The sequence below is a fragment of the Sardina pilchardus genome, chromosome 3, assembly GCF_963854185.1.
Source record: "Sardina pilchardus chromosome 3, fSarPil1.1, whole genome shotgun sequence".
Taxonomy (NCBI): Eukaryota; Metazoa; Chordata; class Actinopteri; order Clupeiformes; family Clupeidae; genus Sardina; species Sardina pilchardus.
This window is the reverse complement of record NC_084996.1, coordinates 40,031,130-40,140,758: the sequence shown is the minus strand read 5'-3', so window position 1 is coordinate 40,140,758 and position 109,629 is coordinate 40,031,130. Positions and strand designations below refer to the sequence as shown.

Genomic DNA, 109,629 nt, shown 5'->3' with positions numbered 1-109,629 from the left:
TGGATAAAGTTAAGTTCGTCATGCACACCTCTGGATGGGTTATAAAAGCTGACTCTGCTGATATCATCAATAATAAAATCAGGATTAAGATCAGATCAAACAGCTCTGTGTCTACCGTAACATATCCAAAAATAGCCTTTGTCTTTTAAGTGTCGGGAGGAGCACATCTGTCTACTGTGGAGCATAACCTAGAATTGTTTTTTAGACTATGCCTACTTAGCCTATTATGGGAAGACAATAACGTGAGTGAGGCTAATTTGTCATGTTATGTTGTTTAGTAGTTGTATTGGAAATCATGGCCTTATTGTAGTAGTTGTTAATTTATGTCAACATCGTTTGAATTGTAGCAATGTGGCTATAATCGCGATTAGCATAATTTTGGTTTAGCCCTTATCATTTTTTGCATTTAGATTACCAACCAACTATATCATCTTTTTTATTGGCCTACTATGTTTGGATTAGATGTAGCTGGCAGTGCAGCAACCTGCCTTGACAAAAAAAAAAAACTTGTAGGAGTGTATATGGGACTTGCATAAAGAATAGCTAGTATAGAATATAGAACACAATAAAGCAATGTTGAGAAGAGCTAATAAGAGGAGCTGGTTGGACATTAGCTTATATAAAAAATAGTATTCCCATCATTTGTTTGTACTTGGCAGTAATTGTTTTGTCTATATTATTAGTGGTGTGCCAATATTTCACTGAAACCTTAGAATGTGTAGGCATGGGGCCATGGGCTAATAGGCTATGTAGGCCTAAACAGCAAGTTTAGGGGGATTTTGCAATTTGCAAAAATCATTTTGGACAAAACAAAAAAAGGTTGCACTGGGTGTTCTTTCAAGATTTCAGTGCCCAAACATTACTACAATGGCTTTTTTTCGGCATACACTGCATGCTCAAGGTGCAGTAGTTTGCCAAGATGATGATGGTACAGCAACTTTGACTCAGAGTAAAGGTACTGAACATCATGACCCCCCTACATTCACCATAGTGACCATATATAGGCCTTCCTCCAAGATGCTCGATACCCATAATGCACCACCCCACGGCCACCGGCGCCACACTGCGCACCTAAGCGCACCTACACCCCCCACCCCCGCTCCGAGGCTCTCTCTTTTTTGACCACATGTGTGTTTGCATCCCTGTGTACCCTTGGGAGGGGGTCAGTTGTCATGTGACCTAGTTTCATTAACATACATCAAAGCGTTCCCAAGATATGAGCTCACTTACTGTTTGGCAACTTTGCCCCATTGGATTTGCCTTTATTACTGCAATGTTATGACAAAATGAGTCATAACTTCTGATCACAATGAAACGGTCATAAATGGACTCAGCATCCTCAATAGCCCCTAAAATGACACCAAGATTGTGAAAATGTGATCATTATTAGTAGATGTATGTGTGCAGTCAGTATTCTGGCCAAGGTGAGAAAGCGCCCCCCAGAGAAGGGGCAAACGAGGTCAGAAAATTTGCACCCCGTCATTTTTCAACAGTAGGACCCCAAATAAAGCAAATAAAACGAAAAAATCAATTTTAGCAAAACAATCCTACGGAATTACAATTCGTACCCCACTAGGGTTATTGGGGTATTGGACTATGATAGTCGCTGGGTAATTTTCTTAGCCTTGTTTTAAAGACACCAAGCGAGAGTGTTAGATTGTTAATCTTAAATGTGTAGGCTACTTTATGCGGATGTAGGCCTATGATTGTTGCTTCTGACTGTAGGGTAATTAAATATAAGGTAGCCCAAACACATCATAGACTAAACATCATGTAGCCTAACTATTATGCCGAAAATAAGGCATAGCTGGCATCGATCCGGTACGCGGTTCCATGCCGCATCTATACAGGACTGGGCCAGCACTGTTCCAGTTCCAGTTCAGAGCCGTGCAACGGAGCCTGACCACTTCGTGGCCGATGTGCGTTTGGACGCTGGGCCGTGTCCGTGAGATGGATCCGGGGCGGATCGCATGATAGGTGTGGGCCAGGTCCACGCCAGAGTGGTTTTGCTATCTGGGGGGTCTTGAAAATGATAATAATAATACTATTATATACATACATACATATATATATATATATATATATATATATATATATGAATATATTATTCAATGATAACAGTAATTTTGTTAAATACGGTTATTATGATGCTGTTTAATTAATTATAAATGGTGCACTGTAATCGTTGATACTTATAAGCTTTCTCCGCAGAGCAAGAGGCTAGCCCACTGATCTGTAATCGGTCTGCAGCAGGAGTGGGTCCCATCCTCAGCCCACCCCCCCTGGAAAAATGAGGAAGGAGTGTTTGTAGTCTCACCCCCTCAACAAAGATATAGGAATTCCCATCATTTTTGCATCATTGAAAGCAGGTAATGAGGGACTGAAGCACGACCATTCAAAAAACATGACTGGGTTTCTAACAATACAAAGCTTAATACAAATGGGTGAAGTGTAACTGTAATAAGTTACACGTTCCATTTTATACACTTAGAGTAACTTTAATGAAAGTTATGACCACCAAAATGCTTGCATACACTACAATCATCTTGAAGCAACACAATTAACACTTGTCCATGTTAACATTATTAACCAGAATCTCCCTTGTAAAATCATTTCACCAGACGGTGACATCCTTTATTGAGGCTTTTAAAAAAGTTATTTGTACAAAACATTTACCATAGTATATGTATATAAACACAGGCTAATTTAACGAATAGGTTGATGGACAATGCTGCTAGTGGGTTTTGTTGTCTTTTTCACTGGATCTTTTTCAAAGCAGTTCCACATTCGGACCGTTTCATCGGCAGCCACACTTGCAACTGTGGAGCCATCGGGACTGAGGGCCATGTTCAAAACTCTGCCTTCATGGCCTAAAAGAGTCAAATAAATCAATTAACATTTAAAATGAGTCACACATGCACGCACGCACTCAAACACCTTTGTTGTAATAAATGTAACTTCACTAGCTATCCTACCTTCAAGCTCTGCCACTTTGGTAAGAGAGGGATACTTCCATATACTGATGTTTTCATGAGCAAAGCCATGCGAAGACACCAGCTCCTTGTAGTTTGGTACAAACAGCAATGATGATATCTACATGTAAAAAGTGGGAAGTCAATTAAAAGGCATATCTGGAAACTGAAAAGAAAAAAGCTACAGGAAAGGGCTGTCACTATATTAAAAAATCAATTGCTAGAGAAAGTGCTGGATCAACTAAGGTAAAAACAAGTCTTTATGTTATTACTTGTTATCCATTTTATTCCTTCAGTCATTTTTAAAAGATTTTTTTTTGCTGGATGATGGCTGGAATTTTAGCACATTGTAATCTTTAGCAAACTGAGTGTTTCGTCTTTACTTCACTTAGTGATATTTACCAAATTACAATCTCCAAGAAATGTTAAAGGAATATTTTGGTATTTTACACTTTAAAGGAGAATTCCGGTGTGAAATTGACCTTAACTGTACCGAAACATGTTGCGAAGTACTTACATGTGTTGAAGAGGCGCCTTCGCTCACCCCCTAGGATTCCAAACTCCGCCGTTTTCAGCCGAGCTTGCAGTGGGTTTGAATCTATTACATTGGGCATCACGTACCCTATGCAGCTAAATCGCTATTTCTAAACCATTAAAACGGTTCCAAGTAACTCCACACTGTATTTGAAGACGGTCTGACGGTCCTGACATTTAAAATGAGATACTGAGAACTTTGGAAATGCACAGGAAGTTTATTAAAAAAGACTGTTTACAAGCAGTACCTTCATAGAATCTCTCTGCTGGGCGCCATCTTGTAATCAAGTCGTGATAAGCAGACTGATGAGCACAAACGAACACGAAGGACAGGGGTGCATATTGCAAAAGTAATTCCATAGGAAATATATAGTTATACTGTCTACATGAGCATGATGAATAACAAAGCTCAAAATGTTTGCAATATGTCCCCCTGTCTTTCCTGTTCGTTTGTGCTCATCAGTCGACTTATCGCGAGAGATTCTATGAAGGTACTGCTTGAATAAACAGTATTTTTTAATAAACTTCCTGTGCACTTCCAAAGTTCTAAGTATCTCGTTTTAAATGTCAGGACCCTCAGAAGTCTACCAATACAGTGTGGAGTTACTTGGAACTGTTTTAATGGTTTAAAAATAGCGATTTAGCTGCATAGGGTACGTGATGCCCAATCTAATAGATTCAAGCCTACTGCAAGCTCGGTTGAAAACGGCGGAGTTTGGATTCCTAGGGGGTGAGCGAAGGTGCCTCTTCAACACATGTAAGTACTTCGCAACATGTTTCGGTACAGTTAAGGTCAATTTCACACCGGAATTCTCCTACACTTTAAGTCCGTTTTCTGTATTGCCTAGCATGAAAACGAGTGTTTGACACCGAAATCTCGACGATTGAGCCCGTTTTGGCAGATTTAGAATGGAGCTCTGTATGGCTTTACATTGCTCGCTTTGTGCATGGTCTATTCTGTCCTTAAAACACCCCTAAACCTTCGTTTTTAAAAGTGTGCAGCTCACCGAGTGGTTACTGGTCTTCAACGATCTTCTATAGCAAGTTTAGTAGCGAAATACAGCTTCTGTCATCTGTTATCAGGGATTTTCGAAATCCCGGAAGTACTTTTTCAATCATGTGTGCCTAATATAACACAACAGAATTTGAATTTGAGTATAAAAGGCTATGGCACAAATGACTACCTTACTCTTGCTGGACAGAGCTCACTGACTTCCACTGAGCGCATCTCTTGCGCTCCCTCTCTGTCTGTGCTTGTTTTTTTTTTTTTTTTTTACATATTTTTGAATAACTAATGGCACTGAAAGTAAACAATGCAATCAACCTTATACCCAATCATTATTTAAATATCAATCCAAAGTACCAGCCCATCTTATCATAGGTCATCAAAAGATTTAACTATTCCCAGTTGTGTCTGATATAGCCCTAAACAGCAATAGGCCTACTGAAAGAAAAAAATATATGTTTTTCGCTTATATTTGTGCACAAATAAGTAAGGGATAACGGCCGACGAGGTGACCGGTTCGATGGAAATAATGGCTAGGTGGAGGTCTAGAAGCACGGAGACGGAGTTGCCTCCGCCTAGCCATTATTTCCATCGAACCGGTCGACCTCGAAGGCCGTTATCCCGCTTATCTCCCGTTTGTATTCATCACCTGTATATTTATTCCACCGTTGCCACTTGTGTGGTGTTAATTTCCTATTACAACGTAAACATTTACATCGCTAAAACTGTCTTGATTGTGGAACTACTTTCCGCCACATATCAACTTTCTACTTGCAGGACAAACTGCCGTTACTAGTTCTAAATGGATGGTTGCTAAGGCCAAAGGCCAGTCGTTAGTTCTAAATGGCTGGTTGCTATGGCCAAAAGCCAGTCGTTAGTTCTATCTCTCCCGGGCATAGCGGGCATATCCCAGGATTCTGATGAACGTTAACTTTGAAAGATCGCTAATTTATAACCTACAGGCCATCCAACTAGCTACAATCCACCTCCGTAATATGATACAATGTTACTATGTTCTGAACGTTTATATTTCCGCTTGGATGCAACGTGACAGTTCATTAAAAGTTCGCAACGAGTTTGGCGAATTAATATTAAAGTCTGATACGGGCAACACATTGGAACTACTTCAAAGGTAGCAGGTTATACGAAGTTAATGGCCACCCCATCAGCCAATCAGAGAAGAGAATTCCATTGTTGAGGGAGATAACAAAAAACAAACGTCCCCCCTTTCTATTGCGAAGAGTTAGTCAGGGGGCCAAAACTGATATTAAAACTTTGTCGGACACTTTTTGGTACAAGCATACAACCTATCCAGTATTGATATTTAACCCCTCAACATGAGTTCTAGACAGGTTGTCAGCTTAGAAAATGTTATTTTGTCCATTTTAACACTATATTCTTAAAAATGGAAAAAGCGGATTTTCCCCCCAAAGTGCTTCCTTTTTCTTCCATGTTACCTACTGTAATCTTGGGCAAATGTGCAATATAATCCAACTTGTGTGCAAGCATGATCATTAAAAAATAATGATCAATAAATACCACAAGAGTATCACACCACAAGGGCCACTGTTGTGTCAGGGGGCCAATTCTGAAAAGGGCTTCCGTTAAGACTTTTGCAGACATGTTTTGGTTCAAGCTGTCAGTGTCACCCTACTTTTTTTTTGTTAGAAGACACAAATAGGTAAGATATCAGGGTGGTTGTGAAGATGAAGTTAAAAGCTTGTAGGGAGAGACATGCAATGCTGCACAAGTTATAATATTTAAATGTTACAATGAAAATGTAGAATTGTAGATGGTGGTGTATAGTGCTATTTAACTTAAACCAGGTTGTGACACAAATTATATTTAATGGACATATTACTATAGTTATTCATTCAATCCAAACATAACTGCTCTCACTTCTTTAGGGTTAGGGGATAGTAACTAGTTAGCAATAACAACTTTGTTATAGTCGTATGGCAAAGGTATGTTTTTCCCCTGTAAAACCCGGGAAGTTAGCTGAACTTAAATTATTTGAGTACTGTAAAGCCTGGGAAGCTACTGTAACTTATCTGAAATTATTTGAGTAAACCGGATGCCTTGACATTTGAGTTTGGCAACTCATTTAATTTGAGTGTAAATAAGTCATTCAACTGGAGTTATTAGTATATTGTACAGTATGTATTGCATTTTGTGTTGGGATAACTTAAAGGAGTCAAGTAAACTACACTAATTTTATTCACCTAATAACAACTTGAGTGAATTATCATGACAAGTAAGAATTATGTAGGCCTACACACGAAAAAATGCAATGTACTCAATGTGTGAGCTATCATTTTCTATGGATTATGGGTAAATGCTTCTTTGATTTTCTAATAAGTATTTGTTCTCTTAGCTGTTAATTGTGGCTTCTTACTGTTTACCAGGTGATGGGCAAAAATATTGTGTTGATGATTTTCAGAATATGGTCAGATATACCATTAAGGAGAAGCCCATTCTCAAAATATAAAGAACATTATGAAGTGCACTTTTACTTGGCCTAATGCAAAGTTGATTGCGTTTCCCAATTTGACTTTGACCTATAGTCACTTGAAAGTGTCACAAAGTTGAGTATCCCAATGGTGTGATTGAGCCTCCTATTGTCTGTCTGTATTGGCTCTTGGGGAGATACAGACACATTATGCATGTTTACATTGAGTAACTATATTACCCCTCTTATGGGCAGGATATGAGCTTCAGGAGTAAAGATTTCAGGATTTTTTTATAGGTTTAAATTTCTATTAAATGAATAGGATTACTGCAGAATGAGGGTAATTGTGAAACATAATATTTATCACCATGGCAGTACTGGCCATCATGATATACTGTATCTTCAGATTATCATTACGTCTGTCAGAAGCATTACACATGATCTAAGATTTTAAAATCAGCCCACAGGCCAAGTCTGTTGTGGATAGTCATCTGCTTGATGGTGTGTGGTGTCAATGTAAATAACACAATAACATAACAGCTATAGTATAGCCGTAAATATAGTTTAACTATTGCATTTAAGATTCAATTTCAGTCAAGATTAATATGTGATAATGTGTTAAGAATACTATGGACGGTGACATTCTGGGAAATGTAATGTGTGGTCAGCCATTTCTTATTGTGAATATACTTCTTGCCATGATTACTTAATTGAAATGAGTGGCATATACAGTCATGGCTGAAAGTGTTGGCACCCCATGCAATGAGTGTATCATGAATAAATAAATGTTCTTCCTTAAAAGACTGGGGTCATAAGTATTGGCACCCCTATGTTAACCCTATGTTCCCAGGCAGGCAGGCAGATTTTTATTTGTAAAGGCCACTTATTTCATGGATCCAGGATACTATGCATCCTGATAAAGTTCCATTGGTCTTTAGAACTAAAATTGCCCCACATCATCACACACCCTTCGCCATACCTAGAGATTGGCATGGTGTTTTGTTCAGTTTTGTTCAGTTAGCCTACAGTATTAGCCTGTTTGATGCTCATTGAGCTCAATGCAAATCAAACCAGCTAATAGGCCAACTGAACAAAACACCATGCCAATCTCTAGTTATGGTGAAGGGTGTGTGATGATGTGGGGCTATTTTAGTTCCAAAGGTCAAGGGAACTTTATCAGGATGCATAGTATCCTGGATCCATGAAATAAGTGGCCTTTAAAAATTTGCCTGCCCCTATGTTAACCCTTTGTGTTAAATTCCCATAGGGTTACATAGGGGTGCCAATACATTTATTTGTTTATGATACATTATTCATTCACATAGAAAGTTGGTGTCCTTAAAGGTTGGACATTTTCTACTTTTATTACTTAAGACATTAATATCAATTTCCAAAAGATGATTTTATATTCCTCTTTTTAGTCAACTTTAACATGGGTGCCAACACTTTCAGCCATGACTGTATTTTACTCAAGAAATTAGGTGAATAAAATGAGTATACAGTAGTTTACTTGACTCCTTAAAGTTATCCCAACACAAACTACACACACAGAAATAACTGAGCTGAATGACTTATTTACACTTAAGTTAACTTATTTCATGGATCCAGGATACTATGCATCCTGATAAAGTTCCATTGGTCTTTAGAACTAAAATTGCCCCACATCATCACACACCCTTCACCATACCTAGAGATTGGCATGGTGTTTTGTTCAGTTTTGTTCAGTTAGCCTATTAGCCTGTTTGATGCTCATTGAGCTCAATGCAAATCAAACCAGCTAATAGGCCAACTGAACAAAACACCATGCCAATCTCTAGTTATGGTGAAGGGTGTGTGATGATGTGGGGCTATTTTAGTTCCAAAGGTCAAGGGAACTTTATCAGGATGCATAGTATCCTGGATCCATGAAATAAGTGGCCTTTAAAAATTTGCCTGCCCCTATGTTAACCCTTTGTGTTAAATTCCCATAGGGTTACATAGGGGTGCCAATACATTTATTTGTTTATGATACATTATTCATTCACATAGAAAGTTGGTGTCCTTAAAGGTTGGACATTTTCTACTTTTATTACTTAAGACATTAATATCAATTTCCAAAAGATGATTTTATATTCCTCTTTTTAGTCAACTTTAACATGGGTGCCAACACTTTCAGACATGACTGTATTTTACTCAAGAAATTAGGTGAATAAAATGAGTATACAGTAGTTTACTTGACTCCTTAAAGTTATCCCAACACAAACTACACACATAGAAATAACTGAGCTGAATGACTTATTTACACTTAAGTTAACTTCCCGGGTTTTACAGTGCAGCCAAGCAGTGGTGCTCAGGTAGGCAGCCAACAGAAGGTACCCAGGGACCATGTCCATGTGCTCAGTCTGAGTCCTGGTCAGGGACATCGACACTGCCTGGTACTGCACTGACTTCCACTTTCCTCACATCCTCATATCGTCAGCTCCAAGCACCTGACCTGTTCTCACCAAGCTCCAAGCACCTGACCTCTGTGGTTAAAAGCTGGGGGGAAAGCATGCCATCCTTCATGTCCCTTCTTCGGTTGGCTGCCTATAGCCGAGCACCACTGCTTGGATGGGGAAAAATACCTTTGCCATACGACTATTACAAAGTTATTACTACTAACTAGTTACTAACCTCTAATCGTAAAGAACTGAGAGAGCAGTTATGTTTGGGTAGAATTGATAAATATAGTGATATGTCCATTAAACATAATTGTCACAACCTGGTACATTAATGAAGTCAAATAGCACCATAGACCACCATCTACAGTTCTACATTTTCGCCATAACATTAAAGTATTACAACATGTGCAGCAGTGCACTGTCTCTCCCTACAAGCTTTAAACTTGGCTTGACTCATTCCCATAGATAGGGGTACTGATTGATAGAGGTTTTGGAATGCTATGTTATGTTTCCAATCTGATATTCACTTTGAAAACTGGTTCTCTTTAGGCGGAGATTGTTTTTTTCATGTTCTAGGTCTGTTGTCTCTTATACTGTACAATAAATGTTAATTCTGACACTTCAGCAGACATCCCACGAGTGTTAGCTTTCATTCCATACCATTTTTATCTATATGGTCCTTGTGGTTGTGGAGATATTCAACATTTATCGTTGGCATGTCATGTTGAGCAGGAAACCAAAAAATTGGCCTGAAATTGCTTGCACAAGTCAAAAAAAAAAAAAAATTGCTTGACAACCACCATAATATCTTACCTATGGGTGTCTTCTAACTAAAAAAATAGGTTGACCGCTTGTACCAAAACATGTCCGCAAAAGTCTTAACGGAAGCCCTTTTCAGAATTGGCCCCCTGACTAAGTGAAAAAACGTAGGTTCTTATGTTATTTGTTCTGTCGACTATCGAAATGTCCCCGGTTTGCTTCCCAGAAATCTGGTCACCTTACTATTGCGTGCAGAGTAGTTTGAAAGACACTGGTTCATCCCACCCACAGGCTTCAGCTCTGTGAATGGTCCGACTCCAGACTTCTGAACCAAAGGAGATAAATTGACTTTTTGACAACACAAAATTATCTTTCATACACTATATCTACAATTAGGTGAAAAGTAAAGGGCTAGTTCTGATTATAAATGGTAGATATATTTTATCTTTGCCATGTAGCATAGTCACACAATAAGACTTTTTGTAGAGCAACAAGTTTTTTAGAGCATCAAGTTAGCAGACAGCACGAAACATTGTTTTTTCAAAAGGTCTAATACATTTCTGTTGGATTTTAGTGGTTTTCTGTACGTCATTCTTTTACAACAAAAAGAAATGGTGTACCCAGTTAATCATCCTCCCACAAGAGACAATCTGCCCAGGAAGGCCATATCACTTCATGAATGACATGGGGTGCCAGGGTCACGATGTGACAAACGCAAAATGACAAGGTGTTAAAGAGAAACTATGCAGGATTAGCGATTTCATCTCCGGTTTCGGTTTCGTTTTCACTCGTTTTATGCTTGCATATTTCTTTGCAGAGCTTCCCCGACAGCTTTAGCGTGTATATTTATACATATATAGGCTATATAGAAATACTATATATAAATTGCAAGCGTGCTTCTTCTTGTTCCTTACGTGTCTCAGCCTTCCAGATGTAAACAAAGTGAACTGAACAAAGTGCAAGGTTGCAATAGCGGATAGGGACACTGGGGGCGGGAGGAAATGACTGTTTTCAATAAAACTGTCAGTCACAAGCAAAACGATTTCTAAGCGATTTTATGACTATGGAAAAGTTGCATAGGGTCTCTAAGTAAACTACAGTATTTAGGAGGCCTACTGGTTTTGTGGTTAAAACGGCAAACTAGTAGGCTAGTCTGCATGGTGAACTTCAGGCACAGCAGGCTAGCATACATATGGCAGAAATTAGGCAAAAATTCAGTATCAGATAATCTGATCATCGGAAAAACTTGACAAGGCGAACGCGATGCTGAGCCAAACATATGGCAGAAATTAGGCAAAAATTCAGTATCAGATAATCTGATCATCGGAAAAACTTGACAAGGCGAACGCGATGCTGACGTGAGGGGGGAAAAAAGCCTTCATATGTGTTTTAACCCATTTAAGCCGGGACAGCATTGGCGCATTTCTACCATTAAGGCCGGCAGCGCTGTTGCGTCGTTCTGCCATTGAAGCCGGGAAAGCGTATGTCAATTTTCGCATTTAAGGGTTTTTTTGCATCAGTTATCGGCCTCTGGGACAATGAAATGCATCTGAATAGACACGAGGGAGTGTCGTCTTGTTCCTCGTGACATCGTTTTGAAATTTCTTCGAACAACCGTGGAGGACTTTATTAGCGAAGAGATATCGGAAGGTATGATTGAGGAGTTTCTCGGATTCGTTCATTATTGACTTTGGTGCGCTCCCTCCCTCATGTTGCCTGCCTTTGACATAGGCCTGGTAGGTTACAAAACTGATACCCTACTGATTCTGTCTAATTGATGGATTTAACCCCGATTCGGATTAGGCTACACCTGTTTTTAAAAGGCGGAACATCACCGCAAAACGTGTGCTGTATCATGTAGCACTCTGTCTTTATGTGCACGTTCTATAATTAATGTAGTACTCACCAAAATCATAGAAATCAACATTGCAAAACACATATCCTAGACATATTTTCTTTGGCTTGTTAGTTTTTCGAACATTTATTTTATCTAATGACGAACACATAATGAAAACACATCATGAGACTATGCGCGATTATTTACCTCTAGCCAAAAACCTTTTAGACTCATTTAGTCACTCAATTAGACCTACAGTACATATCACCACTGTAATGCCATTTAAGACAAGTGCAATAGTTTCAGGGCCTGAATTTCATTTTTCACAACGGGGGGAATTCCACCCCTCAGTGACTCCAATGGGGGGGATTTATACAGTTTGGGGGGAGAATTATACAGTTAGCGGGGAACGCTACTTGTAGGCTTAAACCAGTGGCGGCTGGTGGTTTTAGAATTAACTGAGGAAGGTGTGCGCGCAGGGGGTGGTCTTTCAGAAAGGGAAGTTGTTAAACCCACATTATGGTTATGGATATGATTTAATGCCAAAGTAAGTCAACTGGAATTAATAAATAAAATTATTTGTACCCCAGCTTGTTAGTATACTTTTAGTATCCTGTGCTGTGTTATACCCCTCTACTGCAAGACATCATGCATGCACTGAAAATGTGCTAGGACTTTTATTTTGATATGGGTCCTGGAGTTTGAGTAGAAAGTTTTTAGCCATTTGTTAGCAGCTGGGTAGAAGTGTCAAACTTCAGGCTCTACTTTGACGCCCCCAAACCAGTTGTACAATCATGATCTAACCCAAAACAATAACGGACAGAGACATGACATGTGGGCTAGTCTAAAAAATAAGACAACAGCCCCAAATACAGTATGGAGGCTCATGTTTTCATGAAAGCTTGATAGTGTGCAAAACAGCAACATGACGTTCAGCTAGTTACAATTCAAACTTTGCTAGTTAATCTGGTTGAAATGACTTAAATTCGTTTTCAGCTAAATTAGACCTAAATAGTTACAGAAATGTCTTCGTTCAGACGTTCGTTCATTTGCTAGGTACGAGACAACATATAATTTCCTTGCTCTCTCCTTTGCTACGTTAACTGACTTACCCCAAACCCATCGATATATCGATGGCTTTGACTTACCCTAGCTAGCTGCCTGCTACCATTGGAGTTTCGTACGTCTTTCTGCCGTTCTGACCCTGATTGTAAGTCCAGTGAGTGACACGAAGTTGGATGCTCAATAACACGTTTGATTTATTAACAACTAAGCAACTGAAATGCTTTAGTTCATTCAGTTCATTTTCGATCCACATGCTCGACTTTGCTGCGGCATGACAACTTCTGATATGTACAGTTAACTTGCATTTCTGATTGGATATTAGCAGCACAATCAGCTCCACTGATTGGTTCATTGATGGAGGCACTTCCGCGGAGGATCTTCTTCCCTTTGACCATTCGCGGGGGTCTGGAGTTTATTATGGGCGCTTAAGTGTGCGGGAATCTCCCGCATTAGAATCATTAAGGTGCGGGAAATGAAAAAAATATGCGGGATACCCGCAATCACGCACACAAATTCAGGCCCCGAGTTAAAAAAAATAATTTTCAAATTACTGAATATTTTTTAGATATAAGTAATTATGCAGATCATAAAATACTATAAACTATTAAAAAAATATATGAAGTTTATGAATTCAAAATATGAAATAGAAACATGACAAGCCATCATTGTGTGTGTGGTGTGTTAGTGTTAATTTTGTCAGACGAGACGAGACTAAATATGTTCGTCAACTGCCTTTTTTTTTCCCGAAACGAAGACGAGACTGAAGCAATGTCCTGAAACACTGACTAAGACTAGTGCTGTGCGATACTACGGTATATATCGTTGTACGACAGAAAAATGTCTATCGTACGATACAGTCCTCTACCGTTTATATCGTAATTTTAACGTGTGTGGCTGTGACTGCTCAGACAATTTAACTGCAGGTGCGTTGCCGCTTCTGGCAGCGGGCAACGTAGCCTACACTTAATTTACTGACTCGGGATGGGTGGCCAGGCAAATGAACGCAGGCAGCTAATAGTAAACAAATGAAACTTTTTTGACGTTGGCATAAAGACTAGTGTTGCACGGTGCACAACACCTAATGTTAGCCTACTTTACAATACGTTTAAGAATGACTGTTCTTCTGAAGAAGCGGTGCGCGCAAGACAGGTCTCCCCTAAAAGCTAGCCTGTGGCTGTGCGTCTTTTCCCCCCTCACACACACTGGTATGCGCAGCAGTGCTATTAACAGCGAGACATGCTGCTAGTTTAAGTGATGCTATTGTAACACACAAGTATAGGCTAATATCAAGTTGATTTGCTCACTTTCATCTCTCAAATGTGTGTTGCTAACCAATCTAGGCTATGGCATTTAGATCATTTAGGCTTACTATTGGGTTTAACGTCATTATTTTCTCTCACGTATTTCTTAAAGTGACAGGCACTTAATTACACCTACTGTACACAACCACAACTGTTAAAAAAGAAATGTTTAGAAATTATAAGAAACATTTGCATTAATGTGTGGATGTAAATATATCATTTCAAGTAGAAATTCTATATCGGGATATATATCGTTATCGTGGTATAGAATTGCCTATATCGGGAAATAACTTTTTGTCCATATCGCACAGCACTAAGACTATAATAAAATGCATTACTGTTGACGAAAAAAAGCGAGACTAAAATGTTTTGCATGATATAAATTAAGGCCGGGACTTTAGCGCGTTAATTACGCTTAATTAATTACACAAACATTAATGCGTTAAAAAAATTGACGCATTTTAATCGTATGCCTATTTATTTTTGCACCGCGGAACGTTTCTCACTGGATGAGTTTCAGACGGACCGATTATACTGGAGCACCAAGTAACGCGCATGAGTTCGGTTCAGACAAAACAAACCACAGTGGCACAGTGAACATGAACAAAGAAGCTGATGTGACCGTGTTAGTTGGCCCCGTGGATGGGAAATGTTGTTACAAAAAACGAACGGATGGAAGCGTAGATAAGAGCATGGTTGTGTGCAACCTATGCAACAAGGACGTATCACCTCAGTGCAAAACATAAAGCAGCTAGCTGCTAGCGTGGACAAAGTATTGTGATACTCCAGACACTTGAGGGAAACCTCTGAGCTTTATTTATTAAACAAATAGCAACCGAGTTGCTGTTACAGCCACAACTCACGCTTATAACAGTAATCCACCGCACCTAATTCCATGTCCAACTTTCATAGACCTAAAAGAAACTTCACACTCAGAACCGCATACAAGCACACATGCACACACGTAAACTCCGCCCCCCAGTTCCCCTTAAAGGGACACAACAATTTCATGAACTCAGCAATTAACAGGATATCACAGTATTATAGTTTACAGAAGGTCTACCCATCTATAGGCTACATGAATTTCTGAAAATGTACTATTTCTAAATATGGTATTGCTACTTTATGGCAAAAATTGCACTGGTCTGTTGGACTTATTAATAAACAATATTTATTTATATAGCCTACAATTAAAATGCGATTAATTTCGATTAATTAATTACAAAGCCTCTAATTAATTAGATTATTTTTTTTAATCGAGTCCCAGCCCTAATATAAATACTAAGATAAAATCTCTCTTCGTTTTCGTCTACAAAATGAGAAGACAGAATATTTACCTGATAAGCGTTCAAAATAGTCCAAATGAGTTCATGCACAGTAGCTTTCCTGTAGGCTAGGCTACGCACTGTTGCTGCAACCCTGTGGCTGCAAGACCAAACTACATGCAAGCGCACCGGAGATTTCTGCCAGAGTTAGCAAACAAATCAACATCCCTCAGAATACCCATACGAATATATTCAGCAAGTAATGTCAACTATTTACAGGGTTTCTGCTAGGGATGCACCGATCCGACTTTTTCAGTCCCGATACCGATACCGATGCCTGGGCTCTGCGTATCGGTCGATATCCGATACCGATCCGATACCATTGTTAATTAATAAACTGTATACCTCACCATGTGGAAAAGACTAAAGGCATCAGGCTTGACTTGATTCTTCATTCTTTCCCTAACTAAACATTACTTTCCTAAAAAATCTAACAAAATAACTCTTAGATATAAAAGGTAATGTATTATTAGTATCATTATTATTATCATTATTATCATTATTGATTATATTACTAGTATTAAAAATAAACAGTTGTAACAGCAGCAACTTGGAACAGCATTCAAATTCAAGTTCACAGTTATTACTAAATAATAAATCTAACAAAAAACTATTTTGCAGATAAAAATCCCATATTAGTGACATACATTGAAACACCCCTGCCAAAATGGTGTCACCCGTGAAACCCCTCTATTTACTCATAGTGGTACGGTCCCGCAGTTTCCCCACGATAAACTAATCAGTTCACACGGAGTTTGAATGGTGGTAAACGGTAGAAGTTGTACGTTTTATCTAATAAATTATACGTTTTTAACAGCCAATTTGAACATTTGCATGTCTTTATACCAAGAACAGTTTATACAGATGAGATGAAAATGACAATGTGTTTAGTTTGAGTAGCCTATTTTGTGTTGACTGTTACACATTAAACATGTTGCCTAAATGCAACAAAACGCATGAAGATCGTAATTAATCTATGACAAATGGTGGTTAGTATAGATATTCTTTTGATCCTATGACATAAATTTGGTATCTGTATTTATCCCACCCATGAATTTAGACACTCAGAGCACACAGTGAGGTGAGGCACACTCTAACCCGCAGCAGTGAGCTGCTGCTATAGCGGCGCTAAATGGCTGGTTGCGCGTCATGGCTCAGCCTTTTTTTGAGACTATATTAAATTCGGATCGGCCCATGGATCGGCTCATTTTTTCCGATCCCCGATCCAGCTATTTTGTTCATATCGGGGCCGATATCCGATCCAAATATCGGATCGGTGCATCCCTAGTTTCTGCAGGGTTCAGTCTTTTAGACTTAAGACCTTTTTATGACCATTTTGATTTAAATTTATGACCTATACGAATTACGAAAAATAACGTCATTAAAATTCCCTTCAAACTATTATTTTTGGGGGGTGATGTTAGAGTCTGGGAACACTGTTTGGCTATATCTTCGTTCCCATTCTACAAGTGGTGTTTGGTCAAGGTATTCAACACCCACAGTACCTCCACTTTCAAGGTTGAGGTTGACCCGAATCTATGTGAAACTTAGGGGTGGGAAAAACAATCGATTCTTAGATGCATCGCGATTCTGTCTTGAAAGATTCGATGCTCGATGCAGATAAGTTAATAATCGGATTTTAAAAATTATATTAGTTTGCCTGCTGCACCTTTCTGCCCCCCAGTTCTCCGCTATACAGGCATCTAAAGTAGGCTAAAGTAGGTTAAATGGTCAAAAATTGGTTAATGGAGAGCAACAAACCTAAGCTATCCGACCTGCACTTTAAAAGCTGCCGTTCTATGAGGTCGAAGTGAAGCTGGACAAGATCTACACAGTGTAAGCTAGAAATTCAAGACCTTGCCCGTGCATGTTGTGTCCGTGTCTAGCCCGGCCCGACAAATTATGCATGTTGTGTCCGTGTCGAGACCAAGCCCGATTTAACCCGACCAATTTTTAATACTTAGTTCGTTATAACTGACGTTCTTAACAACGATTCCGAGATGTTAGAACTACAGAAATATGTTTACAATGATCTTAATAAATATGCAACAAGGACGAAGCAAACTGCGTTGTTTGTTTATTCAAAATGGAATGCTTGTCTGTTCATCGTTAAAGTCCGAGATTGTTTGTTGTCATAATAGGCAAGTAGCATGCTGCACTTCATGCACTCGACAAAGCTAACGCATAGCCAAAGTCACTGTGCCCATGTTTAGAATGATTAAATACCTCCGACTTTCCTCCAAACTTGCTCAAAGTTAATTATCCTGTTTTATCGTTTTCTGTACATCTTCAAGCTCCATGCTGTAGTAGGCTATCCAATCTACCCGGTCGGTGTGATGAGTGCGAGTGGAGGAGACGCTGTGCATGCATTTTGTAACTTTGTAACTTTTGCAACTATGTACACATTTGTTACTTAAGCCTACTTTACAATATAATATTTCTGATCATGGCATAGCTTTCTCCCCAACCAATTAGGCTAGCAGTAATGATTAAAAATAATAATATATGAAAACACACACACACACAGACACACACACACACACACACACACAGACACACACACACACACACGCTTCATCAAGGGCCTGTGGAAGGATAGTGGTGGGAAATAAGCTTTTTTCTGTAATAAAATATTAGAGAATGTAATTCATCTGTTGATGTTCTTTAATCATCATCACAAAAGTAGAAAGTGATTAAAAAGAAAGAATAAATAAATGTTGCATCGAGATGCATCGATAATCGGTTTAGAATCGAATCGTTAGCCTCTGAATCGGAATCGAATCGTGAGGTGCCAAGAGATTCCCACCCCTAGTGAAACTGGAGACGACACAGACGGAATCCTGTGCAGTATCGATCTTCTTGATTGGTGCCCATATTGATACTGTTTGTTAGTGACAGATTTGAGCAAATGCCCCATCTAAAGCCACAGCTGATTACTAATGGCACATGTTTCTATTTCATATTTTGGAATTAATAAACTATACTGCTCTGGAAAACATTATGAGACCACTGCACATTTTTCTGATGTCATCCTACAGTTGCTGAGTGACATTCGAATTAATGGACATAATTTACAGTCTTTTAATTTTGAATATGACAATCAACTCATTCAGGAAATCTGCAGTGTTTTCTTATTTTTTTCCAGAGCTGTATATTTTGTTAACAATGTATATAGTATTGTATGATCTGCATGATTAGTAATAGCCAAATACGTAGTATACTTCCTATTAGCCCCTTTCACATTCAGAAACGATACATTAGCGTTTAAGAAATAGCGGGTTCAGGGGATTTCGCAATGTGAAAGGTAGACGTGTTCTGGTCCCGGGGTTGTCTGAAGCCGGTTTCAGAGGCGAGTTATGGGAGGCGTTGCCTAGCAGCACGTCACACGCAATTTGGGAGTGAACAATGACGTTAAACATGCCTTGGACCTCGGAGATAAACTGATAAACACAACTGTCATGCTATTTCTACGTGGTTTAGCTTCCAAATGATGGCGGGCCACTTGTTATGTTATTTGAATGCCAAATGAGGTCCTTTTGTCTGTCGAAGTCATATTTCAGTGTGCCGAGTCCTGAACAACTTCTGCTCTGACAGTTAGCTCGTTGGCTAGTTAGAACTAGCTATCATTAGGCAAACTTTCTAAAAAGACGTGCTGCTGGCAGCAGACAGTTTTGGTAACCTAGCAACAATAAACACTTGACCGAAGTGCTGAGAAAAGGAGATTCAGGGCACTCTCAGCATAAAAAACGTGATTGTTGGACACACATGTATATCTATGGACACAGCAGCTAAAGTTATCCTAGTCTCTTGTGTGTTTGCTGTATTTTAACCTCCTGCCTGGCCAAATACGTCATCAGTCACACACCCCTAATAGCGGGGTTGACCTCTGTTCCTTTCATATTCAACACGGCTCGGCTCTGATACTACCCCCCGAGACGGGTTGGATTGCCGAGGCGGGTTGACTCCCCACCCCGTGTCGTCAATGTGAAAGGAACAGCCTTAACGTTAAATTCGGCTGATTTAGCGTTAAATTCGGTGAATGTGAAAGGGGCTATTGATTTGTAAACTAGGCTATTACTTGTCTTTACATTGATGGTTTGTAGGTCTAATTGAGTGCCTGTCACTTTAAGAAGAACGTATTACGCAATTAGCTTTCAATCTGACGGTTTTAGTTGGTGGCAAAAATGTGTGCATAGCGCAAGGGTATGTGGATGCAAATAGGGCTGAACGATATATTGCATTTGCGATAATATCGCGATATGATGAAGTGCAATTTTCTAACCGCAAGGGCTGCGATTTGGCTGTGATTACCCCTTGGTCACGTGACATGAGAGCGTAAAGTAGCAAATATTTGAAACTGTCCATCAGAGAGTGAACTCGGCAAGCTGCTGGATAGAACCATGGCACCAACATTTTTAAGAGTGCGACTGAAAAAATATCTAGGTTGCACTGGTGCACCTGCGCTGCTCGGGTGAAAGCATGAATGTCTTTCGCAAGTTTTCATTGTAGACAATGCGTGCAAATTCACCAAATGGTATAGATTCAAACCCCTCTCCTTGTCCCGCTTTCTCTCGCTCTCCCTCTCTCTCTCTGTCGTGCGCGCTCAATGGACACCCGCCCCTCGACATGCATATTCAATCCAAATAAAACATTCACAATCGTGAAAGCAATGACGCATAGAAGACGATTAGCTAAATTATTGTAAAATCCGGTTAGCATCATTATTAGCATGCTGCAGACATTTAAAACTCTTGCGTTCAAATTGACTGATCATCTCAATACAGATGTTTTCCAACTTCAAGACTTTCTTCTTGTCCGAAGAAAAAAGTATTAACCTACCTTGAAACTTAAACAGACGTGGGGAAACTGAACAGTCCAACCAGTAGACTATGATAAGATAGCCAACTATGCTACTTTGTTTACAATATTTTGAGGCTTCAACCAGACAGCTGACAGACAGCTGAATTAAAGAGACGGAGTTGGAATAAGAATAGCAGACAGTCAGTGCAGTGTGCAGCCATGAATATCAGGAATTTCTGTATGCAGAACATATCACATGAATTATCTGAAAACTGCATAGGAATAAGCCACAGATTTATTAATATTTTCATATTTTTGCAATCTGCAATTTTGTTTTAATGTTTACACCAGGCTTCCTTGTCAGTACTTTCTGTTCTGATGATAGGCCTACAAGGTTGGAAGTTCAAAATATACTATTGTGATTGAAGTAGCTAGTTAAAAAAAAAATTTAATTCATCAATTCATGCATCACCTGTCATCTTAACAGGTATGACTTCCAGGAAACAGTTTATTTTTAATCTAATACGCACATACTATATGATTTACTGCTTGTTTTTGTTGAATAATTCACAAGACAAACACCTTAAAAAATAATGGCATATCGCATCGCAATCGCAATATTGGCAAGAAAAATCGCAATTAGATTATTTTCCATAATCGTTCAGCCCTAGATGCAAATCTGTCTTAATTTTCTGTCATGAGGTAAAATAAATGTTCAAAAAACTAATGTTGCTACCCTACCGTCTATGGATTTTAGTTCATGTAGGTATAGCCTAAACATCATGTTCTCATTTGTGTAGGCCTGCCTAAGCTAGCATCACACACATGACAGCTGCACGTTTAAAGCTGTGTGTGTGTGTGGGGGGGGGGGAGAAGACACACTGGCTACGGTAACACTTGAAGCATGGTTTGCACACGGACATTGAATACCCATCTTACAAAACAGCAGTCATAAACCCGCCTCAACCCTCTCTGGTGCAACGCGTGACCATAGACTGTAAAAGAAAGTTTGTGCAGGTTTCTGTTTACGTTCATCCGACAAGTCGGCTTGCTACACTGCTGCATGGACCTTGTAGGCTAGTTGCGGAACGCTAACACCCAGACTCCTCAGACAGAACTACAACAAGAGGAATGAATGAATGCCGCCGAACGCACATTTCTCGTAGTATTAGCCTAAGGTTTTGCATCCACAAACGAAAAGACTATGGTAGAACAAATGACTGAACGAGCATGAATTTAAGACGTGACTCATGTAATTTATGACCTTGTGGACGTTTTTATGACTTAAGGCCTAAAATTCTTAATATTGAATTTAAGACTTTTTATGACTCCGCGGAAACCCTGTATTTAACTAGTTACACTGATGATGCAAAGTTCGCTAGCAACTTAGCAAGAAAGCTAATGAAACTAATATGGCGTTTAGGCTCATAGCGCCATCTAGTGTAGCGGAGTAAAACATTCGTAGGCCTACTTTGGGTCTACTGCTGTGGACATAAGATATTGGGGGAAAATTGAGATGTGTGAAACACATAGCTGACAGCCACTATTTTTGACTGAAATAGTAGCCTATTCAAAAGTAATATGTTATATTAAAAAGACTAAAATGTTTTGACTAAAACTTGACTAAGATACCTTGAGTTTCCTTTTGACTAAAATGAGACTAAAATGATGACTTTTAGTCGACTAAGGCTAGACTGACAAAAATGATATTTAAATGACTAAGACTAAATGACTAAGACTAAAAAGAAGATTTTGTCACCAAGACTACGACTAAATTAAAAATAGGTGACAAAAATTAACACTAGTGTGTGTGTGGAGGGTCAAGCAGAGACTAGGGCCCTGTTTACACGACAACGTTTTTTTCAAAAACTGAGTTTTTTTTCATCAGTTAGGCCTTTCGTTTACACGACGACGCCGTTTTGGCGGCTGAAAACGATGGTTTTTGAAAACTGCTTCTAGGGTGGAGGTTTTTGAGAACCCCGTTTTCGTTTTGCCGTGTAAAGGCACATCTGGGGCTTTCATGACGACATGGCCCCACCTCGAACCTCTAGTCCAGCCCCCGCGCTTGACCTCACCTGACTAGACACTTGGCAGAACAACAACAATGCTGGAGCCGTGTGCTGCTGCAATTCTGCATGATTTCGACGACCAGCAACAACGCATTAACAATAACCTGCGCCAAAATAGTCTCTAGGCTACTTTTAAATCCACCACCTTCCCTGCTAGACTGCTAGAAGAGTTGATGAACAGGTAGCCGTAATCAACTTAATGCAGAGCCTACGAGCACACATTTCATTTGCGCAGGAGGGTTACATGCTGCCACTCAGACATGCCACCACTACGACATGCTTCCATTTAGACATGCCTCTATATCGACATGCTGCTATTTAGACATGCTGCCAGTCCGACACATTTTAGTACCCCCATTCCGACAGTTTACAAATCCTATTTTTTTCCAAGTCAATTTAACGGACCCGACGGACGCAAAGTGCGTCAAAAAACACACCCATTCTTCTCTGGTACATTGCTCCGCTATTATTAGTCACAGCAAGATGAGACCTATATTGCATGAAAGAGCAGAACCGGGGCTTTCCAACGAGACTAGACAGGTATGAAAATAAAATAAAATCATGAAAAAATCAAAGTATATCATATTTACAGTCTATATTGCTCTGCGTTCACCCACACAGCCACTCTCACTTGAATTACTCCGGGACCAGGCATCGCACAGACATGACACGCATATCAAATGAAAGAGGGGAAACAGAGCTTTCCATTGATACCAAACACATCGATCCTTTATCGTTATAAAACAGACGAAGTGACAAACAAATAAGAATGTCCTATAGCTTTGGCTACCGCTACTTTCGTTTGATTTAGCCTACTCGTGAAACCGTGGTCAAAAAATATGGATTGCATGTCAGATAAGAGAGGAGAGTTAGAGCTATCCACAGATACCAAATACAACCTTCTAGGCCATAAAACAGACGTAGTGACAGCAAAATAATAACTTAATTTAGCTCAACTTAGTCCGCGAATAATGCTGGCCTCCTTTACATTTCAGTAAATAATGTAGGCGAATGTCCGTCGCCTATATTAACCGTGCATGCGAAATACAGGGTTGCTTCAGGTGTTTGGCGGCGGGCAGTTCTGATAGACATTCGATATTATTCTAGGGGGGCATATACAATAACATTACAAGACAGAAATTGAAAAGCAATCCTGTGTATTAGCTCTCAATGGTTGTGCAAACATCCACGATGTGCTTGACATAAAGGGCTGCCAAGTTTCATGACCTGGCAAGCGTGAGAGTCCATCCGGCGAAAGTTTTGTGACACTTGACAGCTCCGATTAGAGTCGCTTTTTTTGAGCGCGCTCATTGATTGACGAGGAAAGGTATTTGCATAGCTACTGTTGGGAACACCCACTGGCATGCTTCTTCTGGGCAACTTGGCGTTTTCACCTCTGTGTGTAAACGCAAATGTTTTTTTGACCGGTATCGTTAAAGGTGTGAAAGCGGTGAAGACAAAAACACCCTGCGTCGTCATGTAAACGGGGTCTAGGATCACCAGGACTGTGAATGATCACACAGTATTCAATATTACTGATGGCGTCAAGGTGGTGGCCCCAATTTGCCTACATTTTTGGAATATAATAAACACAGTCACTTTTTGAAACTATTAAAGCTTGTGTAAGCCTATCAATAATTTCTGAACATACCAATAATATATAACCAGTCAACAGATGTCAATCAGAATAACAAGCTGTGGAAAATACACTAGTGTCTGAAAAAAATAGTGCTGTTCCTGCACTGACACAGTACATGTTTTATTTTGTGAAGGTGTGACTAAATAAACTCAATTCCCCAGGAAAGCCACAGGTATAAGCTCCCAAATACTTTTTGAATTTTGCTTCTATCTCCTACAGAGGCTGAGAAATCGGGTTTTTCTGAAATCGCCCTTAGGTTTTCCAGGCATTTTTGGCAAATTGATTTGGGTTAAATTGATTTGTTCGCCTTACCATTTCATGGCCACCCACCCACACACACACACACACACACACACACAGTGAAAGACAAGTCTTTCAGCTTAGACTTTAGGGGGGAATTTGGGATTCAGACAGATTATAACTGTAATAAGTACCACTACATTGCAATCCACCCACATAGAGGGCCTTCACCTGGGAAAGAATTTGCAGTCATATTTATACAATTATTCCTTTATTATTACACTTCATTACCTGAGATCGCGTGTCCAGTGAACTCATGCAACAACCACTGCTGACATTCCAAATACGTATGTGTCGGTCACTGGTACCCCCACCGGATGCAAGGATATTTGTTTGCCATGGACACCATGCCAATGCCTAGATCAGACAGGGAAAAAAAATGCTGCTATGAATGCAATGTGGAAAGGAAAGGATTAATACTCACAGCTCCTCCAAATCAAAATAATACAGCAACATAAAATATCTTTACCTTAACAGCTCCCTGGTGTTCACTGAAGCTATGGACAGGGTTTTGCATATTGCCACCCTCCTGTACACCTGGCCAGACATACACCATGTTGTCATTGCCTCCACTGGCTAGAAACCTTCCATCAGGGGACCACTTGAGCCCACAAACCTCCTGGCTGTGGCCACTTAAGGTAGAGACATGATGTTCTGCTACACGGACATCATGATGATGAATGTGACCAGACCTGGCTCCACTATAAAACAAGAAGCATTTATTAGTTTCTCCTTTACTTGATTCAGCTACTTCTTTGTGTACCAATAAAGGATCATGGAATTTCTGAAATGTCCATTTCCAAGTCATACATGTTATTTCCATGCAGTTTGGCCCTTCATTTACACGAAAACTGAGGTTTTATCACACAATTATTTCTGAAACCTTAGGCCAAAGTGGTATGTGGGAAAACTCTGGTTTCACTTTCATCAAGGGTGCACACACTAAATGGAGAACTAGGATTAAAATTCAGACTGTGCCTTTAAATAGGCGACTTTTTCATCTATCAGCACAATGCTACAGTAGGCCATTTCCACTAAAAATTCAGCTCAATATTATGTGCAAGACAGATGTTTACATGCCAAAGTGTTAATCTCTTAGCACTATTGTTATACGTTTCCTCAGAGATGGCTAGGCTAGGGCTAATAAGATGCTGGTAAGGGGCAGTGTGTGCAGAGGTGGAAAACCAGCTGATTCTAATTAGTACAACTCTTTAGCCATGCAGAGCAGCTAATTGGAGAGATCACCTGTGTTAAGTGCACAGATAGAACCAATACGTGATTGGACTTTTACTCTCTGAAGCTCGACTTTTCCACCTCTGAGTGTGAGTGAGCGTGCGTGTTTGAGTGGATGTTGTCTGTAAGGAGTGTGGCTTTCTATGATGCAGTGAAGTGAGGGAGTTAGGTTAAGGCAGTGGTTCTCAAACTTTTTCTTTCGTTCCCCACTTTGATCAAGGGGGCTTTCTCGAGCCCCACCTGTCCATCATCGCTCTAAATAAGTAGTAGGTCAAGCTCAAAAATTTAAAATGTATTGACATAATGTCAGTTGCTAAATATAGGCTACATCAGTAGGCCTAACAAATAACATTTGACGACAGATTATCACTTCAAAAATAGAGAAAATAAAAATCTAAATCAATGACCAATAACGTTAGTTATTGACGAGGTGTCCATCCTTGCTTCAAAAAAAAGCTGACGTGCAAAAATAAAGAAAAAGGGGCAACTATATGCTACCATTGTGTTATAAATGAAGGTTCACCAATCTCACAACCTCGTTCAAAATCTTATTCAGGTCAGGCCTTGACATGAGCGCTTCCCTGAATGAAACAGTCCGTCTGTTGCGCATCGGGCGCTACCCTCTTTATCATGGCCTGCAGACCATTTATTTTACCGTCTGTGCGCCATCCGAGCAAAGTCTCTCACATTTCCCATTTGATGTCATGTTCTGCCAGGTAGACTAATTGTTGAGAATGTTGAATAGCTCATCAGCAGTGGCCCTACTTTTGACATAATCGCAGAATAGAATATCTTCGCTCGCTGTCAAGTTAACAAAGCGGACATCAGCAATAACTAAACCACCTTTGTTACTGTCAGCGGCCTTGTCCACTTGCAAGACAAAACATGAGTGTTTCCGTTTGTCAAGCAGTTGTTCTTCGAGATCGCAAAACAGCTACAGTCGTTGGACAGATAGCCAAGATATCCTTCAATTTCACTGCGCTCGTCTCGAACATTAACCTTTTTTTTTTGTTTCCGCTACAATTAAAATGCCGACGTCAATCATTTTTTTTCGAACTATGGTTCCAGGACAGACTAGCATTTTCATCTGGTCAATAATACAAGAGTCTATATTAGGCCTACCTTGATTGTGTGTGTTTTGTGAGATGAAAGTGCATGCTCGTAATTATCAATAAAGGAAGGCATAGGCTACAGATGTTTTTAAAATTTCCGTTTTTTTCACGTCAGCTCGCACCCCACCTGGCATGTCTCTGCGCCCCACAGTTTGAGAAATGCTGGCCTAAGTGAAACGAGTGTGGTGTATCCTGTAGGCTAGTTGGAAAACTATTTTTTCAACACTGAATTTTGACGAGGCATAACGACCGTAAGGATAGAAACCTCCTTGACGGAGGTAATGTTTTCATTGGGGTTTGCTGTTTGTCTGTCTGTTTGCAAGACGCAGTGTTTCCCACACATAGACAAATTTGTGGCGGTGCGCCACAGATTCAGCACCGGCCGCCACATATTGCGCTTCGTTATTTTTTATTTATTTATTGTGCGCTATTGAAACGCTATTGAAAAACGCGCAGCATTCGTTAAGCTGAATTTCCTTTCCTTGCGCTTCCTCTCTGTCACTCACGCGTCTGTCTCTCATACACACACACAGGCACACACAGCCCATCCCCTCCGTGCACACCGCGTCTATCTCCATGAAAACCAACAAGATCATCCCTGGAAGCGTGGTCGGTGGTCGCACTGATGAACCTGACGCTGCTAGGGTAGAAGCATAAAGTTCTCCCGCAACTTTTGTAGACTATGCGTGCAACTAAATTACCAAACAGTAGAAGTAAACTCATTCTCCTTGGCCGGCTCTCGTGCGCGCTCAATGGACACCCGCCATCGACATGCATATTTAATCCAAATAAAACATTCACAATCGTGAACGCATTGACGCACAGAACTAGCTAAATTACTGTCAAATTCGGTTAGCATCATTAGTAGGCTATGCTGCAGGTATTTGATTAAAACTCTTGCATTCAAGTTGACTGACCATCTCAATACCAATATTTTCAACTCCCAAGACTTAATGGGTCTGTCCCAAGGAGAAAAAGTATTAGCTTACCTTGAAACTTAAACACATGTGGGGAAACTGAACAGTCCAACCAGTAGAGTATGATAAGCTTAGCCTGCTACTTTGTTTACAATATTTTGAGGCTTCAACCAGACAGCTGAATTTAAGAAGTGGAGTTGTAATATGAATAGTAGGCTATAATCTGCATAAAGTTTGCTGTTATGAATACCAGAAATGTCAGTATATTATATAGAATGTAAATAATTACATAATGTGTGTGTTTCAAATAAAGACAAGCTTTACATCTTGTTAAAAACATAATTTACATTATATGAAAGGAGAGCGATAAAAAAAGCAATGCAATGAAAATATGGGTGCGCCCCCGCCCCCCCCCCCCCCCCCCCCCCCGTCGGACATGGGGCGACCACAACACATTGCCTTCCAATCTGTGGGAAACACTGAAGACGACTCAATGTTCACGCTGATAATTGTAACTTTAGCATAACTTGCAAACGATCTATTTAACATTCAATCAGTTCTGGTAATATTTATCATGGCATGTAGTCTGCCTTTTTTTATTATTTCTTAGATATGAGCTAGGCTACAAACTCTCTAGAGCCCATAGCCAGAATGTATAAAGTCCAAACATTAATTTCAGCAGGCTAGACCTCATGTAGACGTCATCAGATGGCCCACTGAGTAGTGGGCTAACTTGCTTATAATTTTAACACTTGTAATTTGTAACAAACAATAAAAAAACTATGGACTAAAAAATAATGAACGTGCGGTGATGAGCCCAGAATTGACCTGCACACTAGTGTATTAAATTAAACTCACATTTCTCTACACCTGGTGGAGGTTTGCGTCCTACTGAGCATATTGTCTGGATATAACAATTATAAATGATGGTCTCTGAAAGTCAGACAATCAAACTCATGAAATATTAAAGTAGGCTAACTTGTCCACTCCCTTTACAGGAAATGTTAAAGAAAAGTGGCCGGCAAATATGTTAACAAACAAGGAGATTATGCTCATACTATACTGGGGAATAATAATTATTATTTTTATTAGTGTAATTTGCTAAAAAAAAAAAAAAAAAAAAAACGGACAGGAACAAGCTGGTTAAAGTGAAACCGAACCAGACCATTATAGATCTTTTTTTCAGATATTTTAGAATTTCACCGTGGTATCCGTTCAGTATCGACTATCGAGGTATTTATGGCAGGTATCGAATCAAAGTCATAATTTTGGTATCGTGACAACACTAAACAAGAACAAGGTAAATATCGATTGTTTTGCTCGAGGGGAGGTGGAAAATGAGCGTATTTCCAAAAATGGCGGAATATCCCTTTAAGGCTTTGTGTAGCCTCGATATGTCTAACTTGTTTCGTAGGATACCCCACTGTTCATAGCATCATAGCATAGTTTGTAGCATCGCTGTGAACAGAATAATTTTTAAAAACAAAGGAGAGGAAAGGTTTTCCCAAATAGCCTAGCCTACTAAATATTTTGTCGTCTTAGATTTCGCTATTGGTGTACAAGATATTGACAGCGCAATAACATTAAAAAAAGACCAGAAGCTATAAGGTATTTTAAAGGGACACTTCACCGATTAGCATTAAGCTTTGTATCTTTAGAAAACCAGTCATGTTTTTGAATGGCCTTGCAACATTCCCTCAGTTTGCCTTGAGACGGGAGAAATACGGTTTTCAATGTTGGACTTCCTGCTTTCAATGATGTAAAAATAGTCATTTTACATCATTGAAAGCAGGAAGTCCTATATCTTTGTCGAGTAGATGAAACTACAAACACTTTCCTCATTTTTCCAAGAGGGGGCGCTAGCGGTGGGACTTCACTTGCAGAAACGAATATATATAGCCGCCATCTTTTTTGGAAGCTATAGGCTCCCGGTCTGTGGAGAAAGCTGATAAGTAACTACGATTTAATATTAAATACTAATTCATTGAATGCTGATATTGAAACTGATATGGCAAATGGGAATTCTGAAGATCTGGTATGTGAATTTGATGCACCAGATGACCTGTACGAGCTGTAATACAGCACAGAACATCAAGGCCTCCATCAAGGCCTGCAGCAAGCCTGGACGTCGATTAGGATCATTGGCTGTCGATTAGCCTTTGCCTGGGCTAGCTCCGGCTAGCTCAAACTAGAATGGACTAGCTCTCACAAGGTCAGTTATCCTAATGTTATTCACAAGTTATTGCACAAATAGTATTAGCGATACTAATACTTGTTAAAGGTCGGGTATTCTAGCATATGCTGTCAATTTGCGGGACATTTGACATGGAAATATGTTAATTAACGTTTTGGTTTTTTTCGCGATTTTTTCGCTAATTCCTTTTGAAGATCAGCAACATTGATATATGGCCACAATATTGTGTACAACATAAAACAATGATCGTTTTAATTTTAGAATCGTTATTAATGCCAAAATGTTACATCAATGAGTCCTTCTGTGTAGCCTAGGCCTACTTGTCTACTTCCTGGTGGGTGCTGGTAAGGCAGTGAAAGGCAGGGAATTCTGGGAGTTGTTGGATTTTATCCACATAACCCAAAAATACATTTTCGGCTTTTTTCTCCCATCTCAGGGGAAAATGAGGGAATGATGCACGACCATTCGAAAATATGACTGGGTTTCTAACAATAAAAAGCTTAATGTAAATGGGTGAAATGCTCCTTTAAGTGCAGCCCCTTCTCCAATTTGAGAGACGTACCTTGAAAGGATATGGTCATTCCACGAGAGACTGCCAACTCTGGCTGTGTGGCTGGTCATGCTGCGTAGTCGTTTCTGGTGTTCCACATCCCACAACTACAATGAAATTAAGTGGAGACATTTACATTTAAAGCTGGTCCTAAGTAGACACACTTATGACAGCCAAAAAATTAAATTCTTTGGGAAGGAAATAAAAGGTCAAGAGACCTGAACTTTGCAATCACTGGTGCCTACGGCCAGAAAAGTCCCATCTTTGCTCCATGAAACTGAACTGATGTAATCATCTGGCTCCATTGTCATCAAATGAACGATACAACCAGTGGGAGAGTCCCATAAATACACTGTATTACTCAGGGCCACAGCCAATATATTCCGGGAACCCCAGTCCATCAGATGTAGATCTACAATTTAAGTCATACCAGTCATTTGAAGTCATATTATATAACAACATGTAATGAAAAGGACTCAATTGTATTTAACACTCATCAACATACAGAAATCATTTCGGATATCTGGGGCATCAAGAATACGCTCTGGCACAGTCGAGATGTATCTGGTTTTCTTGACCGAGACGGGTGTTGGCACTTGACTGTAGAGGACTTTCAGATTATTCTGATAACCTGAAGTGAGGAAATGCGTTTGTTTAAGACGTGGTGAAACAGTGTACCATACATTTGACTTCAATGGGCCGTCATTAAATGCAACACACACAGTGCTCAAAACAATTAGCAGCGCTGGTAAAGAAGAATAGGAAGGGTAGAAGAAATTCGCATTTGAAACACAGCAATAGGTGTGGAGGGGAAAAAAAAAGAAGTCTTCAGGGTTCAAACAGATATTTAGAAAGGATGCTCGGCTCTGGGTCAGGCTCGGGCATTTTGAATTTACTGCTTATTATATGTATCCAATGGGCCTGTTTCACTTGATGAAAACATTTGCTTTTGTGATTAAAATAAATGTAAAATATTACCCTAACATTCCTGTTTGCAGACGTGCGTATTAAGCTACATGTGGCATCACAATCACAACGATGGAAGATAACGTCAGGCAGCCATGGGGTCAGAGCTGGTTTTGTCGGTTAAAGTTTTTTTTTGTTGCAGAATCTAGTACACTATGGGTACATGTTTAAGATTTAAGAGGGTGCCCGGTGATATCCCTTGGGCAATTTTGTATATTAAGCTTTTCATGTCCAATGTGTTGAATATAAGGCGGATATACAGTGAGGAGCACATGTATTTGATACCATGCTAAAACAGGAATATTTAATCATCATTAGACAATTGATTTGCATTGAGCCTAATGAGCATCAAACAGGCTAATAGGCCTACTGGAAAAAGCACCATGCCAATCTCTAGCTATGGTGAAGGGTATGTGATGATGTGGGGCTATTTTAATTCCAACAGCCAAGGGAATTTTATCAGGATGCATAATATCCTGGATCCATGAAATAGCTGGCCTTTAAAAATAAAAATCTGCCTGCCCCTATGTTAGCCCTATGTGTTAAATTCCCATAGGGTTACATAGGGGGTCAAATACTTCCTTCCATTAGCATTTAAGGAAAACATTTATTTATTTACGATACATTCTTCAATCACAAAGAAAATTGGTGTCCTTAGCGGTTTTATTTGTACCATTTTTTTGAATTAAGGCATTAAGATCAATTGTCAAATGATGATTTTATATTCCTGTTTTAGCATGGCATCAAATACATACAGTATGCTCCTCACCGTATACAGGTGAACAGGGTAAAAAAAAAAACAACAAGCAGACATCACTATGAAACTGCACCAGTTGAATACTTAGATCAATATGAAAAATAAATGTATTACAAGTTTTCTGAAATTTAATTTTGAAGTTTGAATATGCAAATTAGGTATGATGTAATTAAAATATGCGCTGATTTGCGTAAACTTAAAAAGATCAAATCTGAACATTGGATAACTCGGGTTCGGTTACTGCTCTGTTGGACACGGGCCAGGCTCGGACGGAAAAATGTGGCCCGATCCGGACTTGTGTGTACAGGTAGCCAATTAACACATTAAACGTTCGAGATAATATTCAATAATATTCAAAGTCTATCCCCATTTCATTATTCTATATTACACTACAGTAACTTCTGCCCTCCTCTGAATAAATATTCTACCCAATAGAATAATTTCTATAGAAAAATATATTAAAACACAATAATTATTTACAAAAACGCCAAATCCATTTGCCATGCTGTCTTTACATACACACTGCGAGATGTACCTTCAGGCGCATTGAGTGGTTTTCCACTTAAGTGCAAGATCTTTGCCTCCTCAACGTCATATCCATTAAGCGTCATAGACCAGGCCTTTTGGTTTTGCTGTCCGACACAGATATTTCTGATTAGAAGAGAGACATTGAAAGCATTGTCTAATTAAAAATAATATTTTTTTTAAAAAAAGGTGACTATACCATTGACGAGTTTGCTTCAATTGAATCATTCTCCTTTGACAGCAAAAAGCTTGCCACATCCATCTGTTTGTTGTTTCTGGTGGGAATGTAGCGGTCACCGCCTACTTTTGAAGGTGTAGACTGAGTTTTCCCATTTTTACCTAATTTAGAAAAAAACAAAAGATACTTGAAGAAGACAACAGAAACCATTTGGAAAAAAGTACAATCATGAATTACTTCATTCCTGAGAATACCTGGCGTTTTGCTGGGAGTTTTGGATGTGCTGACTGATCGATTTCCGGGTGAAAGAGCGCCCGGGGCCTTGGATGTCGACGTAGATGCTTTTCTTTGCCACCTGGCCATTGGGGCATTTGCAATAGGCATGTCGAGCTTCAGCACATTGTGAATGTCGTTCTCAAATCCAAACTGGGCCATGGCTCATCAAAGTTTGGGCTACAGAGAGAAATGATTTTGCAAACTTAAGGCTGAATCAATTCTCTAGTTTACCCCTTCGCTTAGTCCTAGCCCTTTTCCCTAAAAACCGAGTGGCAAGACATAGGGGTGAAAATATTCCCCTTGAAAATGAGACACCACTAGCCATACACAAGGGAGAGCTGGGAACACTTGAATTAAACATAAAGTGATGGTACCACACTGAAGGCAAATATTTTGTCACTAGCAACCTACATCGGTCCTCGGTCAAATAGGCTACCATTGCATTTTCAGCCATCAGTAAAACCGTTCAGGAATTATATCAATAAAAGTGGGACGTGCCTATGTTAGTTCGTACTTCCTAGTCCGGATAAATGAAACCGGTGTTGTGTGCCTTCTGGTTATTCCCACCAACTGGTTTCTTTGAGCGCGCTCGCGTTGATCACGCAGCTGCAGCAGTCGAAAATTCTCAAACAATTTGTTTTAGACGGGTTTCAGGCCGCATTTTATATCTGTGCCATGATCACTACACACTACAAGCACTCGGATGAAAGACATGTAAAATACAAGCTATATTTTTGCAATTTTTAAAACATTAAACAGGATTCGAACCTGCAATAAATGTACACTGTCACAGTAGATCAATAGGCATGATTAGCGCATTATCTTTCTAAGCTACTTCAGATATCATACGTTTATGTCAAATCACCTATCAATTAACCTTGTATGCAACACTGTGGCAACATTTCGTCTTGCATTAGGTGGTTACATTGCCCTTATAACTCGATCCTTGTCTGAGCGACTATTAGGCCTATTTGGTTTTCAAATAAAATGCTCCCTGACAGACATTCGAAAATTAAGAGCGTTTTAGCAAACTTGTTTCATTCAACCCTTGAGATATCACGGGCTGGTGCACTACAATGTTAATAGTTTGTTCTTGTACAATTTAGAATGTCAGAATAGGTCCACTACAATAACGTCATCACTCAATACATCTTTAAGTTAATCAACTACATAAAACAGTAGGCCTAATCTACTTACACTGCACTGACGACCAAGGTAACCAGTCGTTTTCGATCAAGGGCAACCACTTAATTCAGATAGCCTACCTTAGGACTATGTTACCTGGGTGTTTTCACACCAACATCGTTTGGTGCGCACCAAACGGTCCATTCGTACCAAAACCTCTTAGTTCGGTTTGTTTTCGTTGGTGTGAAAGCATTGATCGCACTCGGGTGCGCACCAAAACAAGCGGACCGAGACCTCCAAAAAGAGGAGGTCTCGGTCCGCTTGACTCCGCACCAAAAGTCGACCTCTGGTGAGGTCCCTGGTGAGAACTGGGGTCCAAACCATAGACTGTAGGTCAAAATAGTGAGTCAAAATTGGCGCCGATTTCTACCAGAAGATTAGATAAACATTAAGGAAAAATCAATCAGGCCAATTTTGGTTCGTTTTCTGGTGTGAAAGCGGACCTCACTGTAGTATATGCTACATAATAACAATTTCACTGCCTGAAGCAGACCAAATAATCGAATTAGTGATTACCGTTAAATTAGTCCCTTGTTAGCAGCTAACAGCAGTATAAAACTAACGTCCGCGTCTACGGTTAATGTTGCTAACGTTAATATCCAGTGAGTTGTAGGCTCTGCATAACGTTAACGTAAGCAAATTATCACTGTAGCTGCTAGCTTACGTGAAATTGGACTAGTTCGGACATTTCGGGCAATTAAACACCGATAACGTTAGATGTTAACTTCAAAGGATGCAGACGTAAAATCAATGTTCGATAGTTAGTGTTAGGCATTAATGTTAGTGCTAACGAGAACAAAATCCAAATAAATAGGGAGGTACTTTTACTCACTTGCAACGGAACAAATTTTCGGATGGTTTGGAAAAAGTTCGCCTCGCCGCTCAGTTTAAATGACTGAAATGCGTTGTCGTGATTGGTAAATTCAGTTCCGTGGAGCCAGCGACAGTAAGCGACAGTACGCGACAATAGCGGGCAAGATGGCGGCGAAAAATGTCAAAATAAAGGTACACACGAACGATCAGATAAAGTAGGTCAATGTTAGTTTTTGAGAGTATTTCAACGGTTTGCACGAAATGTATGCATGTTGCTGCAACGTAGCCTATTTAACCACGTGTAAATGTTGTAATTGTAGCAGAGTTTTAACGCTAACGTGCTTGAAAGTAAACGGAAGTGACCTCACGCAACACCTTTCTCAATGCAAAGCCAGACGAACGTCTCCATCCCCTGATATCCACGATATTCCGCAGCCCAACAATGGGGGTCGCCATGACACCGAGACGGTTTTCTATTTCCGGCGAAGCTGCATTGTATCTGTTTTAACGTGACGGTTTACGGTGCTTAACATATCATAACGCATATAAAAGTAAACTTTTCTATTTTATATCGGTTATATATGATGTAGTATATACATGCTGAGGGCAGAATTGTCAATATTTCGAAAGAAATCTAAGTTGAGGCATAATCTAGTTAGCTATGGAGAACGCACATGTTAACAGAATGAACGGAAGTTGAAAACAGTATCGTAACCATCGCAACGATACATATTTCCGGGTTAAGGAATGAGGTGGATAGGCAGAAAATGTCTAATAAGGGAGTAAGTAGAACGGCTCTGATATAGGTTACTGACTGCTCACAGAGAGTGGAAAAAACAAACATATAAGAAAGGGATAATAATGTATTAAACGTTGATGTTAAGTAGGCTAAATGCTGTATATGATTATCATGCAAGAAAATAATTGTGGAAGGATGACCTTTTCCATAAACATCACCTAAAATAACCCCATTATAAACCCCCCCCCCCCCCCCCCCCCCCTCAAACTTATCAGTTAAAATGTTTACAACCAATAATGTCAACTTGTACATTTTCACATGTAGGCATAAATATGACATAAATTAGGCTACATGTATGAAATATGTTATTCGCCCCACCCCGACAGGTCATCATTGTATCAAATCACATAAGGCATGTCAGGAAACACCCTTTAAGGAAAAACGGATATCAAATACCTTTGTAAGTACCAGGCTATGTAACTCCGTACCAACTTAAATACTTTAAGCCTGACACTGACACATAGGCCTACTGTTGAATTTCAAATTGTGCTGCTGTGAAAACAAGTTGTGCATATTTGAAATGTAATCCTTATAATGTGTACTTTCAGGATATATATAAATGTTCATACCAAATTCGCCTTTGTAGGTACCAGGCCATAGTGTACCGAGTCACTAAGCGTTACGTTGACACACTTTTGAAATTCAAATTCTGTGGCTGTGAAAACAATAAGTTGTGCATATGTCAAAGGGGGGTGAAATCTTATAAGGTCTACTTTCAGGAAATATATAGATGTTTATAACAAATTCGCCTTTCTGGGTACCAGGCCATACTAAGCGTGTACCGAGTCACATAATAGGCCTGCCATTGACATACACTGTTGAACTTCAAATTGTGTGGCTGTGAAAACAATACGTTGTGCATATGTAAAAGGGGGGTGAAATGGAATCCTTAGAAGGTCTACTTTCAGAAAATATATAGTTGTTTATACCGAATTCGCCTTTGTGGGTACCAGGCCATACTAGGCGTGTACCGAGTCACATAAATTAATAGGCCTGCCATTGACATACACTGTTGAACTTCAAATTGTGTGGCTGTGAAAACAATAAGTTGTGCATATGTAAAAGGGGGGTGAGATGGAATCCTTAGAAGGTCTACTTTCAGAAAATATATAGATGTTTAAACCAAATTCGCCTTTGTGGGTACCAGGCCATACCAAGCGTGTACCGAGTCATATACTAAGCATTACTTTGACACACACTGTTGAAATTCAAATTGTGTGGCTGTGAAATCAAGAAGTTGTGCATGTGTAAAAGGGGGGTGAAATGGAATCCTTGGAAGGTCTACTTTCAGAAAATATATAGATGTTTATACCAAATTCGCCTTTGTGGGTACCAGGCCATACTAGGCGTGTACCGAGTCACATACAGTAGGCCTGCCATTGACACACACTGTTGAACTTCAAATTGTGTGGCTGTGAAAACAATAACTTGTGCATATGTAAAAGGGGGGTGAAATGGAATCCTTTGAAGGTCTACTTTCAGAAAATATATAGATGTTTATACCAAATTCGCCTCTGTGGGTACCAGGCCATACCAGGGGTGTACCGAGTCACATAATAGGCCTGCCATTGACACACAGCTGTTGAACTTCAAATTGTGTGGCTGTGAAAACAATAAGTTTCAGAAAATATGTAGATGTTTAAACCAAATTCGCCTTTGTGGGTACCATATATGCACAACTTATTGTTTTCACAGCCACACAATTTGAAGTTCAACAGCTGTGTGTCAAAGTAACGCTTAGTATGTGACTCGGTACACGCTTGGTATGGCCTGGTACCCACAAAGGCGAATTCGGTATAAACATCTATATATTTTCTGAAAGTAGACCTTCTAAGGATTCCATTTCACCCCCCTTTTACATATGCACAACTTATTGTTTTCACAGCCACACAATTTGAAGTTCAACAGTGTATGTCAATGGCAGGCTTATTATGTGACTCGGTACACGCTTAGTATGGCCTGGTACCCACAAAGGCGAATTCGGTATAAACATCTATATATTTTCTGAAAGTAGACCTTCTAAGGATTCCATTTCACCCCCCTTTTACATATGCACAACTTATTGTTTTCACAGCCACACAATTTGAAGTTCAACAGCTGTGTGTCAAAGTAACGCTTAGTATGTGACTCGGTACACCTTTGGTATGGCCTGGTACCCACAAAGGCGAATTCGGTATAAAAAACTATATATTTTCTGAAAGTAGACCTTCTAAGGATTCCATTTCACCCCCCTTTTACATATGCACAACTTATTGTTTTCACAGCCACACAATTTGAAGTTCAACAGCTGTGTGTCAATGGCAGGCCTATTATGTGACTCGGTACACGCTTAGTATGACCTGGTACCCACAAAGGCGAATTCGGTATAAACATCTATATATTTTCTGAAAGTAGACCTTCTAAGGATTCCATTTCACCCCCCTTTTACATATGCACAACTTATTGTTTTCACAGCCACACAATTTGAAGTTCAACAGCTGTGTGTCAAAGTAACGCTTAGTATGTGACTCGGTACACCTTTGGTATGGCCTGGTACCCACAAAGGCGAATTCGGTATAAACATCTATATATTTTCTGAAAGTAGACCTTCTAAGGATTCCATTTCACCCCCCTTTTACATATGCACAACTTATTGTTTTCACAGCCACACAATTTGAAGTTCAACAGTGTATGTCAATGGCAGGCTTATTATGTGACTCGGTACACGCTTAGTATGGCCTGGTACCCACAAAGGCGAATTCGGTATAAACATCTATATATTTTCTGAAAGTAGACCTTCTAAGGATTCCATTTCACCCCCCTTTTACATATGCACAACTTATTGTTTTCACAGCCACACAATTTGAAGTTCAACAGCTGTGTGTCAAAGTAACGCTTAGTATGTGACTCGGTACACCTTTGGTATGGCCTGGTACCCACAAAGGCGAATTCGGTATAAAAAACTATATATTTTCTGAAAGTAGACCTTCTAAGGATTCCATTTCACCCCCCTTTTACATATGCACAACTTATTGTTTTCACAGCCACACAATTTGAAGTTCAACAGCTGTGTGTCAATGGCAGGCCTATTATGTGACTCGGTACACGCTTAGTATGACCTGGTACCCACAAAGGCGAATTCGGTATAAACATCTATATATTTTCTGAAAGTAGACCTTCTAAGGATTCCATTTCACCCCCCTTTTACATATGCACAACTTATTGTTTTCACAGCCACACAATTTGAAGTTCAACAGCTGTGTGTCAAAGTAACGCTTAGTATGTGACTCGGTACACCTTTGGTATGGCCTGGTACCCACAAAGGCGAATTCGGTATAAACATCTATATATTTTCTGAAAGTAGACCTTCTAAGGATTCCATTTCACCCCCCTTTTACATATGCACAACTTATTGTTTTCACAGCCACACAATTTGAAGTTCAACAGTGTATGTCAATGGCAGGCTTATTATGTGACTCGGTACACGCTTAGTATGGCCTGGTACCCACAAAGGCGAATTCGGTATAAACATCTATATATTTTCTGAAAGTAGACCTTCTAAGGATTCCATTTCACCCCCCTTTTACATATGCACAACTTATTGTTTTCACAGCCACACAATTTGAAGTTCAACAGCTGTGTGTCAAAGTAACGCTTAGTATGTGACTCGGTACACCTTTGGTATGGCCTGGTACCCACAAAGGCGAATTCGGTATAAAAAACTATATATTTTCTGAAAGTAGACCTTCTAAGGATTCCATTTCACCCCCCTTTTACATATGCACAACTTATTGTTTTCACAGCCACACAATTTGAAGTTCAACAGCTGTGTGTCAATGGCAGGCCTATTATGTGACTCGGTACACGCTTAGTATGACCTGGTACCCACAAAGGCGAATTCGGTATAAACATCTATATATTTTCTGAAAGTAGACCTTCTAAGGATTCCATTTCACCCCCCTTTTACATATGCACAACTTATTGTTTTCACAGCCACACAATTTGAAGTTCAACAGCTGTGTGTCAATGGCAGGCCTATTATGTGACTCGGTACACGCTTAGTATGGCCTGGTACCCACAAAGGCGAATTCGGTATAAACATCTATATATTTTCTGAAAGAAGACCTTCTAAGGATTTCATTTCACCCCCCTTTTATATATGCACAACTTATTGTTTTCACAGCCACACAATTTGAAGTTCAACAGTGTATGTCAATGGCAGGCCTATTATGTGACTCGGTACACGCTTAGTATGGCCTGGTACCCACAAAGGCGAATTCGGTATAAACATCTATATATTTTCTGAAAGTAGACCTTCTAAGGATTCCATTTCACCCCCCTTTTATATATGCACAACTTATTGTTTTCACAGCCACACAAATTGAAGTTCAACAGCTGTGTGTCAAAGTAACGCTTAGTATGTGACTCGGTACACCTTTGGTATGGCCTGGTACCCACAAAGGCGAATTCGGTATAAAAAACTATACATTTTCTGAAAGTAGACCTTCTAAGGATTCCATTTCACCCCCCTTTTACATATGCACAACTTATTTTTTTCACAGCCACACAAAATGAAGTTCAACAGCTGTGTGTCAATGGCAGGCCTATTATGTGACTCGTTACACGCTTAGTATGGCCTGGTACCCACAAAGGCGAATTCGGTATAAACATCTATATATTTTCTGAAAGTAGACCTTCTAAGGATTCCATTTCACCCCCCTTTCATATATGCACAACTTATTGTTTTCACAGCCACACAAATTAAAGTTCAACAGCTGTGTGTCAAAGTAATGCTTAGTATGTGACTCGGTACACCTTTGGTATGGCCTGGTACCCACAAAGGCGAATTCGGTATAAACATCTATATATTTTCTGAAAGTAGACCTTCTAAGGATTCCATTTCACCCCCCTTTTACATATGCACAACTTATTGTTTTCACAGCCACACAATTTGAAGTTCAACAGTGTATGTCAATGGCAGGCTTATTATGTGACTCGGTACACGCTTAGTATGGCCTGGTACCCACAAAGGCGAATTCGGTATAAACATCTATATATTTTCTGAAAGTAGACCTTCTAAGGATTCCATTTCACCCCCCTTTTACATATGCACAACTTATTGTTTTCACAGCCACACAATTTGAAGTTCAACAGCTGTGTGTCAAAGTAACGCTTAGTATGTGACTCGGTACACCTTTGGTATGGCCTGGTACCCACAAAGGCGAATTCGGTATAAACATCTATATATTTTCTGAAAGTAGACCTTCTAAGGATTCCATTTCACCCCCCTTTTACATATGCACAACTTATTGTTTTCACAGCCACACAATTTGAAGTTCAACAGTGTATGTCAATGGCAGGCTTATTATGTGACTCGGTACACGCTTAGTATGGCCTGGTACCCACAAAGGCGAATTCGGTATAAACATCTATATATTTTCTGAAAGTAGACCTTCTAAGGATTCCATTTCACCCCCCTTTTACATATGCACAACTTATTGTTTTCACAGCCACACAATTTGAAGTTCAACAGCTGTGTGTCAAAGTAACGCTTAGTATGTGACTCGGTACACCTTTGGTATGGCCTGGTACCCACAAAGGCGAATTCGGTATAAAAAACTATATATTTTCTGAAAGTAGACCTTCTAAGGATTCCATTTCACCCCCCTTTTACATATGCACAACTTATTGTTTTCACAGCCACACAATTTGAAGTTCAACAGCTGTGTGTCAATGGCAGGCCTATTATGTGACTCGGTACACGCTTAGTATGACCTGGTACCCACAAAGGCGAATTCGGTATAAACATCTATATATTTTCTGAAAGTAGACCTTCTAAGGATTCCATTTCACCCCCCTTTTACATATGCACAACTTATTGTTTTCACAGCCACACAATTTGAAGTTCAACAGCTGTGTGTCAATGGCAGGCCTATTATGTGACTCGGTACACGCTTAGTATGGCCTGGTACCCACAAAGGCGAATTCGGTATAAACATCTATATATTTTCTGAAAGAAGACCTTCTAAGGATTTCATTTCACCCCCCTTTTATATATGCACAACTTATTGTTTTCACAGCCACACAATTTGAAGTTCAACAGTGTATGTCAATGGCAGGCCTATTATGTGACTCGGTACACGCTTAGTATGGCCTGGTACCCACAAAGGCGAATTCGGTATAAACATCTATATATTTTCTGAAAGTAGACCTTCTAAGGATTCCATTTCACCCCCCTTTTATATATGCACAACTTATTGTTTTCACAGCCACACAAATTGAAGTTCAACAGCTGTGTGTCAAAGTAACGCTTAGTATGTGACTCGGTACACCTTTGGTATGGCCTGGTACCCACAAAGGCGAATTCGGTATAAAAAACTATACATTTTCTGAAAGTAGACCTTCTAAGGATTCCATTTCACCCCCCTTTTACATATGCACAACTTATTTTTTTCACAGCCACACAAAATGAAGTTCAACAGCTGTGTGTCAATGGCAGGCCTATTATGTGACTCGTTACACGCTTAGTATGGCCTGGTACCCACAAAGGCGAATTCGGTATAAACATCTATATATTTTCTGAAAGTAGACCTTCTAAGGATTCCATTTCACCCCCCTTTCATATATGCACAACTTATTGTTTTCACAGCCACACAAATTAAAGTTCAACAGCTGTGTGTCAAAGTAATGCTTAGTATGTGACTCGGTACACCTTTGGTATGGCCTGGTACCCACAAAGGCGAATTCGGTATAAACATCTATATATTTTCTGAAAGTAGACCTTCTAAGGATTCCATTTCACCCCCCTTTTACATATGCACAACTTATTGTTTTCACAGCCACACAATTTGAAGTTCAACAGTGTATGTCAATGGCAGGCTTATTATGTGACTCGGTACACGCTTAGTATGGCCTGGTACCCACAAAGGCGAATTCGGTATAAACATCTATATATTTTCTGAAAGTAGACCTTCTAAGGATTCCATTTCACCCCCCTTTTACATATGCACAACTTATTGTTTTCACAGCCACACAATTTGAAGTTCAACAGCTGTGTGTCAAAGTAACGCTTAGTATGTGACTCGGTACACCTTTGGTATGGCCTGGTACCCACAAAGGCGAATTCGGTATAAACATCTATATATTTTCTGAAAGTAGACCTTCTAAGGATTCCATTTCACCCCCCTTTTACATATGCACAACTTATTGTTTTCACAGCCACACAATTTGAAGTTCAACAGTGTATGTCAATGGCAGGCTTATTATGTGACTCGGTACACGCTTAGTATGGCCTGGTACCCACAAAGGCGAATTCGGTATAAACATCTATATATTTTCTGAAAGTAGACCTTCTAAGGATTCCATTTCACCCCCCTTTTACATATGCACAACTTATTGTTTTCACAGCCACACAATTTGAAGTTCAACAGCTGTGTGTCAAAGTAACGCTTAGTATGTGACTCGGTACACCTTTGGTATGGCCTGGTACCCACAAAGGCGAATTCGGTATAAAAAACTATATATTTTCTGAAAGTAGACCTTCTAAGGATTCCATTTCACCCCCCTTTTACATATGCACAACTTATTGTTTTCACAGCCACACAATTTGAAGTTCAACAGCTGTGTGTCAATGGCAGGCCTATTATGTGACTCGGTACACGCTTAGTATGACCTGGTACCCACAAAGGCGAATTCGGTATAAACATCTATATATTTTCTGAAAGTAGACCTTCTAAGGATTCCATTTCACCCCCCTTTTACATATGCACAACTTATTGTTTTCACAGCCACACAATTTGAAGTTCAACAGCTGTGTGTCAAAGTAACGCTTAGTATGTGACTCGGTACACCTTTGGTATGGCCTGGTACCCACAAAGGCGAATTCGGTATAAACATCTATATATTTTCTGAAAGTAGACCTTCTAAGGATTCCATTTCACCCCCCTTTTACATATGCACAACTTATTGTTTTCACAGCCACACAATTTGAAGTTCAACAGTGTATGTCAATGGCAGGCTTATTATGTGACTCGGTACACGCTTAGTATGGCCTGGTACCCACAAAGGCGAATTCGGTATAAACATCTTTATATTTTCTGAAAGTAGACCTTCTAAGGATTCCATTTCACCCCCCTTTTACATATGCACAACTTATTGTTTTCACAGCCACACAATTTGAAGTTCAACAGCTGTGTGTCAAAGTAACGCTTAGTATGTGACTCGGTACACCTTTGGTATGGCCTGGTACCCACAAAGGCGAATTCGGTATAAAAAACTATATATTTTCTGAAAGTAGACCTTCTAAGGATTCCATTTCACCCCCCTTTTACATATGCACAACTTATTGTTTTCACAGCCACACAATTTGAAGTTCAACAGCTGTGTGTCAATGGCAGGCCTATTATGTGACTCGGTACACGCTTAGTATGACCTGGTACCCACAAAGGCGAATTCGGTATAAACATCTATATATTTTCTGAAAGTAGACCTTCTAAGGATTCCATTTCACCCCCCTTTTACATATGCACAACTTATTGTTTTCACAGCCACACAATTTGAAGTTCAACAGCTGTGTGTCAAAGTAACGCTTAGTATGTGACTCGGTACACCTTTGGTATGGCCTGGTACCCACAAAGGCGAATTCGGTATAAACATCTATATATTTTCTGAAAGTAGACCTTCTAAGGATTCCATTTCACCCCCCTTTTACATATGCACAACTTATTGTTTTCACAGCCACACAATTTGAAGTTCAACAGTGTGTGTCAATGGCAGGCCATTATGTGACTCACTACACACTTAGTTTGGCCTGGTACCCACAAAGGCAGAATTGGTAGCCTATAGATATCTGCAATATTATAGTGCATGTTATAAACCCACCTTTTAAATAAGCACAACGTTATAGTTTTATCAGCTTCACAGTTTTAATTTAACACTAGGCAATAAGGTATAAGGCACATTCAAAAATACATTCTAAATAACATTCTAAGGTGTATTTTCGATTTAAATGTCTTATTTAATTATTTTCTAACTTAAATTAATAATTTTCGTCCTCATGAATTGAAAAAGCAATGAATATGTTCTGACTTTTATTTTGAAAGATTCGCGAATGGCGGCCATATTGGATTTTTCTTTACTGTCGCTAGTTTCACACTACTGGTAAATTCAAACATCACCAGCTTCTTCCTTGTTGACGGTTTTAGGCGGTTGACAAATAACGTAAGAGGCATTACCGCCACCTTCTGAACTGGAGTGTAAGTACTACTCACTGATCTATAAAGAAGAAGAAGAAGAAGAAGAACCAACACCCGACAGGACTTATTGAATAAAGTCAACAATATAATTTTTTCAATCAACCAACAGGGTTTAATAGTTCAGTTTGTGTGGGTTCCTGCCCACAAAGGTGTTGATGGGAACGAGAAAGCGGATAAGCTGGCAAAAGAGGCAACCAAGGAAGAGGAGATCCAGTTAAACATTCCTCTTAGCAAATCTGAGATAAAGGTACTCATTAAGGACAAGGTCAACATTATGTGGCAAGCTGAATGGGATAAGGAGGAGAGAGGAAGGCATTTACATAGTATACAAACATGTATAGCAAGCAATAAATCAAATTATGCAAACAGACAGGAGGAGGTTTGGTTTACTAGAATGAGGATAGGCCATACTGCTTTAAACAGCAACTTGAAAATTATTAATAAACATCCATCTGGGAATTGTGAGATCTGTGGAGTCAGAGAGGATGTAGACCATGTCCTTTTGAAATGTCTAAAATATCAAAGACAAAGAGAAAAACTGAAGAGGGAAGTGAATTTAGCTAAGAAACCCTTTTCCCTGACCACTTTATTAGGTGAACCCAGGTCAGAAAACATCACCCATGCTATAACACGGTTTATCAGAGAGACACAATTAGATAATAGGATTTAGTTTGTTGTTTTGTGTTGTTTTTTCTTTTTTCTTTATTTTGTGTCTGATATAAAAATGATTGCACCCCAATCCAGTAGATGGCGGTAATACTAGTTTGTAAACTGCCAATAAACCTCACAGAGGAAGAAGAAGAAGAAGATGAAGAACCTATGACTGACGTCAATACGCTAAAAATGCAGCACGCCCATTGGTTGAACCTCGTACGTGACTTTCAAAATCTGACGCTGATATTTTAAATGTCTTTGTCGCGAAAGAGCGAAAGGTATTGTGTGATTGTTGTTTGCAGACAGTTGCTAATTTGACAGTGGCACAGTGTTAGGCTACTATGCACAAAATCTACTTGGATAGTTTCGTGGAGATAGCTTAATCTGCCGGCATGTTGAAATAGGTTTTTAACCTGAATTTAACGGACGTTCTTGAGCTGCAGCTTGCACGATTTTATTTTATTTGCTGAGGCTACGTTATATCTTTAATACATGAACAATGTTAGACGGGGACACTATTCAGTTTCAATGTTGTGTCACTATACAGCGCCTTAACTCATCCGGTCTGGCTGCAACAAGTCAATCTCTTCGACGTGCCTCAATAAGTTTGGAACGAAACGAATTTCAAGAAATTGTTCTACGACTGCATGATGGCAGAGCTCATCGGAACTTCACACTTCATGACATGCAACTGTTCACACGTTTTTCAAAGGATGGCAAGTGTACCGTGAAAATTCTACCTGACAACATCCAGATTTTAATATCAGACTGCCCTCCAGATCAACTACACATTTTTCTCAGGACTTTGAGGATCAAACATCTAGCATGGAAGTCAAACAAGCCTTTAAGTGAACGGGACAAATTTCTCGCTGGACTTCCACGGAGTTTTGCCGCAATCAGTCCTCTCCAGCAAAAGGATGTAGAGAGAGCTCGTAAAGTTCACAGTTCCAGTGACCAGCAGCTCACCGGGCACCCTGAGAGAAACAGCAGTGCGACGAATGGACGTCTACAAGTTAAAAGACCAAGAGCAGACCACGATGATAGTATGGTATGTTTGCGATTTGTCCAGTGAAATATGTAAAAGATATACGGCGATTCCCCTTACAGAAAATAACAGCACTACTTCAAGTATCAAAACTGCAGCGTTGGAAATGCAACATTTTCCTCTGTTATAGAGCCATTCAAGTTTTAGGCCTACGTACAGTGAGCTAGAGGGGGCACAATGCAAGACACAATAAAATACTGTCATCGAAGGTCACTTCAGTGCAAATTGGAAACTGAAACTGATACACTCTTGATTCATAAGATCTTAGGATTCACAACAAATGATAAAAAAATGCCCTTAGGTGTCCATAGCTTTGCATGCAACTAGGCTACCATAATATCCAAGATGATGATAAAACTAGATGCCTGATAGTCAGATTATTAAAAGTGGTAAATTGTTACATAGTGTTGCTTTAAGGATCCATTAAAACAACGTTGTGATTGATCGTCAGTTTGCTGAAAAAAGTTTAAATATCTTTTTCTTGAAAATACACTAAATTGCCAAAAGTATTCGCTCACCTGCCTTGACTCACATATGAACCTGAGTCACATCCATCATAGGGTTTATTATGACGACAGTTCACCCTTTGCAGCCATAACAGCCTCAACTCTTCTGGGAAGGCTTTCCACAAGGTTTAGGAGTGTGTTTATGGGATTTTTTGACCAATCTTCCAGGAGCGCATTTGTGAGGTCACACACTGATGTTGAACAAGGCAATTGGCTCTCAGGATCCGCTCTATTTCATCCCAAAGGTGTTCTGTTGGGTTGAGATCAGGACTCTGTGCAGGCCAGTCAAGTTCATCCACACTAAACTCTGTCATCCATGTCTTTATGGACCTTGCTTTGTGCACTGGTGCACACTCATATTGGAACAGGAAGTGGCCATCCCCAAACTTCCCACAAAGCTGGGAGCATGGAATTGTCCAAATTCTCTTGGTTAAAGCTGAAGCATTCAGAGTTCCTTTCACTGGAACTAAGGGACCAAGCCCAGCTCGGGGATGGTCCCTTCCTGTTCAAACATGACCGTGCACCAGTGCACAAAGCAAGATCCATAAAAACATGGATGACAGAGTTTGGTGTGGATGAACTTGACTGGCATGCAAAGAGTCCTGACCACTTTTGGGATGAATTAGGATGGATACTGAGAGCCAGTCGCCTCGTCCAACATCAGTGTGTGACCTCACACGCTTCTGGAAGAATGGTAAAAAAAACCCTTAAACACACTCCTAAACCTTGTGGAAAGTCTTTCCAGAAGAGTTAGAGATGTTATAGCTGCAAAGAGTGGATCGACATCTTAATAAACCCTATGGATTAAGGATGGGATGTGACTGAAGTTCATATGTGAGTCAAGGCAGGTGAGTGAATACTTTTGCCAATATAGTGTCTTCATCTATCTTCATGCTACAGAAGATAGAACATGTTACTCTCCATGTGTCATGTATTTTGAAACTTCCAGTATGCTCAATTTCTCATTTCAGAATATATCTCTACATCCAAGGAAAAAGCCAATTATTGCTTTATCCTCTGGACGAAAACTCAGCAAAGAGCAGTCGGCTGTCTTGAATGCAGTCCTCAGTGGAAAGAATGTATTCTTCACCGGGAGTGCTGGTACTTTTTTCATTTAATTTGAAAAGCTGACCTTTATACACTATATTGCCAAAAGTATTCGCTCACCTGCCTTTACTCACATATGAACTTGCGTCACATCCCATCCTTAATCCATAGGGTTTATGATGATGGCGGTCCACCCTTTGCAGCTATAACAGCTTCAACTCTTCTGGGAAGGCTTTTCACAATGTTTAGGAGTGTGTTTATGGGATTTTTTGGCCATTCTTTCAGAAGCGCATTTGTGAGGTCACACACTGATGTTGGACGAGGCGACTGACACTCAGGCTACACTAGTTTAGTGTGGATGAACTTAAACGGCCTGCACAGAGTCCTGACGTCAACCCGATAGAACACCTTTGGGATGAATTAGAGAGGATCCTGAGTGCCAGTCGCCTCGTCCAACATCAGTGTGTGACCTCACAAATGCGCTTCTGAAAGAATGGTCAAAAAAATCCCACAAACACACTCCTAAACCATGTGGAAAGTCTTCCCAGAAGAGTTGAAGCTGTTATCTCCAAAGAGTGAACCGACGTCATAATAAACCGTGTTGATTAAGGATGGGATGTGACTGAAGTTCATATGTTAGTCAAGACAGGTGAGCGAATACTTTTGGCAATATGACCAATTGCAGGGATTGGGATAGGTGTTGATAAACCTTGTGATTTTCCAGAATTTTACGATCTGAATTGGGTGATTGATCAGACAGGATTATTTACTACCAATCAATCCAATCCCTTTTGTGTCTGTGTATGTAGTCATGACTTAATTGTATAAAATGAACTAAAATCCAGGGTAATTCATGTTGGAAATAAAAAGATCATATAACGGGACTGTCGCTCAAAAAACTGCATGTGACAACCCCAATGTAGCTTGTGTTACCCAAAGTCTTGTACATTTCACAAACATTGCATTTTTCTTCTTTGATATTTTTTCAACATCAACTGTACCATTAAAATGTGTTAATTCATCTTATTTCATCTTGTGATAAATACTACCAGGTACAGGAAAGTCTTTCCTGTTGAAGAGGATTATAGGATCCCTTCCTCCCAAAAGCACTTATGCCACTGCAAGCACAGGTGTAGCGGCATGTCATATTGGGGGAACAACTTTACACAACTTTGCAGGTTTGATGGATCTTCTTCCTTCAACAGTAAACTTATTTTAATACTTTTGAGTAGGCTTGGCTTACTATTAGTAAGAAAGACATTTCTGAAGGGGAAGACCTTATCACAGGTATTCAGTAGACTGTCTGTTGTAGAATATATTTGCCCATGGATATATGCATAAATTGACTGTATACCTAATTTTTCATAATGTTCCATGGCAGGTATTGGGTCTGGATCAGGTTCTCTGGAGAGCTGTCTGGAGTTGGCTCAGAGGCCTGGTGTTGTACAGAACTGGCTCAGCTGCAGACATCTTATCATTGATGAAATATCCATGGTTGACGCCCACCTCTTTGACAAGTTGGAGGCAATTGCTAGGTAAATGGGCCTTGTAATGGTTATACACTAATCCAGCGCGAACTTTATGGGCGCTGCCATCTTGAATATCGCCATTACTGCGTGCCTGCGAGTGTGACGAGTGACACTTGTCTGTGCTTTTCAATGAAAGCATCCTGTCAGAGAATGTCTAACAAGAGGACTGCTAATGAATGAAAATGTCAGGTGAAAGGGAACATTGGATCAATGATGTCAGACTGTACCAAAACTTACCAATGAAGGTAATTTATTAACACCATAAGGTATTAAGACGTGTATTAATGACAGCTAACTTCTGCAACAGCCGCCTATGGAACCAACGGGCTAATTTCTTAGAAGCCAGGCACGCAGTAATGGCGGTTTTGTGTTACTTCCGTGTTTCGCTGGATTAGTGTATATGACTTGGGCATTGGACTGGTTATGTGACTTTTTCTGGGGTGAAATGGTGGCTGTCTCACTTCCCCCTAGCATCTGTGAGTGGAAAAAAAACAGCCTTGCAACTTTGCCAGCCAGCGGGCTGCCGGTCTCAGAAAGCAATCTTGTGGTCTTGCAATGTGACAAACTGCTTTACTGCACTACACACACACACACCAGGCACCGGCTACAACAAGGTAGCGGTGGAATTTCTCAGACATTATTCATGGCAGAGCCAGCGAAAAGAAGCATAAAGCGAGTAAAGCATTGTCGGAGGAACAGGGAAAGGGGAAATGGCTGACTGACCGATTGAGGACTGTCATAAAATATATACTCTGAAGCTGTAGGGCGAATTCTGCAGAGAAACAGGTGAGCAAAAGGTGAGAAAACAACAAAGAAATGACCAAGACTGCATACGAGGTTTTTAAATTCTGCTAAGCCTACTGCAAGTTTATCTTAATGTAATAATATTCAATATTCATTACTGAGGGCTTAGCTGGAATGATGTGGCTGCTACCTGCCATACTCTTCCTCATATCTAATATAATCTAACAAACACACACTCACACGCACACTGTAGCAAACACAAACTCATGCACACAGCTAGAATAGAATGATTAAACTTAAAGGGATATTCCGCCATTTTTGGAAATACGCTCATTTTCCACCTCCCCTCGAGCAAAACAATCGATATTTACCTTGTTCCCGTTCATCCAGACATTCTGTGAGTCTGGCGATACAACTTTTAGCTTCAGGCTAGCATAGATCATTGAATCGGATTAGACCATTAGCTTCTCGCCTGCTAGCTTCATGTTTAAAAGTGACTAAGATTTCTGGTCATTTTCCCATTTAAAACGTGTTTCCTCTCAAGTTAGAAAGTGCAATAAGACCAACTGAAAATGAAACCTGCCGTTTTTCTAGGCTGATTTGACATGGAACTACACTCTCATCTGGCGTAATAATCAAGGCAACTTGCAAACTACTGGCACTACTACTGCTTGTTGTCTATGGGGACTATTTTCAGATGCTGCGTACGATATCACTGCGCCTATGGTACGTTTACAAGTTGCCTTGATTATTACGCCAGATGAGAGTGTAGTTCCATGTCAAATCAGCCTAGAAAAACGGCAGGTTTCATTTTCAGTTGGTCTTATTGCACTTTCTAACTTGAGAGGAGACACGTTTTAAATGGGGAAATTACCAGAAATCTTAGTCACTTTTAAACATGAAGCTAGCAGGCGAGAAGCTAATGGTCTAATCCGATTCAATGATCTATGCTAGGCTGAAGCTAAAAGTTGTATCGCCAGACTCACAGAATGGCTGGATGAACGGGAACAAGGTAAATATCGATTGTTTTGCTTGAGGGGAGGTGGAAAATGAGCGTATTTCCAAAAATGGCGGAATATCCCTTTAAGGTGCGTGCATTACAATTCTTGCCCTGTGATTGCTGACTGTTACGCCGATGTATCTATGGAGAGGTGCAGTGGTGGGGTGGGGACATGCTGTGTGGATCACCAGAAACCCACTACAGCTAACTATACTACACCAAAGCTTGCGTTTGCCTGTTACAACAAAAATACTGTGGGCTGGTAAGTAAAGCTTCCAAAAATGTTGGAATGCCTCATGCTGAATCATGCCTCATCTCCCTATAGCAGGGCTGTACACTGCGAGCAGGTCGTCGCATTTGCGCGCAAATATATATTAGTGCGAATATAAAATTTAAAATGCTCGCACACGTGCGAGTACTGATTTCAACCCTTTCATTCGCATTTTGCTCCTAAAATGAATCCACACCAAGTGGATGAAAGTATAGTACAATTTTCGCGCATCTAATTTCAGAGTTGACAACTCTTCGCACCTGGCTAGACACTCATGCTTTCAGCATCAACCTCGCAAGAAATATCACTCCAAATCCAGTCTTCTTTTTTCTTCAATCTTGTGACTATGCGATTACCGGTGAAACGGTAAAAATGCTATAAATGATAAATAATGTTGACTGTTGACGGTTGACGGTTGATATAGCTAAACATGGTGTGGAAACCGTGCGTTAAATTCCTCCCAGCTTCACCCAAGCCTGCATTTGACATAGGCCTGGTAGACTCCTATGAAACAAAGATGGTATCCTGATTCAGTTGTCTAAATGATGTATAACCAAGGTTCGGTGTAGGCTACATCTGCTTTAAAAAGGCGGAACATATTCATCGCAAATATGCGCTGTATCATATAGCCATCAAATATGTATCATATATGCGTCTTTTTATGGCTACATTCACATTAAATCTATTCCACTAACGTTATCAGGAGGAGAATACTGTAACGTTTTATTTTCAGCACTGGTTGTCACTCATTGGATAGCCTGTAACATATAAAGGCTACCAGACTCCAAGACAAGTCATGGTAGAGTAAGTTAAGCACCCAGCCAACTAAAGATGACTAAGAAAAAAGTGAACGGACAACTCATAATGCCATGCTACGGTGGCTACCTAAATCATAGAAGTTCACATTGCTGGACACTCATCTTTTCTATTACACCGGAAATATTTGTCTTTCCCGTTGTAAGTATTTTGAATTTTTGAATATATAACATTCATGTTATTAAATGAAAACATGTAGGCTATCCTTGAACTATGCGTTTATATTTTCCAAAAACCGAATGAAATCTAATTATGTCCACGTAGGCTACGGTACTGCTTAAAGTGACAGGCACTCAATTAGACTTACACACCACCCCTGTAATATCATTAAAGACAAGTGTTAGTGTAATCAATATGAAGTATTCAAATTACTTTGAATTTTAAGCTATAAGTAATTATGCAGAACCTTTAATGCTATGAATTGTTAACAAAATGTATACAAATTCTGAATTCAAAATATGAAATAGAAACCAGACAACCCATTTTCTGTGTGTGTGCAGGGTTTGAGCAGAGACTAGGATTGCCACTGCTGTGAATGATCTGTATCCTGCTTAAGGCAATAAGGTTTTCAAGGAAATTTCATAGTGCTCCTAAATTTTTTTCTGTGCTCCTACATTTTTTCATTTAGGAGCACCTATGCTCCTAGTGAAAAAGCTAAGCGTACAGCCCTGTATAGTTTAATCCAGTTTGGATAGCACCAATGTTACCTATATATATATTTTTTTCAGCATTGCTCAAATAGAAATTTGTCATACTTTAGCACAAAACACTTTGGCCTCCCCTTCACTTTACCCTGCTGTTCACTCCAGTGCGCCATCATACGTTATTGTACATTTGCAGGGAGTTGCCATATATTACTGGCAGCTGGTGAGATGCTAATCTGACCCTTGACCTTGCTCCTTGCTTCAGGTCCATCAGACGGTCCACAGAACCATTTGGTGGTATCCAGTTAATTGTGTGTGGAGACTTCTTTCAGCTACCACCTGTAGGTAAAGGAAAAGACAAACCAAGCTTTTGCTTCCAGGTAAGGGATCAAGGTTTTCCACTGTTATCTAAATCCACAGCATGTTTATAAACTCCAAATGTGTCTTGTACTTATTTACGTTGTTTTTTGGATTTGTTTGAAATGTAGTCAAGAAGCTGGAAGAAGTGCATTCAGCTGAATATGGAGTTAAAAGAGGTGCGCAGGCAGACGGACCAAGCCTTTATCTCTCTGTTGCAGGCTGTACGAGTGGGCAGGTATAACTCTCGTCTTTTCAAGATGTTCAAGCACAGTCTGATTAATAAGTAAAGGATAATTGTTGATATGGCATTTGTGTAGCAGAAGTTAATACACATTGGAGGTGGTAGTGCCCGTGAAAATTACATTTGCTTTTTGCCACTCACTACATCTTTTAATAGCCCGACTAAGGAGTTCTTGTTTATGTAAGGATTATTATTGTTTAGCGGGTTTTTTCCTGCCGTACATTGCCCTTTTTGTCATGAAATTTGGCACACACAACATGCATCTGAAAGCTCTCGAGGACAAAGTGCTGGCCCTGAGTATTGCCCAGGGACTCTCGAGCCCCCTCGTGACTGACCCACTGGTTGACATAGTCTCAGGTACACACATCAAATTTGGTAGGTACAGAGCAACTTTTGTATATACAATGCATTATGCCATGCCCACAGGAAGTGAGGTATTTTGGATTTTTGGGACACATTATCTACTTCTCCTAGACCTGAGGTCTCAACGCCTTTGGCCACTTCTGGGCCTGGCCCAAATCTGGCCCGCGACTTCATGTCCAAATAATGATTTCATTCGGCCTTTGAGGGAATTTTTAATTGCGACAAACAACGACACTGATTATCACAGACGTTAGATCCAAGTACGGTGACATCTCATTTGTACTCTCCACCTAGCCTGGCAAGCCAAACTATACATTAAATGTATAGTCTGGAGTCGGACCATTCACAGAGCTGAAGCCTGTGGGTGGGATGAACCGGTGTCTTTCAAACTGCCTCTGCACGTAATAGGCCAGCACTTGTGACCAATCGTAGCCAGTCGGCAAAACAGCAAATACATCCTTCTTAACAAATGACTTGAGTGCTTCTTTCTGCTCAACATTCAAAGAAAAGCCCAAGTCTAACTCTTCCAAAGTCGATGACAAAGCCGATTCAAACGAGCGCGCTTCGTTAGCCTCATCCATCTTCGTTGTTCTCTATGGTTGTTCTGCTATCTCGCTGTCGTGCAGCTCTGTCGTCACCGTGCTAAGGCGGGCTCAAGGACTCGGTACACAGATAGCGTTCTGATTGGACACAGGATTGGCCTTAACGGTGTGATACTAGACCATCCCGCTAGGCAAAAAATATGTTTTGCCGCTAGGGTGCGTCTAGATTTCTAGGCTCTCCACATCTAGTTGCCAGAGCTTTGAGTCGAGCCCAAATTCGCTGCGAAATAACTAGTCCTACTCGTATTAGGCCTACACGCAAGACACACGAGAAACACAAAGAAGATGTGCATTTTTTGTAACGCGGAAGCAGTGCAGGTCATAGTTTTTCACAAATGAAGCAGAAATCCACCAAATGTTGAAAAAGAGTTCACGTGTGATGAAGTCTGGGGTCTGTCACCTATTCGGATTCTGGAGGAGAGTTTTGGATATTGTGCCCTTTGGATATTATGATCGATCGTCTATTGACAGTGAGAAAGTGCTTTCCCACTGGACAGCACTCCGCCAATTAGCAGTCTCTTTTGCGGCTCGGTTCAAGCTTTCATACTGGACGGCACATTGGCGGTCAATTTTACGATAGGAATATTCCCCCAGTAGGGGTACACTTTGCTGGCTCCACTTTTGAAAGAAGGAATATTGCGCCTCCATTTCATACAGACAGAGAGGGCAAATTCCCAGCTCCACCTTACCACCAATGTGGTGGCTTTTTAGTGTGAAAAGGGCAAGAGTCATGGTGCGTCTGTTAATGGGAGTGCGTCTTTGCGTGTACAACAGTGTCCACTAAGCATACCATGCTTATTTTGACCCTCTGCCCAACATAGCTGGAGGTGCCAGTGGTAATCGTAATGAAAGTGTCCGTAATGGACATGGTACAGACACTACAAAGTGACCTGCGATAGGAACTGATTTGACCAGGTTACTTTCTTGTATAACAGAATGAATGAATGAATGAATGAATGAATGCCTTTATTGTCATTGCATTTAAGTACAATGAGATTCATAGAGCCACTCCAGTATAGTGTGTCAACACATATACACTTAATAAAAATCCTTTTGCAACACATTCATTTGAAATGTACACACTCACACACACACACACACACACACACACACACGCACACACACATGCATACAGATGTTTCAATACATCTTCCCACCATCCATTGCAACATTGCAAACATCCCCTATCTTTGGCACATCATCTGCAGTATGTATGATAAATAATATAAGTGTGTGATAAATAATAGTAAAAAAAGAAATAATCTGATGAGCGTAAAGTGCTGAGTAACAATGCTAACAGCATTATTTAAAAAGTTTAGCTTCATTTAAAATTGATATTGCCTTTGGAAAGAAGCTATTCCTAAACCTGCTAGTCCTCGTTTTTATACATCTAGAACATCTCCCTGAGGCCAAGAGTTCAAACAGTGAGTGACCAGGGTGAGAACAGTCCTGTGTGATTTTTGTGGCTTTTGAAAGCAGTCTTGGGTGGTGTTTACACGACAACGTTTTTTTCAAAAACAGTTTTTTTTTCATCAGTTAGGCCTTTCGTTTACACAACGACACCGTTTTGGAGGCTGAAAACGATGTTTTTTGAAAACTGCTTCTAGGGTGGAGGTTTTTGAAAACCCCGTTTTCGTTTTGCCGTGTAAAGGCACATCTGGGGTTTTTATGACGACATAGCCCCACCTCGAACCTCTAGTCCAGCCCCCGCGCTTGACCTCACCTGACTAGACCCTTGGCAGAAGAACAACAATGCTGGATCACGGAGCCGTGTGTGTGCTGCTGCACTGCTATTCTGCATGATTTTGACGACCAGCGACAACGCATTAACAATAACCTACGCCAAAATAGTCTCTAGGCTATTTTTAAATCCACCACCTCCCCCTGCTAGAAGAGTTAATGAACACGTAGCCGTTATCAACTTAAGGAGCATTTCACCCATTTACATTAAGCTTTTTATTGTTAGAAACCCAGTCATATCATTCATCATATCAAACCCATCATTCCCTCATTTTCCCCTGAGATGGGAGAAAAAAGCCGAAAATGTACTTTTGGGCCATGTGGATAAAATCCAACAAATCCCAGAATTCCCTGCCTTTCACTGCCTTACCAGCACCCACCAGGAAGTAGACAAGTACACAGAAGGACTCATTAATGTAACATTTTGGCATTAATAACCATTCTGAAATTAAAACGATCATTGTTTTATGTTGCACTCAATCTTGTGGCCATATATCAATGTTGCTGGTCTTCAAAAGGAATTAGCGAAAAAATCGCGAAAAAAATCAAAACGTTAATTTTACATATTTCCATGTCAAATGTCCTGCAAATTGACAGCATATGCTAGAATACCCGACCTTTAACAAGTATTAGTATCGCTAATACTATTTGTGCAATAACTTGTGAATAACATTAGGGTATAACTGACCTTGTGAGAGCTAGTCCATTCTAGTTTGAGCCAGCCCAGGCAAAGGCTAATCGACAGCCAATGATCCTTATCGACGTCCAGGCTTGCTGCAGGCCTTGATGGAGGCCTTGATGTTCCGTGCTGTATTACAGCTCGTACAGGTCATCTCGTGCATCAAATTCACATACCAGATCTTCAGAATCCCCATTTGCCATATCAGTTTCAATATCAGCATTCAATGAATTAGTATTTAATATTAAATCGTAGTTACTTATCAGCTTTCTCCACAGAGCCTATAGCTTCCAAAAAAGATGGCGGCTATATATTTTTGTTTCTGCAAGTGAAGTCCCACCGATAGCGCCCCCTCTTGGAAAAATGAGGAAAGTGTTTGTAGTTTCATCTACTCGACAAAGATATAGGACTTCTTGCTTTCAATGATGTAAAATGACGATTTTTACATCATTGAAAGCAGGAAGTCCAACATTGAAAACCGTATTTCTCCCGTCTCAAGCCAAACTGAGGGAATGTTGCACGGCCATTCAAAAACATGACTGGTTTTCTAAAGATACAAAGCTTATGTTAATCGGTGAAGTGTCCCTTTAATGCAGAGCCTACGCGCACACATTTTGTTTGCGCAGGAGTTATAATACGCACACAGCAACTGTAGCCTAGTCTACTTGTGGCCGCGATGCAAATAACTCAATTTAATTCAGCACAGACAGAGCATGTTAAACGAATTCTCTCACAAACAGCTGGTGGAAATCCCGACACTTTCAACGACATGAAACTTTCATTCACTGCCATTGACGTCTTTAAACGTCAATTTAGACACATATGTTGACTGCCATTGACGTCTATAGACGTCAATTGCCTTTTTCAATGGGGAGGGCTCCTGGGTGGGCTTGGGAACGATCTGGCAGAGTTTCAGGCTTGTAAACAGACTGTACTAGCGATCCGAACCGCTAGATGGCAGCAGTGCCATTTGGATGATTAGTATCTGCCTATAGTGCACATGCAGAGACATTTGCGTAGCCCAAGTAAATAAAATAGCCTACCCTAAATCATTTGTAGTGTCTGATACCACAATAGCTACTGGCACGCTGGCCTCCTTTACATTTCAGTAAATAATGTAGGTGAATGGCCGTCGCCTATATTAACCGTGCACATTATTATTACATAGCCTATTAACATAGCCTGACATTGACAGTGGTAAAGTATCAGTCATGTAGTCTATTTGTATTTTGTTTGTACTCCGTACTGTTCGTTTTGAGAATTAAAAGCTACATTCAAGTATTGAACGTATTGTAACTCCATAACAATGATTTAAGCTTTAACCCCTGTGTAATAATGCCATGCAATGTCCCTCAGAGTCACCACAGAAATCACTAGCAAGCTCATAAGGAGTGCTAACCACAGCATTGAGAGAGATGGTATCTTAGCAACCAGGCTTTGCACACATAAAGATGATGTGGAACTTACTAATGAGAACAAACTTCAGCAATTACCAGGTTTGATTATTTTATCAATTTCAGTATTTGTGTTTAAATTTGCACTTACATCTTTCTTTGCTTTAACTTGTAATTTATACGTATTATAAGGCATCACCCTTTCTGAGCTGGCCTCTGTCAAGGGTCACTTGCTGTAGGGAGCTTAGACCTTGAGGGTTATAGGACCCTGTGACAAAAATAAAAAATGAAAAAACATATGTGATGTACAGATGGTACGGGTTGAGAATGCTCCTTTCTTTGCCGCACATCGGGAATCCCAAAGGTTCGGGACTTTGTAATTAAAACTGCAACCGCAAGGGGGCAACATAAGACCGCCCTAATAACATGAAGGTTCGGCTCATGCCGGAAAACACGGAAAAACCCGAAGACACCGCGCTGGTGACAAGCAGAGAAAAGAGACATGACGCTCGGCATGTCAGATTGCAGTTGCAGAGTTTTCGAATGTTTTACAGCCTACCTCACAGCTCTCACGCGACGTAGCCTATAACTCAGTCAGTCCAGCAGAGATGCCAGAGCAACGTTTTGGTCAATGGAGAGGGAGAGAAATGCTCCGCATATCCGTCTCATTTAATCCGTCTCATTCAATCATTAAAATGAAGGTGATGACTGGCGAAATTAATCAAATAACGTTTCAATAAACCATTGATAAACCATTAATGAAAATGGTTTTAGAAAATCGCCTATAGGCCTATCAGAAGGAAATAGCCTTCAATTCAACCTGAAAGACTCGATAGGCAACCTTAGATTAATTCATTAATTCATTACGGTTACAAGACCACATTTCCGTGAATAGGCTATTATTGTCAAGGCGAAGACGAAAGAGATGGACGAGATGGACATTTAGGCTACATTTATATGCTAGGAATACTGAAATGTGTATAGGCTATTTTAAAACGGAGGCATGTTCATTTTAACCGGCGACGCTGGGTACATGTACCCAGCACTTGTTATCACAGATTTTGTCCCCACCACTTTTGACAACTGAAAATAAAATGTATTTAACAGAAATCTCTTTAATACATGCCTATGCTTGTTACTTTACTTATAACCGTAGGCTACATGCATGGAGAAGATCGCGCATTTTGTAACATTGTAACAATGGATGGTCAGCTATATGCGATAGGTGGTTGCACCAACAGGGTTTACGCCTGGTCTTAAGCTACGCCGGTCTTAACTCAGCGTTCTAAGTCCAACCTGATAGATACGCCAGTTGCACCATCTAGACTTAAGCCTTCTTTTCGCTAAGACCGGGCATAAATCTTACGCCTAGTAGGTTTCCCCGAGTCGCGAACGCAACATGCACAACAATATACCGATATTTAGCAAACGCATGCATTTCCAGCTCTCAAAACAGATGAGGTCCAGATCTCAGTGTCCTCATAGCTGCTTACAGCCATGCATAGTAAGCCTAATGATAGCCTAATAGTTATGACATTAATAGCCTATTAATGACCTCATGTTGGAATGGCACGTTGTTTGAAAAAAAAAACTCTGCAACTGCAATCTGACATGCCGAGCGTCTGTTCAATACGGAAGAAGACTTTAACTTATATTACTTAGCCTATATATTTCTTATAACGAAACGTGAAGAAAAAATACGAGGACTGACCATCTCGTTTCTCCGCGTTTCCCCCAATACCATGGCGACAAAGAGAAATAAATATGATTTGACATTTAAGCTGATTGTTGTCAAATTTGCCAAACACAATTCGGGAGAAGCAGCGGACAGGAGCGTCACCACAAGCAAGCACTTCTAGCCCAAATTAACATGGCAACGTTGCCTATGACTAAAGTGTCTAAGTAGGCTAGTCCTACTAGTATTACATTTGATTGGTAGCATGTTTGTAGCGCGCCAGTTTACCCATCTCCTACATCAAAACAGCTTAGAATCAATCAAAGAATCAGCTGTGTCGGCGTTAGGCTGTAGGCGATTTTCTATAACCATTTTCATTCATTTCAACAATGGTTTATTGAAACGTTGTTTGATTAATTTTGCCAGTCATCACCTTCATTTTAATGATTAAATGAGATTAAGGAGTCGACTATTGACGGATATACGGTCTTCGTCATTAAATGCAGTTGAAATGTGGGTTGAAACTTTCTGCCACCTGATGGTTGTTTGGGTACATTGCCTTAGCCTTGAAAAAAAGGCGGGAAAAGGTGCATTCTCAACCCGTACCCACTGTAGGGTGGCCATAATTACCGTGGGAGTGGGTGTTTTGTACATTCATGTGCAGATTGATATGTCCATGTCCATATTGACTTGATATGCAAAGAAAGTATTTGGAAAACCTCACAAAATGTAGGAATGTAAAATATTGATACATTTCGTCTCAAAGGGGTAGACATATCTCTACTGTCCACATTGCAGACTTAGAGGGACACTTCACCGATTAGCATTAAGCTTTGTATCTTTAGAAAACCAATCATGTTTTTGAATGGTCGTGCATCATTCCCTCAGTTTGCCTTGAGATGGGAGAAATATGGATTTCAATGTTGGACTTCCCGCTTTCAATCATCATTTTACATCATTGAAAGCAGGAAGTCCTATTCATGGGTGTCATTGAAATCCGTATTTCTCCATCGCAAGGCAAACTGAGGGAATGATGCATGACCATTCAAAAACATGACTGGTTTTCTAAAGATACAAAGCTTAAAGGGATATTCCGCCATTTATGGAAATACGAATACGAAGCAAAACAATTGATATTTACCTTTTTCCCGTCCATCCAGCCATTCTGTGAGTCTGGCGGTACAACTTTTCATTTTCAGCTGGTCTTATTGCACTTTCTAACTTAAGAAGAGACACGTTTTAAATGGGAAAATTACCAGAAATCTTAGTCACTTTTAAACATGATGCTAGCAGGCGAGATGCTACTGGTCAAGTACGTTTCAATGATCTATTCTAGGCTGAAGCTAAAAGTTGTACCGCCAGACTCACAGAATGGCTGGATGAACGGGGAAAAAGTAAATATCAATTGTTTTGCTCGAGGGGTGGTGGAAAATGATCTTATTTCCAAAAATGACGGAATATTCCTTTAATGCTAATCGGTGAAGTGTCCCTTTAAGGAGAGACTTTTTCTTATGAAGTTTATATTTCTCCAAGTTCATTATCTCATTGAAGGAAATCAAGAATTTGACCAGAAATAGTTGAACTGAAATGACATTGAATATTCTGCCCTTTACCTGCTCAGGTATTCTTCATCAATTTGAGGCTGTGGATAACAACCCCAAACTGCTCAGGACTCTTGACACCCAAAGTCAAATTGGAAATCTACTACAGTTAAAAGTAGGAGCACAGGTGAGCATGAGTGCAAGTTACAGTTCAATTTCAATGTACAGTATTGCCGCTGTCATATCTGGTGCACGTCCCTTTTGTAGCCTGGCTGTACACCTTCACTCACAGCTACCTGAGCTTTAGCAGGAGGCGGGTCTTTGTTGCAAGTCAATTGGGATTTGAGTCATTCTTGTGTCGTTGCTCAATGAATTCATTATTTGGAGACATAAAATGGTGCACTGATAGCTTATACCCGCCCACAGCATTTGAGGTCGGGAAGTTCGGTCTGGCAATAGGTGAGTCATTCCTTGTCAAATCAGATAAGGTTGTTGCTGCACCGTCTCAGATTTTGTTCAAACTTCTATATCTATGTCTATATCATCATTGGGTCCTGCAACCAAGGCCTGTGAAATATTTCTGTGCAAATCATCTGTCTTCTTATCTTTTTCAGACTGTAGGATTCTTTAGTGGTTTGCGTTGTGTTTCAGTTTCAATGTTCTAATGTCTGGATTGAAGTTGTTCAGTAAAGTTGACGGCTGGATCAGGATCGGCGATTGAATGATGATTTATTGTTGTTGGTACAACAAGTGAATAACAGAACACAGGCTAAGTCTCGAACAGTAAAACCTAGGGCTGTGCAATTAATCGATTTTTAATCGTAATCGAGATTATTATTTTAAATCGTACAAGAATGTGAAATCATAAAAATCGATTTTTCACTTTAACTATAGGGTAATTACGGTACTTATGTTTGCAAGTGTTGAATTTTGTGGCAAAAGTTCAAAAAAGTTTCTTAATATCAATCATTTAAAATGAATTATGGGGAGAAGTTATTTGCAAAATGTTCAGTAAAAAACAGCATATTTGAAATAAATTCTTGCCTTTTGTCATTTCACAATAATCGTAATCGTAATCGAAAATCGGATTTTGAGAGAAGAAAATCGAGATTTTATTTTTGGGCAAAATCGAACAGCCCTAGTTTCAAGCCGTCGCTAAACATTCAACATGTCAAATCTTAGTTGCAGAGTTTTAGAACAGTTTTGCGCGGAGCTATTGTGACGCTGGCAGAAAACGTCTATCTTGTTCTCACGCCACTGTTGTTATGGTAACATTGTTGCCGTTTTAATGTCGTTGCAGTGGTCTGAACGCCCCAGTTTTAGAACACATTGTTGCAGAAAGTTGCTGGTTTTTAGAATGTCGCAGCCCGTCTCGTCGCGGATCTTGTGTTTGAACTGGCCTTAATAGAACAACGTTGCAACGTTTTCAAAACAAACTCGCATTTTACCACTGTAAATCGCCTCCATAGACTATGCCATGTAAATGAAAAATAGTTATTAAAATAAATCACATATATAATACATATTGCACATATATAAACTGTTTTATGGTAAAATAATATTCTCATGCCCGACTGACAGGAAACCCTTGCGACATCTGCTGTGAGAAAAGAGAATAGCAGCCTGGACAAACATGGCCGAACGCGAGACAACATAGTGTTGTCACATAAGTGAGCGCAAAATAGCTCTAAACTAGCTTGTACCGGTGTGCTTTTGATCATGTAAAAATTCTGGGTGATAAAACACGCGTATTTAGGAAAAGTCGTGAACGTAGGGTCCTGGAATTTAATCGAGTGAAAAGATTTTTTTTTTTGTAATCACTGCAGTCAAAAGACCGCAGCCCGCAGTTCTAGGTATATCTAGGTCAGACCTACACGGCGCTTCTAGTAATACGCGTCAGCGGTCAAATGACCGGCGCTTGGCGCTTCTAGTGTTAAGGAAAACATTTATTTATTTACAATACATTATTCATTCACAAAGAAAATGAATGTCCTTAAAGGTTGAATAGTTCCTCATTGTTTCATTTAAGGCATTAAGATAAATTTCCAAAAGATGATTTTATATTTAACTTTAAGCATGTGTTCTAATACTTTTGGAGGGCACTTTATGTCTAAATATACACGCTAAAGCTGTAGGGGAAGCTCTGCAGAGAAATATGCAAGCATAAAACGAGCGAAAACGAAAAGCGAAACCGAAACTGGAGGTGCAATCGGCAATCCTGCATAGTTTCTCTTTAAGATCAGTCCAGTCCAGTCCAGAGTCGATGTTTTTCCACAATATTCAATTTTTTTGAGACCCACCTGTATACAAAAAATGGAGTTCTCCTTTAATGGATTCCCACATATGTAGCTGTTCGAACTGTTGAATCAGTTGCCATTACCTTGTTGTTAGATTTACATTTAAAGCTAGCTAGCTGGCTAACTATCAAATGTATGTTTACCTGTAGGAAGTGTTATGAATTGGTTAATGAAAATGATTTGGGGTCAGGGATTTAATTTTATGCTCTCTTACATCTAGGTCATGCTGACAAAGAATTTGGATGTTCAGAGAGGTCTTGTCAATGGAGCTAGAGGGGTTGTGTTGGACTTTCAGCCTGGTAATCAAGGTATGTGGATAAATCAATGATTGTTGTTGTTGTTGTTGGTGTCAAATCTAGGGCCTGAACGTTTTTTGTGAAGGGAGGTCAGTCTACTTTTTTCTGTCTGTTTAAGCCTAACAACATGCATATTTCAGACTTATCTTTGATTATCAGCACCTCTACATCAACTTAACGCGCCTGTGCAGCACCTACTAAATTGACTAGATTAAAATGGATAAATGGATTTGATGCATTCCTTTGCCATAATGTGGCTTGTCTCCATTTTGACTAGATAGCCTAACCCAATTATTTTGGCAGTGTCTAGATTGTTAAGGTCTGTTCCCATTGTGTTAACTAGAATTTTAGATGATTCAATAGCTAACTCCTGGCTAATTTCACTCTGCACAGTAATGGTTCTTGTAAGTAAACAATAAACACTGAGAAATTGTATGTCAGGAGGTGGGTCAACCATGTATTTGTTTAAACTTGAGGAATCATTAAGAGCTTAGCCATCATTTACAATGATGTCGAGTAGGTGGAATGTACAGCAAAGTATAACGCACAAATAAGTGAAAAGATAATTAAGCAATAAGCCCCGAGAGGCCGTGGGTTATACTGTATAATCGAACAGCTAAGGGGCGTTGTTAGGCACGACGCGAAGTGGAGTCAAGACAAGACGCAGCCACTCTAACTTTTGTGCTAGTTTTGTGGTAGCGCATTACTATAGAACAAAATGCGGTCAAGGTGTGAGTTTATCATGATATTTACAACGGCATCCAACGCGATTCAGCCAATCACAATCAAGGACCGGAACTATCCGTTTTAGAAGACTACATTAACAACAATAGATATAGCCGCAAGCACCAATGGCAGGCCTGAGCACCCGCAACCCCTGACATTCCGGAATCCAACATTGCACTCACACAGTAGTGTGTTTGTGAAATGTGCATATCTGACGTGTGTCGTATTTGTTTGCAAGTTTTGTACATCGGAAACACTTACTCACTCCTGTTGGGTGTGACTGTACACTGTGACAATGATACTCACTAGGTGACACTTCACAAAATATGTAGGTTGCAATAATGTGCGTCTTTGTGTCTGTGTGTGTGTTTTGAGTAGTAACATCAATTAGAACGTTTTTTTTGTGTCAGGCTGTGCGTGTGCAGATCTTTGTTATGTTTGCAATGTACAGGCAGGTCTGTGTGTGTGTGTGTGTGTGTGCATACGTACAGATCTTTCCTATGTTTGCAATGTACAGGCAGGTCAGTGTTAGTGTGTGTGTGTGTGTATGAGAGAGACAGAGAGGTTCTCTGTACTCAAGTACATGTTTGTCATTTGGAACGACCGAAAAAAACTAGAAAATCGCTTGAGATTTTGACGATTTACAGTGATTTTTATTTTTGTTAGATCTTTGCCTAATTGACAGTTATACGTTAAAGAGGAATGGATCCCTGTGCCAAGATGCCATCTCTATTGATGCATTCGGTTCAATGCACAGCAGTAGCCAAGGCGATATATTTTTATGTTCTATTTTTCTTAACTTGTGCTAGAAAAATACACACATTACAAAACAGTTTTTGTACTTCTTCCTTCTCTAATTTGGGAAATGGACTTTTGTGCTTTGTTATTTCTCTTCTTTTTTAGGTCTTCCACGTGTCCATTTCCTTTGTGGAGTCACAGAAGTGATTAGACGGGAGCGATGGGTGCTCAAGGCCAGTGGAGGCCACTTTATAACTAGACTGCAACTTCCACTTAAATTAGCCTGGGCCATCTCCATTCACAAAAGTCAAGTGAGTACCAAGTCTCCCAAAACACAAAGTGCTGACTTCTCAGACTGTCTAATTTCGAATAGCCTAGTTGAGACCCATATCCAGATCACTGGATTATTAATGCATAAGCCTGTGACGCTAAAGTATGTTTTTTTGTAAGGAAATGTAAAAGACATAGATTAGGCTAATGGTGAAACTGTACGCTCACAGCATTTAGACATTCCTGGAATGGATTTTCCATAGACCTTGGCTTGCAGTCTTGTGCTAAAATGTTATCAAATATACCCAATACCCTTATCTAAAAATTAATTGACTTGACTTGATTTAATTAATTTATCTCATGCTATGTGGTATGTGTTGTAATTGTGTGTGTGTGTGTGTGTGTGTGTGTGTGTGTGTGTGTGTGACAGGGCATGACTTTGGACTGTGTTGAAATTTCCCTGGCACGAGTGTTTGAAAGTGGTCAAGCATATGTTGCCCTTTCTCGTGCACGAAGCCTAGAGGGGTTGCGGGTGCTTGACTTCAATTCACATGTTGTGAAGGCCAACCAAGATGTCGTGGCGTTTTACAATAAAATGAGAAAAGAGAGGCTGATTTGGCAGGTGAGTGCCTGCTCTGTGTCATTTTACTTTTCTGGTTTGTCCTACATCTCTTATCTATTACTGTAGAAATAGTAGGTTTATGACAATTACATGTACCATATTTGTTAGAGTGGTATACACACTTGTACATTATGCATTATATTTTTTTTTAACAATTTGGACTGACTTTTCATACTGATACATGGTGGGCCTTTATTGCATAATATTGCAGAATGAAGTCATATTTGTCTCATTGCCAACTAAATATGTACACTGAAAGTGTTGAGTGTTGAGTTTTTTGTAGCTCAGTCCACTTAGTAATGTAAGTCTACATTAACAGCCTACAGTAAAATGGTGTGTCATCACATACAGTAGGTGTTGAAATGTGATGGCCGTTTCTCTCACGCTTTGCGTGATCCACGCCCTGCGTGAAATGTATTACAACTTACCGCCGCGAGGTGGCAGTACAGTCCACGGTAGCACTTTAGTGTTTTAGGACTCCTGATTTTTTCACTAAAAGTAATTCACGAGGCATAGCCTAGGACAGCTTAAAATAATTTGAGAAGACTCCTAACTCACTAAGACATATTTACAAACCGCTTTTAGTGGCATTTCACATCGCGATGTAGTTATGTAAGCCTATGTGCGGTTACAGCTGTCATGCGAGGGAATAATTGCATTGCAACTAAAGGATACAATAACGCCACCGACAATCAAAACCACCACTGCATGTAAACTAAATGTAACGTCTCATTGTAGGCCTAAATTAAATTAAATTGTTTCTGCTCTTTACGAATGTACGCTATGTGCTTTCATACAGATTCATTCAAAGCATCTGGCAAAGAAACTGCACCTTTTCGTGTCTGCAGTTGAGTAGCTCAATGGGTAGCGTTGCACTCTTTGACATGAGGATTCGAGGTTCGCGTCTCACTTGAAGCGCTCTTGCACGGTGTAGTGCAATGTAAGAGAAACGTAACATTATTTGTCATCATCAAACAGTGAGAGAAAACGCCAATGAGGAATACTAAAGCCAATTTATGTAGCCTATTTGTCTAATTCTCTGCACAGCACTGTCGAATTCACTGTTCTGGGCTGCGTTTCTAGAAAGCCTCGTATGCTAACTTGCATCGCTAACTTGCATCGCAACCTGGAAAGTTCCCTGGATTTGGTGTTTCTAGAAAAAGTAGTTCAAACTCTCAAACTCTCAATTGCACACAAGGACTGGGCAGGCACACCTGTGGCGTAGGCTACCTAGGGAGTTGCGGTTGGTGATGTCGTCAGTGTCAGGAGCGCCTAACCAAAAATCACAAGCGCCCAACCAAAAATCACTAAGTGGATGTTTTTCTCGTGACTCAATGATTGCGCTTTACTGCAGGCTAAATTAGATAAAACTGCCTGCTCGTGATGACGTGCTATTTGTTTATCTATGGTTTATCCTTGAATTTTCAATAAAGTATCTATCTATCTATCTATCCTCAGTTAACATGATCCCATCGAGATCCGCAACACCGACATTCCTAACCCTGCTCACAAGTGCCACCTGGTGGTTGTTTGGGTCATTGCAGCTTCACTAGGGAAAAATCAATAAAATAAGCGTGATTCACACGTGAGGTCTCGTGAGGATCTAACGTGAAGCCGGCCAATTGAATCCAACACCTACTGAACCTTAACAAAGAAATTACTTCGCTAAATTTCACTTTTGCTTTGACGTTTGTTTATAAAGAGTCAAGACGTGCCTGAGGTGTGTAGATTTATAATTCAAAAACTCACGGTTGACAAAAAGGTTTCGCTGGCAGCTGCCTCGCATAATATCAATTTATATATGCTAAGAAATATGTAGACTGACATCTGCAGCTTCGAACACAGTAGAGAGACTGGCATAACTCTACGAATTCAATCTCCATTACAAATGAAATAAAACGAGAGAATAAACTATGCTGCTCCACTATAGTGCAGACGTCTGTGCAAATGTATGGATGATTTCGGTGAAGTTGGGAAGAAATGGACAGATTCGAACGAAGTATGCTATGGGATTATGACTTCACGTCAAGTTAAAACTGAAGATGCACAATCGGTAAGGTCGAGCGCCACTACAAGGTGAAACAGCATATTGCTCATGTCGGCAGTAGGCCTAGTTCTAAATACATGTAGGCAACACGGAACGTTACGTAGAATTGTGTGATAACTTTAGTTTAAGTGGGGGGGGGGGGTTTGCTGCCATCGGCGTAATTATCTACCAAATATCGGTAAGCTCCAATACTCAAAGTGGGTGATTATAACGGGGTTTTCACTATTTAACAATGTAGCCTCATGGATAAGGTAATGTTGTGACATTGTACTGCGGAAAAAAAATGTGAAATACATTTGGACTTGCCGTTCATGGCTGTGTCTGAAACATCAGTACGCACGCTGGGCAGTGTGCATTTCCAGAAGTTACGTCAGAATAGACTGTCCGAAAGTCAAGCGCTCTCACTAGTTGGGTACTTCGTTTGGCGTGATTTCCAAGCGTGCATCGATGCATCTTTTTTGCCCTCAGATATCGCATAATCCATTGCGCAGCACAGGTCAGGTCGCTTATAGCCCCGAAGTTCAATGACCTCTAGAGGTCACCAGAGGTCAGATAGAGCTGGTCATATTGCAGATTTGAATTCAGCATACTCAAATTGACAAAGTAAGACTGGTTGCCAACTTAATCTAAAAACATCCTAAGGGTGTCACAGTTATGTAGCCTGGGAAGCCAAACTACACAGAAATGTATAGTCTGGGGTCGGACCATTCACAGAGGTGAAGCCTGTGGGTGGGATGAACAGTTGTCTTTCAAACTGCCTCTGCACGTAATAGGCCAGCATTTGTGACCAATCGTAGCCGGTCGGCAAAACGGCAAATACATCCTTCTTTAAAACGAATGACTTGAGTGCTTTTTTCTGCTCAAACTTCAAAGAAAAGCCCAAGTCTAACTCTTCCAAAGCCGATTCAAACGAGCGCGCTTCGTTAGCCTCATCCATCTTTTGTTTTTCTCTATGGTGTGCGATACGGTCTCAAACCCAACTCGTTGAACGAGGACGCATGGTCCAGCCCCCTGGCGTCTTATCGGAAGCTGAAGGTGAGCTAAGGCGGGCTCAAGGACTCCGTACACAGATAGAGCGTTCTGATTGGCTAGGTTGAACTCAAGCCTAGCGCAGCCTTGGCCTCAACGGTGCGACCCTAGACCATCCTGCTAGGCAAAAATATTTTTGCCCGCTAGGGTGCGTCTAGATTTCTAGGCTAACAGTTATGGGTTTTGGCACTAGTCTAATAGGCCTATAGGCAAAGTTTAATGACCTTGAGGCTATCAAAGGTCATATGTGGTTTTGCAAATGAAAAAAGTGAATTCAGCACCCCAATACTTACCAAAAAAAGACATTTGTTAACTGAATTCATAATTTTAGTACATTTCATTGCTTATGAAGCTGAGAAACTGGGCTCAGCTGGGACGCTTACAGCCCCAAAGTTCAATGACCTCTAGAGGTCACCAGAGGTCAGATAGAGCTTGTCATATTCCAGATTTGAATTTAGCACACCCAAATTGACAAAATAGGACTGGTTGACAACTTTGTCTCAAAAATGCCTAAGGGTGTCACAATTCTCGATCTTGGCTCAGTCTGTTTTTCTGGAAATTCAGCAATTGTGTCAACACCTACTAAATTATTGATTTCTCAGCCTCTGTAGGAGATAGAAACAGAATTCAAAAAGTATTTGAGAGCTTACACCTGTGGCTTTCCTGGGAAATTGAGTTTATTTAGTTACACCTTCACAAAAATAAAACATACTGTGTCAGGGCAGGAATAACACTATTTTATCAGAAACGAGTGCATTTTCCACAGCTTGTCATTTTGATTGACATCTGTTGACTGGTTGTATATTATTGGTATGTTCAGAAATTACTGATTTTTTTGATTAGTTTCAAAAAGTGTGACTTTATTATATTCCAAAAATGTAGGCAAATTGGGGCCACCACCTTGACACTGTCAGTGATACTGAATACTGTGTGATCATTCACAGTCCTGGTGATCCTAGTCTCTGCTTGACCCTCCACACACACACACACACACAAAATGATGGCTTGTCATGTTTCTATTTCATATTTTGAATTCATAAACTTCATATATTTTGTTAATAGTTTATAGTATTTTATGATCTGCATAATCTAAAAAATATTCAGTAATTTGAAAATTGACTTTTCTTTAATGACATTACAGTGGTGATTTTTACTGTAGGTCTAATTGAGTGCCTGTCACTTTAAGAGGAACGTGAAAGTTAATTCGATTTCATTCTCAAGGTTTTTGGCTAGAGGAAAATAATCGTGCATAGTCTCATGATATGTTTTCATTATGTTTTCGTCATTAGATAAAATAAATGTTCGAAAAACTAACAAGCCAAAGAAAATATGTCTGGGATATGTGTTTTGCAATGTTGATTTCTATGATGTTGGTGAGTACTACATTAATTATAGAACGTGCACATAAAAAGACGCAGAGTGCTACATGATACAGCACACGTTTTGCGGTGATGTTCCGCCTTTTAAAAACAGGTGTAGCCTAATCCGAATCGGGGTTAAATCCATCAATTAGACAAACAGTATCAGTAGGGTATCAGTTTTGTAGCCTACCAGGCCTATGTCAAAGGCAGGCAACATGAGGGAGGGAGCGCACCAAAGTCAATAATGAACGAATCCGAGAAACTCCTCAAAATAATACCTTCCGATATCTCTTTGCTATCAAAGTCCTCCACGGTTGTTAGAAGAAATTTCAAAACAATGTCACGAGGAACAAGATGACACTGCCTTGTGTCTATTCTGATGCATTTCATTGGCTCAGAGGCCGATAACTGATGCAAAAAAAACCCTTAAATGCGAAAATGTACGTATACGCTTTCACGGCTTCAATGGTAGAACGACGCAACAGCGCTCCCGGCCCTAATGGTAGAAATGCGCCAATGCTTTCCCGGCTTACCCTGGGTTACATCTGGGTAGGTTGAACTCCCTTCGTAGTACAGGCCCCAGTACATGATGCGATCACCTTATTTTACGGATAAGGAATGCTCAGTGATTATAAAAAGTTGCGAGGAATTAGAACCCACTCTAGCCTACGACACATCAAATAGGCCTACGTCGGCAGCAAACAAAGCAAGACAAGGCTGTTGCCAACTTATTGCAGATCGGATATATGCATACGTTTTATTTCATGTTCCTCAAATTGCCTATGTGTTACGGATAATTATTATTATTAATAATAATAATAATAATGTGGGATGTCTGTGTTGAAATACATTTCTGAGTTCATAAAAGTCATACAGATGCAACACAATGCCATGTAGATTAATAAGGACAATTGAATGTTTAGCCCCATGGACTGACTTAGTGTAATATAACACCAGGTTCTTACAGACCAGACAGTTGCCAGACACCAAAGAAGAGTCAGAGGGGAAGATGAATCAAGTACAAATTTATTGAAGTTATGATAATCAGAATCAATGGGAGTTGGGGATAGCTGCTCACTCTCAGGGTTAGAAGGCCCAATCAACTGGGACACACAGTGTAGACACTACAAGCACAGCAATCAACAACTCAGGTGATCAAGCTCACTAGCCTGTCCCCTGCTACAGCCAGTGGTCCTTAAACCATCAGTTCATCAGTTTATACTTAATAAATAGGATAAAATGTTCATTTATTTAATTATAGCAGCAAGTCTTTACTTTAATTAATGAATAAAACTCAATGTTACCACAGTCCCAATTGGCAGAATTGTACTGGACCGCGGGCTGAGCCACTCGGGAAAGGTAGATGGCGAGCAGAGTCTCAGCACAGGTCGGCCGCCCTGACTGGGACTTAAAATATATTCCACAGACACACAAAATCAAGAGTCAAATAAACAATGCCAACTCAAACACACACTAACACAGTTGGCTACCACACTGACTTAAGTTACTTGGAGCAAACACCAAACATCCACATTCAGTCAGATTCTGTTGTTGTAAACCTACTCTATTCACTTGATGTCAGCCACTAAGTAGAAACTCACATTAACAGCACAACACATAATACAATAACAAACAAACACAATCAACTGCACGCCATCCACCTTACCCACAGAACACAAAGGAGACCAAAGAGGGGGCGGGGCCATCGTTGGCACCATTATATATGGCTCTCTTCTTCTCCCCTAATGGCCCAGGCACTTCCTGTCTGAATGCACTGGCTCCCCCACAGCACTGGTCCCATTATTACACCTCATGTCCACAGTCCATCCTGTTACAGTAATACACTACATATTATGCCTAATCCTGTGAACATTTTAGATGCAACGGCAGTGCCGCTGGCAGCAGGTCAAAATGAAACTCAAAAACATTTAGAAGGTTTATAGGCCTAGTTATAGCTTGCATTAATATTTCCTAATTATGAAAATATGTTATATTGCCTATGACTATAGCCTCCACTTTGCCTCGATCAGCCGACAAATGCAACGAATTCCCTCGGCTGAGAATATATGTCTTTCCTAGAGAATATTCTAAATATGGAGAAAGATTCTGGCGGTCTTTAAAAACCCTCGCCTTGCGAAGAGAGCCGCTTACAATTTGCGCTCCAATAATGGATCTTTCAGGAAGCCTACGTCGACATTGTGGGGTGGTATTTCGCCTATAAAGGGTGTGGTTAACTGCAAACCTCGGGTTAACCAAGAACATAACCTGCTCGGAGCAGGTTTGAGATGCAGCGTAAATTGCCATGGCAGCATACCTCGGTTAAAACCTATCCACCTTTCGTAGTAGGGCAATTCCAAGATATATCTCCAAACGGGACTATAAACATTTCAATGAACAGGCTTTTCTGCGCAATGTTTTTCATAGTGACTTGCATTTTGTGTGCAATATGACTGATGTTGAACAGGCTTGGGACTTTTTTAAATCAACTTTTCTTTCTGTAATTAACAAACATGCCCCAATGAGGAAATTTAGAATAAGTGGTAAAAACAATCCTTGGTTTAAAGACAACATTGCTATGGCCATCAGAGAAAGGGACAGGGCTTGGGCAAATGCTAAGAAATATAATGACCCTAAGCTGTGGTTGGCCTATAGGACTCTAAGAAATCGCTGCACAAGATTAGTGAAGAACGCAAAAAGTGGTTATTATCTTGAAATGATAAATGAAAATTTAAATGATCCCAAGAAGTTTTGGAAGCTGATCAAATCTACAGAAGGTACAATCACGCCACCTACCCTTCCAAACTCTCTTGCATGTAACAAGGGGGAAATCATAGGGAAACAAAACATTGTGAACACTTTTAATGAACATTTTATAAATGCAGGGATTATGACTCAGTCCAGTGGAGCTGTAACAAGTACTGACCACAGATGTACTTCTTCTAACACTTGTCCGTTTCATTTCACTTACATCTCCTCTTCACAGGTACGCAAGGCATTAACAAACATGGATTGTAAAAAATCAGCAGGTTCTGATCAAATCGAACCATTCTCGGTGACCCGTCTATCTTAGATAACTACCGGCCCATTTCCAGGTTGTCAGCATTAGCTTAAGTGTTTGAATCTCTTGTTAATGATCAAATAAAACACTACTTAGCTGAAAATAATATTTTAAGTTGTACCCAATCAGGCTTCAGACAAGGTCATAGCACTATAACTGCTGTAACATCTGTTTAAAATGATTTCATCTCTGCCCTAGACTCAAGGAAATCTTGCTGTGCACTTTTTGTTGACTTATCCAAGGCATTTGATACAGTTGACCATAAAATACTGTTGCTTAGACTGAAGGCAATAGGTTTCAGTGATTCAGTCAGACCTGCAAACCCCTCAGCGTAAAAAAGGTGACAGTTTCCGACAGGGGAGGGGGGGGGGGGGGGGGGGTTCACATATAAAGAAAACTGCTCGTTTTGTTATGTATTACTATATATATTATTATATATAACACATATACATGTAGCCTATGTAAACACAAGCACACACACACACACACACACACACACAGGGGAGAGTATTTGAACCCATGCTTGACTAAAAAGAGGAATAGAAAATCATCTTCATGCCTTAATTAAAATAATGAGTAAAAATCAAGGATTTTCTTCAAAAAATGAAGAATGTATCGTAAATAAATACATTTCCTTACTTAAATACAGGGGGCATACAGTAAGTAGGCCTGTTTTGACCCCTATGTCAATTCCCATAGGTGCAGGAGGATTGTTTTTATATGCCTATGTTTTTATTTTTAAAGGCCAGCTATTTCATGGATCCAGGATACTATGCATCCTGATAAAAGTTCCCTTGGCCTTAGGAATTTAAATAGCCCCACATCATCACATACTCTTCTTCACCATAGATACTGCATGGTGTTTGTTTTTCCAGTTAGCCTATTAGTCTGTTTGATGCTCACTGAGCTCAATGCAAATCAATGCGCGTCCTGCGTTCTACAGAGGGTGCATAAACGTTATTTGCACACCTATGACCTAGATCCAATGTGTTGGCCTTATCACACTGGAATAGCCTATTAATTTGGCAAACTCGTTGTGAAGTTTAAATGAACGGTCACGTTGCATCCAAGCTGTAGACGTTCAGAACATAACATTGTCGCACATGACGGTGGTTGATGTTAGCTAGTTGGATGGCATATAGGGCAATTAAAATAGCGATGTTTCAAAGCTAATGGTTCATAAAAAAGAGATAGAACTGACTGGTTTTTGGCCATAGCAATCATCCATTTAGAACTAGCAACGGCAGTTTGTATTGCAAGTTTAGAAATTAGTTGATATGTGGTGGAAAGAAGTAGCCTAGTTCTACTAACAAGACAACATATTTTTAGCGATTTAAACCAAAGACACAAAACAATGGTAACAGTGGAATAAGTGGGATAATGGACTCCACGGCGTTCAGTCCAAGAAATAAATGCACTTAAGAAGGGGCCGTTTTACCTCTACGTTCATATTTGTGAACCGAGCGCGGTGTTGTCCCTGACAAAAATCACTCGCGCGGTAGCCAGGCGTCTTATCCAAACGTCAACTTGGCGCTGTGTTCAAGATAGCCTACTGAAGCAAGTGCTAAGACTCCGATTGGCCCAGAGAAGTGTCAATTACAAGAATTAGCCAATAATGTTTCGCAATTCTAGCCCGCATTGCATACAGATTAAGACAGCCTTCACCGCACCCCCCCCCCCCAAATAAAAACTCTCCGGTTCTGCACGATTCACGTGAATGACCCAATTGACCAAGAAAACGGCGATTGTCGCCGAAAAGCGACAAGTTTGCAGGTCTGTTCAGTGCTACAATGGTTTTCTAATTATTTAGTAGGTAGGACACAGTGTGTTTCTATAGAGAACTATCAGTCACCCCTACTTATCATAAAAGCAGGTGTCCCTCAAGGGTCAGTTCTTGGCCCAATCCTGTTCTCTTTGTATATTAATGATTTAGATAAAGGCCTAAATCCAGCCAAAGTACATCTGTATGCTGATGATACCATCTTATACACTATTGGTTCCTCTATGCAAGACGCTCTGGATTCTTTACAAACTGCCTTCATATCCATTCAGAATGCTTTGTTGCAGTTAAAGCTAGCATTAAACACAAGGAAAACTAAGTATATGATATTCACACGCTCAAGATCGTGTCCTGATGGTCATTTAACAACACTTGATGGCGCCTCCTTGGAGAGGGTTACGTCGTATAAATATCTTGGCATTTGGCTGGACCAAAAACTCACATTTGAAGTACATATAAACAATCTTTTAAAAAAGCTAAGACCTAAGGTCGGTTTTTATTTTCATTTAAAAAAATGCTTTTCATTTCTAACAAGAAAAAGACTGGTCCAGAGTACTTTTCTCTCAGTGTTGGATTATGGTGACACAATTTATATGCATGCACCTTCATATCTCCTCCAAAAGCTGGATGCAGTCTATCACTCTGCATTGCGGTTTGTAACAGGGGCCCCCGCAAGAACTCACCACTGTGATCTGTACTCTAAAGTTCAATGGCCATCTTTGTATTTAAGGCGGAAATTGCACATGTTACTTTTCATTGCTAAAGCATTGTTGTGCAAACTCCCCCGCTATATCTGTGATCTCCTAACTTTTTGCACATCATCATATAGCACACGTTCCTCACGCAAGTTATTACTGCAGTCTGTCACCCCTCGTACTGAATTAGGGAAAACAAGTTTTTCTTTTTTTGCTCCACATCTGTGGAATCAGTTGCAGAATACATGGAGTATGGACTCTTTGCCTTCATTGGATACTTTTAAGAGAGAAATTAATACTGTGTGCACTGAGGATTGTCATTGCTTTTAGAGGTATTTCACAAAACTCTTAGCTGCTAGTACTGTGTTTTATGTAAATGTCTCAATGTGTTGTCTGTGTCTGAAACTATTTGTTTGGCCGCCATTTTGACCAGGACTCCCTGGCAGAAGAGACGCTTAGTCTCAATGGGACAATCCTGGCTAAATAAAGGTTAAATAAATAAATAAATAAATAGTACGGGTTAATCGGGAAGTTACGCCACACGTGATCAACTTACTCTCGAAGTTACCCAGCTAAGCCAGTAACCCCGCTTCGTAGTACAGGCCCCTGGTCTTTCCGGATAATTGTTTGTGTGCAGTACAAACAATGAAAGTGTGCGGTTGACCTACATGGTCGGTTGTACTTACAGATGTAGTAGTTTGTGAAACAGAAACAAAACCAACAACAACTCAACAACTCTACTTAATGGTGAGGCCATTAAAACGAGCATATATAAGGGCGTGATATTTAAATCACGCTTGTTTCCAGCCGTCACATTTAACATACGCTTATTCTTACGCTGGATTTGGAGTGATACGAAATTTTCATGAATCACATGTGAGCCCTGGCGTAAGATGATTTCTGCGCTCAGTTCTACGCTGGTTTCTACGCTCGGTTGATAAATGCGGGCCATTATGATTACATTTTGTGTCTCTTGAACAAACTGCTAACATACTGATGTTTTTCCTTATATTTATTTGATTTTAGTCTTCCATGGATGAGTTTTTGGGTCCATAACAAGCCAAAGGACAGGATGGACTCAAGTTGTTTCTTTTTATTATTATTATTCATTTTTATTTTTTATAGACACTTACAGTTTTACATCCACATGGATCTGGAGCTTTTAATAAAAATGTTTTGCTGTACAATTTCAGCCTGTTCTTTTTATCTCTTAAAAAACAGTGTGAATGGTTATGATACGGGTGGTCAGTCATCCATAAAAGATGTATACATCCTCAAAGCCACACCAAGAAGTCTATCTAAGCACAAATTTAATTTCTGGTGTAAGTGACATCGCACTGCCACTCTCTGTAGATGGTCATGCTTTTCATGTATGGCATTCTGAAAACATCTCAATACTTTTTTTCTTCAGGACTATGCAGTCGGAATTGTTTGATGATTCAAAATCCAAAGACAGTCCAAAGCACAGTAGGCGGTCAGTTTATGAACAAATGTATCACAACGTAAATGTTATATTCTTATCAAGCTTTTGTTTTTATCCCAATTAAATGTACTTTCCTAATTATATTTATTTATGACATTCATATTAATTCAGATCATGTTGTTGTTAAATATTTTATGATTTTCTTGCGTCCCCTGGTTTGACTTAATTTACATTTACTTGTTTTGTCTGTAAATAGTATACTCTATGCACTTTTATATGTAAGACCATTTTTAATAATGTCTGCCTGTAGAGCACCCAACAAATAAATTGAAAAGAAGTTTACTTGCCATACACAGATGGCATATGTAGAAAGGGACTTACTATTCAGTGATGACATATTTATGGTAATGTATAGGTCCATGACGAGTGACGACATAATTATGCTCAGCTACTGTAGTATATTTCTACAACTCCACTAGTTCGCCCGTTGGATTGCTTGAAGTGAGTACAGAGAATGGCAAGTTTGGCTTGGTAGCTGGCCATGGTCCTAGGATGCCAATAGCCGAGATCACTTGTGAGTGATGTCCGCTAACAGCCCCTATGGATAAGGGGTCATTTGGAGCTTATAGCTAATAGTGAAATGGAGGAGCAGGGGAGGAGGTGGGAGGCTTTGCAACTCCAGCATGACTTAAAGGGCAGCAAGGAGGGTTTTATACCCTATGACCGGAAGTTGGGTGAGTGATGCCTGTCAATCAACCCTATGGCCTCCTCCCGAACTTTGTTCAGAAAACATCATTTAATGTGTTATTTATGATAATACATAAAAAGGATAGATAACCACACCATATTTGTCATTATAAAGACAACACAAAGGAAACTTAACATTGTATTATCACATGTGAACATATATATTATTAATATTATTATTACAAAATTGTAGAACATGTTGGGGCAATTGCTCTGTCGCTAGTTTGCTAGTTTTTAACAGGGTTTCATGACGACTTAAGCTTCATTGCTGTGTCATATGTACCTGTGGTTTAACTTGCTGTTGCGTTTTACCTTGATCTCAATTGCTGTGTCTTCAAGGAAATTCAAATCACCCACTAGAGGGCGCATTTAGTGCGTGTTAGACTAATCTCGAAACGAGAGACTAAACCATAGATTGCAGGATAGCTAGATAGGTGATAGCAAAGATTGTTAAGTCAGAGCAAGATACCTCATCATAGTTCATGTCTATTTACGCAAAATGGGGATCACTTCCTCTGCACAAAGAGGCGTGTCATTGACGTATTCATGGGTTTCATCAGCTCCCTTTCCACAGGTGTATAAAATCAAGCACTTTGATTATCAATGCAATTGCTATCAATTGCTTGATTAATACACCTGTGAAAAGGGACCTGATGAATTGACGATATTCCAAAATAATCTTGCCGCTCTCCAGGCAGAGCTCTGGTTCCAGGTGGTGGCTTCTCATGAAGTATCTTGGCTCCGCCCTTAACTATCTTTGAGGGAACACACAGGTCGTGTCCAAAAGTCAAGGGCGCACGCTGGATAGTACCGTTCTTTCCATTAGCGTCTCAGTTAGTTTGCTCCTCAGTATGCATGCCTACATTTGGACAGCACAAACTAGTTGGCGTCACCTGACCTGGGGAGGGGAGTGTGTTGCTTGACGATCTGCATGACGTTTGGAGCATGACCTGCGCTGCGCAATAGACCTCTGAAGTTCGCCTACAGTATAGCTGCCATCTTTGAGATTCGGTATCTGGCGATTTTTCCAATGGGAAAATAACATGGGGATTTTGAATTATCGCACCTGTTAAACTCTCGCGGGGACGATAAGGTCTTAAATGCAGACGTTTTCCTGAACACACTTTTGTCCTCTGCCTTCCTGTGCATACTGTTATCTCCAGTACGTGAAGTCGGCACACTTTAATTTTTGCTACCCCAGAGCTAACTGGCTAACTAACTTAATGGCAAGTTGCATGGCAAGTTAGCTCTGGGGTAGCAAATATCAAAGTCTGCCACCTTCGTGCACCGGAGATCACAGTATCTTCTCGAAGGCAGAGGGCAAAAGTGCGTTCAGGAAAACACCTGAATTTCCGATTTTGTCATCCCCGCGAGAGTTTAACAGGTGTGATAATTCAAAATCCCCATGTTAATTTCCCATAGGAAAAATCGTCAGATACCATATCTCCTTATATGGGCAAAAATGGTATCTTATTTGTAGGCGAACTTCAGAGGTCTATGGATTATGGGATATCTGAGGTCAAAAAAGATGCATTGATGCACGCTTGGAAATCACGCCAAACGAAGTACCCATCTATTGAGAGCGCTCGACTTTCGCACAGTCTATTCTGACGTAACTTCCGGAAAATGCACGCTGCCCAGCGTGTGTACTTATGTTTCAGACACAGCCACAGAGACACATGGCACAATAAACAAAGGAACACATAGCACAGGACACAGGAAGCAACAAAGAGAACAGGAAGTCATATGAGGAGCAGACAAGATGGAAAAAAAAACACTAGACACTAGATTGATTTCCATTCTTATGCAGACAATACACAATTATACATTTCCATAAAGCCTGATGAATTAACCCCATTAGCCAAACGTGACATGTTTAAGAGCTTATGAACTGCTTATGAACTCAGATAAAACAGAAGTTATGGTTTTAGGTCCTAAAAAGATTAGGGATATCCTATCCTCATCACAGGTTACATAGTGATCTCTCACTGACCTCATCACAAGTGTTAAAAAATCTAGGAGTTATAATTGATCAAGAACTTCTACTCAATAGTCACATAAAGCAGATCACAAAAACTTCATTAAATAATCACATAAAACAGATCACCAAAACCATTACTTCTAACATACAAAGCCATAAATGGCAGCGCATCTGAAAGATGTTCTAGTCCATATAATCCACCTAGACCTTTATGATCACAAAATACTGGATTTCTTGTAATCCCAAGAATTTCAGAAACTACAGTAGGAGGCAGAGCCTTTTGTTACTGCACGCATCTCCTCTGGAATAATCTTCCTCCCTCAATTCGATTAGCAGACACCCTCCCTATCTTCAAGTCTAGACTTAAAACATACCTCTTTAGCGCTTCCCATAGTTAGGTATGGTGCAGTGTGGAACTTCAACCACCTCAGGGTCTTATTGGTATCATGCGTCCCATGGTGGCCACTTACCACACCTGTGCTGGTACTGACTACCCTCCACCATGCCTTAGTTATGCTGCTATAGCACAGTGCTGTCATGGACTTTTCATGTTTCATGCTGTACAACTCCTCTTCTCCCCTTTTCCTCTGTCTCTCTCAACTCTCCCTCTTCCCTCCTCTCTGTCTTATCATCAAAACTCCCTCTGCTCCCCCGCTCTCTTAACTCTCACTCTCTGCCTCTTCACATTACTTATTACCATTGATATACCTATTAACACTAACCATCATGACTTATAGTAATACTAACCAATTCTATAGCTCTCTTTCTTCCCCCATACCTCATCTGTGAGGTAAACCATTACCAGTCATCAGCCATCCCTGTGCCTGGCCCTCATCACACTTGAAGTCCCATCCCTAGGACTTCATCGCCTGTTGTGGTCACCTTTTTCCTGTTTATCCAGCCATTCTGTGAGTCTTGCGATAAAACTTTAAGCTTCAGCCTAGCATAGATCATTGAATCGGATTAGACCATTAGCTTCTCGTCTGCTAGCATCATGCTTAAAAGTGACTAAGATTTCTGATAATTTTCCCATTTAACACTTCCGGGGAGGTCCGGGGCCTTTTCAGGCACTTTGAGGCAGTCTGCTATACCTTGAGATTTTTACGTTTTTCATCTAACTAAAAACATCAATGCAAAAATGGCACATATGGTTATATTCTAGAGGTCCTCCACAATAATTATATGAGAGTAAAGTGGATGTAATGACATTACTTTTTATTATAATTCAGTGTAAACACAACTATTTTAAAAATGATTTTCAAAGTTCAAAAGTCAAAGGTAAAAAACACACTATAAATCTATTGAGCTAAGACTTTTGAAGTTTGAACTTCGAAAACAATGGTGTTTGCTCCATATGTAAAAAGAACATTAACAAATGTTATGTAGTTTTACTACAAATTGGAAAAAAGTCTGACTAAATGGGTCACTTAGTGAGTGTTTCTTTCAAATGCAGGCCTGCTGCAGGTGAGAGGACTGAAATCCTAGGATTTTCTTTTATTGCTTTTACAAAGTGCCGTTGATACATTCTCTTTTAAAACATATATATTTGGAAACTAGTTGATTAAAGGTTTCTAATGGTGTCACTTATACACTGCTCAAAAAAATAAAGGGAACACTGGTTCATAGCAGTATAGCATCAAGTCAGTCACACTTGTGAGATATTGATTTAGCCAGTTATGTAACAGAGATGGTTTGTGAATCAGGTTGACCTGCTTTGATGTCAACAACATTTTCTACAGGTGTACTAGAGGGCCAACTGTGAAACGACCCCCAAAACAGGAATGTTTTTACCGGTGGTGGCACCTGGTAATTTTCCCATCTTCATCCTTCTTGACTGATTTGTCACTAGTTTTGCATTTGGATAAGGTCAGTGTTACCACTGGTAGCATAAGCCAGTATCTGGAGCCTACAGAGGTTGCACAGGGTAGTCCAACTCCTTCAGATTGGCACACCAATACGTTCCATTGCCAAAATGACTGCTGTGTCTCCCCCTGCAGTCTCAAGAGCATGGAAGAGATTCCAGGAGACAGGCAATTGCTCTAGGAGAGCAGGGCAGAGTGGTAGAAGATCCTTAACCCAGTAGCAGGACCAGTATCTGCTCCTTTGTGCAAGGAGGAACAGTAGAAGCCCTACTAGAGTCTTACAGAATGACCTTTAGCAGGTCACTGGTGTGAATGTCTCTGGCCACACTGCCAGAAACAGACTTCATGAAGGTGGCCTGAGGGCCCGATGGCCTCTAGAGGGACCTGTGCTCCCTGCCCAGCACTGTGGAGCTCAATTGACATTTGCCATAGAATGCAATATTGGCAGGTCTAACACTAGTGCCCTGTACTTTTCACAGATGAGAGCAGGTTCACCCTGAGCACATGGGACAGACATTGAAGGGTCTGGAGATGTCGTGGAGAACGTTATGCTGCCTGCAACATCATTCAGCATCATTCAGCATGACCGGTTTGGTGGTGGGTCAGTAATGGTCTGGGGAGGCATACCCTTGGAGGGATGCACAGAACAGGGCAGTGAACACAGGTCCCTCTAGAGGCTATCGGGCCCTCAGGTCAACCTCATAAAGTCTGTTTCTGACAATGTGGTCTGAGACATTCACACCAGCGGCCTGCTGGAGGTCATTCTGTAGGGCTCTAGCAAAACTCCTACTGTTCCTCCTTGCACAAAGGAGCAGATACTGGTCCTGCTATTGGGTTAACGACCATCTATCACTCTGCCCTGCTCTCCTAGAGCAACTGCCTGTCTCCTGGAATCTCTTCCATGCTCTTGAGACTGCAATGGGAGACACTGCAATCTTTTTGGCAATGACAAGTATTGGTGTGCCATTCTGGAGGAGTTGGACTACCCTGTGCAACCTCTGTAGGCTCCAGATACTGGCTTATGCTACCAGTAGTAACACTGACCCTATCCAAATGCAAAACTAGTGAAAAATCAGTCAAGAAGGACGAAGATGGAAAAATTACCAGTTGCCACCACCTGTAAAAACATTCCTGTTTTGGGGGTCGTCTCACAGTTGGCCCTCTAGTACACCTGCAGTAAATTTCGTTGACATCAAAGCGGGTCAACCTGATTCACAACCACCTCTGTTACATAACTGTCCAGATCAATATCCCACAAGTGTGACTGACTTGATGCTAATATTCCTATGAACCAGTGTTCCCTTTATTTTTTTGAGCAGTGTATGTTTCTAGGACAAAAACTAGCAGAGATTGAGATGTGTGCTTGGAACAGTTTTTAAAATCCCATGGGGGGGGGGGGGGGGGGGTTTAGACTCCAGAGGGTTAAAACGCCTCGTCTCTTAAGTTAGAAAGTGCAATAAGAACAACTGAAAATGAAACCTGGCGTTTTTCTAGGCTGATTTGACATGGAACTACACTCTCATCTGGCGTAATAATCAAGGGAAGTTGCAAACGTACCATTGGCGCAGTGATATCTGAAAATAGTCCCCATAGGCAACAAGCAGTAAGTAGTGCATGATATCACTGCGCTCATGGTACGTTTGCAACTTCCCTCACAGAATGGCTGAATGAATGGGAAAAGTGTAAATATCTATTGTTTTGCTAGAGGGGAGGTGGAAAATGAGCTTATTTCCAAAAATGTCGGAATATCCCTATAAGACAATTCCTAATCCCTATGGACAATTTATTTCCTACACTGGACTATTTGAACTTTCTGACACTAAAAATGACCTTACTGTACTGTAACTGACCCTAGGCAGATGGGTTGGGCCCTTGAGTCGTGGATCTGTCTGAGGTTTCTTCCTATATGTATCCCCAATTCTAGGGAGTTTTTCCTCGCCCCTGTCACTCATGGGCTCTCAATGTTTAACACTCTGTAAAGCTCCATGAGACATGCATAATATTTTGCCACTCTATAAGTGAAAGTAAATTGAAATTGAAGGTCTGTATACATGATAAGTCAATAGGTTGGTTAGGTGTAGAGAATAGAACATGGTGTTTAAAGCCACTGGAGGTATGTATTGCAAAGAGGAGGGATGGTTACATAACCAGTGTGATAATGCATGAATCCCATTTAGTGCCAGAGAGTTCAAATAGTCCAGTGTAGGGAATGAATTGTCCATGATAGGGATTAGGAATTGTCATAGGGGAAGTAGTGGGTCACTAGGGTGCGTGGGCCAGGAATCCGGGCAAGGGGACAGTAACAGGCGATGGTAGGGCAGTCATAGGGCTGGGACTTCAAGTGTGATGAGGGCTAGACACAAGGATGGCTGATGGAAATGGTTTATCTCACAACTTAGGTGGATAGAGTGTCCAAACCAAGAGCTATTGTGTGGTGCTTGGCTTTAAGACGCAAGTTTTCAATGCTAGTGTTTTGATGGTTAGGAAGCCCATCTGAGGCCTGGAGGGGTTGGGCATTCCAAAATTGTGGATGATGGGGTAGAGATTGAATGAAAGAAGAACAGGGCATGGAATAAAGAGTTGCTGGAATACTGATATTCATTCCTAGGTGTGGAATGGAAACAGGAGTACACATTTGAAAAGAGGGGAAATGCATCAGGTTGGTGGTGGCTGTGTTCTGGGAAAACTGCTCCTGCAGGTAGAAGAGGCTGACTGGTGAAGAGGTGTAAGAGTGTATTTGAGAGATCTCAGCGCTGACACCTAAACAGGTTGCTGTAGAGTGAACAATTTTATTGAAATTATTGTTTCAAATTATTTTTTATTTAATGAGTCACATTTTAACATTTATTTTATATTGAAGATGAAAGAAAATGTGTCACTTGGTTTAGGACTATAGTACTTACAGTGGGGGAACTGGACATTATCTGTTAATTCTTCTGGCTTGTAAGAGGTGTCCTTCAAAGTTGACCCGCTGGACTGCTTTACTGAACTCAAGCCTGCAGGTGATTTGTGTTTAGGCTCCTCCTCCATTAATGTAGAGGAAAAGGACAAATCATTTTCAAAGGTGATGACAGAGGGCAGTTTCTTCTCATCAGTTGATTTTAGAATTGTCTTCGCAGTTGCCTCTTTCTGCTTCAGCAACTGCTCTTTCTGAAGAATGTGCTGTATTTTGCGAAATTTAGCACGGCGATTTTTAAACCATACCTAGAGATGGAAAACCAATAGTTACTGTTGTCACATAAATAAGTGATCTGGGGCCTTAATTATGAGACATTCTTACACAGATGTGATCTTTAAAGTGTGCATGTGCTCAAATCCAACAATTACTCTGTTACTAGCTTAGCCACATTTTAGAATTTAACACATTTTTAAACTCACGTTAAGACACATCACATGACTTCTTACCCCTAGTCATCAGCACCTCTGCTACTGCATTTTCTCAGTTGCTGTGCCGTCAAAGGTTTTCGTATCAGTCACCAGAGGGCCCCTGTGCGTATTAGCTTAATCTTGACACAGATGGGGCCCTATCATCACTGGCGAAAAGTTTCAACACATTTTGTGTGTTGTCCAGTCCACATTGGGTGTGGTGTAGTTATGAAACTTTATCAAACATCAGACAATTGGCACAAGAAGGTGGGTCCTATGGTTCTTTATCAGTCATGGGTGTGTTTTGGTTGTATCATCCTTTAATCCAATAAGAGTGACATATCATTCCCTTTAACATTGGCTGCCAGCCATTTTCAGTGCAGAGCGCTCCATACTGCCCAGACGTTTTACAGCATTTTGACTGTTTTTCCAAGATCCACTGAACGGTGAGCTTTATGACTATGTAGACACAAATGAAAGAGTAGACTCTCTTCTTTCACCAGAAAAAAACGGTTTGTTTCTATCGTTTTCCGTTCTTTAGTAATCGTCAGTAGAACATGGGTTAGTTTTGCTAAAAAACACCAGTTTTTGACCAAAAAATGGAGAAAACAATCTTTTTGTGAAAATCAACTTTTTAACGTTAGCGTTTCAGTAGTATGTCCACCGCGACTGCACTGTTATCTCGTCAGTCTCGTCAAGGTTGCTAGGGACTCTGATGGTCGCTATAGACTCTGAACAGGACAGTAGACTAGCACTAGCAAATATACTATATAGCAATATCCAATGTAAATGGATCACACCGTTCACGTGTTTTCCATCCTTGATGTAAGAAGTAAGCATATTTATTCCCTGCACCGCGTGTAAACTAGATCCACTGTGGTCGATCTTCAGTGTGTTTGCTTGTTGTCTCTGCATGTGCACTCTGCAGGCAGATATTAATCATCCAAATGGCACTGCTGCAATCTAGCGGTTCGGATCGCTAGTACAGTCTGTTTCCAAGCCTGAAACTCTGCCAGATCGTTCCCAAGCCCACCCATGAGCCCGCCCCATTGAAAAATGCAATTGACATCTATGGCAGTCAACGTATGTGTCTAAATTGACGTTTAAAGACGTCAATTGCAGTGAATGAGTTAACAGCAAGAAGCGCGACTTCAAACAGCACATCAGTGTTTTGGTGGTCATCAGAGGGGTATTTCACAAAAGCAGAATTTAGACATCCAAGATAATCGATAAAGCCAGGTTTGACATAGCGTTCTCTAGTCATCCTTGCTAAACTCGTTTCACTAACGCCAATCCAGGATGAACAGGAGCGTCTATGTCAAGCCAGGTGTAAGTTATTCGGGATGTGTGCGCGTTCTCGTTTCTCCCCCAAATAACTCACGGTTGGAATAAAAAAGACGCAGAAAATAGCGTCTTGCACACAAAGTTAACAACCGCTTTTGATATAGACAACAACGAGGTAAAGTTTTACTTTTTTGGATGGGGAATCATGATTATTTCTGTTACATAGCGGGAGTAGGTGTGGCAGACCAACTGAATGCAAATGTACGTATGCACCCACGTGTGAGAGCTTCCTTGTCTCGGCACGCAACGTCATTAAGAAAGCGCTTGCCTCCGCAAAGATGCACAAAGTATGACTATATATATACTTTATTCTGTCTTTAAACCAAATTAGTTGAAAACACCTTCGAAATATGTCCCCTCCACTTCCAATCAACTACTACAGTAGGCTATTCATCAAACGTCAGTCAAAAAAGATGCAAACAACGATTTTGTAATTAATTATAAGGCCACCATAATTTAAATGCTATCTAAATGGTATTGGGCAGACATTCTGTTGTGTTTTGCGAGTAAATGCAAGTAGCAAATAGTATATAAATGGAATACAGCTCTTTCAAAAATCGCATGCAGGTCTGATTTGAATGACAGCTAGCTGAACCAATCAGATAATGTAATTACCATTAGAATTAACTTATCTTGGCTGTTAGCCTGGTCGGGAGCAGGCTAGCTTCAGAGAATAAATTCCCATGGCAACTTATGTAGCATCTCTTTTGTGAAACCGAGTCGAGGGTAAGTTCATCCAGGATAACCAAAAAATCCCGGCTTAATCCCTTATCTAGGTTTTGTGAAATACCCCTCAGCTCATTTGAGGGAATCTGCTTGTTCAAAACTTCACTGTGGTCCAAACAGTTATACACAGTTACTTTAACTAATGACTGACAGGTTACCATTGAAAACATAGCCTGAAAGAAGCAACACTTACCCCAATAAAGTTGGAATGACTGAATAAAAAACCTAAGGACATTTATCCTGCAGAGGGTTGCATGCTTACATCTCTTGACTGTGTGTCTTCAGCTGTGCTTCATATGTCCCCCTCGCCTGATTCTTTTATCATTACCAATTTCCAAATGATGGTGAATAACTATATTGTGAGATGTATTTTCTAATATCTTCATCATAATTGGGTCATTCCACGTCAGTTCAACCAGAGCGCACGCACTTGCGTCTCAAAACAAATCTGAAAAAAATAATTGTGTACCTATGTTACCCAGGAGACACTCTGTAACATGTTTTTGTGCGAAGATCAATACTTTTCAAGTAACAGCCAGTTTTACGGGGGGAGAGGGGTGTCAAATTTGTTCTGCCTCTTTTTTTTTTGTCAAAGTTCACAAGCCCATTGCTGAAGAACTAAAATATGTAGGCGGCTCATAAATAGGAATAGTATGCAGTAAATTCACCACAAGTAGTCTGGATGATTCTGCATGGTCATAGCAGTCCCTCAAAGTTGATCAAAATGTTATTGGAATTCTTGGCTGGGCTGGGCTGTTTAGGCTTACAGAAGACATATTTGTACTCAACATAGGCTCTTGATTTTCCCCCCCTTATTGAGATCAGTAGAAACACTCCCGGTAAGAACCAAGCCAGATATTGTTCAAATCTACACACCTATGGCTACTGAAAAATGTGAGGTTAATTTAGCAAATGAGTCATTCCGTGTGAAATCAGACAAAATCCAGGAAAATGGTTGCAGCACCCACTCTGATTTTTTTTCAAAATGTGTCTGCACAATGTTTAGGTTCCATAACTAAAATCTGTAAAATATTTTTGTTCAATTCTATTGTTTTCATTGTCTTTTTGCCCTTGCCTTTTTACACTCTCTAAATGACCTTACAGTGCCCTCCATAATTATTGGCACCCCTGGTTAAGATGTGTTCTTTAGCTTCTAATAAATTCTTTTTTTTCCCCAATAATATAGGACCACAATTAAAAAAAAATGTAAAATCCAACCTTTAATACAAGTGCATTTATTTAGAAGGAAAAAAATCCCACATTAAGAAATAATTATTTTACATCAAATCATGTGTGCCACAATTATTGGCACCCCTGATGTTAATGCTTTGTACAACCCCCTTTTGCTAATAAAACAGCACCTAATCTTGTCTTATAATGTTTCACAAGATTAGAGAAAACAGAAAGAGGGATCTTCGACCATTCCTCTTTGCACAAAATCTCCAAATCATCCAACGACCTGGGTTCTCTCCTCTGCACTCTCCTCTTCAGCTCACCCCACAGGTTTTCAATGGGGTTGAGGTCTGGGAACTGAGATGGCCATGGTAGGAGCTTGATACGGTGTCTGGTGAACCATTTCTGTGTAGACTTGGCCATATGTTTAGGGTCATTATCTTGCTGAAAGACCCAGTGACGACCCATCTTCAGCTTTCGGGCAGAGGCCACCAGATTCTGATTTAAAGTGTCCGGGTATTTCAAAGCATTCATGATGCCATGCACCCTAACAAGGTTCCCAGGCCCTTTGGAAGAGAAACAGGCCCCCAGCATCACCGATCCTCCACAGTGGGCATGAGGTGCTGTTCTGCATACTCCTCTTTTTGTTACGCCAGACCCACTTGGAGTGTTTGTTGCCAAAAAGCTCTAACTTTGTCTCATCTGACCAAAGCACATGGTCCCAGTTGAAGGCCCAATACCGCTCCAGACGTTTATGCTTATGATTTTGAGTGAGAAAGGTTTTTTTCCGTGCATGCCTCCCAAACAACTTGTTGGCATGTAGATAGCGCCTGATGGTTGTTTTGGAGACTTTGTGACCCCAAGATTCAACCATTTGATGCAATTCTGTAACAGTGAGTTTTGGAGATTTTTTTATTTCTCTTACCATCCTCCTCACTATGCGTGGTGGCAGAAACTTGCGTCCTCTTCCAGGCTTGTTTACCACTGCTCCAGTTGTTTTAAACTTCTTAACGATTCCTCTGACCATAGATATGGGCAGGTGTGCGAGTGGCTATTTTCTTGTAGCCATGGCCTTACTTGTGAAGGTCGACACACATCTGCCTTACTTGAACAGTGTGTTCCTTCGTCTTTCCCATGTTGAAGAGAAATGGCCTCTGTGTCACGTCATATTTATAGCCCAGGGAAACAGGATGTTAAGAATTACTAAATAAATGTTCCTACATACTCTGATTGACTTTGTAAACTACTGTAGAAATTACAGAAATTACAGAAACACTTTAATTACATTTATTTCCTAGGAATTGTTAGGGGTGCCAATAATTGTGGAACAGGTGATTTTATGAAAAATAATTATTTCTCAGTCAGGGATTTTTTTTCCCACCTTAAAATTCACTTGAGTTGAAGGTTACATTTTTCTACAATTTTCAGTGTGAGAGTATGCTTCTACAATAAAAATTTTATTTATTTTAAGGCTTTTAACGCATCTTAACCAGGGGTGCCAATAATTGTGGAGGGCGCTGTATATCAGGTGTGCCCCTCTTGTTTATACTGCTGATGTTGGCCGGTTGCTACGTACGCTCTACCTTGACAACACATTAGCCAGCCAGCTGAACCAAATCCTGATTTGTGCTAACGACGATCAGATGGCGCTGGGGTAAACTTAATGGAGTTTAACACGCAGCTGCGCACTAAGTTTAACGTGATTCAGGGTTTCCCGCAGCGCTTTCCTGCTAAGGCGGCCGCCTTAACAACACAGGGCTGCCGCCTTAACTAGCGTCTTCAATAAATAAATAAATAAATAAATATATTATGTATAGTGATATTCGCCGTATTACTCTGACATGTTTTCTCCCTGTCATTCCAAACCGTAGCCGCTAGTCTCCCCTCTCTGTAGAACGCATAAAAAAAGAAACATTTTCAAATCGAGTTGGCACAGGCGACGCGCTCATTCAGCATGAGTATTTGATATCAGGTGCCAATGCCACGCATATCTCAGAGTGACTGCGAACACAAATAGCCTAAACCTAGCTAGATTTGACGACTCTCACAGGAATGGTTCTCCGTTGAATCTACCAAATGTATGGGATGAGCGGCATAACACTTTTGAGCGCTGTATCTTTTTTTTTTTTTTATCACTCGTCTATGAATGCATAGCCCACTGCATCTTGTAATTTGTTGTGACAAACACTTGTGCCATCTAGCCTACAGCTAACAACAACTTGTGACGGCTATTCATTTACGTGTTGTAAAATACTGAAATTGTCTGAGGTTTACACAGGCTAGGTTAAACTTCAAACTGTAGCCTCTTGTCTCCCATGCCAGTTTCATTCATCCCGACCGGGCAGGACGGGAACACACGTTTCGGTGTGGCTGAAATAACTCCTGAATGTTTTTGTTCAGAGCTGAACATGCAACTGTAGGCTATTTGACAGGTGACAGATTTGGTTGTTAGTGACAAAATATTAGCGTTCAATGCGGTACATTCTCGCTAATTATGTTTTAAAAAGCATTAAAAACGTTCTGGCTCTCTTAGGCTATATGAGCAACAGGCACGCACAATATACAGCTTCAATCAAAGAATTGCAGCTTTAGGCTACTAAATCACAATTCACTAACTTTACCATACAGTCGCAATGTTACATTTTCATACAGTTTCATCTTTATTTCATGGTATATTCTAAAATATCCACCATTACAAATATTCTTGGTTTTAATAGAATATTATTATATTGACTGGCTTTAAAATATATCCTATGGTGCTATGCTGAGCAGTGCAAAGGTTTTGAAAGATACAAAAGGCCCTGTATTGGAGTTGTAAACTTACACTTTTAAGGTATAATATTGTCTAAATTGTGTTAATGATGTTTAATTGGTTGCTGATACAATTAAATCTGATACAATGAATGTGAAATCCAGGTATATTGCTGTCATTAGTGTCAAAATTCAACATTTTCAATATTAATGAAATGCTGACAGCCTACTACATTTTTACTTCAGCTGACCTCCTTGTCTTCAAGTAAATCAGAAAAGAAGTTATTTAGACAAGTGTGTGCTAGACTGCTCCTGTAGCCAACAATCCCCTCTCTACCCTTTGGGAATTGAACTGTTATATGATCCTTGGTGATGTAAATTATGAAAGCCCCTTTCTTTGGTTGGTCTTGATGCGGCCTTGACTCCTTTAAGACTCAGACTTGCTTCCTAAAAGACTCGGTTGTTGTCACTCGGTCTCGGCTGCAGTTAAAACAACGGTCTCGACTCGACCCCCCCCGCCCCCCCTCCCCATCGTAGGGCAGTGGCGGCGATGCGGCGGGGACGCTACGGCGACGCCCCCTTCCCCTGGACAGACACCACCTTAACTAACAAATTTTCTGGGGGAAACCCTGTGATTGCTGCGTCACAAATGAGACAGGATCAGCTGGTTCCTAGTTAAACTGGGGTTAAACTGCCTGGATGCCGGAAGTACGCTGTTTCGAGTTTTACACCAGCAGATGCAGTCGTAATTCAACAGTCTTAATGCATTTCAGGATTTTGACGGGATACTTTTTATGACTCTTGTGGCTAAATGCGCTCTAAGTGCCAAAACACTTTGGAAATGTAAAGTACATTTCAATAAAACCCAAATAATGTTGAAATATGTCATGAAATAGTCTAGGCTACTTTTGTGGAAATCTGAGTCTGAAATCTTATCCAGTAGGCTATGCTATTTATAACATTAAATCAGTTAGTCAATCAATTGTCACGAATTAAATAGAATATTACACGGAGGAGCAAAAATAAGCCTATTAATCGCCACACTTCAGCCCAACTATGGACAAACTATGCTGGCACTAAACCCACATTCCATGGCTTCGTGCGCATTCCAGCCTTTACGAATCGATGTGAGTAAGACTACGTATTTTGTCCTAAACAGGCCTACACCTGGCAAATAATGCATCTGTGCGGTGTAGGCTACATAATGTCACAACTGTCTTTAATGCCTGTGAAATGCATGTTAGTGTGTCGGATAGGGGCAGACGTTTTTAAATCATCTTACTATAACATTCTTTTTATATATAATATTGCCGTTTCTGATGTTCACCTTGTCTACAGATGAGATGGCCCAGTATGCATAATAACTCGTCGCTGCAGCCACCAGGCTCAATTTGAAGAAGGGGCTTACTGTGGAGACTAACCATTTCGGTTAACTGCATAGCATGGTCAAATGAGAATGTACCTTTTATGTTTCATATAAGTAGGCCTGCCGATAATAATTAAAAAAAAAACCCTCTAGGTTACGCAATAATGTTTCACAGCGCGCAGTCATTGAATGAATGAAAGCGCCTCCCGCAAACAGCGGGTGGAAATCCCTCTCAACGACATGAAACTTAATAGTGAACTTAATATTTTACGAATAGGCCTACTCGTTCTTTGTAAATTTTTAGTGAACTTAATATTTTACGAATAGGCCTACTCGTTCTTTGTAATTTTTTAGTTAGGCATTTGCCTACTTAAGCAGCTGCTATCTTGTAGCCTTTATTGTAGCCTACTGTGTGATAAGTACAAACTAGCCAACAGTGTGTGTATGTGTCGGTTTATGAAGTGTAAGCTGTCACCTATCTAGCTATCCTGCAAACTATGGTTTAGTCTACTGTAAAACCATGTCCTTTCCGAGATTAGACTAAAGGCCAGTTCAAACACAAGATCCGCGACGAGACGAGCTGCAACATTCTAAAAAACAGCAACTTTCTGCAACAATGTGTTCTAAAACTGTGGCGTTCAGACCACTGCAACGACATTAAAACGGCAACAATGTTACCACAACAACAGTCTAGGCGTGAGGACAAGATAGAAGTTTTCAGCCAACGTCACAATAGCTCCACGCAAAAGTGTTCTAAAACTCTGCAACTAAGATTTGACATGTTGAATCTTTAGCGACGGCTTGAAACTGCTTGCAACTGCTTGCAACTTTTGATTTACACCGCCGCAACTGCTCTCCGCAACCGTCTCAGACCGCCGTGAATCTTCGGTTTATAACACGCATTAAATGCGCCCTCTAGTGGGTGATTTGAATTTCCTTGAAGACACAGCAATTGAGGTAAAACACAGCAGCAGGTTAAACCACAGGTGCATACACAGCAATGGAGCTTAAGTCGTCACGTGACTTCTTGCGTCACCACCGAGTTTAAAACCGCGTTAAACTCCAAACTAGCGACAGAGCAATTAGAATTAATAAATGTAGAAGGCTTGAAAGAGCAGCAAGATTATTTTGGAACATCATCAAGCAACTGATCGATTATCAATTGCATTGATAATCGATCGCTTGTTTTTATACACCTGTGGAAAGGGACCTGATGAAACCCATGAATTCGTCGAATGACACGCATGACACACCCCCTTTATGCAGAGGAAGTGATCCCCATTTTGCGCCCATAGACATGAACTACGACGACGTATCTTGCTCCGCTTTAAGGATCTTTGAATGTTTCATGTCTGCACCGACCTAGGCCTATAAAGCACTAAATTAGTTTTTGACCACAAAATGAATTTAGAGTAGCATAGCCAAGGCTACTTAACAAAAACAGAATAGGCTATAACCTAAACTTTCCATTAATGTTAATGTCAATTTCATGTTTCCATTGAGCCAAGTGATTATTCTCTACAGTAAATTGATGTTTTGACTTAAGTTAGACCTATTGACAATTGTGTTAGGTTAAAAAATACAAGGCAATGCAGATTTAAACTAGGCCTATATTGGTGTAGATTAGAAGGCTAGGCTAGGCATAGTGATAGTTGTAAGCCCTTTTCAGACTGAGAAACGATACATTAGCGTTTTAAAAATAACGGGTTCAGGGGGAGTTCGCAGTGTGAAAGGTAGACGTGTTTTGGTCCCGGGTCGCCTGAAGCCGAGTTCAGAGGCGAGTTTTGGGAGGCGTTGCCTAGCAGCACGTCACACGATATTTGGGAGTGAACAATGACGTTAAGCATGCCTTGGACCTCGGAGATAAACTGATAAACACAACTGTCATGCTAGTGCTACGTGGTTTAGTTTCCGAATGATGGCGGGCCACTTGTTATGTTATTTGAATGCCAAATCAGGTCCTTTTGTCTGTCGAAGTCATATTTTAGTGTGTTGAGTCCTGAACGACTGCTGCTATTTCAGTTAGCTCGTTGGCTAGTTAGCTAGCATTAGGCAAACGTTCCAAAAAGAGGTGCTAGCAGCAGACGGTTTTGGTAACATAGCAACAATAAACACTTGACCGAAGCGTTGAGAAAAGGAGGTTCAGGGCACTCTCAGCGTAAAAAAACGCGATTGGTGGACACAGCCATAGATATATATCTATGGACACAGCAGCTAAAGTTGTCCTTGTCTCTTGTGTGTTTCCTGTATTTTAAAGGGGACATATCATACCTCTTTTTAAACAAGTTTAGAATTGGTCTCTCCCAAATTGAGCCGTTTCTGAGCTGGCCACGCCTCCGGCTGCATGTATTGATCAAGCCCGGCGCCCACCAGAAGCGGCGTTCGACGGTCTGGGCCTGCTGCGCAGGATTTTAGAATAGTTTTCTATCTCTGTGCGGCTGCTGCGCGGCAGACGTTTCCAGTGGGCGATGTTCCATTGAAAACAATGGAATTCTATTTTTTTTCGTGGCGCGGCACACCGCGTACGCTTCTGCTGGGCGATGGCCTTTACGCTGCTCGTTTCACAGGTGAAAATGACTAAAACAGAGCCGGCATCCAACCACATATGTTAGACCCTGGTGCTAGGGTTGGTCTATGCAAATTCCCTTAGTATGACATCAGAATAAGGGAGCCATCCAAATGGCTCACAGCAGCATACTTTCTTTTCTTTTTTTTTTTTAAAGTATATTTTTTGGGCTTTTGTGCCTTTAATTTTGACAGGACAGTAGAGAGAGACAGGAAGCGAATGGGTGAGAGAGTCGGGGTGGGATCCGGAAAGGACCATGGGGCGGGAATCGAACCCGGGTCGCCGGCGTGCGGTGCAGGTGCCCCAGCCCGCCGCGCCACGGCTGGGGCCGCAGCATACTTTCTTGACACCAAAGTCTTTCTACTGATCTACAGAAAACGGATGGATGGGTTTTTCTCACGCTTGGAGTGTTTATAAGAACAGTAGAGGCCTAAATATGAACACAAAGGCCCGCAAAAAGTGAGTTTTGCATGATATGTCCCCTTTAACCTCCTGCCTTGCCAAATACGTCATCAGTCACACACCCCTAATAGTGGGGTTGACCTATCCTTTCACATTCAACCCGCCTCGGCAATAATACTACCCCCCGAGACGGGTTGACTCCCCACCCCGTGTCGGTCAGTGTGAAAGGAACAGCCTTAACGTTAAATTCGGCTGATTTAGCGTTAAATTCGGTCAGTGTGAAAGGGGCTTTAGTTTAATTTAAGCCATTTTATTGGGATTTTGAAAATGAGATGAACAGGTCCAAAACGGACCCGGGCCAGAGGTATTTTGAGTCCGTTACGGATCCACAGCGGATTTGCGGGTCCGAACGGGCCCCGGCCAGTGTTTTTTTATGAGTCCGTTGCGGGTCCAGAGGTTTTCTAGGAGTTCGTTGCGGATCCGTGGCGGATTTGCGGGTCCTGGACGGATGCGGAGCCCAGCCGGGTCTGCGATCCGCCCCCGTAACGGATCCGTCACTGAGTGCAAGTGGACGCCGATACGGGTCCGTTTCGCGGGTCCGTTCCGGAAGCCGTGCTACCTCCGCAGCCAACGTAAGTGTTTAAATTGACGTTTAATGTACGTAGACGTAAATGGCAGTGAATGAGTTAAGACACGTAACATAGGTTTTGTTCAATTAGAGCAGTAGGCTAATACAGTGTAGGCTTAGGCTAGTGTGGCCTCTGTGGGGTATCAGAGAAGCAGCAAACTTTCAAATCCAGCAAAACCTTTTTTTAAAGATATTTTTTTTGGGCTTTTATGCCTTTAATCAGATAGGACAGTGTAGGGTGACAGGAAACGAGTGGGAGAGAGAGTAGGGTGGGATCCGGAAAGGACCACGGGGCGGGAATCGAACCCGGGTCGCCGGCGTGCGGTGCAGGTGCCCCAGCCAGTCGCGCCACGACTGGGGCCATGCAGAACCTTTTTTAAGACGGCGCGGTTCAAACCCTAAAAAATCAGGCCCGATCCGGTGTAGGTTGCTTGTTAATGTCGGATGGCTGTCGGTTGTCGTTTTTTCCGGTATTCCCGTTTTTAGACCCTTGTAGATGCCGCCATGCTCCACCAGAGGCGTTTCCCCATTTAAATGAATGGGGTTTTAGGTCCCATTGAAATGAATGGGGAAATTATTTTTTTGGTATTTTCTTTTTTGCAGCCTTATTTTTTAAGCATTGTTGACATATTAGAAGTCATTAGCTAAGTTAGAAATGTTAGCATAGTTAGCATCTTTAGCATAAAGCATAAATGCTAGAAATCATCAGCTAAGTTAGCTAATCAACCTGGTTAACATTGTTAGCATGGTTAGCATAGTTAGCATTTCTAGCATAAATGCTAGAAATCATCAGCTAAGTTAGCTAATCAACCTGGTTAGCATTGTTAGCATAGTTAGCATTTTAGCAAGCCCACTCTTGCAGGTCCTCGGACATGCACATTTCTAGTTTTAATTATAGTGCATGAAAATGCACTATATTGTTCTCCCTAGGTTTCTTATTATTATAGTGCATGAAAATGCACTATATTGTTCTTCCTAGGTTTCTTATTACAGTGCATGAAAATGCACTGTACTGTTCTTCCTAGGCTTCTTCAACTTCAACTTTTTATTATTCTTCTTCTAACGCACGCAATTCAGCTTCAACCGTTTAACGTAGAAACTTCATTCAAACTTTGTTGCGTAGGTCTTGCTTATGCCATGTGTGCTTTGTATTTTTCAACTTTGTAACTTTTATACTTTTTAAACTATTAGTTAAAAACTATTACCATTTCCCCCATAGACTTAACATTGCTCATTATGACATCACGGCAGCAATTAGAATGTTACCCCAGCTGGTCAGCCACCTGGGCACCAACTGTCAGTTTCTCTCAGGCTCCTCTCTGAAGACTACATATTCTGTTCCCCTGTATTCTCTGCGCACAACAGTATCAAAACTAGAAATGCAATTCCAAGGAATTACCAGTGCATGAAAATGCAAAAATAGATAGATAATGTAGATATGGTTACTAAGGTGTAGCTAGGGTAAACATGGTGGTTGCATAGTTTACAGAGAGTTGATAGTGTGAAGGTAGACAGTTTAAAGATTAAACATTCCAGTTCTAACTTAGCTAATGATTTCTATTCATGTTAAAATGTTGATTAGCTAACTTAGCTAATGATTTCTAGCAGTTACGCTAAAAGTGCTAATTATGCTAGCAATGCTAACTTTACTAACAATGCTAACCAGGTTGATTAGCTAACTTAACCGATGATTTCTAGCAGTAATGCTAAAAATGCTAACTATGCTAACAATGCTAAATTTGCTAACAATGCTAACCAGGTTGATTAGCTAACTTAGTTGATGATTTTTTGCAGTTATGCTAAAAATGCTAACAATGCTAACTATGCTAACCATGCTAACTAGCTAACTTGCTAGTGAGGACTTTTATTTTGAAACATTTGTTGCTAGGGTATCCATGGTGGCCACTATCAGGAAACAAGAAGTTACTGCAGTAAAATTATGTTGGTTGCTATGGAAACAGTCATAAACACTTAATGGTTGCTATGTTGGTTGCTAGGTACATGGAGGTTTCATGTAGTTGACTGGAGGCATAGTGGATGATAACTGACAGTTGGAATGGTTGAACAGTTCAATAGTTGAGTAGTTTCAATGGTTAAATGATTTAATAGTGTATTATTGCAGTGAGGACCTTTATTTTGAAACAGTTGTGGACAGAGGAAGTAGTGAAACAGGATCTGTAGTCTTAATGAGATTGTATGCTAAGCCTGAGACAGAAGGTGCCTCTCATAGCGTTTACGCGTCCTCTCTCGCTCCTCACTGATCTACATAAAGAATGATGGAGCGGCAACAATGGGATAGTCTAGCCCTTCTTCTATCTTTCTTTATGTAGATCATTGAGGATCGAGGAGCGAGGGAGGACATATAAACGCTGCTTGAGAGGGACCCACAGTAAATACTTTAAAAGTTGTATGTAGATAGTCTAATTAATGTTGATAGACAGAATGTTTAATGGATGTTGATAGGCAGATTGTTTAATAGATATTGATTGACAGTTTAATGGGTGGATGAGTGAATGGTCTGAAGAAGATGAATGGATAGAAGGTTGGATGGAATGTGCCTTATATTCTTGTTAAGAGAGACAGTAGCTGCATTTCCATTGACCATTAAATTGCGCAAATTAAGATTTGCGAAAAGAAATGTGGTGAATGGAAACACACACATTTCGAAAAAACTCACATTTTTCGATAAAAAGTTTTTGCGCTAGGGTGAGGTGGTATTTCGAGCGTATCGAAATTTGTATATTTCGCAAAACTGCAATGGAAACACTTTTTTCGCATCTAACGAGTCACGTGATCCAACAACCGGATGTTAGGAGGAACGAAACCGACGAAGAAGACTGTCGACAGGAAGTGGCACCGGGAGAATAATGTAAAAAATATATATTTTTATTCATTAAAAGTGTCTCGTGTCATTCTAAAATGTTGAATCCACACTCTGTGAACTCGCCAACACTTTCTCAAAAACGCTGCATACGCAACCGCTCAACTAGTTTTGTTTACCCATAGCAACAACGTTGCTATGCTTTGCTGGTTTAACGTGATGAGAACGGTGCTGAAAGAAATCTAGATTTTAGATTCTAGTTCTAGAAACTAATCAACTGGGCTGATCTACGAAATATTCCACTGACATGGCTGTGACAATTTGAATGCATTTAGTGTAAATCTGGGTTAAATGTTGATAACCTAATGACTTACAGCACGCGAGAATACACGAGATTTTAATTAAGTTAGCCGAATGTAATGGAAACACCGCAATTGCGAAAATTGTGATTTTCGACATTAAGACAATATCGACAAAGTTTTTGCGCATATTTGTAATGGAAACGCAGCTACTGATACAGCTCTCTGAGAGTAGTTGACACAGGTGTAATCAATTTAACTGGCTAGTCTTAAGAGAGCCAGAGTAGGCTACTCTTAAAGCCTGAGACAGAGTAAATAATTTAAAAGTTGAATGTAGATAGTCTAATTAATGTTGATAGACAGAGAGTTTAATGGATGTTGATAGACAGATTGTTTAATAGATGTTGATAGACAGTTTAATGGGTGGATGAGTGAATGGTCTGAAGAAGATGAATGGATAGAATGTTAGATGGAATGTGCCTTATATTCTTGTAGAATGGAGAGACACAGCTCTCTACTGAGAGTAGTGGATACAGATACAGGTGTAATCAATTTAACTGGCTAGTCTTAAGAGAGCCAGCCTGAGACAGAGTAGATTGTTTAAAAGTTCAATGTAGAGCGTCTAATTGATGTTGTTGATAGGCAGACTGTTTAGAATGGGTGGATGCGTGAATGGTTTGAAGAAGATGAATGGATATAAAGTTGGATGGAATTAGGAGGACTTATTTTGATATTGTTGTGCGCAGAGGATACAGGGGAACAGAATATGTAGTCTTCAGAGAGGAGCCTGAGAGAAACTGACAGTTGGTGCCCAGGTGGCTGACCAGCTGGGGTAACATTCTAATTGCTGCCGTGATGTCATAATGAGCAATGTTAAGTCTATGGGGAAATTGTTAATAGTTTTTAATTTATAGTTTAAAAAGTATAAAAGTTACAAAGTTAGAAAATACATTGCGCTGATGTCTTAAGCAAGACCTTCGTAACACAGTTTGAATGAAGTTTCTACGTTAAACGGTTCAAGCTGAATTGCGTGCGTTAGAAGAAGAACTAGAAATGCAATTCCAAGGAATTACTAGTGCATGAAAATGCAGAAATAGATAGATAATGTAGATATGGTTACTAAGGTGTAGCTAGGGTAAACATGGTGGTTGCATAGTTTACAGAGAGTTGATAGTGTGAAGGTAGACTGTTTAAAGAAGAAACATTCCAATTGATAATTTGAAACTAATGATTTCTATTCATGTTAAAATGTTGATTAGCTAACTTAGCTAATGATTTCTAGCAGTTACGCTAAAAATGCTAATTATGCTAGCAATGCTAACTTTACTAACAATGCTAACCAGGTTGATTAGCTAACTTAACCGATGATTTCTAGCAGTAATGCTAAAATGCTAACTATGCTAACAATGCTAAATTTGCTAACAATGCTAACCAGGTTGATTAGCTAACTTAGTTGATGATTTTTTGCAGTTATGCTAACTATGCTAACCATGCTAACTAGCTAACTTGCTAGTGAGGACTTTTATTTTGAAACATTTGTTGCTAGGGTATCCATGGTGGCCACTATCAGGAAACAAGAAGTTACTGCAGTATAATCATGTTGGTTGCTATGGAAACGGTCATAAACGCTTAATTATAATGGTTGCTATGTTGGTTGCTAGGTACATGGAGGTTTCATGTAGTTGACTGGAGGCATAGTGGATGATAACTGACAGTTGGAATGGTTGAACAGTTCAATAGTTGAGTAGTTTCAATGGTTAAATGATTTAATAGTGTATTATTGCTGTGAGGACTTTTATTTTGAAACAGTTGTGGACAGAGGAAACAGTTAACAGGATATGTAGTCTTCTGAGAGACTGTATGCTTTAAGCCAGAGAAACTGACAGTTGGTGCCCAGGTGGCCGGCCACCTGGCCTAAGATTCTAATTGCTGCCGTGATGTCATAATGAGCAATGTTAAGTCTATGGGGGAAATTGTAATAGTTTTTAACTAATAGTTTAAAAAGTATAAAAGTTACAAAGTTGAAAAATACAAAGCAGGCATGGCATAAGCAAGACCTACGCAACAACGTTTGAATGAAGTTTCTACGTTAAATGGTTGAAGCTGAATTGGCTGCGTTAGAAGAAGAAGTTTAATAAGAAGACTTGGAATAACAGTACAGTGCATTTTCATGCACTGTAATAATAAGAAGTAGAAGAAGCCTAGGGATAACAGTACAGTGCATTTTCATGCACTGTAATAAGTCCTCCTAATTCCATCCAACTTTATATCCATTCATCTTCTTCAAACCATTCACTCATCCACCCATTCTAAACAGTCTGCCTATCAACAACATCAATTAGACGCTCTACATTGAACTTTTAAACAATCTACTCTGTCTCAGGCTGGCTCTCTTAAGACTAGCCAGTTAAATTGATTACACCTGTATCTGTATCCACTACTCTCAGTAGAGAGCTGTGTCTCTCCATTCTACAAGAATATAAGGCACATTCCATCCAACATTCTATCCATTAATCTTCTTCAGACCATTCACTCATCCACCCATTAAACTGTCTATCAACATCTATTAAACAATCTGTCTATCAACATCCATTAAACTCTCTGTCTATCAACATTAATTAGACTATCTACATTAAACTTTTAAATTATTTACTCTGTCTCAGGCTTTAAGAGTAGCCTACTCTGGCTCTCTTAAGACTAGCCAGTTAAATTGATTGCACCTGTGTCAACTACTCTCAGAGAGCTGTATCAGTGTCTCTCTTAACAAGAATATAAGGCACATTCCATCCAACCTTCTATCCATTCATCTTCTTCAGACCATTCACTCATCCACCCATTAAACTGTCAATCAATTTCTATTAAACAATCTGCCTATCAACATCCATTAAACATTCTATCTATCAACATTAATTAGACTATCTACATACAACTTTTAAAGTATTTACTGTGGGTCCCTCTCAAGCAGCGTTTATATGGCCTCCCTCGCTCCTCGATCCTCAATGATCTACATAAAGAAAGATAGAAGAAGGGCTAGACTATCCCATTGTTGCCGCTCCATCATTCTTTATGTAGATCAGTGAGGAGCGAGAGAGGACGCGTAAACGCTATGAGAGGCACCTTCTGTCTCAGGCTTTAAGCATACAATCTCATTAAGACTACAGATCCTGTTTCACTACTTCCTCTGTCCACAACTGTTTCAAAATAAAGGTCCTCACTGCAATAATACACTATTAAATCATTTAACCATTGAAACTACTCAACTATTGAACTGTTCAACCATTCCAACTGTCAGTTATCATCCACTATGCCTCCAGTCAACTACATGAAACCTCCATGTACCTAGCAACCAACATAGCAACCATTTAAATTAAGTGTTTATGACCGTTTCCATAGCAACCAACATGATTATACTGCAGTAACTTCTTGTTTCCTGATAGTGGCCACCATGGATACCCTAGCAACAAATGTTTCAAAATAAAAGTCCTCACTAGCAAGTTAGCTAGTTAGCATGGTTAGCATAGTTACCATTGTTAGCATAGTTAAAATTTTTAGCATAACTGTAAAAAATCATCAACTAAGTTAGCTAATCAACCTGGTTAGCATTGTTAGCAAATTTAGCATTGTTAGCATAGTTAGCATTACTGCTAGAAATCATCGGTTAAGTTAGCTAATCAACCTGGTTAGCATTGTTAGTAAAGTTAGCATTGCTAGCATAATAAGCATTTTTAGCGTAACTGCTAGAAATCATTAGCTAAGTTAGCTAATCAACATTTTAACATGAATAGAAAGCATTAGTTAAGTTAGAACTGGAACGTTTCATCTTTAAACTGTCTACCTTCACACTATCAACTCTCTGTAAACTATGCAACCACCATGTTTACCCTAGCTACACCTTAGTAACCATATCTACATTATCTATCTATTTTTGCATTTTCATGCACTGGTAATTCCTTGGAATTGCATTTCTAGTTATTATTCTTTTTCTTCTAACGCTCGCAATTCAGCTTGAACCGTTTAACGTAGAAACTTGATTCAAACTTTGCTACGTAGGTCTTACTAAGGAGACCTGTGCAATATATTTTTCAACTTTGTAACTGTTATACTTTTTAAACTGTAAATTAAAAACTATTAAACATTTCCCCATAGACTTAACATTGCTCATTATGACATCACGGCAGCAATTAGAATGTTACGCCAGGTGGCCAGTCCAGGTGCAGCAGCTCTCTCTCTCTCTCTCTCAGGCTACATACACTGGCTCTCTTAAGACTAGCCAGTTAAATTGATTACACCTGTATCTGTATCCACTACTCTCAGTAGAGAGCTGCGTCTCTCCAGTCTACAAGAATATAAGGCACATTCCATCCAACTTTCTATCCATTCATCTTCTTCAGACCATTCACTCATCCACCCATTAAAATGTCTATCAACATCTATTAAACAATCTGCCTATCAACATCCATTAAACTCTCTGTCTATCAACATTAATTAGACTATCTACATTCAACTTTTAAATGATTTACTCTGTCTCAGGCTTTAAGCACACTCTCTCTTAAGACTAGCCAGTTAAATTGATTACACCTGTATCAACTACACTCAGAGAGCTGTATCAGTGTCTCTCTTAACAAGAATATAAGGCACATTCTATCCAACCTTCTATCCATTCATCTTCTTCAGACCATTCACTCATCCACCCATTAAACTGTCAATCAATATCTATTAAACAATCTGCCTATCAACATCCATTAAACATTCTGTCTATCAACATTAATTAGACTATCTACATACAACTTTTAAAGTATTTACTGTGGGTCCCTCTCAAGCAGCGTTTATATGTCCTCCCTCGCTCCTCGATCCTCAATGATCTACATAAAGAAAGATAGAAGAAGGGCTAGACTATCCCATTGTTGCCGCTCCATCATTCTTTATGTAGATCAGTGAGGATCGAGGAGCGAGAGAGGACGCGTAAACGCTATATGAGAGGCACCTTCTGTCTCAGGCTTTAAGCATACAATCTCATTTAGACTACAGATTCTGTTTCACTACTTCCTCTGTCCACAACTGTTTCAAAATAAAGGTCCTCACTGCAATAATACACTATTAAATCATTTAACCATTGTAACTACTCAACTATTTAACTGTTCAACCATTCCAACTGTCAGTTATCAACTATGCCTCCAGTCAACTACACGAAACCTCCATGTACCTAGCAATCAACATACCAACCATTAAAATTAAGCGTTTATGACCGTTTCCATAGCAACCAACATGATTATGCTGCAGTAACTTCTTGCTTCCTGATAGTGGCCACCATGGATACCCTAGCAACAAATGTTTCAAAATAAAAGTCCTCACTAGCAAGTTAGCTAGTTAGCATGGTTAGCATAGTTAACATTGTTAGCATAGTTAGCATTTTTAGCATAACTGCAAAAAACATCTAACTAAGTTAGCTAATCAACCTGGTTAGCATTGTTAGCAATTTTAGCATAGTTAGCATTTTTAGCATTATTGTTAGAAATCATCAGTTAAGTTAGCTAATCAACCTGGTTAGCATTGTTAGTTTAAGTTAGCATTGTTACCATAGTTAGCATTGCTAGCATAGTTAGCATTTTTAGCATAACTGCTAGAAATCATTAGCTAAGTTAGCTAATCAACCTGGTTAACACTGTGAGCATAGTTAGCATAGTTAACATTTTTACCATTACTGCATGAAATCAGTAGCTAAGTTAACCAATCAACCTGGTTATCATTGTTACCATAGTTAACATTTTAACATGAATAGAAATCAGCAAATCAAAATGTTTCAGCTTTAAACTGTCTACCTTCACACTATCAACTCTCTGTAAACTATGCAACCACCATATTTACCCTAGCTACACCTTAGTAACCATATCTACATTATCTATCTATTTTTGCATTTCATGCACTGGTAATTCCTTGGAATTGCATTTCTAGTTATTAATCCAACTTCTTCTAACGCTCGCAATTCAGCTTGAACCGTTTAACGTAGAAACTTGATTCAAACTTTGCTACGTAGGTCTTACTTAGGAGACCTGTGCAATGTATTTTTCAACTTTGTAACTTTTATACTTTTTAAACTGTAAATTAAAAACTATTAAACATTTCCCCATAGACTTAACATTGCTCATTATGACATCACGGCAGCAATTAGAATGTTACGCCAGGTGGCCAGTCCAGGTGCAGCAGCTCTCTCTCTCTCTCTCTCTCTCTCAGGCTTTAAACTGGCTCTCTTGAGACTACATTTTCTGTTCCCCTGTATCAACGGTATCAACATAAGTCTTCCTAATTCCATCCAACTTTCTATCCACTCATCTTCTTCAAACCATTCACTCATCCACCCATTCTAAACAGTCTGCCTATCAACATCAATTAGACAATCTACATTCAACTTTGAAACAATCTACTCTGTCTCAGGCCTGGCTCTCTTAAGACTAGCCAGTTAAATTGATTACACCTGTATCTGTATCCACTACTCTCTCAGTAGAGAGCTGTGTCTCTCCATTCTACAAGAATATAAGGCACATTCCATCCAACTTTCTATCCATTCATCTTCTTCAGACCATTCACTCATCCACCCATTAAACTGTTTATCGACATCCATTAAACTCTCTGTCTATCAACATTAATTAGACGATCTACATTCAACTTTTTAAAAATCTACTCTGTCTCAGGCTTTAAGCACTCTGGCTCTCTTAAGACTAGCCAGTTAAATTGATTACACCTGTATCAACTACTCTCAGAGAGCTGTATCAGTGTCTCTCTTAACAAGAATATAAGGCACATTCCATCCAACCTTCTATCCATTCATCTTCTTCAGACCATTCACTCATCCACCCATTAAACTGTCAATCAATATCTATTAAACAATCTGCCTATCAACATCCATTAAACATTCTGTCTATCAACATTAATTAGACTATCTACATACAACTTTTAAAGTATTTACTGTGGGTGCCTCTCAAGCAGCGTTTATATGCCCTCCCTCGCTCCTCGCTCCTCAATGATCTACATAAAGAAAGATCAGTGAGGATCGAGGAGCGAGAGAGGCCGCGTAAACACTATATGAGAGGCACCTTCTGTCTCAGGCTTTAAGCATACAATCTCATTAAGACTACAGATCCTGTTTCACTACTTCCTCTATCCACAACTGTTTCAAAATAAAGGTCCTCACTGCAATAATACACTATTAAATCCTTTAACCATTGTAACTACTCAACTATTTAACTGTTCAACCATTCCAACTGTCAGTTATCAACTATGCCTCCAGTCAACTACACGGAAACTCCATGTACCTAGCAACCAACATATCAACCATTAAAATTAAGCGTTTATGACCGTTTCCATAGCAACCAACATGATTATACTGCAGTAACTTCTTGTTTCCTGATAGTGGCCACCATGGATACCCTAGCAACAAATGTTTCAAAATAAAAGTCCTCACTAGCAAGTTAGCTAGTTAGCATGGTTAGCATAGTTAACATAGTTAGCATTTTTAGCATAACTGCAAAAAACATCAACTAAGTTAGCTAATCAACCTGGTTAGCATTGTTAGCAATTTTAGCATTGTTAGCATAGTTAGCATTTTTAACATTATTGCTAGAAATCATCAGTTAAGTTAGCTAATCAACCTGGTTGGCATTGTTAGTTTAAGTTAGCATTGTTACCATAGTTAGCATTGCTAGCATAGTTAGCATAACTGCTAGAAATCATTAGCTAAGTTAGCTAATCAACCTGGTTAGCACTGTGAGCATAGTTAGCATAGTTAACATTTTTACCATTACTGCATGAAATCAGTAGCTAAGTTAACCAATCAACCTGGTTATCATTGTTGCCATAGTTAACATTTTAACATGAATAGTAATCATTAGTTAAGTTAGAACTGGGAATGTTTCAGCTTTAAACTGTCTACCTTCACACTATCAACTCTCTGTAAACTATGCAACCACCATGTTTACCCTAGCTACACCTTAGTAACCATATCTACATTATCTATCTATTTTTGCATTTCATGCACTGGTAATTCCTTGGAATTGCATTTCTAGTTATTCTTGCAATTTGTTCCATTTATTAGATGCAAAAATATAAAAGGTAATTTTCCGAATTCAAGTTTACTTTGAGGAATTTCAAGAGATATAAATCTATGTTCCATAACCGAAAGTTTTAAAAGTAGGCTACTATGTGTTGTACTATGTGTCGCATATAATTGCAATGCAGCATGAACGTGTGCTTAGACGTGGAATATGAAAGACATTGTTCAAAAAAGACTTCATATATGTCAAATTAAAATGTCGAATTAGGTTACTTACTTGAACACGTGCCTCTGGCAGATTTGTGCATATGGCCAGTCTTTCACGCATGATAACATCAGGGTAGTGGGTCTTCTGGAATATCCTCTCCAATGCCTTCAACTGTTGTGCTGTGAATGCTGTGCGGCTCCGACGCTGTTTCCGGTGCTGAGAACCGTAGCGAGCTTCTAGAATGATGTCTTAAAACAGTACTTCTTTTCATTTAACTGGAATTGTGTGATAATGTAGGCTATGTGTGTGATACGGTTTCTATGTCACACTTACCAGCTAGTCTCTCAGCAAGAGTTAATCCCTGAACAGATGTCTGGCAATCATGGGAATGTTGTACATGCTGGTACATAGCACTCAAAGAATTCATTGCACAAAGGTTGTATCCATTCATTTCACGGTTGTATCCATTCATTTCACAATGCTGCATAGCAAAACATCTGTGGATGAGACACAGATTTACTTTTGAGAGACCTTTGACCAGAGGCTGCCAAAAATGTGCAAATGTTAACATCACATCATTATTGCTGATTTGTCCAATAGTCATGCATGTTTACACATTTCTTTGTCTGTTACCCTGTGACAGAATTTAACAGCATACCATGTCTGAAAGTCCAGCAGCAGCAAAATTAGCTGAACCTTTTTACCACTCGATATTAATGTAGCTGGCGATAACGTCTTGGAGATTTGTTGTGATAAACACTTCGCATCCACTGCAGCTAGTGACAACTTCTCTTTTTTTATATGATTTATTTGTGGAAATTTCAATGCAAGACAAGAGTACAATACTGCCCTGCAAAGGCAAAAGACCTTAACTCGCTAGAGTGTGAAACTGAGAAAAATGACTTTAAAGTTTATTTTTTGTCCCGACAAAAGTT

At 40.1% G+C, this 109,629-nt stretch overlaps 3 protein-coding genes across 3 annotated transcripts; 1 reads left to right on the top strand and 2 right to left on the bottom strand.

Annotated features, from left to right (window-relative positions):
• Window positions 1-2,601: 2,601 nt before the first annotated feature.
• Window positions 2,602-35,225, bottom strand: cdc20 (cell division cycle 20 homolog). The gene is made up of 11 exons (XM_062533299.1): window positions 35,202-35,225; window positions 33,163-33,361; window positions 32,930-33,069; window positions 32,741-32,837; window positions 30,988-31,113; window positions 30,701-30,894; window positions 30,495-30,589; window positions 24,946-25,177; window positions 24,708-24,833; window positions 2,976-3,093; window positions 2,602-2,870 (listed from the first exon to the last, which is right to left on the bottom strand). The coding sequence occupies exons 2-11, from the start codon at window positions 33,341-33,343 to the stop codon at window positions 2,707-2,709; spliced, it is 1,473 nt and encodes a 490-aa protein (XP_062389283.1). The 5' UTR covers window positions 33,344-33,361; window positions 35,202-35,225; the 3' UTR covers window positions 2,602-2,706.
• A 10,873-nt stretch (window positions 35,226-46,098) lies between these two features.
• On the top strand, window positions 46,099-78,472 carry pif1 (PIF1 5'-to-3' DNA helicase homolog (S. cerevisiae)). Its single transcript, XM_062531288.1, has 12 exons — window positions 46,099-46,916; window positions 48,391-48,520; window positions 49,519-49,644; window positions 49,848-50,001; window positions 53,736-53,850; window positions 53,959-54,065; window positions 58,812-58,951; window positions 62,146-62,252; window positions 64,583-64,670; window positions 66,288-66,433; window positions 66,823-67,014; window positions 78,011-78,472. The coding sequence occupies exons 1-12, from the start codon at window positions 46,368-46,370 to the stop codon at window positions 78,038-78,040; spliced, it is 1,884 nt and encodes a 627-aa protein (XP_062387272.1). The 5' UTR covers window positions 46,099-46,367; the 3' UTR covers window positions 78,041-78,472.
• Window positions 78,473-85,227: 6,755 nt separating this feature from the next.
• Window positions 85,228-109,145, bottom strand: LOC134076006 (diencephalon/mesencephalon homeobox protein 1-A-like). The gene is made up of 5 exons (XM_062531026.1): window positions 109,028-109,145; window positions 108,764-108,942; window positions 85,901-86,201; window positions 85,621-85,757; window positions 85,228-85,350 (listed from the first exon to the last, which is right to left on the bottom strand). Exons 1-5 carry the CDS (start codon window positions 109,143-109,145, stop codon window positions 85,228-85,230), a joined length of 858 nt encoding a protein of 285 aa, XP_062387010.1.
• Window positions 109,146-109,629: the final 484 nt, after the last annotated feature.

Coding starts and splice junctions, on each gene's coding strand:
- cdc20 (XM_062533299.1), bottom strand. CDS start 33,343: ATGGCCCAGTTTGGATTTGAGAACGACATTCACAATGTGCTGAAGCTC. Junction 33,070..33,162: donor AACTCCCAGCAAAACGCCAG/GTATTCTCAGGA, acceptor TTTCTAAATTAG/GTAAAAATGGGAAAACTCAG. Junction 25,178..30,494: donor AATGACCATATCCTTTCAAG/GTACGTCTCTCA, acceptor CTTGTTTTATAG/TGGAGCCAGGTCTGGTCACA.
- pif1 (XM_062531288.1), top strand. CDS start 46,368: ATGTTAGACGGGGACACTATTCAGTTTCAATGTTGTGTCACTATACAG. Junction 66,434..66,822: donor TCTCCATTCACAAAAGTCAA/GTGAGTACCAAG, acceptor TGTGTGTGACAG/GGCATGACTTTGGACTGTGT. Junction 67,015..78,010: donor AAGAGAGGCTGATTTGGCAG/GTGAGTGCCTGC, acceptor ATTTGATTTTAG/TCTTCCATGGATGAGTTTTT.
- LOC134076006 (XM_062531026.1), bottom strand. CDS start 109,145: ATGAATGGATACAACCTTTGTGCAATGAATTCTTTGAGTGCTATGTAC. Junction 86,202..108,763: donor TGCCAGAGGCACGTGTTCAA/GTAAGTAACCTA, acceptor TTCCATCTCTAG/GTATGGTTTAAAAATCGCCG. Junction 85,351..85,620: donor CTTTTCAAATGTGTACTCCT/GTTTCCATTCCA, acceptor CCTTGTGTCTAG/CCCTCATCACACTTGAAGTC.